We start from the raw sequence: 144,179 nt of genomic DNA on the forward strand, positions 1-144,179 counted from the left end.
GCATTCACCTGAATGAGCTTATATGGGTGTGAGTTGCGTCTTTCTAAAGATGACATTCCACCCGTGTGTTTCTGGATGCGGTCGTTTCCTGTCCTCACTGACGGCCACGATCACTGTCTCGCATGCCTGGGAAACATGTGAGACTGTGTTCGTTGGTGGTTCATGTTTTCACGGGAACATGACCACGTCGGCACGCCGGTTGACTCTGCTTTCTCCGGAAAGCTTGAGTCCCCTCTGTTGTTGGCCAGCCGCTGCTTGTGTGTGAAAGCACAGCTGCAGGTCTGCTCGACACTCTTGGACACCAGCGTGTCGTATGCCGTCGAGCTGCCGGGCTGCAGCGTGGGTTGTCACGGCGACCCAGCGCTCGCTCGGCTCTCTAGGTGCGCGGTCCCCATGTCTATTCTCCGTTGTAGCGCCCTCCCTGGTGGCCACCAGGAGAGGTCTACTTCAGTAGAATAGCTTGGGTGATCCTGAGAGCTGAGGGCTTCTCCTTCGGGGAACCAACCCCCTAGGGCCTCTCCCTCTCTAGCGCATCACAAGCTGTGCAGCTTCTGGATGGGATTGCTGGTCCTTCAAAAAAAAAAAAAAAAAGATGGAGGAACCTAGCGTTTCATTCAAGGCTCCAGCTGAGGGCAGATGTCGATTGCTACATCGGAGAGAGGTGCTGTTTCGTTCTGGAAATGAGGATGATGCTAAGTTCCCACTGTAATAGTGTGTGTGCTTATGCTGAATCAGATTCAGAGCTGACAACCATGCTTTCCCGGGTCTTCTCGGACGTGCATTGAAAACTTAGCAGTATGGAGCTATTTTGATGCCAAAATATGGAACGTCAAAAGTGCCAAAATCTGCATAAAGTTTTCACCTCTCTCACTACCCTCGATGGTGGGGTGGCTGTGCCTCTGGCAGGCCACCTCTACCCTGCATGCGAGGCATCTCATAAGGTGGCCTTTTCAGCGACACTGTTGAGAACTGGCCCAGCAGTTCTCCACAGTCAGCAGCAGACTGAAACGCTTCCCCCGACGGACCACCAGAGTACCTCGTGGGCTGCCCCTCAGTCTACTCGTCGCCAAGGGTGTCATCCCCTGCAGAAAAGAAAAAACTCCGGCACAGCCTACTCTACTGTGTCCGCTGCAGGAGGATGACACCGCCCGTCTCAACCACTGTTTAAGTGGTCGGTGAAACAATCACTGGAGACGGATGACCCGGAGATTGGTGGAGCTGCTCTCTCCTAGTAGAGGGCTGGGAAACTAATATTTTGAGTCAAAATTCTGTTCCACTACTGGAGTCACAGTGGTCTCCAAATTCTCAAAAAAAAAAAAAAACAGTTCCTCTATCTCTGGGTCTGAAGAGGGGTCCGGAGGTCTGGATCCGGAGAGTAGTGGGAGGAGAGAATCCTCACCACCCTCATCCCCCTCTTCTGTCGCCAGCGGGCAGCAGTGTGTGGTTCGAGAACGCAACCAAGCCGCCTCTTGCACCTCCTGCCTCGTGGAACCAGGAAAGTGTTGCACAGCACACTTAGACCACGCTACAGGGCCGGCTCCCTGTGTTCCACCTTGCTGCCCCGCTCCGGTTACGCCTACGGTCCCTTTGGTCCCACTTGTACGGTCTTTGCGAGCCTGGTTAGCGCTCCCCAGTCCGTCTTGCTGGCTAATTCGCACCGTCAGGCTCGGCTATACGATTCAATTTGCCCGGCGTCCCCCCAAGTTTCGGGCCATCCACTCCACTACAGTGAAAGCAGCCGATGCCCATGTCTTGTGCGCGGAGATCGCAGTCCTACTGGCGAAGGACGCGATAGAGCCGCTCCCTCCAGCCGATATGAGGTCAGGGTACTACAGTCCCTACTTCATTGTACCCAGAAAGGAGGTGGGTTACAACCGATCTTGGACCTGCGAGTTTTGAATCTTCACAAGCTACCATTCAAAATGCTCACGCACAAACGCATTTTTTAATGCATCCGTCCCCGAGATTGGTTTGCAGCGATCGACCTGAAGGGCGTGTACTTTCATGTCTCGATTCTTCCTCGACACAGGCCGTTTCTGTGTTTTGCGTTCGAGGGTCGAGCATATCAGAACAAGGTCCTGCCCTTCGGGCTGTCCCTGTCTCCCCGTGTCTTCACGAAAGTCACGGAGGGTGCCCTTGTTCCCATGAGAGAACAGGGCGTTTGCATCTTCAACTATCTCGACGACTGGCTTATACTAGCACACTCTCGAGAGCAGTTATGCGAACACAGGGACCTCGTGCTCAGGCACCTCAGCCAGTTGGGTCTACAGGTCAACTGGGATGCTGGGAGCAAACTCGCCCCTGTGCAGAGGATCTCTTTTCTTGGTATGGAGTTGGATTCGGTCGCACAGACAGCGCGCCTCACAGAGGAACGTGCTCAGTCGGTGCTGAACAGCTTGAACACGTTCAAAGGCAGGATGGCAGTCCCACTGAAATTTTTTCAGAGGCTCCTGGGGCATATGGCAGTGGCTACGGCGGTAACCCCGCTCGGCCTGCTTCATATGAGACCGCTTCAGCACTGGCTTCACGGCCGAGTCCCGAGGTGCGCGTGGCATCACGGCAATCACCGGGTGGCAATCACATCGGCGTGCCGCCATTACTTCAGCCCGTGGTCAGACCTCTTGTTCCTGCGGGCAGGAGTCCCCTTGGAACAGGTCTCCAGGCATGCTGTGGTGTTCACAGATACCTCTGCCACCGGCTGGGGTGCCATGTACAACGGGCATGCAGTGTCAGGGTTTGGACGGGCCCCCATCTGCATTGGCATATCAACTGCCTCGAGTTGCTAGCAGTACGTCTCTCTCTGAGCCGCTTAAAAAGGCCGCTACAGGGCAGGGACGTGCTGGTCTGTTTGGACAACACTGCGACCACTGCGTAGATCAACTGACAAGGTGGTCTACGCTCCCGTCGCATGTTGCAACTCGCCCACCATCTCCTCCTCTGGAGTCAGAAGCATCTGAGGTCACTTCGAGCCATGTATGTCCCCAGTGTGCTCAACCGTGTGGCCGACGAGCTGTCACGAGCTGTACTTTCGGGAGAATGGCGACTCCACCCCCAGGCGGTTCAGCTGATCTGGAGAGAGTTAGAGGAGGCTCAGGTTGTCCTGTTTGCCTCTTCAGAGACCTCACACTGCCAGTTGTTTTTCTCCCTGAACCGAGGGAACCCTCGACACGGACGCACTGGCACACAGCTGGCCCCGGGGCCTCCACAAATATGCGTTTCCCCCAGTGAGCCTACTTGCACAGACCCTGTGCAAAGTCAGGGAGGACGAGCAGCAGGTCCTTCTGGTGGCTCCCTATTGGCCCTCCCGGACTTGGTTCCCAGAACTCATGCTCCTCGTGTCAGTCGAGACGTGTTTACGCCATGAAGTGGAACCTGTTCGTCGAGTGGTGCTCTTCTCACAGAGAAGACCCCCAGAGATGTTCGATAGGGTCCGTGCTTTCCTTCTTGCAGCAAGGCGTGGAGTGAAGACTGTCCCCCTTCACCCTCAAAGTACATGCTGCTGCTTACCATGACCACATAGATTGCAAAAGAGTTGGAAAGCACGACCTGGTCGTCAGGTTCCTTAGGGGGGCGAGACGATAAAATACTCCTCGACCCCCCTCCATACTCTCTTGGGACCTTTCCCTGGTGCTCCGAGCACTTCAGGATGCTCCCTTAAAGCTTCTTAGCAGACTTAAAGCTTCTTACATGAAGACTTTGCTGCTGGTTGCATTGGCCTCTATCAAGAGAGTAGGGGACCTGCAGGCATTTTCGGTCGACGAATCGTGCCTAGAGTTCGGGCCGGGTGACAACCACATTGTACTGAGACCCTGGCCTGGCTATGTGTTCAAGGTTCCTACCACTCCCTTCAGAGACCAGGTAATAAACCTGCAAGCGCTGCCGCTGGAGGAGGTAGACCCAGCCCTGGCTTTGCTCTGTCCCGTTTGCGCTCTGCGTATGTACGTGGACAGAACTCAAAGATTCAGGACCTCAAATCAGCTCTTTGTCTGTAACGGAGGCCAGCAGAAGGGAAGGCTGTCTCCAAGCAGAGGATGGCCCACTGGATAGTGGATTCCATCGCCTTGACTTACCAAGCTCAAGGCGTGCCCTGCCCGCTCGGGTTGCATGCACACTCTACGAGAGGCGTTGCATCCTCCTGGGTGCTGGCACGTGGCTCCTCGCTAACAGATATCTGTAGAGCTGCGGGCTGGGCGACACCTAACACGTTCGCTAGATACTATAGCCTACGTCTAGAGCCGGTCTCCTCCCGTGTTCTCACCCTAGACGAGTAGAAGCAATGATAGGCCCGGCTCTGTCGGCTTGCTGCACCCTACTGTGCACCCTTATTCTCCAGTGTGAAAAACCTGTGAGTCCTTTAAACACCCTCGGATATGGGTTATCACGGAACAACAGTGACAGGTTCACTCTGTGTAAGCCTCCTCCTATCGTCCTTCCAGGCAAGAAGGTGTAGAGGCTTGCACAGGGCGCTGGATGGGGTGCAGCAGCTGTGGCGCTTTGGTAGGGATTCCTATTTGTCGGTCACGACATACGTCGTAGTGACCGAATGACAGGGAACGTCTCGGTTACATATGTAACCCTCGTTCCCTGAAGGAGAGAACGGAGACGCATGTCCTGTCGCCACATCTGCTGCCACCCGCCGGGGCAGCCAGCTTATCGGCTTGGCTCCTCAGCAAAAAACTGAAGTGCAATCGCTACTGCTGCTCATATATACCCGCGCTGCGAGGCTGAGCAGCTGATGCAAATGATTGCACGCCAATGTGTATTGGCTCGTTTAGTTTCACTCGAAGTAGATCGGCTCTCTAGCGAGATTCCTATATGTCGGTCACGACATACGTCTCCGTTCCCTCCTTCAGGGAACGAGGGTTACATACATAACCGAGACGTTTTTCTACGCTGTAAAAAATGATAATGTTAACAGTAAAATAATAAAATGCTACGATAAAAACTGTTAATTATTAATTAGTAAGTTCCCTTACCTACTGTAAAAAACTAGAATAGATCTAATGAGACATTTCATGCTTTTTTACAGTAAAATACTGTTAAATGCAAATTTTTTTAAGTGATAAAAAACAAGTCATCTAATAGTGTACAGCAAAAAAAACAAAAACAAAAAACACAAATTGACAATCCCAAAATTCCCTTTGTAAGACTTCAAATTTTACGTTTTTATTTTATTTACTTTATTCTTATCTGTTACGTATATTAGGGTTTCATGTGACAGTGCATCTTATGTTGTTTAGTTAATGTTGTCATGGCATAAATTTAGTGTCGTGTGTTACCACCATATGGGTTCGCGTTTAAAGTCTGTGTAGAGAGAACGGTGTCGTCTTAGCGGCCCCTAATTTAATAACAAATTATCCTTTTGATGGAAGTGAATCAATCAAAACTAACTTTAGCTGGAAAGTAACATTATTCAAGAACCGCTATAAAGCCAAAACAATCTGTTGCCTTAAATTATACGTTTATCTCTGTAAAGCAGCTTTGAAACAATCTACATTGTTAAAAGCGCTATATAAATGAAGATGACTTGACTTGACTTGACCATCATAGTACCATTTTGTATTTGTGTGTAAGACACTGTGTGCACCTTTTATATATTATTATTTACTTTCAGGTAATACATTTATTATCAGCTTGTGGAACAGTACTTGTGATGACCTTTGATTCATGTGGTTTTCTCTTTACCACCTGTGTGATTGTCAGTATAATAAATATTTTAGTAATTTGACATATAAACATCATTGCAGTTAATGAAATAAAATAAAAAAATCTATAAATTTATGTTCAGTCTGTAAAACTTAAAATGTTGCTATACCCTATTTTGGACAGTAACTTTCTGGCAACCATAGCTGCAGTTTATTTACTGTAATTTTTTTAATTGTCATTACTATAATGGTCTTCATCACTACTATCATCTTCGCTCTCATCATCGTCAAAATCATCATCCTCAGTATTGACCTTTCCAGAGAGAACATCCTCAATCCAGTCCTCCAGCTCCTCAGCTGACGGTAGAGCTTCATCGTTAAGCATGTTCAACCACACACTGTCGGCCTATAAAACACACACACACACACACACGGGTTCCCATGTTTTATGGGGACTTTCCATAATGTTTTTATACTATACAAACTGTATATTCTATCTATCTATCTATCTATCTATCTATCTATCTATCTATCTATCTATCTATCTATCTATCTATCTATCTATCTATCTATCTATCTATCTGTCTTTCATTATTAATCCATTGGGTTTCACTTTATTTTGATGGTCCCTTTAACACATTCTGTTGACTATAACAGACTTAAAGTGACGTTGCACCTACATGTCAAAGCTAAGAGCAACCTTAAAACAGGAGTAGTAAAACAGTAACGAGACACTAAACACTAATGAGAGTTGGTTGACATGTAGTTCCAAAGTAACTTATAGTCAACATAATCATAATACATAATGTATTATAAAAAAAAAAGTTTTTGGCGGAAGCATTTGGCGGAGAAGTGGAATAGGCGGAGTTTCCTTTGCAGCGCCTCGTACGCATTTAACGATTCTGGTACGCCCTACGCAGCAGTTCGCGCGAGTCTTCAAACTACACAAGCAGCAGGTAACTTTTGAGATAATACGGAAAATGTACATTTATCCTACCATGCTACTCTAAAAGTTGCGGCAGCATGCGAGTTATACTTAACTATAATAAAAGTATAACTCGATTTCGGACGCATTCTGCGCAGTCTGACAATGTCATTCGTTTTTATCCAAGGCCATAGCAAGTGTTATTAGCTTGGGGAAATACATCTAGTTAAATGAAATCTTAAGTCCATGTCCAACTCTAAATTGTAAGGAATTTCTATCTTTGAATTCATAATAACACTTTACAATAAGGTTCAGTTGTTCATTATTCATGTATGAACTAACATGAACTAACCATGAGCAACACATTTGTTACTGTATTTGTTCATCTTAGTTGATAATACAACTGTTAGTTTATTCATGTTATGTCACAGTCAGTGCATTAACTAATGATAACAAATACAACTTTTGATTTTAATGTTTTAGTAAATGCTGAAATTAATATGAACTAAGATTAATAAGTGTTGTAGAAGTGCAGTTCATTATTAGTTAATGTTAACTAATTTAACTAATGAAACACTTAAAGTGTTACTGATTCATGATAGCTAACACTTTTATACATATAATACATACGTAAAATTTACAACATCAACAAAACTAAAAATTATTTTTCCGTATACCTTCTTGATTCTCACTGTATTGTTTGGTAAAGTAAATAATATTTAGTAATATTATCATAATTTCCATATTTTCATTTGATGTGTTATGCATTCTAATTGTATCAACATATTTTGGAAAGAAAATAATAAAACCAAAACAAAAATCAAGGAACTCTCAGATGGTGATTTATTTAATACATAATTGCATTTAAATTTTGTACAAATTAATTTGATTGTTATTTAAAAAAAAAAAAATGTTGTGCCCTTTTTGGTCCCTCCGCCCCTGCCTCTGAGGAGGTCTGTGCACGCCACTGAAAAGAATGTTCAAAAGGAACCAAAATAAATTGTTGCCATACATTGTATTGTGTTGGGTTGTTGAATGTTAGATTTCTTTGGTTCTTATTAAACATATAACCAGACATACATGCAGCAAAATATGTATTAGTTAAGCATTACAGAGAGCATCTGCTGCTCAAATTATTGCAGCAATGTTATTCTGTAGTCTTTATAAAATAAAACTATATTAAATTAAATTAATAATTTAGTAGCTGTAGGCTTTACTGTCACAGTGTCTGATTTGAGTTTCCTGGGTCACCACTAGATGTCCTCCTTCCCCACGGTGTTTGTCACATTCTGAACTACATTCCCCACGATCCTTGTCCTTCATTGCACTCAGCTGTCCCTTGTCTTTAATAATTGAACTCAGCCAATTCCCAATTTGCATTGTCATTTCCCTGTGTATATAACCCTGTCTGTTTTAGTATGAGTCACGGAGTCCTTGTTATGGTTGGTCACTACACTTCTGATGTCTGTTTCCTGGTTTGTTCTTGTTTTGTTTATTGTGTTGGACTGCTTATTTGGATTTTTGACCCCTGCCTGGATACTATGATTTTGGATTACATTTAAATAAACATACTGCACTTGGATCTGTCTTCCCCGTGTGTGTATCGTGACATTTACAGTAGGCATGTAAATTGAAAGTTTGACTAAAGAGTAGTGTGTGATTAAATGATTTACCGTGTTGTAGACCATTATGGTTATGTTATGTTAAACTTTACCTCAAAAGGGTATGAAAGTTTAAAGCTAAACATGTGTAATATACAGCCTACAGGTTTCAATGTAGAAACGTTTTTAAAAAGGAAATTAGATAAAAAAGTTTGTTGATAAACTTTAAATTGGCTTGAAAAAGCCCATACAGAAAGTTTGAAGGCAATAGAAAGAAAAAAAGAAAAGGTAGAAAGAAAGATTAGTTAAAACGAAAGAAAGAAAGAATAGGTAGAAAGAAAGATTAGTTAGAAAGAATGAAAAAAAGAAAAAAATAATGAAAGAAAGATCAGTTAGAAAGAAAGATTAAGTAGAAGGAAATAAAGAATGAAAAAAGAAAGAAATATAAGTTTATTTAGAAAAAAAGAATGAAAGATTAGTTAAAAAGGAAGAAAGATTTGTCAGGGTTCTGTCACTTCTGTCTAGTCTATTTCTTGGTTTTGTGACAGAGCCCTGACATTCCTGTTTTGTCTTGTCTGTGCGCCTTGTTTCATGTGCTTTCATGTCTTGTCTAATCTTGTTTTGTCTAGCACTAGTGTTTACACTAGCTGTGTGCTTTCATGTTGTCATGTTTTGTGTGAACACGTGGCTTATGAGTGTTCTCATTGGCTGTGTGTTCATGTCTCGTTAAGTGTGAGCACATGGCTGGTGATTTGTTTTACTGGCCATGTGCTTGTGTGTTTGTCATGTTTGGTGTGAGCACGTGGCCTGTCATGCATGTTTCCTTGTGCCATGTGTTCTGTCGATTGTCTAGCCCCTCCCATCTTGTTACCTGATTATTGATTTATTTGCCCCACCTGTCCTCCCGCGTTACCTGATTGATTCATTTGCCCCACCTGTCCTCCCTCGTTACCTCATTTGTTTGTTCTCCCTATTTATTCTCCCTGTGTTGGCAGCCCTGTGTTGGCAGTCCTGTGCTGTTTCGTCATCGAATTGTCCCTTGTGTCCTGCCTAGATCCTGGCTGCGTTTACACTTGGCATTAACATGCGATCACCATGACCCGATCAAGCGCCAATCAGTACACCGTGCGTTTACATTTGGTAGCATCTGTATCTGGATAACCGATCGGATTTCTGTTTCCTGCATAATATTTAAATTAAGTCTGTAGTACAACACCAATAAGAGTAAAGATTATACAAATTAAGCAATGTCCCAATTGCTTTCACTCACTCACTTTACTTTCCTGTGCAATCTCCATCCTTAAAGATACAATATGTAACAATTTTGTAATAAAAGATCCAAAAATCACTTGGACAGTGTGATATATTTCCTGCAGTTATGTACTTACAATATCTCAAAAGTCTCCAAAGATTTTTTATTTCAGAGAAATTCCAATTTTAAATAATTGTCCGTCCCGGAAAAAAATGTCGCCTGTCAGTGACGCAATATCCGCTCTATCCGTGGTTTCCGCAATATCACGTGGACATCTGCGGAAGTGGTGGTTATAGCTGTTGTGTACATCATGGATCACGATTACTCTTTGGCGAGTATTGAAGTGCCAACAAAACGTAAGCGTCCATATGGGGATACACGCAGAATTTGTGACAAATGGAGGAATAAAATAAGGATAAATATCGGTGTGGTGTTTTCGAGATGGAGAGCTTCGCGAGTGAGAGAGAGAGAGAAGGGGGACAAAATCAGTAAAGTTCCTCTAGCTGGGACGCGAACTCGGGTCTCCCACGTTATATGATAGCACACTTAACCACGACACTATCATGATGCGATATATCAACATTATAAATTATATATTATTTTAATATATTTGTGTACCAGGTGGGTCCGTGACCGAGATTATGGCAGTGCAATTAAATACAATCGGATATCTGTTGTTAAAAAATATTAAGCCATTACTTGCAAATGTCCGTTCAAATTTAATTTTACTACGAATGGTTTGAACACGTAAAACAACACTTCATTAACTATAAACATCCTAAAACTACACAGCATTAACCTAACAAATCATTTGACAAATAGCTGTAACAGGATAATATAGCATAACATTTTGTAGTTAATTCATTATCATGACATAAAATTTCGCGTTCAGACGTACAGGTAATACAAAAACTAATAAATGACCTCATCCGTGATCATGATTCATTAATCCCATACGTCTCTAGATGTTGAAAACGACATCTCCCATCGTTCCACTCTCCTTCATAGCGTCATCAAGTTTCGCCTTTGTTATTGTTGGAAACAGCACCCTCTTGTGGCTTAAAATCTTACATACTGTAGCTTTAAATCAAATTACGTTTTTTGAATGAAGGAATATTTATAGAGCTGATCATACAAAAATAACCATGGTTAAGTATTATCGATCGTCTGGGTTTAAGGTTATATCATGCAATGACCATATTAACAGAAATGGGAGATAAATAACAATAAAAACATTCAACATTTAAAAAATTAAAAAGTTTAGGCCTATTCCTATTATTCCTCTGGCAAAGCAGCGCATGCATTAAGATCTCATGCCTCACAGCTGTGATTGTACAGGCGATCGCCTCGTTCAGATAGGCTAATGTTGCACAATTAAAATGAAAAATGACACACAGTATCATGTAAGTCTAAATAAACTGTTTTAAATATTGACGTTTATTGTAAGGTTCAAATACATTTTATTTATTGTATAATCTGCGTCTGGCCATTATTTTCTGACAGCACGTGGGAGACTGGGCGGGGGTCCACCTGTGAATGCAGACACAATGGCTGGATTGCGTTTACATTTCACTGAGATCCGATCACAATGCGTCCTCGACTACCTCCGAAGCTGGACACGCTGATTGGATAACATTCCTATCAGAAGCGCGTTTACACTCGTCTTTTCAATGTGTATGTGGACAACATCCAGATACAGGTCGCATGTTAATGCCAAGTGTAAACGCAGCCCCTGTTGCCAAGTGAAGTCCAGTCCAGTCCAAGTCAAATCTGTCTTGTTTTCCCCCTCCGGGTAGTTTTTGTTTGTTTTTGTTCAAATTTTTGATTAATTAAAAGCCTTATTTCTCTGCACTTGAGTCCTCGCTACTTCCACCTATCCAAACCCTAACAAGAATAGGTAGAAAAAAAAAGATTAGTTAGAAAGATTAGTTAGAAATAAAGATTAGTAAGAAAGAAAGAAAAAAAGAAAGAAATATTAGCTAGAAAGATAGATTAGTTAGAAATAAATAAATATTAGTTTGAAATAAATATTAGTTAGAAAGAAATATGGATTAGTTAGAAAGAAAAAAGAAAGAAATATTAGTTAGAAAGAAAGATAGATTAATTAGAAAGAAAGATTATTTAGAAAAGAAAGTAAGATTAGTTAGAAAGTAAGACTAGTTAGAAAGAAAGATAGATTAGTTAGAAAGAAAGAAAGATAGATTAGTTAGAAATAAATGAATATTAGTCAGAAAGAAAGATTATTTAGAAAGAAAAAAGAAAGATAGATTAGTTAGAAAGAAAGATTAGTTAGAAATAAAGAAACAGATAGATTAGAAAGAAAGATAGATTAGAAAGAAAGAAAGATTAGTTAGAAAGAAAGAGAGATAGGTTAGAAAGAAAGATTAGTTAGAAATAAAGAAAGATAGATTCGAATGAAAGAAAGATTAGGTAGAAAGAAAGAATGAAAGAAAGATCAGTTATAAAGATCAATCTGTTACCTTAAATTATACGTTTATCTCTGTAAAGCAGCTTTGAAACAATCTACATTGTTAAAAAGCGCTATATAAATGAAGATGACTTGACTTGACTAAAAAAAAAAGATAGAAAGACATATTAATTTAGAAGGAAAGAAAGAAAGAAAGATTAGTTAGAAAGAAAGAAATAAAGAATACATAGAAAGAAAGAAAAGTTAGAAAGACAGAAAGAAAGATTAGTTAGAAAGAAATAGTTAGAAAGGAAGAAAGATAGATTAGTTAGAAATAAAGTAAGATTAGTTAGAAAGTAAGATCAGTTAGAAAGAAAGATAGATTAGTTAGAAAGAAAATAAGATTAGTTAGGAAGTATGATTATAGATTGGTCAGAAAGAAAGAAAGATGGATTAGTTAGAAAGAAAGATTAGTTAGAAAAGAAAGTAAGATTAGTTAGAAATAAAGAAAGACGGATTAGTTAGAAAGAAAAAAGAAAGAAATATTAGTTAGAACGAAAGATAGATTAGTTAGAAAGAAAGATTAGTTAGAAAAGAAAGTAAGATTAGTTAGAAAGTAAGATTAGTTAGAAATAAAGAAAGAAAGAAAGATGGATTAGTTAGAAAGAAAGAAAGAAAGAAAGAAAGATAGATTAGGTAGAAAGAAAGAAATATAGATTAGTTAGAAAGAAAGATTAGTTAGAAATAAAGAAAGATAGATAGATTAGAAAGAAAGATAGATTAGAAAGAAAAAAAGATTAGTTAGAAAGAAAGATAGATAGACAGGTTAGAAAGAAAGAAATATTAGTTAGAAGGAAAGAATGAAAGAAAGATTAGTTAGAAAGCAAGAATGAAAGAAAGATCAGTTAGAAAGAAAGAAAGATTAATTTATAAGGAAAGAAAGAAAGAATGAAATATTAGTTAGAAAGAAAGAATATATAGAAAGAAAGATTAGTTAGAAAGAAAGAAAGAATATATAGAAATAAATATTAGTTAGAAATAAAGAAAAAAAGAAATATTAGTTAGAAAGAAAGAAATATTAGTTAGAAAGAAAGAAAGATTAGTTAGAAAGAAAGAAAGATTAGTTAGAAAGAGTTAGAAAGAAAGAAAGATTACTTAGAAAAAAAATAAAGTCAGATTAGTTAGAAAGAAAGATAGATTAATTAGAAAAGAAGTAAGATTAGTTAGAAAAAAGAAAGACAGATTAGTTTGAAAGAAAGAAAGACAGATGAGTTAGAAAGAAAGATTAGTTAGAAAGAAAGATTAGTTAGAAAGAAAGATTAGTTAGAAAAAAGAAAGAAAGGCAGATTAGTTAGAAAGTGAAGAATAACTACTTTTAAAAATCTATTTCAGATATGCTTCCTTACATTAACATCACGGTGTAGAATACTGATTTTAGCATTTGAGGCATAGATGAAGATTAAGTCAAGCAATTCAGGTGTCTGACATTAGCTATTGTCTTTATGCTCTTCCTGACCATTAATCTTAAGATACAGCGGTGCCTTTGTCTCTATAATAATGTTAAGGTTTGAGCAATCAAGTCAGTATGATTGGATAAGCAATACAATAGAGTGTTATGCTGATTGGCTCTGTTTCTCTTGAGCAAGCCAGATAACCTGCCAAACAGGTTTTCGCTTGATAGAATCAACTCCTCCCTGATTTTGTATGCTTTGTTTGAATGTCTCCACCCCCAGAAGTCCCTCCTCCTAAAATGCCTATAAGATACCAGGTATATACTGTTTAGATTAGACTGTTTGGACGACCTGCAGATACGCTCAATAAAGAATAACTTCAGCTTGAACGTGATTCCACACTGTAATCCCAAACAAGTTGTACTAGCTCCTAACTAATAAGCTCATAACAGTCAAATGTCGTTATGTAGTTGACCAAACTATAAAGTGTTGAGCTCTGTTGAGATTTATGCCAATTGAATTGAATAGGGCTCAATATTTTATAGCTAATTTTTGTGGAACGCTCAAAAAGTTTAGTAGTGTCATGACGTTATCGACGTTATGACGTTCGGGTGGGTGGGTCTTATCTCTCCCTCAGGAAAGCTGAGTCAGCCATCTTGAATTTCACCACGTGACAGCAGCAAGCAGGCCCCTTATTGGTTAACGCGGCGCGAATTGACGCAAAAGTTCAAGTTTTTCAACTCGGGCGTCAAACGCGTGAGTGCACAAAGCACCACTCGCGCGTACTGCGTCCGCGTCACACAGTCAATATTGAACAACATAATATGAGTGTGTTATCATGATGCTAACCAGGCCTGTGTTTGTAATTTATTCGTAGGTTCAAGTGTGTGATTGTGAGATCATCTCGAAATCCTTTTAACAGTTCAGGTAGGATGTATTATGGAATAGTGTTATTAATAATTGGTTTAATTTTATGTGTTTCCACAGTCATTCTTTTGCTATTTCTTTAAATGTTTTTATCTCAACTGTGGGATCCACAGTTGATCACTTAAACCCTTTATTAATACTTTTGTTAAAAACAAAAACAACAACAAAAATAGATTTATAAGCACACAACTTTGATGCTCTGCTTGTTAATAACTAACTTGCTTATCATTTGAATTTTTACTATAATTAGTGTATAATGAATTTATCATTATGTATTATTTTAAAAATGTTTTTGAAGATTAACAAATCATCTTTGTGCGCGTGTTGTGTACAGATATCGGACTACAAAGAGTGCTACAGAGAGTCAGCGTTTCATCATCAGACAGGTGCCAATAGGTGAGTTTTGTAAATTGTGTACTAATTTGAATTTAAAAAAAAAAAAGATTTTCGCCCTGAATTATTCACAATGTTTAGATTTTTTACAGCATAACAGACTTAATCAAATTACTGATGTGTTGTCGACATTCAAAATGTTACACACATTTTAACTTTTTTTTTTTTTTTTATAAAATTTTTGAATAGCCAAAAGTGCAAAACAGGGCTGAAATTGTTTAGACTTTAATTGAAAATATTTAAAATTGCAGGATGAAGTTGGCCCAATGGAGTGGAAGTGCAAGTTGTGTTCTGCAACTTCAAATACCCGGGGACAACGATGATCGCAACTAATCGCAACTAATCGTTTGCAGAATAAAAGTTTTTGTTTACATCATATATGTGTGTGTACTGTGTGTATAATAATTATGTATATATAAATACACAAACATGCATGTATAATTCTAAGAAAAAAATCTATTTATATATTAAGTATTTATAATTATATATAATATAAATTATATTAAAAAAAAAACATATAAACATGTAAATATTTTTTAAATGTATACATGCATGTGTGTGTATTTATAAATGCATAATTATTTTACACAGTACACACACATATATGATGTAAACAAAAACTTTTATTCTGCAAACGATTAGTTGCGATTAATCGTTATGCAGCCCTAATTTTAACGTTTTATTTAAAAGTGAGTTGCAGCCTTCAAGGTACAGTAAGTGCCAAAACATTTTTTAAACCGTGTTAAATGGCTCCACATTCTAATAGTTAATGGTGCTTGCCTATAGGCAAAGCAACATTAGTGTTATTGCTCATACTTATTATTCTTATTCCGCCGTTTTTTTGACGCGCTACTCCTCCCGCAGTTTTTGTCACAGACCCATGAATGAGGTGTCCAAACGTGCGGCCTATTCGGGAATGGTGTGCTATGACTTTTATAAGCGATCGGGGGTGCGGTGTTCGCCCCAGGGGCGAAAAAGTCGCCGAAAAATCCCATAGACTTAACATTGTGTCAAACTTTGACGCCTCATAGCTCAGAGCGAGGATTTTGCAGAAATGTGAAATTTACCACATTTGGAGAGGTTGGCAGGCTCTGTAAGAATATACCTCACAATGGGGTAAAAGTTGCACCCCTGGGGGGCAGGAGCGCCCGAAAGTTTCCCATTGACTTAACATGGTGTAGGACGGCCCATGAAATGGAGAGAGAGAGAGAGTTAGCGATTTTGTATTGAACATAACTCTGGATCGCAGTGTCATAGAGACAAGGGGGCGGGCTCATTTTACTCAGACGACCAATCAGTCTCTCAGGGTCATTGTGAAGCTATCAGGCCACGCCCCTAGCAACCATTTAGAGCACCTTAGCAACAAGTTCCATAGACTTCCATTGAACGAGATCAAAGGGATATCTTTGGATAGAAGAGTCATAGAAACATGAGGGTGGGCTCGTTTGACTCGGGGCAGCAAACAGCCAATCATGAATCACATCAACACTTCCTAGCCCCTCCCTAGCAACCATTGTCGAGCACCTTAGCAACCAAAATTCACAGACTCATAGCTCAGAGCAAGGATGTCGCAGAAACGTGTAATTTGGCACATTTAAAGAGACTGGCAGGCTCTGTAAGAACATACCACACAATGGGGTAAAAGTTGCACCCCTGGGGGGTAGGAGGGGCCCAAAGTTGCCCCAATGAAGTACTATGGTGTAGGACAGCCCATGAAATGGGCTGTCCTACACCATAGTAAGCGATATTCTATTGAACATAACTCTGGATCACATTTGAAGAGGCTGGTAGGCTCTGTAACAACATACCACACAATGGGGTAAAAGTTGCACCCCTGGGGGGCAGGAGGGGCCCAAAGTTGCCCCAATGAAGTACTATGGTGTAGGACAGCCCATGAAATGGGCTGTCCTACACCATAGTAAGCGATATTCTATTGAACATAACTCTGGATCACATTTGAAGAGGCTGGTAGGCTCTGTAACAACATACCACACAATGGGGTAAAAGTTGCACCCCTGGGGGGCAGGACCGGCCCAAAGTTGCCCCATTCACGTACTATGGTGTAGGACAGCCCATGAAATGGGCTGTCCTACACCATAGTAAGCGATATTCTATTGAACATAACTCTGGATCACATTTGAAGAGGCTGGTAGGCTCTGTAACAACATACCACACAATGGGGTAAAAGTTGCACCCCTGGGGGGCAGGACCGGCCCAAAGTTGCCCCATTCACGTACTATGGTGTAGGACAGCCCATGAAATGGGCTGTCCTACACCATAGAAACCGCATTTGTATTGAACATAACTCTGGATCACAGTGTCGTAGAGACAAGGGGGCGGGCTCATTTTACTCAGACGACCAATCAGTCTCTCAAGATCATTGTGAAGCTTTCAAGCCACGCCCTAGCAACCATTTAGAGCTCCTTAGCAACAAGCTCCATAGACTTCCATTGAAAGACATCAAAGGGATATCTCAGGATATAAGTGTCATAGAAACATGAGGGTGGGCTCGTTTGACTCGGGGCAGCAAACAGCCAATCCCCAATCACCTCAACACATCCTAGCCCCTCCCTAGCAACCATTGTCGAGCACCTTAGCAACCAAAATCCAGACAGGGATATCTTCCATTCTGAATGTCACAGAGGCGTGGGAGTTGGTTTATATCATTCATACTGACAAGCAGCCTTTGGAGTTTCATGATTGGCAGCTGCCAAGCCACTCCCTAGCAACAAAACAGAGTACCCTAGCAACCATTTTGCAAGACCTATATCTCTGTATCAAAACATCGTATAGAGATAGGGGTTGGTTTATACATTCACACTGACTTCGGAGCTTCATGATAGGCAGCTGCCAAGCCACTCCCTAGCAACCAAACAGATTACCCTAGCAACCGTTTTGCAAGGCGTATATCTCTGCATCAGAACATCGTATAGAGATGGGGGTTGGCTCTTTTGACTCATGCTAGCAAACAGGACTTGCTACATGCTACACATGCTAGCAGTGAATAGCTACATTCTAATTTTGATTAGCTAAGTGCTAAATCATGCCAAGAAAATGCTACAAACACCATAGTAACCATCTGTGACAACTACCAACCACCTAGTAACACCATAGCAACTACCCAGAATACCCTAGCAACTGCCTAGCAACGCCCTAGCGACCACAAAAATACCCTAGCAACTGCCTAGCAACGCCCTAGCAACCACCCAGAACACCCTAGCAACTGCCTAGCAACACCCTAGCAACCACCCAGAATACCCTAGCAACCACCTAGCAACCACCCAGAACACCCTAGCAACCGCCTAGCAACCGCCTAGCAACCACCCAGAACACCCTAGCAACCACCTAGCAACCGCCTAGCAACCACCCAGAACACCCTAGCAACCGCCTAGCAACCACCCAGAACACCCTAGCAACGACCTAGCAACCACCCAGAATACCCTAGCAACCACCTAGCAACCACCCAGAATACCCTAGCAACCACCTAGCAACCACCCAGAACACCCTAGCAACCGCCTAGCAACCGCCTAGCAACCACCCAGAACACCCTAGCAACCACCTAGCAACCACCCAGAACACCCTAGCAACCGCCTAGCAACCATCCAGAACACCCTAGCAACCACCCGGACAACATGAATAAGCCATATCTCAGCAGCAGAACATCGTACAGACATGGTTGTTGGCTCGTACGCAATCATGTATCTCACCCTAGCAACCGGGTCGTGTTTTTTGCCACTGCAAGCACCATTCACATTTTCTTCTGGAAATGTACGTTCTAGTTGTCATTGCTGTTGAGGATGGATTCTACTTAGAATCTTATTGAATTTTTATCATGAATCCTTTGTGAGTTTTAATCATAATGTTTACAGAATAATGTGAGATGGAGACCCAAAATACTAAATCTACCCTCTGTAGCAATGACCACTATCAGAATATGGAACTATTAAAGGGATACTCCACCATTTTTTCATATTAAACTGTTATTCCCTTAACTAAGACGAGTTGTTACATACCTCTCTCGTCTCAGTGCGTGCACTCAATCGCTCTGGCGTGCGGCGACACTTTGATAGCACTTAGCTTAGCCCAGTTCATTCATTAGGATCCAAACAGAGATGAAGTTAGAAGCGACCAAACACCTCCACGTTTTCCCTATTTAAATACAGTTACACGAGTAGTTACACGACCAAGTATGGTGACACAAAAAATAGCTAAAATGGATAACTATAATGTATGGTGGAATAGCACTTCGACTCGGCGCAGTAATATCATCACTCCTGAAACAGACGCAGTAATACAGGAGTGATGATATTACTGCGCCGAGTCGAAGTGCTCCAAGTGCTATTCCGCCATACATTATAGTTATCCATTTTACCCGCTTAGAAAAGCTATTTTTTGTGTCACCATACTTGGTCGTGTAACTACTCGTGTAACGTGGAGGTGTTTGGTCGCTTCTAACTTCATCTCTGTTTGGATCCTAATGAATGAACTGGGCTAAGCTAAGTGCTATCAAAGTGTCGCTGCGCGCCAGAGCGATTGAGTGCACGCACTGAGACGAGAGATGTATGTATTAACTCGTCTTAGTTGAGGGAATAACATAGTTTAAAGGGTTAGTTCACCCAAAAATGAAAAATATAATGTCATTAATGACTCACCCTCATGTCGTTCCAAGCCCGTAAGACCTCAGTTCATCTTCGGAACACAATTTAAGATATTTTAGATTTAGTCCAAGAGCTTTCTGTCCCTCCATTGAAAATGTATGAACGGTATACTGTCCATGTCCAGAAAGGTAATACAAACATCATCAAAGTAGTCCATGTGACATCAGTGGGTTAGTTAGAAGTTTTTGAAGCATCGAAAATACTTTTTGGTCCAAAAATAACACAAAATAAGACTTTATTCAGCATTGTATTCTCTCCCGGGTCTGTTGTCAATCCGCGTTCAGGACTCCGCAGTGGCGCTGCTGACGTAAGACGCTGCTGACGTGTTATCTGGTGCGCCCGAGCTTCGTTTATAGACTGAGGGAGACGCACGCTATATTCAAGCTATTCTACATTGTGTGGCTATAATTTTTTTAATGGTGCGTAAGTGTGCATGTCGCGGATGAGACATTTTTACAGTGTGTTTTAAAACTTTGTTTTACAAAGCTCGGACGCACCAGATAACACGTCATCAGCGTCTTACGTCAGCAGCGTCACTGCGGAGTCGTGAACGCGGATTGACAACAGACCCGGGAGAGAATACAATGCTGAATAAAGTCTTATTTTGTGTTATTTTTGGACCAAAAAGTATTTTCGATGCTTCAAAAACTTCTAACTAACCCACTGATGTCACATGGACTACTTTGATGATGTTTGTATTACCTTTATGGACATGGACAGTATACCGTTCATACATTTTCAATGGAGGGACAGAAAGCTCTCAGACTAAATCTAAAATATCTTAAACTGTGTTCCGAAGATGAACGGAGGTCTTACGGGCTTGGAACGACATGATGGTGAGTCATTAATGACATTATTTTCAATTTTGGGTGAACTAACCCTTTAATATAAAAAAACGGTGGAGTATCCCTTTAACACTTAATGCACATTTTGTTTTTATGGAGTTATTTCCTTTTCCTTTTGTTTTAATTTATCACAAACACTTTGTCTTGACTGATCTCCTTTGATTTGTGCTTTTTAAAAAGCTAAAATAAATAAAAAGTTGTTAAAATGTCACTGTGGTGTCACTTTCATTTTTTCTAACATTATTAGGTGATTATAATAGTGTAGAGGGCTGACATCAGTATTTCAGTTTAGAATAAATTTTGAGTGCATGTCCCACATTCTGAGTTGAATATTTTGAGTGCATTTCCCACATTATGAGTTGAAAAATATTGAACATTTTGAGTGTATTTCCCACATTATATGAGTTGAAAAATATTGAACATTTTGAGTGTATTTCCCACATTATATGAGCTGAAAAATATTGAAAATTCTGAGTGTATTTCCCACATTATATGAGTTGAAAAATATTGAAAATTTTGAGTGAATTAATCCCTAATTATAAGTTGAGGAATATCAATATTTATAAGATAACATTGAGATAATTTAAGGCAACTGGAAATGTAATTTTTATTTTATGTAAACTTAAAACATTTAAAAACATCACTAAAATATTTTTGTGTAATCTGTTACAAAATAATTTTTGAGTTAAGTGAACTTATTAGGGTTTACAGTGCAACGTCTCCAGGGGCCTCATTTATAAAACGGTGCGTAGGATCCTTACTAAAAGTGTACGTGCGCCCGAAAGCCAAAAATGGCGTGCGCAAAAAAATATTCAGACTTATAAAAGCGCGTATGCCAGAACCTGCGCAGAATTCACTTTATAAATCCCACTCAGCGGAAGATTGCGCGCACATGCGTCTCCTCCCCGAAATAACCATATACGGAGCTTACAACGCCTAGTTTTACTATGCATATCCTCATCTGCATATCATTTACATATGATTATTCTTCCACGTGATAACGTTTAACGGTATAATACATTAGGAAAATATGGAATACGGATGTGCCGTCACATTACATTAATACAAATAATTTAGTAGCCTATCCTTGCCTTGTTTTTGAATAAATAAATAAAATAGGGTAAAATACATTTCAGAGAAAGTTTTTCTTAATCTTTTCCACTGGCCAAATAATATTTTAATTGATTTATATTTTTAATGGAAACACATCAACCTTGTTGTGCATTATATTTGCACAATCTGCTATTATCATGATAATTATCAATTATCAATTATCTCTGTAATTAAAACATTAAAACACAGCATGCCAAAGGAAAAGTGTTCCAAAGCATTGCATCCACAACAAATATTTATAGGCTATTTATTGAATGTATATATATATATATATATATATATTGTTTTACTTTTCAGTAAATTGCATGTAGTTTAAGAGTTTAACTCAATTAATGAGCTTGATCTGAAAGTTTATATCAGAAGTAAAACTTAGTTTAAATCATTATTTTATTTAAACGGTTATTGTGAACATGCACTGTAGCCTATTTATGATTAGGACTCATAATGAAGATTTACAGTTTCTCTTCATCTGCCGTTAGATATGCGTCCGTTTCACTAACGCGCTCGCTGGCACGGACATTTAAGAAGGGGTGGATATTTGCTTCATGTGATAGGCTTGGTGAGTGCAATTATATTTGTATTATCTTTCTGTATATGTATAATTTTCTGTTGATTTCCTGTCTTAAAGTGACCAAAAAGACATTTAACTCCAGCTCACCATCGGTGTCGCCAAACTGCTCCGGCTTCAAAACGTTCGTATGCATGGGTCAGAGTTTGCGTGCAGGTGCGCACATTTTCCCGTCAAGTTTGTTTTAATAAATCACAACTTATGCGTCGGAAGTGGCGTACGCCTCTTTCAGGGCCGGTTTTGTGCGTACGCAACGGTTATAAATGAGGCCCCTGGTCTCTGCTTTAGAAGAAGGAAAAGTTTACTACAAAAGAAAGATAGATTAGTTAGAAAGAAAGTAAGATGAGTTAGTTAGAAAGAAAGTCAGATTAGTTAGAAATAAAGAAAGTGAGATTAGTTAGAAAGACAGATTAGTTAGAAAGAAAGAAAGAAAGAAAGAGATTAGTTAGAAATAAATAAATAAATATTAGTCAGAAAGAAAGAAAGATAGATTAGTTAGAAAGAAAGAAATATAGAATAGTTAGAAAGAAAGATTAGTTAGAAAGAAAGAAAAAAAACAAAGATAGATTGATGGATTAGAAAGAAAGAATGAAAAATAGACAGATTAGAAAGGAAGAAAGATAGATTATAAATAAATAAATTAGTTAGAAAGAAATAAAGATTGATTAGAAAGAAAGAAAGAAAGAAAGAAGGAAGATAAATTAGAAAGACAGAAAGAAAGATTAGTTGGAAAGAAAAAGATTAGTTTGAAATAAAGAAAAAAGAAAGATTAGTTAGAAAGAAAGAAAGTAAGATTAGCTAGAAAGAAAGTAAGATTAGTTAGAAAGAAAGTAAGATTAGATAGAAAGAAAGAAATATTACAGTTTTTCTCAGTCGCTTTGGTGCATTTCTCACATCACTATTTACATTTGCACAACAGTTAATGCAGTTCTCAAAACAATTAGTACAAACTGCAAAACCTAGTTGATAACCTGCAAAAGCGTGTCACTTGCTCAAAATGGAACGCTCATTCCTCAAAAGCAAGTATTCATGTCAATGAAAGTGTCAGTGTGTCATCAAGATGAAAAGTCTTGACACCATTGCTTATGAACAAGATAGTCAAATGGCTTTGTCATGTTTTCATTATGACAGTCCATCCATCCATCTTCTTCCGCTTATCTGGGGCCGGGTCGCGGGGGCAGCAGTCTAAGCAGAGATGCCCAGACTTCCCTTTCCCCAGCCACTTCCTCTAGCTCTTCCGGGGGGACACCGAGGCGTTCCCAGGCCAGCCGAGAGACATAGTCTCTCCAGCGTGTCCTAGGTCTTCCCCGGGGTCTCCTCCCGGTGGGACGTGCCTGGAACACCTTCCAGGGAAGGCGTCCAGGAGGCATCCGGAACAGATGCCCGAGCCACCTCAGCTGACCCCTCTCGATGTGGAGGAGCAGCGGCTCTACTCTGAGCTCCTCCCGAGTGACCGAGCTCCTCACCCTATCTCTAAGGGATCGCCCAGCCACCCTGCGGAGAAAGCTCATTTCGGCCGCCTGTATCCGGGATCTTGTCCTTTCGGTCATGACCCAAAGCTCATGACCATAGGTGAGAGTAGGAACGTAGATTGACCGGTAAATCGAGAGCTTCGCCTTGCGGCTCAGCTCTTTCTTCACCACGACAGACCGGTACATCGACCGCATTACTGCTGAAGCTGCACCGATCCATCTGTCAATCTCCCGTTCCATCTTTCCCTCACTCGTGAACAAGACCCCAAGATACTTGAACTCCTCCACTTGAGGCAGGAACTCTCCACCAACCTGAAGTAGGCAAGCCACCTTTTTCCTACTGAGGACCATGGCCTCGGATTTGGAGGTGCTGATTCTCATCCCAGCCGCTTCACACTCGGCTGCAAACCGTCCCAGTGTGCCTTGCCACCGAGGAGTTTTTTGACTACCCCGGTCACTTCAGCTTGGGTGATGGACGAGTCCACCTCTGAGACCTCAGCCTCTGCTTCCTCCATGGAAGACGTGACAGCGGGATTGAGGAGATCCTCGAAGTATTCCTTCCACCGTCCGACAACATCCCCAGTTGAGGTCAACAGCTGCCCACCTCCACTGTAAACAGCGTTGGTGGGGCACTGCTTCCCTCTCCTGAGTCGCCGGACGGTTTGCCAGAATCTCTTCGAGGCCAGCCGATAGTCCTTTTCCATGGCCTCACCGAACTGAACATTATGACAGTTTAATCTGTAAATGTTTTCCAATGCAAAAAAGTCAGATATTGGTGACACTACCTGAAAATGCTCAAGACGGCATTATATACTATTTGCACAGCCATTTGAAAAATACAGTAAAGTTACACATTACTGTATTTAGTGAGGTAACTACAAGACACTGAGGGCCCTATCTTGCACCCAGCGCAATTGACTTTGAACACCGACGCATGTATCATTCCTATTTTGCACCCGCGCACAGCGGACTTTTCCCTCCACAGACGCACGTCGGTAAATTAGGGAATGAACTTGCGCTCGCGGGGGCGGTTCAGCGCAAAGAGGAGGTGTGTTCCGGCGCAAAACTCCCCTGGTGCTATTTTCCAGTTTTAGAAAACAATTGCGCCACTGACCAAGAAAAAAACAGTCTAAAGACAGTGGCGCGTTGCGCGTTAGTGATATGGTATTTTAAGGGCGCGTGCTTGGCCATAATGTAGCGTGTTAACGCGCATCCACTTTGATTCTCTAATAATTATAAACAGACGCAGCAGTTTTCATTTTTGCAAATCATACATTATTACAAGGAAAAATATTAACACACGAGGGAAATCATTGTTGTGCCCGTGAAGATGTGAAAAAGATCTATCTAGATAAAAAAAATAATAATAATCTAGATTAGGCTACACATTTACCCAAATTATACGCCTGTTTAACCGAAGCTAATTTGGGTGGGTTTCTCCCATCATCCCCAATGTCACTTCTCTGTGTTTTACGGCCCTGACGAGAACGTCGGTCTCCTCGGCTGTGAACTGCTCCTGGCGTGCGCTGGCAAATCCGCCGTTATAATAGCAATCCGCCATGGAACAAGCGCGTCTGCTCTTAAAGGGAATGTGAGAGGACACTCTGATTGGTTTATTTCACGTTACGCCCAAACCACACCTATGAATAATGAAGCTACTTCAGACCAACCCCTTTTAGATTTGCGCCAGGCGCAAGAGTCGTTTATCCCGCCGGGAAAATAGCAACAGCGCCGGGATCCACCCACAAAGTTACTTGCGCTTTGCGCTTTGACACTTGCGTTTCAGATCGTTACAGTTTTTCTCAGTCGCTTTGGTGCATTTCTCACATCATTATTTACATTTGCACAACAGTTAGTTCAACCTCCACAACATTTAGTCATTTGTGCACATCATAGTAGCCGTTTCTCATTCCTTCGAACAAATTGCAAATGCTTTTGGACATGCATCAATTGCTTTCATACAACTCTCTGCTGTTTTATAACATTATCATTTGCTTATGTCATGTCAGTCAAAATTAACTATACTTGTGAATGCTGAATAGTCATTCCATATAAAACTAATAGTCCTCCTTTCATTGCTTGAGTCATTACATACAAAAATGTTGAACTAGTTGTCAAAATCTGTCAAGCTAATTTTACAATTTTTTTAAAATAATTTTTGAAAATGTCTCCTAAGTTGAACAATTGATCTTAGGTGAATCTCAACTTTCACTGATGCGAAGGGGTGTGTGAAGCATTACTGTAGTTGCAACCAATGATAAGCCACTTCTCTACAATCACTGTCAGAGCTGAATCCCATAAACCCCCACTTTACAAGCATATATGAACCAAGCAGGACATAGTGTGTACCATTTCAACGCATTCTCATACAGAAATGGAAGGCCAGCCTCGTGGAAGAGGGGTGCGGGTGAGGGTGCGAGTGCGGTGCAGGACGGGGACGGGGAAGGGGAAGGGGAAGAAGAGGCCAAGTACATAGGCGGATCCCTGATGAAATCAGGGGTACAATTGTGGATCAATTGTGGTACAAATGTTAGGGGTACAACAGGGGTACAAATGTTGTCAATCACGGCCTCACAATGAAACATCTGCTGACTTTGTTAGACACTCTTTACAGGGACATAATCCCTGAGAATGAGAAGGGTCTAACTGGAGACCATCTGAGCAAGCATGTTGTTGTTTTGGATTGCATTGCAAGAGATGATATTTGCTGTGATGTAGATGAAATTATGTGGCCAGACAGAGAGGAACGTCTGGATGTGCATGAATGATTACAGTACTATGTATGTTGTATGTTCAGTTCCAATATGTACTGCAGTATTGTTTACAGTTGTGCACAGCTCTACCCAAAGGGAGTTTATGTTTGTTGTAAATAAGGGTGTATTTTTCTTTTTGCAATTCTAATTTGTTCACAGCATTGTGCAAGAGCATATGCAGTAAAAATGTGAAACATTCAGTGTATTGTAGTTACCTCACTAAATACAGTAATGTGTAACTTTACTGTATTTTTCAAATGGCTGTGCAAATAGTATATAGTGCTGTCTTGAGCATTTTCAGGTAGTGTCACCAATATCTGACTTTTTTGCATTGGAAAACATTTACAGAATAAACTGTCATAATGAAAACATGACAAAGCCATTTGACTATCTTGTTCATAAGCAATGGTGTCAAGACTTTTCATCTTGATGACACTGACACTTTCATTGACATGAATACTTGCTTTTGAGGAATGAGCTATCCATTTTAAGCAAGTGACACGCTTTTGCAGGTTATCAACTAGGTTTTGCAGTTTGTACTAATTGTTTTGAGAACTGCATTAACTGTTGTGCAAATGTAAATAGTGATGTGAGAAATGCACCAAAGCGACTGAGAAAAACTGTAAAATAGGGCCCTGAGTGTTTCACATTTTTATTGCATATGCTCTTTGCAATTCTAATTTGTTCACAGCATTGTGCAAAAGAAAAAATACACCCTTATTTACAACAAAAATAAACTCCCTTTGGGTAGAGCTGTGCACAACTGTAAACAATATTGCAGTACATATTGGAACTGAACATACAACATACATAGTACTGTAATCATTCATGCACAACCAGACGTTCCTCTCTGTCTGGCCACATAATTTCATCTACATCACAGCAAATATCAATGCAATCCAAAACAACAACATGCTTGCTCAGATGGTCTCCAGTTAGACCCCTCTCATTCTCAGGGATTATGTCCCTGTAAAGAGTGTCTAACAAAGTCAGCAGATGTTGTGGTTTGTATGGAGCAAGACGGGAGATATGTCATTTATACACACCTGTTCTCCCGACAAAATGTTTGAATAATTGAATTTACAGTGGTTCTCCCAACATTTGGCTGCACCCTTCGACCAGCCTCAGCCATTGTGAGGCCGTGATTGACAACATGATCCACAATTGTAGCCCTGATTTCATCAGGGATCCGCCTATGTACTTGGCCTCTTCTTCCCCTTCCCCTTCCCCTTCCCCTTCCCCTTCCCCTTCCCCTTCCCCATCCTGCACCCTCACCCGCACCCGCACCCCTCTTCCACGAGGCTGGCCTTTCATTTCTGTGTCACAGTATTGTAGAAATGGTACTATGTCCTGCTTGGTTCATATATGCTTGTAAAGTGGGGGTTTATGGGATTCAGCTCTGACAGAGATTGTAAGTGGCTTATCATTGGTAAATGGTAAATGGAAATGCTTCACACACCCCTTCGCGTCAGTGAAAGTTGAGATTAACCTAAGATAAATTGTTCAATTTAGGAGACATTTTCAGGGAAAAAAAAGATTAAATGTTTTTTGTTAAATTTGCTTGACAGATTTTAACAACTAGTTCAACATTTTTGTATGTAATGACTCAAGCAATGAAAGGAGGACTATTAGTTTTATATGGAATGACTATTCAGCATTCACAAGTATAGTTAATTTTGACTGACATGACATAAGCAAATGATAATGTTTGAAAACAGCAGAGAGTTGTATGAAAGCAATTGATGCATGTCCAAAAGCATTTGCAATTTGTTCGAAGGAATGAGAAACTGCTACTATGATGTGCACAAATGACTAAATGTTGTGGAGGTTGAACTAACTGTTGTGCAAATGTAAATAGTGATGTGAGAAATGCACCAAAGCGACTGAACAAAAACTGTAGTCAGAAAGAAATAAAGATTAGTTAGAAAGATAGATTAGTTAAAAAGAAAGAAAAAAAGAAAGATTAGTTAGAAAGAAAGAAAATTAGTTAAAAAGAAAAAAAAGAAAGAAAGAAAGAAAGACAAATTAGTTAGAAATAAAGATAGATTAGTTAGAAAAAAAAGATTAGTTAGAAAGAAAGAAAAAAGATTAGTTAGAAAGAAAGATTAGTAAGAAAGAAAAAAAGATTTGTCAGAAAGAAAGAAGATTAGTTAGAAAGAAAGAAAGATTAGTTAGAAATAAATAAATATTAGTTAGAAAGAAAGATTAGGTAAAAAGATAGACATGGACAGAGGAACAAAAAAAATAGCTTTTTTGGCAGCAAACACTTAAGATGGGTTTGGTGCACACAGGGATAAAAAAGTACCCCATGTGTAAAATGAAATACTCTGCTGTATCTTTACTGCTGTGGGCCTAATTTTCTGCCAGAGGTCCTGGACATCTTGTTCAGATACATGGCATCATGGATTGGATCAAATACCAACAGATAAAAAATCGAAACCTAACAGCCGGGGCTAGAAATCTTATAACGGGCCATGTTTGGATCTTCCAACAGGACAGTGATCCAAAAACAAATATCAAAATCAAAACAAAAATGGGTCACTGAGCACAGAACCAAGATCTGCAATGGCCATCCCAGTCCCTGGCCTGAACCCTATAGAAAATGAGTGGGCTGAACTGAAGAGAAGAAGCACCAACATGGATCTGGGAATCTGAAGGATCTGGAGAGATTCTGTGTGGAGGAATGGTCTCTGATCTCTTGTCAGGTGTTCTCCAAACTCATCAGGCATTATAGGAGAAGACTCAGAGCTGTTATCTTGGCAAAATGAGGTTGCAAAAAGTATTTAATAAAAGGGTGCCAATAATTGTGGCCAACGTGTTTTGGAGAAAAACATTTATTTCATAATGTGATTTAGCCCCACTTTCAATTTTCTTGCTTCAATGAAAGGTTAGAATTTTGGCAATTTTTTGAATGAAAGATCAAAAGGATAAACAATGCAGATTTATTTTTTACAGCCAGTTTTGATCATATTTACCAGGGGTGCCAACAATTTTGGCCATGACTGTAGATAGATAGATAGATAGATAGATAGATAGATAGATAGATAGATAGATAGATAGATAGATAGATAGATAGATAGATAGATAGATAGATAGATAGATAGATAGATAGATAGATTAGTACATATAGAATGGTAGTTTAATTCAGTCTAGGCCTAGGGCTTCAGGGAGTTTAGATTTGAGTTAATTTGTTGTGCACTACTGTTGTTGTGCACCGTAGCTTTGGCTCAATTTGAACTGTTGCAATTAAAGTCAATGGGATTTTTATGATTTTTAATATTAAGTTTTTAAGAAAACTGAAAGTCAAATCAGTCTGAAAAGATACAGTCTGAAGAGCACACTAAGTCTCTCACACTAAGTACGAAATCTCTCTCTCGGACCTTGACCATGACTGTTCCCTGCTGGTGGAATGATCTGCCTAACTCAGCCAGAGCTGCTGAGTCTGTAGCCCTTTTTAAGCAACTGCTGAAGACGTATCTTTTTCAGCAGCACATAATCCAATAATACTAACACTTTCTTCTCTATTCTAACTAAAAAAAATAAAAAATTACGTTGGATTGTACTGTGAAGGGTCATAGCACTTACATACTGTTGGCCTACTGCTAGTTTAATTGCTTCTATTGTTTCTCATTTGTAAGTCGCTTTGGATAAAAGTGTCTGCTAAATGAATAAATGTAAATGTAAGTCAGAACAGTCTGAAGGTCTTACCCGAGTTTGGAGTTTGTGGAGTTAAAGCTCTAGGAGTTAGAGTCAGAAAAAGAATAATAACTAGAATGTACATTTCCAGAAGAAAATGTAAATTGTGCTTGCAGTGGTAAAACTCGCCACTCGGTTGCTAGAGTGTGGTACATGATTGCATATGAGCCAACAACCATGTCTGTACAATGTTCTGGTGCTGAGATATGGCTTATTCATGTTGTTCAGGTGGTTGCTAAGGTGTTCTGGGTGGTTGATAGGCAGTTGCTAGGGTCTTCTAGGTGGTTGCTATGGTATTATGGGTGGTTGCTTGGTGGTTGCTAGGGTATTATGGGTGGTTGCTAGGTTGTTATGGGTGGTTGCTAGTGGGTTGCTAAGGTGTTCTGGGTGGTTGCTAGGGTATTCTATGTGGGTGTTAGGGCGTTGCTAGGTGGTTGCTAGGGTGTTATGGGTGGTTAGGTGATTCTAGGTGGTTGCTAGGGTATTGCTAGGTGGTTGCTAGGGTGTTATGATTGATTCTGGGTGGTTGTTAGGCGGTTGCTAGGGTATTCTGGGTGGTTGCCATGGTGTTGCTAGGGCGTTGCTTGGCAGTTGCTAGGGTGTTCTGGGTGGTTTCTATGGTGTTGCTAGGCGGTTGCTAGGGTGTTCTGGGTGGTGGATAGGCAGTTGCTAGGGTGTTCTGGGTGGTTGCTAGGCAGTTGCTAGGGTATTCAGTCACGATAAGAAATCGGCTATGTCTAAAGCCTTTAAATGTCTAAATATTTAATAAATGTTATCTGATTAGGTGATCCGTATGAAACCGAGAGGTGCAGAGGATCTACTCAAACATGTTTAGCTATCTTGTGAGCGCTTCCCAATGATGAACGGACAAGGGTGAAAATCTCGCTATAATTAAATGTAGTCTAGGCTAAATCGCCCTGAATTAAATTGTAAAAACAGATCAGATAATTTATTTGTCGAAATGTTGCGATAGTTTCATTTAAGTTCATAATTATTATATAAATGTTATTTAGTTTAGCAGCAGCAAGCACTGTGGTTCGAGATTTATATATAAAAAAATAATAATAGCTAATTCACAAATCGCGCACCCTGGTTGTAAGGATCCAAAGATCCCCGTGGAATTTAACATTTTTTTTTTTTTTTTTTATACTTTATTTTAAGATATTTTCAATTAAATACACAGAACAAACAACACTAGCTCAGACTACACACACACAAAAAAACAAAAACAACAACAACAACGTATATAAAAGTATATTAATAAAAAGCTGCACAACAGACTGAGTGCCCAGAAGGGATATGCAGCCTAGACCTTAGATAAGTCTTTGGGGGCCGACTGAGCTGTTAACTTGTCCAAATACCCGAGAAATGGACCCCAGACAGCGGAAAACCTTTCAATAGAATCAGTCCTCAAAAGCCGAAGTCTTTCCATCTGTATGACAGAGATCATATCCGTAATCCACATCTGGAAGGAGGGGGGTGAGGGTGACTTCCAGTTCTTAAGCACAAGTCTCTTAGCCACGACCATACCCAGCATTAAGGACTGTTTCAATGCACCTGAAAGGCAAGAGGTGCGCTGTGAGAGGCCGAAGATGGCAAGTTCAGCGTCCGGTGGAAGAGGCTTATTGTAAGCCTTGGAGTACCAGTCAAAAATGCTTGACCAAAATCCAGACAATAACGGGCAAAACCAAAAAGCATGAGAAGCTGTATCCTCTGCCACCTTACACCTGTCACACATTGGTGAAACGGAGGGGAAAATTTTATGCAATTTAGCTTTGGTGTAATGTAAGCGGTGGATAACTTTGAACTGGATCAGTTGGTGTCTGCTATTGACTGAACAAGCATGTATCGTAGCCAAGCACCCGTCCCACGTGTCATCGGTGAGCTCAACTCCTAGATCCTCCTCCCAGGCCTCTTTAAATCTTACAGTGGGGGCTGGGAGGCAACTTCCAAATAAAGAAACATATTTAGAAATAAGACGTACAGAGCCAGGAGGATTAAAAAAAACATCGAAAAAAACATGTTGCTCAGGAGTTCAAAATTACAGATTTTTGACTTCACGTAATGTCTGATTTGTAAATAACGAAAAAAATGTGCATGAGGCAAATCAAATTTCTCTCTTAACTGATTAAAAGATGCAAACCGTCCCTCAATATAAAGATCTTTAATGAAACCCAAACCCTTTTCCCTCCAGACATGATAAGTTCTATCAGACCACGGGGGTAAAAAGGAATGATTGTAACAAATCGGCGTATGAACAGAGGTCTCCGGCAGGGACAGAACTTTTCTCACTTGATTAAAAATTTTGACTGAATTTTTCAAAACAAAGCTTAATTTATTCAACTCTTTGGGCTTATCCAATTTGGAGAACAGCAGTGAAGTTAAGGAGTTGCCAACAGCCAGGTTGGTCTCCATTTGTACCCACAAGGGGGCCTCAGGGGTCTCATTTCCCGGTGCCCCCTTCAGCCAGAACATTAAAGCCCTAATATTGGCAGCCCAATAATAATGTTTAAATACTGGCATACCCAGACCACCCAGAGACTTGGATTTTTGTAGATGACTCTTAGAAATCCGGTGGGTCTTATAATTCCAAAAATAGGACAGGATTATAGAATCTAGTTCCTTAAAGAAGGCAGAGGTAAGAAAAATAGGAAGATTTTGACACAGATATAGAAATCTAGGAAGAGAAACCATTTTAATTGAATTTATACGGCCTATCATAGACAAAGGTAAAATTTTCCAATTCCCTATATTACTTTTGAGCTTAGAAAGAAATTCCACAAAATTTAACTTAAATATTAATTTGGGATCTTTGGGGATTGTCAGTCCAAGATACGTGAAATTATCCCTAACTATCTTAAATGGCATATTCTCCAAAAAAACAGGGCTGTAAGTGTCAGAGAGAGGCATAAAGTTACTCTTTGACCAATTAATGGTATATCCCGATAGTCTCCCAAAAGAAGTAATTAAATCTAAGAGAATGGGAACTGATCTCTCAGAGTTCTGCAAATATAATATTATATCGTCAGCATACAGACTAATAAGAGCTTCCCTGCCCCCCACTTCAAGACCCACAATATCTGTATGACGCCTTATACTTAGGGCGAGAGGCTCTATCGCAATGGCAAAAAGGGCAGGTGAGAGGGGACAACCCTGTTGCACTGAGCGCTGCAAGGGAAACCTAGGCGACCTGTCTGTGTTAGTTAAAACTGAACACATTGGCCTGGCGTATATTAATCTGACCCATGATATAAATGCCTCGCCAAACCCAAACCGTTGTAATGACGCAAACATATAAGGCCATTCGACCTGGTCAAAAGCTTTCTGCGCATCCAAGGACAGGATAGCTGCCCCATTAGCTTTTGTATGATTGGAGTATATTGTGTTGAGAAGGCGACGTACATTAGAGAAAGAGAACCTGCCAGGGATAAATCCAGTCTGGTCAGGGTGAATGATAGAGGGTAGATGCTTGTTAAGTCGAATAGCTAACGCTTTGGTAATTACTTTTCTATCAAAATTCTGAAGTGCAATTGGCCTATAGCTGGCTGGGTCAGTTTCATCCTTATTTTTCTTTAGAATAAGAGAGATATTGGCTTCGTACAATGAACTAGGCAAATTATTTTCTTTTTTACAACAGATTATCATTCTTAGGAGGAGCGGGGCAAGGATATCACAAAATCTCTTTAAAAATTCAGCACAGAATCCATCTGGCCCAGCCGCCTTCCCAGTTGGAAATGACTTCACAGCATTGATTATCTCCTCCAAAGTAAAGTCAGAATCCAAGTCGGCCCTAGCATCGTCGTCGAGCTTAGGAATTTCAAAAGTGTCGAAAAAATCCATTAGATCAGAATGAGTGGCTATATTATTAGAAGTATAAAGTTCATTATAAAAATCCTTAAAGCGAGCATTAATATCCTTGGGGTTAGTTAACAGGATTCCCTCTTTAGACTTAATGGTATAGATCGACCTAGAAGCCTGAATCCCTTTGAGCTGTCGCGCCAAGAGCCTATCAGGCTTATCCCCCGTTTCAAAGTGTCTCTGCCTCATTTTCAAGAAAAGGTTATTTATTTGACCACCAAGAATGCCGCTGTACTCATACTTGAGTTTCAGTATTTTGTTATAATCGTCAGATGATTTTGACTTCTGATATGCCAATTCAAGAGTAGGAAGAATAGTTTGTATCTCTAAAAGCCGCCTCTCTTTTTCCTTTTTGGAAGCAGATTCATAAGAAATAATATGCCCACGTATAACCACTTTTAAAGTCTCCCAAAGAGTAGAATCTGACACCTCCCCATTATCGTTAAACTCTTTAAACTCTTTCAGCTTGATATTAATGTATTCTACAAATTTATCATCATTAAGCAAAGATGGATTGAAACGCCAGGAATAAGACCGCTTAGGAAGAGAGAAGTCAACAGACATGGTCAGGGGGCTGTGATCAGATATCAATATACTGTGGTATTTGGTATCAATAACCTGCGAAATTAACTGGGAATCAACCAAAAAATAATCTATTCTACTATACGATTTGTGGACATGAGAGTAGTAAGAATAGTCCCTATCAGCAGGGTGCTGAACTCTCCAAATGTCCACCAAATTCCTGCATTTAAGCAGGTTGTTTAAAACCTGTACGGACGCAATACCGGGGGGAGGGCGAGTGGATAGTCTATCCAAGTAAGGGTCTAAATAACAATTCAGATCTCCCCCAATTATTATATTGGAATTACTCCCATCGGGGAGTAAGTCAAAAACCTTCTTGAAAAAATTAGGGTCGTCAGTGTTTGGACCATAGATGTTTAAGAAAGTCAGCGGGAGCGAGTTTATGGTTCCAGATACAATAATATATCTGCCATAAGGATCAGTGAGCATCGAGGAAAGTTTAAATGGAATGCTTTTCCTAAAAAGAATGGCCACCCCACGAGCATGGGAAGTGAACGGTGATTGATAGACCTGTGATATCCAACTGCACCTCAAACGACGCTGCTCTGTCATTTTAATATGGGTCTCTTGCAGGAAAATCACATCTGCTGATAATGATTTAAGGTGTCTAAATACTTTTTCTCTTTTTATAGCATGTCCAAGCCCCTTAACGTTCCAAGAGACCAATGTCACGTTTTTCCCCCCAATCAATGCACTATCAGAAGGCCTAGGCATACACAAAGAAAAAAAAAATTAAATCTTAGAATCGGCTTCCACCTTTGGAAACTTAACATGACTAGCAGCATCCGAAAAATACGTTGTAAAAGACAAAACAAAAAAGTAAAAAGCACAGACGAATAAAAAGACACCAAATAAAAATAGGATAAACAAGTCCGAGCCAGAAAGAACAACAATCCCCAACTTACCCCACCCGCCTTCGTGTCTACCCGAACCAGACACACAATTCCCAGTTCCATCCAGAAGGGAGCTGCCGGGCAGTTATCAAAAAACAATACCTCCGGAAAAAAAGAACACCTCCCCGAGGCCTCAATTATGTGATCACAGATAGAATATTGCCGCAAAAATAAAATAAAATAAAAAAAACTAAAAAAGAGGAAATTAAAATAAACAAATGGGTAAATATCAATACATAAAATATAATATAATGAATTAGTCAAATATAAAAAAAAACTAAAAAAAAAACTAAAAAACTAAAAAGGAAGTACAGATTATTTATTTATTTTTCATCTTAAAAAGAAAAAAAAGAAAAAGAAAAGTAGTGAAATTAAGCATTCGTAAAAACGATAAGAGAACAAACCATAGGCTATAACAGATTGGGCACGCAACACAATCATAATTGTTATAGTTAGTGCATTGTGCGCTCACAGCGACTCATCCGCTGTGGGAGCGACTCTACTAGCTGTCAGTCTCAAGTACAAACGCAACAGCACAAGGAAGTTGCAATCGACCATACTCGAGTCTACTCTCCGGAATTCTCACCACATTTTCCCACAAATCGCGCTGCCTTCTCCGGATCATCAAAGACTGTTGCCGGCCTCTCTCCATGCTGGTGAATCTGCAGCCTAGCCGGGTACCGCAATGTAAACTTAATTCCTTTTTTGCGCAGGGTTTGCATTACGTCCCGAAAGGCGTTCCGTTGCGACATCACCTCGGCGGTATAATCGGGAAAGATCAGCACCCTTTTCCCCTTGTATTCTAAAGGTTGCATTCTCCCGCGACGCAGAATCAGCTCCTTCACTTGGAAATGATGGATGCGCGCCAAGATAGTACGCGGCTTCTCACCAGCCGCAGGCTTAGGCTGGAGAGAACGATGTGCTCGATCCACTTTAACCGGGTGAGGGAAATGCTCTTCCCCGAGCAGTTGAGGAATCAGCCTAGAGACAAATTCGGTGGGTTTACCATCCTCTTCGTCCTCTTGTATCCCCACAATCTTAATATTGTGCCTTCGAGACCGAGCCTCAAGGTCTAGAACTTTAGCGCGGAGCTGAGTGTTTTGTTTAGACAGCTCTGAATACTTGGTTTCCAGCACGGTTATTCGCGCCTCAAAGTCAGTAATAGCCAACTCTTGGTTAGCCACCCGGGCCTGCAGCTCAGACTGCGATGTCACAAGTTTCTGAAAATTGAGCTCGAAAGCATCAAAACGGGCGTTTACTCCCCGCAAAATGGACTCGGACATCTCTTTGCAGATCTCCTTACACATAGCGTAAGCAGTGTCCGGTAATTTCTCAGCTTTGTCGGGCGAGCTGTTAGCTTTAGCAGAAGCTGCGTTGACTTGGTCATCAGCGTTCTTAACTTTAGAGGTATTCGGCTTCGGCATTATCGAGTCGCAACACGAGTTTACTTGAGAGAAATATGAAGACACACTGTAATAGCTCAAAACAAAATAAAACACGGCAAAATAATAACTTTATCGAGGCCTCAGAGAGGAGCCCTGAACAAACGCGTCTATACCTCAAACATGCGCACTAGCGCCCCTGGAATTTAACATTGAGTTGAACATTGTATTCATGACAACAAATGAACATGAGTTTGAACAAATGAACATGCGTTTGTATTTAGGTTTGCTTGGAAAAAGCTGGCCCAAACCGAGGTAGCGTTTTATTTCTTCAATTATTGAAATAATTAAATGTTTATTAATAAACTTTTATGACAGAAATATTAGCCTATTCGCCTACATAGCCTAAATAATTAAATTCTTTCATTATCAACACTTTACTAGCCTAATGCTATGTCTAGAATTAAGTGTTAATTCCGACTTGTCTTTGTCTTAAGTCGGTCGCAAACTCAGATAGCCTGTGGGGGGTTGGGGGTTCAGGAGGTGTTAAATGTTCTGTCTTTCATATGGAGAGTAAGCCTGATGACCAGGCAAAGGCAAAATACTTTTAAAGATAAATCTCTCGATGTGTCCAAATGTAGGCCCTTAAATTATAAATATTGTAGTTTTATGTATTGTATTTAAAGAGGTTTCACACACACTTTCAGTTGAAGTGTTCAATCCATTAGTTTCAACTGGTTTTGTAGAAGTTTAACATGTTTGAGTAGCCTAGTGTGTTTGTCAACAATCTGGCATTATCTAAACATGAACTATCGACGAAACGCGTTCTTGCCAACTAAATGAATGCAAGTGAGCCACAGATACAGAGCTTTTTATTCGCGATCCACCTCGTTTTATTGTACGGTGAATTCAACCAGGCATTCTGTTTGAAGCAAGACTCAATCATTTGTTACAGTTTTTTTTTTCGTGATTTGTATGGATGACACACAGCGACATACTACAGTATTATCAGCTGTATAATGGGGTTTTACCCTGAAATCTTGTTTAAAGGGCACCTATTATGACATTTAAAATGTTCCTAATGTTGTTTAGGGAGTCCCCAACAACAGTTTTACGTGCATGCAATGTCAAAAAACACTTTTGTTTTCGTATAATATGCATTTATTTTTACCTGATTTGCTCACCGACTCCCAAATGATTCGTTCAACGACTCATTTTTCCAAACCCCTCCTTTGCGCGACGCTAATCTGCGGTGATTGGTCAGATGACCCAGCAGTGTTTACAGAGATAATACTTATTGTTTAACACGGAGTACAATGATGCTTTTATCAATTAAATTGTGTTATAATAATGATTATAGTCCACTGCTTTGTAGTTTGTAGTAAAAAACTAAAAATAAGATAAAGAATTTAATGTTATGTTAGCGAGCTTAGCCCAGAGTTCATATTGTAAAAGCACAATCAGTCTTTGTTTGCATTAGCCCGATGCATAAACATAACGTTTTTACAAAAAAAAAATGCAGTTACGTTACTACGAGGTATTATTCTATTCTTTAAGACAACTCCGAAAACAACGACAAACACTTCACATATCTCAATACAATTGCCATTGAAGACCTAGAAGCTAAACAAACAAAATAATAATTAAGCATGCTACATAAAACATAAAAGCAACAATTATTAATAACACTTACAGGTTGTGATACGGAGGAGGAAGCTGATGCAAATACACTTGGAACTGAACCTTCCTTCAATATCAGCCGGCTCGCGAATCCAAGTTTGATTGCATTTAAAAAGCAATCGTCTTCAAAATGGCGCGAACAAAGCACAAGGCTCGGACTATACTTTTGTGGTATAGTTATATGAATTGTAGCCACGTAGTCTTCAAATGCTCCTCCTTGGGTAGATGAAAAAAGTTTTTTCATCTACCCAAGTCACAAAGGCTTTTGAGTCGCACTTCAGAACACAGCGTCTCGTCACCATGATATTTTCCCTGGCCTTGGAGCGCAATAAGTGGGCGTATCGTATTCAAATAACTTGACAAGTTGATGTCATCTAGTCAGAGAAAAAGCTTCGGTCTTCTAACGATTCATAAAAATGACTCCGAGTCGACTCTTACTTTTGAAAGACAATAACTTTATATACGGTGCACTTTCATATTTCAAACTTTGCAGGATGTTTTTGTTCACTTAGATCTATGTTACACACTACATGAAAGGTAAATTTCAAAATTCCATAATAGGTGCCCTTTAATTTCGAGAGAGACCCGGCGCGCGCAGTGCAGGGAGACTAAATAAACTAAAATAAAAGAGATCCAGCGTGAGAGAGAAGCAAAGAAAAATGCATGATCTTAATTTATGTTGCATTGAACTATTTTCGTTTTGTAGACTAGCCTACTGTTTAAATTGTTTATTTAGCTGCAATTTCTTTGGCAAAACAGATGTCGCAAGAATAAGATTCTGTTTCTTACTTAAAGGGATAGTTCACTTTAAAATTAATTTTTGATATGTTTTAACTTACCTCAAGGGCATCCAAGATGTAGGTGTTTTTTTCTCCACAGTATTTTCAATTTTGATATTTTTAGGTCAAACCGTTGTTGTCTGACAGTCATATCATGCAGGTCTATGGGGTCCACCTCAAAGAGCATGCACAGAGAAGTCAAAATTAAACATGATTTAATGACTCGTTAATGTAAGTACACATTGATGGCCTAAGACACGAAACGAGCGGTTTGTGTGAGAAAACGAACAGTATTTATATAATTTTTACCTCTTGTAATCACAGTCACGTCCAAGTACTCTGAGGGCGCGGGCGCTTCCTTCTGTGTGACGTGTGCGTAGACTGGTGCATAGATATATATATACTGGATGTTGCATTAAAGACATTCGTTCCAATGAACTGCCGTAGCCAAGGCGGGATCTAGTGTATACATCTATGCAACAGTCTGCGCACACATCTCTGATTAATTCTGAACTTCATACACTGTTCACTCATTGGCCAGAGGAGAACTGGCCCCCGACTGAGCCTGGGTTCTCCCAAGGTTTTTTTTCTCCATTCTGTCACCTGATGGAGTTTTGGTTCCTTGCCACTGTTGCCTTGCCTTCTGGCTTGCTTAGTTGGGGACATTTAATATTCAACAATATTATAGATCTGCCTTAAAGGTGGACGATGATGAAATAGTTTTTTGTATTATTTTCATGTTATCACTGTGAAGCTGCTTTGATACAATCTGTATTGTAAAAAGCGCTATATAAATAAAGGTGACTTGACTTGACTTGACGAGTCATTAAATCATGTTTAATTTTGACTTCTCTGTGCATGCTCTTTGAGGTGGACCCCATAGACCTGCATGATATGACTGTCAGACAACAACGGTTTGACCTAAAAATATCAAAATTGAAAATACTGTGGAAACAAAGACATCTTGGATGCCCTTGAGGTAAGCTAGAACATATCAAAAATTATGTTGTGTTGTAAATAAATCCAAACAATCAAAAAGCCGTTCTTTTTAAAATCTCCTCATTCTTTGTTCACAGTTCCTCATAGGCCCTGAGAGCTCCTAATAGGGCCATTATGGGAGGCTCTTTGTCTCTCTCAAGTGTGAAACACTCAATATTCATGGTGGTTAACGCCTACTCGCATAAAGCTTTCTTACACAAGTCATGTCATACAAATTTTAAATCAATATATTGTCTGATCTGAATGAGTAGTCAAGGTGATTTTCACATAGTTTTGGAGCAAATATTCTAGGCTACGTGATACCATTTTCAAAAGTCTTGTGAATAAATAATCAGTTTGGGTTTCATAACCTCATTTCAGTGACTTTTTTTTTTGTCATTTTTTATCTCAAATCTACAAACTTTTACATACATGCTGCTGACATATTATTGTAGCAGAGTTTGTGCTGAATGCAGTGTAATAAGATTTTAGCCATGAAAATGTCACAAGTAACAGAAATAAGCACAATTATCAGAGCATGTCAGAACACCTCCAGGACCCACAAAACCCCTCAGACCCCTGAGGGTTAAACAAAACGCTTGACTTCAATAAACAGTTACCTATCTAAGCATCAAGAATGGTAAAACATTTAACGCTGTCAGCCAAATAGACTGACCCTAACTATGAGATTCGATCTTGCATCGCTTGAAGCTCCGTGAAGCTCGTGCTGTTGCGTTGTCCACTGCGCTATCGTCGGTCCGCTGATAAGCCATTGCTCTTGCAAAGCCTCATTGATGTAGCCTAATATTTTTCTATTGCAATGTTTTGTGTTGAAATGTTTTCATTATTTATTAAATGTATTAGGCCTACATTTAATTTCAGTCTTGTGATTATATTAATTAATTTAACATGTTTTACTTGAATTGATCTGTTACCACATTTCAATCCTTCTCAATGAGCCGCAGCGCGGCGGCAGATTACGCAATAGAGAGAAAAAACTGACACTTTTCAAAGTCTGCGATTGTAGCGCCTCTTAGCGGTCCAAGGCAGCAAATACACACCCGCAATTTTACTGCCGCGGGAGCGGCGGCGGTAAAAGTCTTATTCTGGTTGAGTACCATCTGTATCCCTCTTTGGATTTTGGTTGCTAAGGTGCTCAACAATGGTTGCTAGGGCGTGGCCAGGATGTGTTTAGATGATTCATGATTGCTCCCCCCAACCCAAATTACAAATTACACATTTCTGCGAAATCCTCGCTCTGAGCTATGACTCGTCAAAGTTTGTCGCAATGTTAAGTCTATGGGATTTTTTGGCTGCTTTTTCGCCCATGGGGCGAAAACCGTACCCTCGATCTCTTATAAAAGTCATACCACACCATTCCTCAATAGGCCGCACGATTTGACACCTCATTCAGGGGTCTGTGACAAAAACTGCGGGAGGAGTAGCGCGTCAAAATTTCGGCGGGATAAAAAGAGCAATAGCAATACTGTTGCTTGGAAAAGCAAGCACCATTAACTAGACTAGAATGTACATTTCCAGAAGAAAATCTGAATGGTGCTTGCAGTGGCAAAAAAAACACGACCCAGTTGCACATGATTGTATTCGGGCCAACAACCATGTCTGTACGATGTTCTGGTGCTGAGATGTGGCTTATTCATGTGTTTGTATGGTTACTAGGGTACTCTATATGGTTGCTATGGTGTGCTTATACAGTTCATGGGATTATATTTAACCCTTCTGGGGTCGGCAAACGCGCGGCCAGTTTTCCCTCGGCCCCCGCCACGCTAAAAAGTATATGTTGCGCCCATCGCAGCTGGGCGCGACATATCGCTGAGCTGAGTTCGCTGAGTCGACGTGCGGCCAGGCGATAGGAAGGAGCGAGCTCCGCCTCCTTCAGGCGCTTGTTCCGTTTTGTATGTATATCCCCTTCGAGTGCTTATGTACATGTGCGAGCCCACTCTGTTGGCCGCCTGTTTCTCACTTATCTGTGTCCCCCGGGGCGTTCCCCCCTGGGATTCATGTAGTGAATGCTTAACACACAAGGCGTTGCCAATGGTTCCCGGTGCGTAATTTTACATTATGCAGTACGAGAGAACCTCTCGTAAGAGAACGTACTCGGTTACCTAACGTAAGCTTGGTTCTCTCTAGAAGAGGGAACGAGTACTGCGTTCCCTGCCATGTCGCGCCCTGAGCTCATTTCGCTTCAGGCGATGAAAACCAGTTGTAAGCAGCCTGAGCCGTCCTTTTATAAGCTAAACCACGCCCATTTTGGCGGGCTTTGACTCGCGCCCTCATTGGGCGTGACGTCACGTCCGGCTCAGTGGTAGGGTGCTGCAGTTGCCGCGGGGCAGCCAATGAGCGCGCAAGACAGCCCGCTCAAGGTCTGCCTGCTGCTGCACTGCGTTGACAATATATACAAATTTAAGGATACATTTTGGTTTCAATTTCTCGAGCAAAGAGGCTTTACCTGGTGCATAATTTTACATTACTCAGTACTCGTTCCCTCTTCTAGAGAGAACCGAGGTTACGTTAGGTAACCGAGTACGTTTTTTCCTAAAACGTTCGATTTTGACATCTTAATTTCAAAAGGCTATATCTTAAAACTGATAAAAGATAGAGACTTTCTGTAAATTAGAGAAATATTAAGGATGACCCAAAGTTTATGTGGGGATTACATTTTCCCATCTAACTTGCATATTTTGACGTCATATGGTGGCGGCCATCTTGGATTATAGAATTTTCATGAAAAGTCACGTTTAAATGATCAAATGCAGCACTTCTTTCCCCCCAAAATGTCCCTCACCTTCTGTATGCTATATTGCACAATACTGAATGCTCAGGTAAATAGTAAGTAGTAAACAAACTGTAAATCATTACTAATAAATGGTAGAAACAAACCGAATGCATGTAGCGGTTGGCCTTTTGCTGTAGAAATTTTCCATATACTACATACAGTAGGCACTCTGATTCCATGTATGGGGCACATATATATTATTTATATGACACACAAACACTGCCTCCACGTTGCCCCCTAACTGTCCTATGAATACTTTGACCTCGTCTAACATACCCAGTGGCATTAGACAAGTCTCCACCACAATACTGTCGCCGCGATTGCGGAGAGGCACACGGTCAGAAGACAAACTACATGGTTAGCGCGGTAAAAAATCTCCAGCCTCGTTCCCCACAACAATAACCCACCTGCTAACATCGCGATGAACACTCCGACCCCGGGAAACATTGTTCCCACCACTGACATTGGGCAAAGGACCATCTACATTGGGCAAAGGATTCACCGTTTGTGCTTGGTGTAGGGCTATACTTTCACTTTCAGAATCACCGTCAACTTCCGAAGGCAGATATTCCCCTTCATAATCAGGGTCCGCGAATAGAAGACCCAACACTGCATTGTGGGTAAGCTTTATTGATGCAAATAGATAATAATAATAATAATCTAATGCAAATACTCGCTGACGTTGACAATATTGCTCTGATAAAATGGCTCACTCGCACACTACCCACATAGCAAACGGACTTGGCCCAAATGTGGCCTCATTATGGCACTGCTGGCGTGTTGCCGGCAATGGCATGCATCATGTCAGCCAACTGTGGGCCAAGTGTGGCAGTGATGGCACTGTATGGATGACGGCAGACCAAATTTGGGCCGATTGTGGATGGGAGGTACGTGGCCCAGATCCATGTCAGCCAACTGTGGGCCAAGTGTGGCAGTGATGGCACTGTATGAATGACGGCAGACCAAATTTGGGCCGATTGTGGATGGGAGGTATGTGGCCCAGATCCATGTCAGCCAACTGTGGGCCAAGTGTGGCAGTGATGGCACTGTATGAATGACGGCAAACCAAATTTGGGCCGATTGTGGATTGAAGGTGTGTGGCTCAGATCAATGTCAGCCATCTGTTAGATGGGCCAGGTGTGGTAATGATGGCACTGCAATGACAGCAGACAAGCTTATTGTGCATGTGTGGCCCAGATCAATGTAGCAATTATGGGCCATACACTGCAAAAAATACTTTCTTAATTAGTATTTTTGTTTTGTTTCCAGTTTGTTTCCAAATATCTAAAAATGTTAAAATCAAGAAGAATTTACTAGAGAAGTAAAATGACATAAGAAATTCTATTTTGTTTTAAGATAAAAAGAAAGTAATTTAAGTAATTTTTTGCTTAAAACAAGCAAAATTATCTGCCAATGGGGTAAGAAAAAAATTATTGGTTTCCATTTGAATTAAGATTTTTTTTTCTTACCCCATTGGCAGATAATTTTGCTTGTTTTAAGCAAAAAATTACTTAAATTACTTTCTTTTTATCTTAAAATAAAATAGAATTTCTTATGTCATTTTACTTCTCTAGTAAATGCTTCTTGATTTTTAGATATTTGGACAGTTGGAAACAAAACAAAAATACTAAGTAAGAAAAGCATTTTTTGCAGTGTATACTTGTGTACTGGATAATTACTGCTACTATATTTTCAAGGCAAGATTGTCCTCCCCGTTCTGAATAGATGTAAATATTTGATTAATTAATAATAATTATAATAACTAGCTAATAATCGAGTCAGTGTAAAAAAATATGAATAATGAATATAGTATTTTGTTTTCAGCAATGTTCACAAAACGTAATAATCATACATTTTTACAATAGGCCTATGTACATTTTCCTTACATGATAATTTAGTTTAAAAATAATTATTTTAATTTGTTTTTATAGTAATAAAAATCCACATACAAAAGTCTACGTTTTCCATATTTTAATCATCATAATCATGTTTTAAACTTACTAAATATCTCTTTTTTTCCTTCTAAATAACAGTTTATTTAAAAATATACAGCTTCATTCCATTCAGGCGCGATCTCCATGGTAACAGCAGCTTTTCTGGTTGGTGAATGAGGTTCACGTGATGCGTCGGTTGAAATTTCTCCCGCAGAAGTTTGAAGAAGAAGTCTCAGTCAACCGCTGTTCAGTGTTCAGGTAAGTGAAGTTCACTCTCTCTCTCTAGGCCTAACGTTAGCAGCTACTTGATTTCAAACTCGGATGCCACTTTGTTCTTTATTGAAGTTAACTTTTGTCTATAGCTGATTCACTGCCCCTGAATGCCAATACAGACGCGAACCGGGTGCAATAACGTTAGACCGGCCCGCGGAATGTCCGAAGCGGCGCAGAGTGCATATCACCGGTTTTAAAATTGGCATTTGTCAGAGTGATCGGCCAGTCACCGATCACGTGAAAACCGGTTGATTCTTCCGATCACCAGCCGATCAATCGGTGCATTTGTTCATGTTAGTTCACTGTGTTAACTCATGTAAACAAGATTAGTAAATGTTGAAATTAACACGAAAAAAGATGAATAAATGCTGTATATAAGTACAGTGTAAAACATTTTTTGTATGCCTAGTACTTCAATTTCTACAACTGTTTAAAACTATCATAATAGACTTTGTACATGTTAATTTGTGCATACTTTGCAAATAAATAATGCTACTAATACATGCATTTGGTATTTGTAGGAGGTCGTTGTTAGTTTAAAATGACCAATGCAATAAGTAGGCTAAGCAACTGTTTAAGATTATTAAATGCACTTTTTTTTAAGGGAAAATAAGATTTTATGCTTTGAATGCGTTAGATTATCAGTACTTGAACAGTTCATTGGTTACTGTTTAACTTACACCACAGTTTCCATATATACACATTTTTAAGTTTTTTTCTGACAAGCCAGTTAGTCAATCAATAGTGCCACATAAGCAATCATTTCCTGTATAAAATGTAACCAAAGCAACCTTATTTTAATTTGTTACCTAAATTTATGTACAGTAGGTGGATGAATGTTTCTATATGTATCTGTTAATTTTGTATTATTCATTTTGTATTTTGTCTTTTAGCTGCTGTGAGAAAAAACCGCCTGACGCAACACGCCACCGATCAGGAGATTGAAGCAACGATTCAAAGATGGCTTCAGCTTGCTCCTGATCGCGATGGAGGAAGAAGAGAGCGATTGAGGAGGAAAGAGGGGCTGCAGAACTCTACTTTAGTTCCTCCTAAATAGGATCACCTTTTCCCACTTATAGTATATAAATAATATAATATAATAATAATAATTATGTAAATTATATTATAATGTTAAAATATGAGTGCTAGATTCATTTTAGATTCATTTAATTAGCTCAGGCAACACCGTTTAACTTTCTCCCACTTATTATATTATGTAAATAATGTAATGTATAATAATAATAATTATGGAAATTATACTGTAATGTTCAAATATCAGTGCTAGATCAATTTTTGATTAATTTAGTTAGATAGCTTAGGCAACACAGTTGCACATCTCTAGCTGTCTTTTTTTTTTGTAGCTTGTGCATTACAGTCTTCACACTGTTATACCGTTCTATGTGTAATAAAAACATTTTTTGGCTTATGTTATTGTTTAATAAAATTTAAATTGAATTGAATTGAATTTTTCTGTGACTTTTTGTTCACATGGTTTGAGTAAGATTAGGCTGGGATATGGCTCAGTTTTGGGGTTTCTGGTTAAAGGGTGGTGTTGATTTGGTTAACTTGTGGCTGAGAATTGGTACTAATAATAAAACCTGTTTTGGCCCAATTCAGGGCCAGTTAATGGTGATTATCTGGCTGAGATTCGGGCCAGTTATGGCCCATGTGTGACCCTTGTCTTTAACCCAGTTCTGGGCCAGTTCAGGGCCGTCATTCTTTGCGGTACTTGGGCCAAGGGAAAAGTGATTGTCTGGCCCGGAGCTGGGCCAGAAAACATTTGCTATGTTGGCCCAATTCAGGGCCAGTTAAGGGTGATTAATTGGCTGAGATTCGGGCCAGTTATGGCCCATGTGTGAACCTTGTCTTTAATCCAGTTCTGGGCCAGTTCAGGGCCGTCATTCTTTGCGGTACTTGGGCCAAGGGAAAAGTGATTGTCTGGCCCGGAGCTGGGCCAGAAAACATTTGCTATGTTGGCCCAATTCAGGGCCAGTTAAGGGTGATTAATTGGCTGAGATTCGGGCCAGTTATGGCCCATGTGTGAACCTTGTCTTTAATCCAGTTCTGGGCCAGTTCAGGGCCGTCATTCTTTCCGGTACTTGGGCCAAGGGAAAAGTGATTGTCTGGCCCGGAGCTGGGCCAGAAAACATTTGCTATGTGGGTAGCTCCGCTTTTGTTCGCACTGATTCAATGCGCTCTAGCTCGAAGATTTTGTATAAAAGCATGACGTTTTTTTTGAGTCGGGGATGAAGTATAACATGTCTGCCATCTAGTGAAGGGGAGGTCGAATGAAATTTTACACCCTATTTGACAAAATCGGCCGTTTTATTCAGTGCCGCATCTTGTCGAGTAAACTCGACCGTGGTGCCTAGAGGGTTAATAAGTATGGAGGATAACAATAGTGTTGCTTTGCCTCTGGCAAGCACCATTAATAAGTATGGAGGATAACAATAGTGATGCCTTGCCAATTCCAGAAGAAAATGTGAATGGTGCTAGCAGTGGCAAAACTCGCTACTCGGATGCTATAGGGTGTGGCTAGCTAGATTTTAGCAAGATGATAACAAAATTAGACTGTTGTTAACATGATTAGCATGTTAATAGCATGATGTTAGCATGATTTTAACAAAATGCTAGCATGATTATAATGTTCCTAGCATAATTAGGATGTGGCTAACATGTTTTTAGCAACATGCTAGCATGATTAGCAGGTTTTTAACAAGATGCTAGCATGAGTAGTATGTTTTTAGCAAGATGCTAGAATTATTAGCATGTTGCTAACATAATGCTAATAATGCAAGATTAGCATCTTGCTAGTATGGTTAACATCTTGCTAAAATTATGCTAGTATGTTCTTTGTGTTGCTAGGCGGTTGCTAAGGTATTCCGGGCGGTTGCTATGGTGTTGCTATGGTGTTCTGAATGGTTGCTAGGGCATTGCTTGGCAGTTGCTAGGGGGTTCTGGGTGGTTGCTAGGCGGTTGCTAGGGTATTCTGAGTGGTTGCTAGGGCATTGCTAGGGTATTCTGGGTGGCTGCTAGGATAGTCTGGATGGTTGCTAGGGTGTTGCTAGGGTATTCTGGGTTGTTACTAGGGCGTTTCTAGGTGGTTGCTAGGGTATTATAGGTGTCTGCTATGGTGTTGCTAGGGTATTCTGGATGGTTGCTATCGTGTTGCTGGGTTGCTGCTATGGTGTTACTAGGTGGTTGGTAGTTGTCACAGATGGTTACTATTGGAGTTCTTAGCATTTTCTTGGCATGATTTAGCACTTACTTAATTGCTATTAGCATGTAGCTATTCACAGCTAGCATGTGTAGCATGTTGGAAGTCCTGTTTGCTAGCATGAGTCAAAAGAGCCAACCACCATCTCCATACGATGTTCTGATGCAGAGATATAGGTCTTTCGTAATGGTTGCTATGGTACTGTTTGGTTGCTAGGGAGGGGCTTGGCAACTGCCAATCATGAAACTTCAAATGTTGCTTGTCAGTATGAGTGATATAATCCAACTCCCATTCCTCTGTGACATTCTGAATGGAAGATATTCCTCTATGAATTTTTGTTGCTAAGGTGCTCGACAATGGTTGCTAGGGTGTGGCCAGGAAGTGTCGTGGTGTCTCATGAATGGCTGTTTGCTGCCCTGAGTCAAACTTGTGTTAACAGCAGCTAGAGTTCTTACTAGATCAAGAAAATATGATCATAAAACACTGATCTTATCATCACTACATTGGTTACCTATAAAGTTCCTTATTAATTATAAGGAATTGTTACTGACTTATAAAGCCCTAAACGGCTTAGCTCCAGTCTATTTAACGGATCTCCTATCGCCCTATAATCCATCACGCTCTTTAAGATCACTAAATTCTAGGCTTTTGGTTATACCTAGGATATCTAGGTCCACCAAAGGAGGGAGAGCATTTTCACATTTAGCTCCAAAACTCTGGAAAAGCCTTCCTGATACTGTTCGTTGCTCAGATTCGCTCTCCCAGTTCAAAACTAGACTAAAGACGCATCTCTTCAGCCAGGCATCATTCATATAATTTTTTTAATCTTACAGTTAAATCCGGCCTCTAGTTCATAACCGCCAGAGGAGAACTGGCCCCCGACTGAGCCTGGGTTCTCCCAAGTTTTTTTTTTCTCCATTAGGTCACCTGATGGAGTTTTAGGTCACCATTAGGTCACCTGATGGAGTTTTTCGTTTTTGCTTGCCACTGTTGCCTTTGGCTTGCTCAGTTAGGGATATTCAATTTAATTAATCAATGAATAATACTATTGATTAGCATTACCAAACATGGACGTTTTATTATTATTTTAATTGAATACTGTGAAGCTGCTTTGATACAATCTGTATTGTGAAAAGCGCTATACAAATATTCTTGACTTGCCTTGACTTAACCCCATCTACGATGTTCTGAAGCAGAGATATAGGTCTTGCAAAAGGGTTGCTAGGGTACTCAGTTTGGTTGTTAGGGAGTTGATTGGTAGCTACCAATCATAAAACTTCAATGGCTGATTGTCAGTATAAATTATTTAAACCAACTCCCATTTCTCGGTGACATTCAGAATGGAAGATATTGTAAGAAATTGTAGTCTGCCTCAACCCAGATTCCACTCCAAAATATATTTTAGTATGAGCTCATCCCCAAAATGGCTTAATTATCATAGAGATGAAGGAAGTCAAGTTATATTGTTTCTTCACCATTTGGGTTGATCACATCCTGAGCAAATGGTAGTCAATTGTAGAATGGGAATGGGTGTGGGACGCAGAGAACCTTCTCAGACAATGATGTGTCTCAACTTCATTAACATACAGATCACAGCTGTTACAACAAGAGCAATTTTATTTACATTAAGAGTGATAAACTGTAACAGGATAAAAGGTTTAAGATCTGAATGTTCTGGGTTCATGACGCCGGTGAACCCAAGGTGCTTCGTGTACCTTGCCACGCTATGCTGTAATAAACTTCATATTTGAGATCTTCGACTTGCACATAATTTTTTCTTACATTGGCGAGACAGCCAGGAGGGATTTCCAACAAAAAGTGGGGAAAGGTAAGAAAAAGCTGTTTTCTTTATTTTATGCTGGTTTTTGTCAGGGATTGACTCATTAAAAAAAATCTAGAAAGTAACATTTTAAGGACAGAAGAGAATTTGGTTTATTCAGTATTAGCAGGAGGAGTTGTTTAGCCTATTTCGTACAATTTTGTTTAAGATTCTAACAGAACTGAATCCACCCGAAGCAGTGTGGTGGCAGAGTTGTATTGGAATTGTTGTTTCTAAAGTAACTGAATCAACCCGAAGTAGTGTGGTAGCAGAGTTATATTAGATTGGTTGTTTCTAAAATAACTGAAATAAATGTGTATGAATTGTGAAGTTGTAATAATTTTAAGGAAATTCTAAAGTAATTGAATAGGCCCAACGTAGTGTGGTCACATAATTATTTCACAACTATTTTGTGTTATAGTATAGGCTAGTGAGTCCGACATGACTCTGTGAAGTTATAAAACAAGAACCCGAAGCAGTGTGGTTTTGCCTGATGTACTGTGGCAGTGTTTTAAATCTGATAAATATTGTTTAAGCCCGGAGTACGGTGGCTAAGTAGGTTGTTTTAAGAATATAACATAACCAGACGTAGTGTGGTTTTGTTCGACTTACTATGACATTTCTTAACTGTTTTGCGTAATGAACTTTATGGCCCAATGGATTGTGGCCGTGGTTAAGTTTAAAAGCCTCAGGTAGTTTGGCTATTTTGTTCATTTGCGTCCGAAGTACTGGAGTTGTGAATAATTAGACTAACAGATATCTTAAAGGAACTAGATAACGTGTAGTCATCTAAATCAGACTTTGTGAAAAACGATTAGATCATGAGATACTCTAAAGCCCGATAAGACTTTTGAAAATGGAAGAAATTATTGTTAAATACATTGCTAAACACGGTTCTCAGGGAATGTTTGACGGAATAGAGAATATTGTTGATAAACCGTACAAGTGGGCTATCTCTAAGTTTGAAAATGATCCCAAAATGCCTAAGAACAAAAATGGGAAAATTGCTAATTCGCTTCAAGCACTTTTTGCTTCATACAAAGTAACCAGGAAGAGAGTAGATAAGTTAGAGGCTGAAAATAAGCGACTCAGTGTTGGGAGTAATTTCTACAAAAAATTACCTGGCCAGTGAAACGATATGGAAAGAAGAAAAGGTCAAGATGCAGAATGAGATTGCACTTCTTAGAACTAACTATAGTATGCTTAAATCATCTGTGGAAACATTGTCCAACAATTTGGAGGAAGCGAAGGCGGCTTGTCAGTTTATGATAAAGAATGGCACAACTGAGAAAAACCCTAGTAAGACATTGTTAGGTGTCATATTGTGTACCCCAGTTCCAGAAATGCCAGATTTGCAGGAAGACAGGGCTGAGGGTTGGGAAAAACATTCTCAGTCATTCAGTAGTCAGTACTCTGACTGTAGAGTAAGATTTCCCATGGCACCAGTCCATACTACCACGACTATGCGTGTTCGTGAAGGAAGGGAAGAACCAATGACCTCTACCATAGTCTGAGGATTTAATCCAACTGAACTAGAAACTGTGATCAAGAATATTGGTAAATTTGATCCTGCCAAACAAGATCCATTAGATTTTCTAAAAAACTTGGAGGAATCTGCTGAAGTTTACAATTTAACCCTGTAAAAGCCGCGCTATTTTGGTCCAATGAGGGTTTCCAGTAGCACGGGGAAGGAAGCGCGTGTTCTAGTCTTTCCAGCGTTTTAAAGGAATTTTGGTTAAATAAGACACAGGTTCGCATATGCAATTATCTCGTTTTAATCTGACTCCATGAATTAAATAAAAAGTTCAATGTGCAATAAGGTTATGTTTACACTTAAATAGTTACAACATGATGTAATGAGAATTTAAACCATTTGTACCCAGCATAAATGTTACCTGAGAGAGAGAAATATAAAGAGAGAGAGAGAGAGAGAAAGAAAGAAAGAGAGAGAGAGAGAGAGAAAGAAAGAAAGAGAGAGAGAGAGAGAGAGAGAGAGAAAGAGAGAGGGAGAGGGAGAGAGACCCTCTCCCCAGCTTGGCATCCAAAAACAAGAGAGTGAAGCACCTTTGCTGTCCAGTTTTGTCATTTCTCCCCCCACCGTGTCCCCAGCACCCAGGTGTGAGACATTCAAACTGACCAATCAGACCATCACAATTTCCTCCATTGTCCCAATCACTGCTATGCTGGAAATGTCTTAATGAAAAGCAGTGTCTTTGTTGCATTGAAATAATCTTGGATTATTTCCAACCTTACAACCCTCTGGGGACTAAGCCCTTTTTGGTCCGTTTTCTCTATTTTTACATTTGGGCTTATACACCATATGTAATGGAGATGGAACACCATGTGTTTGGTATCTATAGATTCAGAAGACCCTAAGCTAACATAAGCATGCATGTAATGTGTTTATAAAGGAAGTATGAGTGAAAAATGTACAATAATCGAGAGAATTTCAAAAACGAAAATTAGATTTTTGTCATTTATTACTGAAAATCACACCTCACACAACAATAGTGAACAGTTTTTGAACCACATTTTTTTTGTCAAACCCTTTGCTTGACAGCCATTTGTAATTGCTCAATCAAATGTGTTAAGAACAATGAAATAAGGAACTTTTTTTACAAACAGTCCCAGGCGTGAAAAAGCGGTCTGCTTCGAACTAAATGAGAACTACTTGCTCTGAAGAACAGACACACTCACAACCTGGCAGATTTTCTTTGCAGTAATTGTTCCAGAGCTTGTTCTGCCGTAAATCTTTTACTGCTTGCATCATAAAAGTGCTAAAACAATACAATAATAATGCTATTTAAGTTATTCTGTCTCTCTCTCTTATATAGATCTCTGTGCGCTCTGTAATACTCTGCTACGTTCGCTATCTGTCTCATTCTCCGTCCACATGACGCTGTTTGTTTGTACATGTTGAAGGCTACAGAGTCCTCTGATTGGCTAGAATACGTCATGGTAACCTTCCTCTGATTGGGAAAAAAAAAAAATCCTCCCAGCGGCAATTTTTCCATTGGTGGAATTTGCCTAACAACGTCGATTTCATTGGCCTTTGTATGCAGTGGTATTGCTCAACAGCGAAGTGTGTGTATAATACAAACGGGATATCACTGTTTTCAGCGGAATCTGAGGAAGACGTCAAAAAAGACCGCACCTCTCTATCATTAATAGTTTTGAAGATAATTGCACGGTACCGCCCAATTCGTCCCCAGAGGGTTAACAGATGGTGATGCATTTATTTTGTTAAGAATGTGCTTGCCTGACACTTTGTCTGGAGCCTTAACTCAGAAACTAAAGGACAGAACTGCTAATAAGTCAGTGCTTTTTCTAGAAGGACTTACGGTCCAAGTGGAAAATAATTGACAATGAGAAGAGAAACAAGAAGAGATCAAACAATTCCAGAGACTACGGACAGCAGTCTTTCCACCTAGATGGAAAACAAGTGGGCAGAGGACATACCCACACTAAGAAATGCACAAAGTCACAGAGTTACTGCACATGAAGAGACAAGTATATGCAAACTCATTTGCATTAGATATATAATTGTCTGTTGGATGCACACGTGTGGATAAAGGATGTCCACACTAAGCAAACGGACACAATACACGACAAAATGAAAAAGCACGTACACACACACACACACACACACACACACACACACACACACACACACACACACACACACACACACACACACATTATATTGTCTATTGATTGTTACATTTTTGCATTATCAGAAAAAAACTATATGCTAACATTACTGATACACATTGTTAGAGTCCAACAAGGCCTTGAAGAAAAAGACAAGATTTTGGCAAAACAAATGCATGATAGAGACTTAGATATTGCCGATTCTGGTTTAATTTGGAATGTAACCTTTAAAACGGCTGTATGTGTATGTCTCTTTCTTATTATTTGCCAATGCATTATGCTAGGTGTTCTATGTTTAAACGTCGAATTGCAGATAACTTAAGGATCGCTTTGAGACACTCCTACTGGCTGTGATGGTTCGTAGATGTCTTCTCACCAACACCCAAGAAAATGTTTGTATATCATATTGCAAGAATTTGTAGTCTGCCTCGACCCAGATTCCACTCCAAAGTATATTTTAGAATGAGCTCATCCCCAAAATGGCTTAATTATCATAGAGGTGAAGGAAGTCAAGTTATATTGTTTCTTCACCATTTGGGTTGATCACATCCTGAGCAAATGGTAGTCAATTGTAGAATGGGAATGGGTTTGGGACACAGAGAACCTTCTCAGACAATGATGTGTCTCAACTTCATTAACATACAGATCACAGCTGTTACAACAAGAGCAACTTCATTTACATTAAGAGTGATAAACTGTAACACGATAAAAGGTTTAAGATCTGAATGTTCTGGGTTCATTCTGACGCCTGTGAACCCAAGGTCCTTCGTGTACCTTGCCACTGCTATGCTGTAATAAACTTCATTTTTGAGATATTTGACTTGCACATAATTTTTTCTTACAATATCCTTCAATGTATTTTGGTTGCTAAGGTGCTCGACAAAGAATAATAAGTATGGAGGATAACAATTGTGATACCTTGCCTTTGGTAAGCACCACTAATAATAAGTATGCGAGAGAACAGTAATGTTACTTTGACTTTGGCAAGCACCACTAATAATAAGTTTAAATTAGGGCTGTCAAAATAACGCGTTAATTTCAATTAATTAATTTGAGAAAAAATAACGCGCTAAAAAATAATTAAAAAATCCGTATTGACCTTTGACCTGGAGAAGTTCTAGCCACCATTCGACTGTAAAATTAAGCAGGGAGACGAGAACGCGCTGCCTGGATCATTGATTGGAACATTCACTTATAAAAATTGGCCTGATGGAAGTGTTGATAAAAATAAAGTCGTCTGCAATGTCTGCAGCAAGGAATTTGTATACCGGAGTTCGTCCACTCTAAAGTACCACATCAATGCAAAGCATCCAGGAGTTAACGTTAATCCGGAGGTACGACCTAGCACGTCCCGTGATACAAACTCTAGCAGTCAACGTCATCCTCAAACCACACTGGAGCAAACACTAAAACGCAAACTTAGCAAATCTGTATGTGACCGACTGAGCAATTCCCTTGCTAAATGGATCGCAATGTCCTGCAGACCAGTTTCGGTGATAGAAGACCGAGAGTTAGCAGAGGTTTCGCAAATAGCCTCTTCAGACATGACATATAAACCGCCATCGCGAAACACCATTATGTTAAGAATCCAGCAGCTGTATGACACTGAAAAAACAAAACAAAAGGAGATGTATTGGCGGGAGCGGAATACATCGCGCTGACAGGGGATCACTGGACATCAGTTAGCAATCACAATTACCTTGGTGTTACGGCACACATCATTGACTGTGAGTGGAAACTCCAGTCATTTGCGTTAGCAATGCTAAAAACGGACACTAGGCATTACGTCGATGCCTGTGCCCAGCAGTTTTTATCTGTGGCGGAGGCATGGGGAGTTCAACAAAAGATCACCACGGTCGGCACAGACAAGCAGCGCCCGAAACATGATTGCTGCGGCGAGAAAGCTTCTATATGAGCACATGCCTTGTGTTGCTCATATGATACAGAGAAGCATCACTGTTTGCCTCGCAGACAGTGGGTTTTGTGACACATTGGCAAAGTGTCGTAAGATAGTGGGACATTTTAAACATAGCCCTGCCAATAAAGAGGAGCTCCACCAGCAGCAAAATCAACTTGAGCAACTGACAGAAAGTCTGATTCAGGACGTTCCCACAAGATGGAACTCGTCACTTGCCATGATCTCTCGTCTCCTGAAGAAGCAGGAGGCGATCAAGGCTACACTGAGCAGACATAAGCACAAGCTGACTATGTTGACTACATCTGAGTGGGAAAAACTTCAGAGGCTGGAAACCATCCTTGAACCCTGCAGGTAAAAGCTTACACACATGCACACGCACAGCATGGAGGAATGCCCGCTGCAGTGGTGGACAACTCATGCAGGAGCCCATCAACAGCTGTCTGTCCTGGCTCGCAAATATCTGGATGCCCCTGCCAGTTCTGTCCCTTGTGAGAGACTTATTTCACTTGCAGGTAGCATAGTCCAAAAAAAGAGGACAGCCTTGAGCTCTGAGAATGTAGAGAAACTACTTTGTCTCAGTGACTGGCTGAAGGAGAAGTAGAAGTGAGGCAGGTGTGTCTGAAAATGAGAAATTGTTGCTTTGTTGATTTATTTGTTTGTTTGTGTGAACTGTGGTAAAAGGGGCTGATTTTGTATTTAAGATTTATGTTCAATTACACAAAAAAGCCCTGCAATTGATATTGCACTGTTAAACTTTTGGTCTCTGTTTCCTGAGTTTATTTATGGCACATAAAAGAGAAATAGTGTTCACATTAAGGGGAGTGTTAATTTATTCATTGTGTCCCCTAGGTTATAACTGTGGCCTGAGATGCCTTCTATGTACAGTGAAAAAATCTTCTTCCTGAAGCACTTTTGAATTTATTTCCTCAGCATATTAGTTCATATTGTTGATTGTTATGGCCATTATTTGAACAGTGAACATAATTATAAAATAGTTTTTGAACTTTAATGTCACTAATGCTGATTATTCATTGATTCATTTGAATTGAAATATTTAAAATACTTTCACAGCAAAAATTATATATGCGATTCATTTAGATTAATTAATCACAGAGTATGTAATTAATTAGATTAAAAATTGTAATCGATTGACAGCCCTAGTTTAAATACAATATCAGTAAGATGGCTCTCTCAAGCCAACTTAATAATAAGTTTAAGTACAATATCAGTAAGTTGGCTCTCTCAAGCCAACTTAATAATAATAAGTATGCAAGAGAACACTAATGTTGCTTTACATTTGGCAAGCCACATTAATAATAAGTATGGAGAAGAACAATAGTGATGCCTTGCCTTAAAAAACACACTTTTATATACTTACACACCAATGAATTGTGATAAAAATATCTGTTTAGAATATTTAAAAATCACAGCTTCGTAGTGTTAATTTTGTCACCTATTTTTAATTTAATCTTAGTCTTAGTCTTGTGCCAAATGTCCTTGTTAGTCTTAGTCATATTTAGTCATTCACATATCTTTTTTTGTTAGTCTAGTTTTAGTCGACTAAAAGTCTCATCATTTTAGTCTAGTTTTAGTCAAAAGAGAACTTAAGGTATCTTAGTCAAGTTTTAGTCGACTAAAAGTGTTTTCATTTTAGTCAAGTTTTAGTAAAAAAAATAGTCTTTTTTTTTTAATAACACATTATTACTGAGATTATTTCTGATTAACATTTCAGTATAAAAGTGTTTCACATATCTCAAATATTGGTTAAATGTCAGAACCTGACAAAATACACTTGTTGAATGATTTTTGTTGAATGCAACTGTTAAACATGTCTGGTTTTCAATTTCTGAGGAGACACATTTACAAATGAGGAACCTGTTCTGAAGAGTATTTTATTTTAACCAACACAATTCAAAAGCTGGGGCCCAACAGACGACTGAAGTTACAAAGGCGCGGGAAGACGTTTCAGGTTGGGGTGCACCCCGGTGCTGAGTTTTTTTCATGATGATACTTCATGAGGCACACGCGCGCGGTCTCTTGCTCTCTCTCCGCCGTGCACGCGCTACGCGGTTTGGAGCACAGTCTCTGTCTCGCGGGCGCGCTCGTTCTAGATTCCGGAGATTTTAACTAACTCGTGGGCATCAGTGAGCCGCTATCAATATGCGGGAGACTCCCGGAACTTCCAAGAGGCTATTTTTTTGCAACAGCGCGAACTCATTCGGAATATTTTAAAGGCGTAACAGCTGATGAAAAAGCAGAGACGATTGTAGACGAAAATGAAGAGAGATTTTATCTTATTTTTTATTTTATGCAAAACATTTTCGTCTCGTCTTTTTTCGTCAACAATAATGCATGTTAATTTAGTCTTAGTCAGCGTTTTTGAACAGTAGTGCAGTCTCGTCATCGTCTCGTCTTAGTCATGGAAAAAAAAGTCGTTGACGAACATATTTCGTCTCGTCTCGTCTGACGAAATTAACACTACAGCTTCGTCTGGATGTTACGAAACTTGGTGCCTTTTATGGCATTAGGTATGTGAACACACACACAAAAAAAGTTATGATTCGAGCAGACTAAGTGGTCGTACAAAAATTTGTCACACTTTTGCTCTTTGGTCAAAAATGACCCCCATAGGAAATGAATGGGAAATCACAAAAATTATCTACAAATCGGCCATGATGCAGAAAAAAAGTGCTCAGCAATGAAGAGGTGACACTCTTAATTATAATTATATAATTATATATTAATATAATTATTATTACAATTATTAAGATTATTTAAATAATAATTAATATGATGTTTAAAAATAATAATAATATAAATAATAAGCTGTTGTAGCGTATATGCCTCGGACTCTTGGGTCCGTATGAATTAGCTCAAATGATCTATAGGGAATTTTAATAACTAATCATGAATATGATTAATGTATTGCATATTACATTAAATTATCGAAATTGAAGATAGACTATATGAATATATGAATAATCAATCACAACGAATTATAATTCCTCATTCATACATCAATAGTCTTATTTCAGATCGATTATGAGATAATCTTTAAGGGAAATTATGTAATCATCAAATCGGTGTTGTCCAGCAACGACCGTAAGATTAAACTATCAATTTCTCAATAAAGTTATCCTTTCTTATAAACTCCAAGAAATATTAACTTTCTGGCCGTGAACATTAATTTTCCTGTGTTTATAAAATTAAAACTAGTAAATAATAAGAGCTCTGGCAGCTCTTGGATCTTTAAATCTCATTGACTCGTTTTACAAGCATTTTCACGGAAACAGTTGAATATATTGTTTTAATAAATGCAAAACTACAGAATATAGGCTACTACACAAGATACACGTTTTATATGTCTATGTACAATTACTTACAGTTAACAAACAAGACAAAACGGGTAACAGATGATGAGAGAGTGAGAGTTGGAGAGAGAGAGAGAGAGAGAGCTCTGATTTAGGCTGGTGCTATTTAGAGCCGAAACGCACACCTTGCACGCGCGGGAAGCGCTTTACGGAGGTTTTGGTCGTGCGTAAGAGAGAATAAGAGAGAGCGAGGGCAGGGGCGCACGCTCGATTCGAATGCTGGACAGGGAGAGAGGGAGAGAGAGAGATAGAGAATGGGGGCGTGCGCGCCGAAGCACGCGCTGAGGTTGTAGAGAGAGAATGAGAGAAAGAGAGAATGGTCACGTGTGACCATAAAACAGCGAAATCACAGAAACCTTGAGAGACATCAATGCATCGAACCTTAAAACATTAAAACTCGTTAGAGTTTGATACTTGCACAGTTCGTTGTGTGTGGTGTGGCTGAGACCAGCCTGCGTGTGCTCGCGGAGCAGAGCGCGCGCGCTCGTGTTTGCGGAGCGCGCTTCTCGTGCTGATGCGCGTTCTCTCATGGAGCCTCGGACAGGGCGCGTGCTCTCGTGTCTCTATAGCGAGCTGTTCGCGGGAGTTTTGAAGAAGGCCTCTTTTGGAAGGGAAGTTGCTGAAGGAATCATTCACGCTAAATTCGTTCACTCTTAGGTGAAGGCGAACCAAGGAGAATTTGAAAATGAAACAAAAGAACTTAGATAAAGAAAATAAAAATGGAGGGAACTCCTGGAAGGAGTTCAGGAATCAGAGACTTCACATGATGAGCAGACGATGAAGGCAGGAAGCGAGAGAACAGGAAGAGCTTTGGCTCTCTTTTTAAAGGAATGTAAGGATAACGCCTTCTCATGGCGGATTGTCCAATCACCTTCAGTGATCTGGGAGCGGGAGACTTTTCTTTGTCTTGTCAGAAGACCCCAGTCTGTGTAGTTTATGACAGAGCTTTGGCTTAGTCATTTCTATGACTGAAAAGGATTAATCTAGTAATAATCATATCATTGCAGTCTATTATCGAGATTCAACTCCGTTAGGTCTCAAGATTTAAAATGATATGAAACACATCAGGTTACGGTTAGGAATACAACGTTTGATTATTATGCAATAGTATAGACATTTAAAGTTCGATTAATGTTACACTTGGACATATATATGCTTTCCTATGGTTTATAAACACATCTTAACACAAAAAGGGATATATTTATTACATTTAAGAGTGACTATTTAGCAGTCCTTTTTCTCTGTGTGAAGACACGTGGGTGTCTTGGTGTGTGTGTGCTTCTTTGGGAAAGGAATGTTTGGGTGTCACGTTACATGTTGGTGTGAGCAATGTTGGTGTGTGTGTGAGAATCACTGATTCACTAATCTGACCAGATGTCAGTCAATGTTGCTACACTGTAATAAAGCATTACTGTTTATTTTTTTATTTATTGAATTGTAATGTTACCTGTAATAAAATGCTTTCTCTGTTTTCAGGTTTGTATGTATAAAAATGTATAATCCTTGCCAAAAAGTATTATTTGAGATTTTTTTTTAAATATCTTAAAGGAACACTTTTGGGACTTTAGCCTATTCAACTTATCCCCCAGAGTTAGATAAGTCCATACATACCTTTTTCATCTCCGTGCGTGCTATAAGTCTTTTTGACGCATCCACCGCTAGCCTAGCTTAGCACAAAGACTGGATGTTAATGGTTGCAGCTAGCATACTAATCCAAATAAGTGACAAAATAACGCAAACATTTTCCTATTTACATGTTGTGATTTGTATAGTCACAGAGTGTACTATACAACTTATAGTATCCATCTATCTTCATGTTGGATATCCATCTATCTCCATATTTTTCTGTAAACTAAAATCCATTGTCTTGCTTTTGCACCTCTTTAACTCTTTTTGTTTAATTTATGATTTGTAATTCGGGGGCAAATAGGCCTTGTGCATTTCTTTTTCCGTTTTGTTAATTCTTATTTTGGGTTTAGTTATTTAATTTAAATCGACGTAGCGCAATTCAGTGCCTAAATTATTCTCTGTGTATTTTTAGTGGCTCATATTAAGATTGCTCTGTTCTTGTGCCGCAGGATCTGGGGCCAAAGGCGGGGAGGCCTGGTGGTGGTGGTGTGTTGTTCACAGTGTGCCGTGTCCATCCATGAAGTGTGGTGTGAGTGCGTGTGTTTGCGTGCACTGCTGAAAGGAATGATTTATCTGCTATAGGCAGCCTATCTCTGATAGCCTGACCCTGCTGGTAAGCCCCAGTTAGCTGGTGTCTCTGTGACTTCTTCAGAGCCAAACCCTTATGATGAGCTGTGCTTGACTGAGGCCTGATTTCTTTTAACGATTGTTTTAAAGTGATTGTGTAACTTAATAAAGTCAACCGTTTTGTATTGTTACCCATGTCTCTGAGCGATTATTGATGAACGAACTTGCGTGTCCTTTTAGAGACACTACATTCTCTGGGTGGCGTAGTTGGCAAACTATCCTTCAAATGCACCTCCGTGTTGCCACATTCGTGGCGTAGTCGGCAGGTTATCCTTCAAATGCACCTCCGTGTTGCCACATTCGCAAGAGAACAGTAATGTTGCTTTGCCTTTGGCAAGCACCATTAATAAGTATGCAAGAGAACACGAATGTTGCTTTGCCTTTCGCAAGCACCATTAATAAGTATGCGACAGAACACTAATGTTGCTTTGACTTTGGCAAGCACCATTAATAAGTTTAAATAGGATTTCAGTAAGTTGGCTTTTCCAAGCCAACTTAACAAGAGGTGTTTTCACAGAGTGATGAAAGCTAGGACAGAAAAAGTAAAATACTTAAATAACATAAAAACCGAAGGTCAAAGTTACTTACATCAGTCACGTTCACCACACCAATCTGAGGTCTGGAAAGGTCCACCTTAAAGGTCTTTTCCCAGTAGGTAGTTAACTGTAGATGAAGTAGCTATTACAACATTGTCACAAGTGTTTCAATTTGAGCAGAGAAATTGTTTGTAGACATGGATGGGATAACATCTCACAAGAGGAAATTCATCAGGATCAATCCACATTATGCTTAGATCTGGGTTTTTAGTATTATCCCTTGCAACGTCCTTTAAAATTTCCAGGAATTCATAGCCGTCTATGAAATGGGAGAAAAAAAGCACAAATTAAGTGATTGAGCTATTAATAAAATCATTCTGAGCAGTCTTGGTGATAGCAGTAAACTATTTTAATTTTGGAAGTGACAACCTGGATCCTCTTCCTCAGCAAAGGCAACGATGTGGATTCCATCCATGTCATCTTCCTGTTAATTGAGCAGAGAAAGATCACTTAAGCAGTGAACCAACAGCCATATAAATCAACAGTTAACATTCAATAGATCAGTCCTACAGATCCAGTCTTGCTCACCCAAGTCTCAAACATGTCCTCAGCACGAAGCTTTCTCAGAGTGGGCCTGGGGAGGATCAAACATTGTTTTTAGAATGAAAGTGGATATTTCAGCAATGTCAAAGTTCTGAGGTTACCACTGATATCACCTTCTATGTTGATTAACAAAGTCCACTATCTCCTCTACTGAGTTAGGTTTGCCAGGAATGGTTACAGGCTCATCCATGAAGGGCTCATAAAAATCGATTTCATTCATTTTTAGAGTCAGTTGTTTAGCCACCTGCAGCATGAAACGGTTATAAATAAAGCCACACGATAATCCTGTTTCCTCAAAGATGGTCATATCTATTTACACACAAATATCTTCTCACTTTTATACCAGAATAACGTAGAATAACCAGAGAAATATCTAATGGCCTTCATTCTTTTTTTTTATTGTAAAGGAATGGACTGCACATACCCCTTTGTCAAAAGTGGCAAAAAACTTCAGATATGGTTGAAACTTCTCTGCAGTCACCTGAAAGGCCTTGTAGTCTGTGAAATATAAAGAAAGTGAAAAAACACATATATGTATAATTATCCATTAACCCTTAAAACCTGTAGTGAAATATAAAGAAAGTGAAAAAACACATATATGTATAATTATCCATTAACCCTTAAAACCTGTAATAAAATATTAAATACTGGGAATTAATTTTTTTAGTGCTGAAGCATGAAGCAGCTAGTGCTCTCACATCATATCCAGAGGTTACAGAAAAGGCTTTAGCAATCTCCAAGCTGAAATGGTATTATTTTAATAAAAACTGTATAGCAGTCATGTAATAGAGATACACTCTATCTTGCCTTCCTCTCTGCAATGCCCCTTTTAGGGTATAGCTCTATAACTGCTTTGATCTTTTTGAACAATTGGACAACTTTTAAAAGTATGTGGGGTTACCACAGGGTCTGTTAAAGGACAAGTTCGGTATTTTACACTTAAAGCCCTGTTTTCAGATTGTTTCTGATGAAATGGTTAAGATTGAAATTTGGACACATGCTGCTGGCCCGACAATTTTTTGGTTTCTGTGGTAGCACCTCCACAATGGCTGCATAGGTGCACTGGAACAATCCTTCCAAAAAAGCGTCTTATGATTCAGCCTCAATTATCGCCCCTCAAGAACAACTACAGCGCTTTACAACTATAGGACAGGAAGAGCTAAATAAACTTATCACTGCATCTAAACCAACAACATGTTTATTAGATCCAATACCCACTAAACTACTGAAAGAAGTGTTACCTGTAGTGGAAGAGCCTCTTCTCAATATTATTAACTCGTCTCTATCTTTACGACATGTTCCAAAAACATTCAAGCTGGCAGTTATAAAACCTCTTATTAAGAAACCACAATTAGATCCAAATAACCTAGCAACTTACAGACCCATTTCAAATCTTCCATTTATGTCTAAAATACTAGAAAAAGTTGGGTCCGCTCAACTGTGCTCTTTCTTGCAAGAAAACGATATCTATGAAAAGTTTCAGTCTGGATTCAGGCCACATCATAGCACAGAAACTGTGCTGGTTAAAATTACAAATGATTTACTTTTAGCTTCTGACCAAGGCTGTATCTCAATACTAGTTTTACTCAATCTTAGTGCTGCGTTTGACACTATAGATCATAAAATACTCTTAGATCGACTTCAAAATTACACTGGTGTTCAGGGACAGGCATTAAGCTGGTTTAGATCGTACCTATCAGACCGTTACCATTTTGTCCATTTAAATGGGGAAAAATCAAAGATAACGTCAGTAAATTATGAAGTGCCGCAGGGATCTGTATTAGGCCCCCTGCTATTCTCAATTTATATGCTGCCACTTGGTAATATTATAAGAAAACATGGAATAAGTTTCCACTGTTATGCTGATGACACTCAATTATATATTTCATCAAGACCAGATGATAACACTAAATTATCTAAAATGACAGAGTGTGTTAAAGATATAAAATATTGGATGACGTGTAATTTTCTTCTATTAAATTCAGATAAAACGGAGGTATTACTGATTGGTCCAAAAACTGCCCACAAAACCTCTTACAATACAACCTTAATCTAGATGGACGTCCTGTTACTTTATCCTCTACAGTAAAAGACCTGGGTGTTATACTAGACCGCAACTTGTCTTTTGAAAATCATATTTCAAATGTCACAAGAACAGCCTTTTTCCACCTTAGAAACATTGCTAAGCTACGTAAATGAGAGATGGCGCCGGTGAGGTCGGCTGCCGTCACGGCTGCTCTGACCACTTTTTCTTAGTTTTGTTTTTAAGTCAGTTTTTAGCATCTTGAATCAGTAAATGATTACTATTGAGTATATTAGATATGATAGAGACACTCTTGTTTCTATTGGTGGATTATGTACTCACAATTCGATGTTTTTAACTCTGGACCCGAGCTGGCCGAATGAGATTCTGAGGGAAAACAATGGACGCGGCGCGAAGAAGCGGCGGCCACGAGGGAAACGAGCTGGCGTCAGGAATAGGCTGAGAGCTCGTGCACACCGCACACCTCTGCCTAGTATCCTGCTCGCCAACGTCCAGTCACTGGAAAACAAACTCGATGACCTCAGGGCAAGGATAAAGTTCCAGAGAGACATTCGGGACTGCAATCTCCTCTGCTTCACCGAGACATGGCTGAATCCAGCGGTGCCGGACCACGCCATCCAGCCGGCCGAGTTCTTCTCGGTTCACCGCATGGACAGGACGCGGGACTCGGGGAAGTCAAGGGGAGGCGGCGTGTGTTTAATGGTGAACAGCAGCTGGTGCAACAGCGCGAGCGTTTTTCCTCTCACACACTCTTGCACACCAAATCTGGAGCTATTGTCCATCATGTGCCGCCCTTTTTATCTTCCTCGGGAGTTTACATCAGTCATAATCAGTGCCGTTTATATTCCACCACAAGCGGATACGGACACTGCCTTATGTGAGTTGCATGAGGCACTTACACAACACCAGACACAACACCGGGACGCTGCACTTATTGTGTCGGGGGATTTTAATAGTGCCAACCTCAAACGCGCAGCGCCAAACTTTTACCAGCACATTTCCTGCCCACCAGGGGTGAAAGGATACTGGACCACTGTTACACTATGGTCAAGGACGGCTACAGGGCACAATCTCGCCCCCCGTTTGGTAAATCAGACCACGCAGCCATCTTCCTCATGCCAAAATACAAACAAAGGTTGAAACAGGAAGTTCCGGTTCAGAGGGAGGTCGTGTGCTGGACGGACAAATCGTTGGCTGTGCTGCAGGACGCACTTGACGACGCAGACTGGGACATGTTCAGGAACAGCTCCGGTGATGACGTCAGCGTGTTTACGGAAGCGGTTGTGGGATTCATTGGGAAACTAGCGGAAGACACCGTGGAGAAAAAGACGATCAGAACGTTTCCCAACCAGAAGCCGTGGGTGGATAAAACCGTCCGCGATGCTCTGAGATCTCGCACCACTGCCTATAACACGGGACTTGTGTCGGGTGACATGGAACTGTACAGGGCTGCGTCATACAACGTGCGGAAGGCGGTGAAAGAGGCGAAGCAGCGCTACGGCAGGAAACTAGAGTCACAACTTCAACAGAGTGACTCTAGGAGCCTGTGGCAGGGACTACGGAAAATAACGGATTATAAAGTAAAATATACCGGTATGACGAACGCGGACGCGACTCTGGCAGATGAGCTGAATATTTTCTATGCTCGTTTCGAGGCTGCAGCTAAAGACGCTAGCGATGTTAATGCTAGCGGCGCTAACGGCTGCAGACAGGAGAACAACAATGCCGGTACCGGGGGCGCGTTCGTCATTGCCGAGCATGATGTGAGGAGAGCCTTCAGGAAAGTGAACACCAAGAAAGCAGCAGGACCAGACGGCATCTCAGGCCATATCCTTAGAGCCTGCGCAGACCAGCTAGCACCTGTGTTCACTGAGATATTTAACATCTCTCTATCTCAGTCGGTGATCCCCACATGCTTTAAAGAGTCCATCATTGTTCCTGTTCCGAAGAAACCTTATCCTGCTTCCATCAACGACTATCGCCCTGTGGCCCTCACTTCAGTGGTGATGAATTGTTTTGAACGTCTGGTCAGAGACTTCATCATTTCATCATTACCTGACACATTGGATCCACTACAATACGCTTATCGTCCAAACCGCTCTACGGATGATGCTATCTCTCATCTCCTTCATACATCTCTTACTCACCTGGACACCCGGAGAGGGAATTATGTGAAAATGCTTTTCATTGACTATAGCTCTGCTTTTAATACCATAATTCCCTCCACACTCATCACCAAGCTGGAGCACCTGGGACTTAACTCATCAATGTGTCTGTGGATCTCCAATTTTCTGACTGGCAGACCACAGGCAGTAAGGATGGGCGGACATGTCTCAGCCTCACTCACTCTCAGCACTGGAGCCCCCCAGGGGTGTGTTCTGAGCCCCTTGCTGTACTCTTTGTACACTTACGACTGTGTGGCCACTACCAGCTCCACCACCGTCATTAAGTTTGCTGACGACACTGTCGTGGTGGGCCTGATCACGAACAACAATGAGTCGGCTTACCTAGAGGAGATTGGAAATCTGGAGAGCTGGTGCCAGAGGAACAATCTCCTCCTGAACGTCAGCAAGACAAAGGAGCTGATAGTGGACTTTTGTACAAAGCGGGAGAGGAACTACCAGACCCCCGTCATCAACAGGAGCCCTGTGGAGAGAGTGGATAGCTTTCGATACCTTGGTGTATACATCACGCAGGATCTATCATGGTCCTGTCACATCAACACCGTGGTGAAAAAGGCTAGGCAGCGTCTCTACCATCTAAGACGCTTGAGAGACTTTAGACTGCCCTCTAGGGTGCTCAGAAATTTCTACTCCTGTACCATAGAGAGCATCCTGACGGGAAACATCACAACCTGGTTCGGAAACAGCACCACGCAGAACAGACGAGCTCTACAGAGGGTGGTGCGATCAGCTGAGCGCATCATCCGCGCCGAGCTCCCTGACCTGCACTCGATTTACAACAAGCGGTGCTGGATCAAGGCCAGGAAGATAGTGAAGGACCCCAGCCATCCTAACAATGGTCTGTTCTCCCTGTTGCGGTCTGGAAAGCGCTTCCGCTCCCTGAAGGCCAACACAGAGAGACTGAGGAGGAGCTTCTTCCCGCAGGCGATAAGATCTCTCAACCACAACACAACACAGGACTAATAATATATTCTTGCAATATCCATCACTGACTGGGTATCCATGGTCACCCTGGCCACACTCATGTACACTTTTGCACTACATATTTATATTATATCTATATTAGATTATATTATATTTATATTTTCATATCTTCATCTATTTTTTATTTATTTATTTTTTTTGTAATTTTATTTTATTCTTATACTGTTATACTGATACTCTTTTATGGTCAATGGCAGTCGTGTAAGCATTTCACTGCATATCGTACTGTGTATGACTATGTATGTGACAAATAAAATTGAAATTGAATTGAAATTGAATTAATATGCTATCAGTTTCTGATGCAGAAAAGTTAGTTCATGCATTCATGACCTCGAGACTAGATTACTGTAATGCTTTATTAGCTGGTTGTCCTGCATCCTCCGTAAACAAGCTACATTTAGTCCAAAATGCAGCTGCTAGAGTTCTTACTAGGTCAAGAAAATATGATCATATAACACCAATTTTATCATCTCTACACTGGTTACCTATTAAGTTCCGTATCAATTACAAAGTATTGTTACTGACTTATAAAGCCCTAAATGGTTTAGCTCCTGTGTATTTAAGAGATCTTCTATCGCCATATAATCCATCGCGCTCTTTAAGATCGCTAAATTCGAGGCTTCTGGTCGTACCTAGGATAACTAAGTCCATTAAAGGAGGGAGGGCGTTTTCACATCTAGCTCCTAAACTCTGGAATAGCCTTCCTGATATTGTCCGAGGTTCAGACTCGCTCTCCCAGTTTAAAACTAGATTAAAGACGCATCTCTTTAGCCAAGCATTCACATGATGCATCTCATACCTTTTATACTACAGTTAAATCAGATCAAATGCATTCATATTATGAACAGCAGCTACGCTAATTATTTCCCATCTGCCTTTTTTTTGTTGTTATCTCGGGACGCCTGTCCCGAGATAACTCAAATAGAGTTCGTCAGCTCCAGTTATGTATCCAGCCTCTCATGGAGACTTCAGATGCCCCAACGCCTGTGATGAGACGACTCGACGCCTGTGAAGAGACGACCCAACGCCGGCGATATGTTATGCCCTAAATTTTATGATTAACTAACTGTATTTTTGTATGTATATTTTTGAAATGCATTTTCTGTAAAGCTGCTTTGAAACAATATGTATTGTGAAAAGCGCTATACAAATAAACTTGAATTGAATTGAATTGAAAAAAGCATTATACAGAGACCGGAAATTCTTGGGCTAGCAGCATGTGTTCTGCAAATACTTTCAGAATCCCTTCACCCTCCCCAGCTCCACCTGTATAGATCTGCTATGGGTATCACGTGTATGTTCTATTTTGGTTTTATTCTAGTTCCAGCCTACATTTTCAACATTTCAATTGATGGACATTACATTTCCTCTTTTGCCTATTCCCTCTAGGCAGATACCATGTGTCAGGAATTCTGAGAGGGAGGACCCAGATGCAGAAGAAACGAGTGGTGTTATTTCCAGACTGTACAGCAACGGGGCAGTGGCTCAAGGAAGCAGAGGCATGACACTGGGACCAGAGTTGACTTCCAGGCCAGGAGAGTCAGCGACCAGGAAAGACACAGGCTGCGTCCGAAACCGCATACTCACTGAGTGTACTTAACCCTCTGGGGACCAAAAACGTGTTGCGTTTTGCTCGTGGTTTTTTTTAGTAATGCAAAATAAACTCAAAATGCTCTGTTAATTTTGATCTTTCATTTTCGTGTTATACATCAATCGATCCTGTTCAGTTTCTATTTTTTTTTCTAATAAAGTGTTTTGCTTTTTGCCAAATAAAGAAAAATTAACATGATGCGAGTTCTGCACTCTCTCTGTCAATGAACTCCAATTTGAAACGCGTTCGAAAATGATCTGTAACTCCGTGAAAATTCAGTCAAACAGGCAAACATACCCACGGGCATAAAGCTTGAGATCGCATCTTTCAAATGAAGTCATTTATATAAAAAACAAATATTCTCAGCTTCTGTAATCTGTATGAAAAGAGAGCGATTCCAGTCAAGCTCATTACGAGCTCATTGACTTTAATTCGTTCACGCCTACTGACGGAGCGCGCTATTCACAAGATAATGTGTTAAGCCATCTATGCAAAACAGGTAAACGCCCCAAGCAAATGCTTTAAGTTTCATCATTCAGTCACCTGCGCGTTGGGAAGATGGCACGATACAATAATATTCTTCAACTTTTTTAAAAGGAATGAAGCTTCATCACTACCTACGCCTGCAACTCGGAGTGCGCTTAGCAACACGTTCAGAAATCAGAAAGAGTAAGTAGGCTACATATTTACCCACTGTTATTACAGATATTTTACAGATATTTTCACAAATTAATATGGAAAAAAATGAAGATTTTACTGGTTATCTAAGGCCAAATTAGAACCTGGAATTGATATTTTTCCCGCAGTGCTGAATGAGAAGAGTGTCATGCCCGGCGTTGCCGTGCTGGGTGTGCTCACTCCACTATGAACAGTAAATGTTTGGGCCGTCTCTCTCCCTCCAAGCTGAAGGGGGAGCTGTCTGTTTTCGGTCCATCTGGCAGCAGCTGATTGGCGGGACGGTTTAAAAACATCTCCTGCCAGTTGCTCTGGAGATCCGGTTGCTCTGTGCTGCGCGTCTCTGCTTTGCTCTGGCCTCCGGGCTGGTGGCAGCATCATCTTACTCCTTTTTGCCTTTTTGCATTACACATAGTCTACACTTTACTGATCTGCACTACACTTTTGATTAGTTTTCTTTTGCTTCAAATTTACTGACTTAATACACTTATTGATTTAAATTATGATTTCATCGTATAATTTAATGTTTAATAAATTATTTTGGATTTAACGAAACAAACGGTGTGGTCTCCCCTATGTCATTGCTACTGTGAGCCAGGTAGCCGTGACAAGAGCCATTAATATTATAAATAAACTATTGTTTTCTAAGTCGACTAAAAACATCTCCTTCTCCGCTGTTAAGCAGATGCGCTTTTAGAGAGAAATGCTCCTTTCATACGCATTACATAATCAGAATGTATTAGCTTTCGATTCGAATTTGTTCGTTTTAAAGTGGACATTTCAAGCTTTAGGCTACATAGGCTATATTGTGTTTCAGTTCTCGCGCTCCAGTTCACGGAGATCATGAAAGCGCGCCTGATTGTTTTATTTTATTTTACAAAAGCACAACGCTTTCTTGTTATTGTGAGTTTTCACAAATAAAATTAGTTGTGAATAATGTATTATTATTTTCTGTATGACCAGAAATGATAAGAGTAGGCTATTTTAAGTTGTTTCCACTGTTGATAGGAAAATGCAAGTGTTCGTGTCCGCGGCTCCGTGCCATGTAGTGCGCTGCGCGCTCCACACAAACCCTTGGATATGCGTCAAAATCTTGTGTTTATTTGTGATAATCTTAGCCCTGTATTATTATTGTCTAACCCGTATTATGAATGACATTTGACGAATTGCTTTGTTCCTTTTTTGGATAAAAGCGTCTCTAAATATGTAGCCTAATAAATGTTTTGATAATGATGATAATTATTATTATTTGCGTACACGGACCCCAAACACACCGCGTCTTCTAAGTCAGGTGACTGTAAATGCGCTAAAACTGTTTCCATTGCAGTTTTGCGAAATCTTCCTTTTTGCACAGTTGGTCGCAAGATCTGTGTGCTTTGCAAAGGACAGCTTGGTAAAAGGCAGGACACACCTTGGAAATGCCAGGCATGTAATGTTCACTTGTGTCTTCAGTTAAACATTTAGTTCCTCCACATAGAAGAATTACAATAAAACCGATTGAAAAATAAAAATACCTTTGAATCTCCTTGTTTAGGCTTGATGGGCCATTGGGGGAGTGTCTGTCACACCCTGGGTCTGAATCTCATTAATATTGATGGGCCAGGCCCATTACCACTTCATGCATAAACCTCTTCTGACAAAAAAAGTTTACAAAGTTTAAATCAATGTATTGTTTTATGTGAACGATTAGGCAGAGATGTTTTTCACATCATTTTGAAGCCAGAACTCGAAGCGACAACATCCATTAGTCAAAAGTCTTCGGAACACATATTTAGTATGCGTTTTGTGGTCTATTTCAGCAACTTTCATTTTTCATTTTTTCAATAACCACGCATAAACATTATTCTCTTAAAAATACAAACATGTACATACATGTTGCTCACATATTATGGTAGCCCAGTTCGTGCTATATAGAGTGAATTTACACCTTTGCCATTAACATGTTTATAAATAACTGAAAAAAGCACAAATGTCAGGGCAATTTTAAAAACATCCCAAGGGCCCCAAAAACACCTTGGTCCCCAGAGGGTTAATTTCAATAAGTACTTACTTAATGAACGCTAAAAGAGTTGGTACTTTATCGCAGAGAGCATCTCTAGTGCTGTTTCCATCTGCCAAAAGTCCAGACCTAGGAAGCAAACCATCAGCTCATTAGAGCCGGAGAAAAGCCAGGAACAAAGAAAGGAACATCAGGGCTTCTCCAAACTGCACAGGACTGGCAGCTGTCAGTAGACCTGGGCAAGCAGCTCAAGTTCCCCCAGCATGTAGTCAAGACCTCACTCAGACCTGACATCATCCTGGTATCTGATGCAACAAAAAATGTTGTCATGCTGGAGCTCACCGGTGACCACCCGATGACCACCCGATGACCTCAGGATACATTACTGATGATGTGCCCTGGTGCATCAGAAGATGTATCAGTACAACTGTTAGACTGGAAAGACCAGTGACGACCAGGAACAGGCTGGTTGACAACCAGGAACAGGCTGGTGACAGCTGGAGAGACAGACGACAGCACGGAAAGACGGCAACCGGGGTGGTGCGGGTCAGAAACCCTAACCGCACCTCCTGTGAAGGAGGACCAAAAGAAGCTACGGAACAAACATATGAGATATACCCCCAGGGGAGCCCGAGAGGGGGGGGGGGGGGGGGAGAATGAGCACCCAAGCCGGACAGACACAAGGTTAACGAACAACAGCAATGGACAAACGTTGACGAGAAGAGAGTGTTTTTGTGGAAAGATCTGCAAAAATGAGAGAGGCCTAAAGATCCATCAAACAAAGATTAAATGTTAGGAGAGACTACAACCATCACAATGCTCAGGACCAGTGCCTGGTGAGACAGAGGAGGAGCAGGGCCCGGAAGCACCCCACAGAGCCCAGAGCCTCCAAGTGGTGCCGCCAGTCCCTCCAAGCAGGCCATCGGAAAAGAGAAGGATCAAGTGGCCTCAAGCCTCTAAAACATCAGAGTGGCAGAAGTTCGACGAGGATGTGGATACAGTGCTGGAAACAATGGCCAAAGGGGATGTGGAGGGGAGACTACAGGCTATGACAACTATCATAGTGAGTATGGCTGCGGAAAGGTTTGGAGTTGAGGAAGAAAGAGGGGCTAGGCAGCCCTATAGCATGAACCAGCGGGCGGTTAAAATCCACAACATCAGGGCAGAGCTGAAAGCCTTGACCAAACAGTACAAGGTGGCAAGACAAGAGGAGCGGGCGACAATCTGGGCCTCAGGTCAGGAAGCAGACAGACTGGCTTAACCGACCGTCTGCTAGCGGCCTCACGTCACCAAGGTCAGATAAATCCCATCACATAGAGCCTCTTTCACCTAGATATCATCATATAGAGACTGTGTCTGTTCCCCGAACTTGGAAATCCAAAAAACGTTCAAACCCATCTAAGGTTAAAAATTTAATTGATGTTCAACAAATAAAAAACAGATATAATACAAATGAGCAAATGATAAAGCTTGGGTTGCTGAATATTCGATCTCTTACTTCAAAAGCGCTAATAGTTAATGATATGATTACAGATTATAACCTAGATGTGCTGTGTTTGACAGAAACCTGGCTAAAACCAAACGATTACATTGCTTTAAATGAGTCAACCCCACAAGATTACGGTTATAAACATGAACCTCGTCTGAAACGCAAAGGAGGAGGTGTTGCTGTAATTTATAGTAATATTTTCAAAACCACTAAGAAATCTAGTTGTAAATATAATTATTTTGAAGTGTTGGTGCTTAATGTAAAAATATATGGTGTAAACGATAAATCACGTTTGAAAATTCTGCTGGCTACTGTATACAGGCCACCAGGGCACCATACAGACTTTATCAAAGAATTTGCTGACTTTCTATCTGAATTAATATTGGCTGCAGATAAAGTACTAATTGTTGGTGATTTTAATATACACATTGATAATGAAAAAGATGCATTGGGATTGGCATTTAAAGACATTGTAAACTCAATTGGAGTTAGACAACACGTGTCAGGACCTACTCATTGCCGTAATCATACTCTAGATCTAATACTATCACATGGAATAGATGTTGATGCCATTGAAATACTGCAGCAGAGCGATGACATCTCAGATCATTATCTAGTCTTGTGGAAATTACATTTAGCCAAGGCTGCAAAGCCGACTCCGTGTTATAAATATGTTAGACCAATCACTTCTGCCACTAAAGATTGCTTTATCAATAATCTTCCTAATCAGTTTCATCATCTCAGCATCCCGGATAGCTTAGAAGAACTTGATATTGCAACAGAAACTTTTAACTCTCTCTTTTCCAGCACTTTAGACACAGTTGCTCCGCTGCGCTTAAAGAAGATTAAAGAACATAGTCCAACGCCGTGGCACAACGAGCACACTCAGGCCCTTAAGAGAGCAGCCAGAAAAATGGAGCGCAACTGGAAGAAAACAAAACTAGAGGTGTTTCGGATTTCATGGAAGGAGAGCTCGATTGCTTACAGAGAGGCTTTAAAAGCTGCTAGATCTGCTTATTTTTCAACCCTATTAGAAGAAAATAAACATAATCCTAGGTATTTATTTGAAACAGTGGCTAAACTAACGAAAAAGAAAGCTTCAAGCCCAGAAGTTTCCAAGAAACACAGCAGTAATGACTTTATGAACTTCTTCACTTATAAGATCGATAATATCAGGGACAAAATTATAACTATGCAACCGTCTAATACAGTATCGCATCAGGAAGTGCATTGTAGTCTCCCTGAGGGAATATTTGATTCATTCATTGCTATAGGAGAGGAAGAATTTTGCAAACTCGTCAAATCATCTAAATCGACAACGTGTATGTTAGACCCTATACCGACTAAGCTGCTGAAAGAGATGCTTCCAGATGTCATAGATCTTCTTCTTAATATCATTAATTCATCTTTGTCTCTAGGATACGTACCAAAAACCTTTAATCTAGCTATGATTAAACCGCTTGTTAAAAAACAGCAACTTGATCCTACAAAACTAGTCAATTACAGGCCAATCTCTAATCTGCCATTTCTGTCAAAGATATTAGAAAAAGCAGTATCCTCACAACTGTGTTCCTTTCTTGAAAGAAATGATATCTGCGAGGATTTTCAGTCCGGATTTAGACCGTATCATAGTACCGAGACAGCTCTCGTTAGAGTCACAAATGATTTGCTCTTATCATCCGATCGTGGTTGTATCTCTCTATTAGTATTACTTGATCTTAGTGCTGCATTTGACACCATTGACCACAACATCCTTTTAAATAGACTCGAACATTATGTTGGCATTAGTGGAATTGCACTAGCATGGTTTAAATCATACTTATCTGACCGTTATCAGTTTGTAGCAGTAAATGAAGAGATGTCTTATCAATCACAAGTTCAGTATGGCATACCACAAGGCTCAGTACTAGGACCGCTGCTGTTCACTCTGTACATGCTACCATTAGGAGATATCATTAGGAAACATGGAATTAGTTTTCACTGTTATGCTGACGATACTCAGCTGTATATTTCTTCAAAACCTAACGAAACCTACCAATTCACAAAATTAACGGAATGCATAGCTGATATAAAAAATTGGATGACTAGTAATTTCCTACTACTAAATTCAGAAACAACAGAGATTCTAATTATTGGACAAAAAAACTTCCACACGTAATAACCTAGAGTACTGTCTAACACTTGATGGCTGCTCTGTTAAGTCTTCGTCGTCGGTTAGGAACCTGGGTGTGCTCTTTGATACCAATCTTTCATTTGAAAGTCATGTGTCTAGTATCTGTAAAACCGCTTTCTTCCATCTTAAAAATATATCTAAATTACGTCATATGCTCTCAATGAATAATGCAGAACAATTAGTTCATGCGTTTATGACCTCAAGGCTAGATTATTGTAATGCTCTACTGGGTGGTTGCCCTGCACGCTTAATAAACAAACTACAGCTAGTTCAAAACGCAGCAGCTCGAGTTCTTACTAGAACCAGGAAGTATGACCATATTAGCCCCGTTCTGTCAACACTGCATTGGCTGCCTATTAAACATCGTATAAATTTTAAAATATTGCTGATCACTTACAAAGCACTAAATGGTTTAGCTCCGCAGTACTTGAGCGAGCTCTTAACGCATTATAGTCCTTCACGTCTACTGCGATCTCAAAATTCCGGCCAGTTAATAATACCTAGAATATCAAAATCGACTGCTGGCGGTAGATCCTTTTCCTATTTAGCACCAAAACTTTGGAACAGTCTTCCTAACATTGTCCGGGAAGCAGACACACTCTGTCAGTTAAAATCTAGACTAAAAACACATCTCTTCGGCCTAGCATACACATAACACATTATAGACTTCTATAATTCAATGTTAGGCTGTGTAGCGTATGGGAGCCGAATGCATGATTCGTTTATCTGAACAATGTACACATTCTTGCCAGAGACTAAGAAGACCCCTGGGACTTTAAGCACAGGATATTGACCACTTGATTAAGTTAATGAATAACACCCAGAACACAGCCCTGTTCTTTAAGTTTTCAAAGATTACCCTGTTTTGCGTCAAAAGTGACCCACAAAAGCGCTATTCAGGACACAAACCGACATTGTCCACTGATATGATTACTGACTCCCCAAAGGTTCGTCACGAGGTCCGAACTTTGAGTAACTCAACACACCCCCAAACTCCCATTCCAAGATCACGTGATGCCTTAAAGACATTGACTTTTTACACACACACACACTCATGGACTCTCATGAAACTGAAATTTCCACATATGATCCAATAGCAATGTTCTTGATGTATATATTTTTATGTGTATAATTGGTCAAGATAATGTCTGAGGTATATATATATGCAACGTTATTATGTTAATCAAAAATCACTATGCTAGTGATTATGAGGAAATTAGGTAACCCTGTATTTCTTTCATCCAAAAAACGTCATTCGAGGTGTCATTGTAATGGAAAAAACATGTCGGAGTCGAATCTTGTCTGCAAAGTCCAATAATATGCATTTATTCTAGGAAATACCATATTTCTAGATATGAATGTTAAATTTAATCTCTCACATGACATAGTCATTCTTCACAAACAAAGAAACATCTTTCCCGCTCCAGATCAGAAGACCTGATTTGCTGTTGTCCCAAAAAGAAGGCGTAAACATATGTTTTAAAAAGTAGAGTCCCCCTCTCTTCTCTCTCTTTCCAACGCTATCCAACTCTCTTACGGCTCTTGAAGAAAACAAGCCTCTCCAGCGCGCTTCTCGCTCTCTGACCTCACCTCCTGCCTCTTCTCCCCCACGCAACGCTTCTCCAAGGAACATCTGAGAAGGGCACCGGCCTGCTCACTCGGACAACACATGTTTTGAGTCGTAGCTGCCGTTCTTGCAACTAAGTTATTCGCCTCTTCCTTCACGGGAGATGAATCTTATTTTCCGGTAACGTTACATTCAGTGAGCCTTTTAAGCTTCCCGCGACACCGGAAGACGCAGCAGAAACAGGACACCGTCCGCGCTCCCTGCCTCTCAACATCACCCGAACAGAGAACAAACTAGCAAGTATTGACCTCTTTAAAGCTGATTCCAGGTGTCTCTTGAAATTAGGTTCCTGTCATCCACTCTGATCACGCTATTTCTTATGTTCTTGTTTGTTTAAATGTTTGTTTGTTTTATTGTTTGCATTTGTACGTACGTTTAGCCTATAGTTGTAGCTCATGTAATCTCTAGTTTTGACATTTATTAAAACCCATTCATACTTTGACTGTCTCTGTGTTTGAAAAACCCATTTTCTGAAGTCACTGAAATGCCAAAGATCTAATTAAGCTACACGCTCGATATTATAGACTACTTTGAGTAGTTTTAATTCATAAACTCAGAAAGTCTTATGTTCATGGCCAGAAGATAAACTTTCTTGGAGTTTGTAAACACGGTAATACCCTTTGCTGATCTGTGATAAGCTATCTTACATAGGTACACTTGGTGGACAAGTGACTGATTTTAAAAACGAGACCAGATCAGTTAATAGGTAAATACCGAAAAATGATAAAGTAAATGTATGTGCGATTTATTAATTATGACCATGAGTTATGATTATTAATATTTCCAAAATTCCCTATTGAGCTAATTCGCATGGACCCAGAGTCCGAGTCATTTACGTTACAGCTGCATAGTTTAGAACAGCCGGGACCGGGAACACTTCCCGTAAATCCTGATGTACTTGGTACATCATAAGAAGGATGACGTCTACGCTAATATTAGTCTCTCTGTCTATCCCGAGGTTTACCGCTGTCCACCGGAACCAGGCCGTATCCAGATCTGATGAAGGACCAGCGCCAGGACACGACGACGCCGCTGACCTGAAGTGTCAACCAGTCTCTCCTCCTCTCCACTCTGACTTCAATCCAACCGGAACTGGACAAATACTCTGATTCATTCTGAACTTCTGACCTGTAATGCTCCTGAATCATAATCATACACTGTTCGCTCGTTGGCCAGAGGAGAACTGGCCCCCGACTGAGCCTGGGTTCTCCCAAGGTTTTTTTCTCCCTTCTGTCAACTGATGGAGTTTTGGTTCCTTGCCACTGTTGCCTTACCTTCTGGCTTGCTTAGTTGGGGACATTTAATATTCAACAATATTATAGATCTGCCTTAAAGGTGGCTGATGATAATTGTTTTTTGTATTATTTTCATGTTATCACTGTGAAGCTGCTTTGATACAATCTGTATTGTAAAAAGCGCTATATAAATAAAGGTGACTTGACTTGACTTGACATTGGCAGAGCTTCGTACTGTGCTCAGGAAGAGACTCCTTGCCCTGCGCAGGGCGGAATACCACAGGAGGCGGCGCAGAGAAAGAGCTCAGAAACGCACTGCCTTTATCAGCAACCCATTCGGGTTCACCAAACAGCTCCTCGGACAGAGACGCAGCGGACACTTAGCCTGTGCAAAGGAGGATGTTGAGCAACACCTCCAAAACACGTTCAGAGACCCCACCAGAGACCAAGACCTAGGACGGTGTGATACCGTGTTAAGACCACCAGAGCCAACGGTGGCATTCGACCAGAGGGAACCTCTCCTGAAAGAAGTGCAAGATGTGGTAAAGAGGGCAAGAACCGGGTCAGCACCAGGACCAAGTGGAACCACTTACAAGGTATACAAACACTGTCCCAAGTTGCTATACCGGCTTTGGAGGATCCTAAAGGTCATCTGGAGAAGAGGGAAAGCAGCGCAGCAGTGGCGGTTTGCTGAGGGTGTGTGGATCCCTAAAGAGGAGGACGCCAAAGAGATCAGCCAGTTCAGAATCATCTCACTACTCAGTGTTGAGGGGAAGATCTTCTTCAGCATTGTGGCTAGGAGGCTGGCTGACTTCTTCCTTAAGAACGGGTACATCGACACCTCAGTGCAGAAAGGCGGCATTTCTGGTGTACCGGGGTGTTTAGAACACACAGGCGTGGTCACACAGCTCCTTAGAGAAGCAAGGGAGAACAAGGGAGAGCTGGTGGTTCTATGGTTAGATCTGGCCAATGCCTATGGCTCTATGCCCCACAAGTTGGTGTGGGAAACACTGGAGAGGCACCATGTTCCAGCTACAGTCAGAGACCTCATTCTGGATTATTACAGCGAGTTCAGTCTGAGAGTCTCAACAGGGTCAGTAACATCGGAGTGGCACAGATTGGAGGTTGGAATTATCACAGGCTGCACCATCTCTGTGATCCTGTTCGCACTAGCAATGAACATGTTGGTAAAATCTGCTGAACCAGAGTGTAGAGGCCCCAAGTCCAGGTCCGGGATCCGCCAACCACCAATCCGTGCATTCATGGACGACTTGACAGTAACCACTGAGTCAGTGCCTGGAGCTAGATGGATCTTGAGAGGCCTAGAGAGGCTGTTGGGATGGGCCAGGATGTCTTTTAAGCCAGCAAAGTCAAGATCCTTGGTCCTGAAGAAGGGCAGAGTGGTCGACAAGTTCCGGTTTTCGATCTCAGGAACACCGATGCCTACCATCTCCGAGAAGCCTGTGAAAAGCCTGGGGAGGTACTTTGACAGCAGCCTCAGGGACACAGCTTCAATAAAGAACACCTGTGAGGAGTTGGAGAAATGGCTGAAGAGCGTCGACAAAACAGGCCTACCCGGCAAATTCAAGGCGTGGATCTACCAGCACGGGATTCTGCCGAAGGTACTGTGGCCACTGCTTCTCTATGAATTCCCGATCTCCACCATTACAGACCTGGAGAGGAGAGTCAGCCGCTATCTGAGGAGATGGTTGGGTCTACCACGGAGCTTAAGCAATATCGCACTCTATGGTAACAGCTGCAAACTGACACTACCTCTGAAATCTATCGAGGAGGAGTTTAAGGTTTTGCGTGCAAGAGAGGTGCTGCAGTTCCGGGAATCAACAGACCCAAAAGTCTCTGGGGCAGGGGTGGTAGTCAAGACTGGCAGGAAGTGGAGAGCAGAGGTGGCAGCGGAGCACAGTGAGTACCGTTTGTGCCATGGAGTTCTTTTTGGGAACTGGGGCTAGAGGAAGGGCTATACTAGGAGCTGTTGCAGCCCCCCGTTATGACAAAGCGCGGGGGAAGGAGCGGCGGCAACTGGTTCAGAAGGAAATCAGAGCAGCTGTGGAGGAGGAGAGGACCAGCAGAGCGGCTGGGATGAGACAGCAAGGCGCATGGACTAGATGGGAGCAAGTTGTGGAGAGGAAGATCTCGTGGACTGACCTGTGGAGGGCAGAACCACACCGCATCAAGTTCCTGGTCCAGGAGGTCTATGATGTTCTTCCCAGTCCATCCAACCTGCACTGCTGGGGCTTGGCCGAATCACCAGCATGCCCCCTCTGCCAGAAGAACAAGGGGACCCTTGAGCACGTATTGAGTTGTTGCCCAAAAGCTCTGGGGGAAGGCCGATACCGCTGGCGTCATGATCAGGTGCCCAAGACTATCGCAGAGAGCATCTCTAGTGCTGTTTCCATCTGCCAAAAGTCCAGACCTAGGAAGCAAACCATCAGCTTCATTAGAGCCTGGAAAAAAGCCAGGAACAAAGAAAGGAACATCAGGGCTTCTCCAAACTGCACAGGACTGGTAGCTGTCAGTAGACCTGGGCAAGCAGCTCAAGTTCCTCCAGCATGTAGTCAAGACCTCACTCAGACCTGACATCATCCTGGTATCTGATGTAACAAAAAATGTTGTCATGCTGGAGCTCACCGTGCCATGGCAGGAGCGAATGGAGGAGGCCTTTGAGCAAAAAAAGGGGAAATATCAGGACTTAGTCAGCGACTGCCACGAACAAGGCTGGAAGGCAAGGACCTCAGCTGGGTCGCCTGAGTGTCTGATGTTCGAGAGACCCGAAACACCCGATGACCTCAGGATACATCACTGATGATGTGCCCTGGTGCATCAGAAGATGTATCAGTACAACTAGCCTGATCTCGTTAAGTATGAATGCGAGCCGTACATCATCCGCCATGTTGACGTTATCATGTGACCTACGACGTTATCACAAGCGCAACAACTTAAAAGATATGAGCGATAGGTTTAACTCATCTAACGTTATCTGTACATATATTGATATTGACGAAACTTGCTCATTTTGTGGTCTTGAAGAAATAGCTGCCCATTGATTTTGTGATTGTAGTATACCCAATAAATTATGGGTTGATTTAAGTTCTTATATTTTTAACCCACAGTTTTATCCCTTAAGATATATTTTTTTATTACAAAACCCCCAAATCGTCATCTCTTGAATATATTGTTAAATTTCTTCATTTTATATGCAAGAATGTTCACCCACAAGTAAAAGTCAATTAAATCTCCATTGTTTTCAATTTTTTCTTGTTGAATTTAACCCTCGTTTTATCCCTCAGGCTTAAAAATAGCAAACAAAAAAAATGCATTTTCTTTATGTATTATGATGAATTATTCAAAGATATTTAACATTGTCATTGTGCTTTTTCCCCTGTGTATATAATCGTATATTATGATGTAAGCAAACCCATACTATTTATGTTTTCTGCATTATGATTATTCATTGTTGAAAAATACAACCATGGTATCTTTCCCTGATCTTGTATGCTGCACTGCGTTGACAAAACAAAATTTTGGATACATTTTTTGCTTCGTATCTCGAGCAAAGATGACTTTACCCGTTGCGTAATGCAATTACGCAGTACGAGAGAACCTCTCGTAAGAGAACCATGGTATCTTTCCCTGATCTTTATGTAACTATAAGTTCTGCAATAACAAAATGATATGAGCGACAGGTGCACTAACACCTCATAGCATCAGTAACTCGACAGCCCTACCTAGAATGGTTTTACTCATCGTTTGTAATGTCGTACAAAGGAGACGGCCAGCCCTAAAGGTACTCAAAAGATTATGAGACAGCGCCACCTTTTGGTCAAAAGATATAATTAAATTGACAACATTGCTAATAACTTTTGACTACATTTGCCTATTGTAATGACACTTAATAGATTCCTTGAGTTATGCTGAAAGCATAGATACCAATTTTGCCATATTCAGCCAAACTTCCCGTCCTCCATCTTTATTTTCTTTTAAAACCAACTTTTTCGAACTTCTCCTTAGACCGAACGTCCGATTTTCACCAAAATCATATCGTGTCATCTCCAGACCGTGCTGAGTAAAAGTTATGGATTTCGTGTCGATAGACGCAACGTTTTTTTATACCGCAGCAGCAAATTTGAGGCATGATGCCAAAAGGACTATTCAGGCTTTATATCTGCAAAAGTACTAAATCGCTCATAACTCCTAGACCGTTTGTCCTAGACTCAGGTGTAGCACATCACTATGATTGTAGGTGCAAGACATACAAAACGTATATCTATGATTTCGATTTGGGCCGCAAAATGGTCTGCTATGTCGAATTTTGTCCAAAACCTAGTTTTGCAAACTAGTCCTTGTTTTTTCACCCGATCAGAACCAAACCAGTCTAGGGCAATTCTCTGGACTCTCTTGATCAATAATTATCGAAAAAAAGTTTAACTTTTACATTTGGGTGGCTGTAACAGGGTCATTTAGAAAAGGGGCGTGACAAAATACACTCAAAAGCCTTTAAATCCTAAAGGAAAACTTCACAAAAAGGAAAAAGCATGCAAAGTTTCATGGAGATCGAACCATAGGTGGCGCTATAACTGTCAAAAAGATCTCATTCTTATTAAATGCTGAAACCCTATTGTAATTGTAAGGATTTGTAAAACTGATCGTGCAGGCCAAACCGTAAGGCCTAGAGACTTATACCTGGCCAAATGTTAGGCCTCAATTTGGGGAGAACCTATCAGAGTATGAGCCCTATTGGCCCATAGGTGGCGCTACAGCAACCAAAAGTACTAAATTGCTCATAACTCCTAGACCGTTTGTCTTAGATCCTTGGCACAATTTCGATTTGGGCAAGACATTTTTTATTTTATGTCGAATTTTGTCCAAAACCTACTTTTGCGAACTAGTCCTAGGTTTTTCGCCAGATCGGAACCAAACCAGTCTAGGACATTTGTCTGGGCTCTCTAGATCAATAGTTATCAAAAAAAAGTAGAATTTTTGCATTTGGTTGGCTATAACTAGCCTGGTAATACCAGACTCTGCTACTTGAGCAGAGTTTATGCTAATAATTTTTGAACCATAATGGCTAGAATCAAAATTCCTTTGTCGTCTTATTCCTTGGCTCAAGCCAATTCGATTGCACACTATGGCGTCATTTTCCATCATACAAATTTTCCCGCCATTTTGAATTGTCCAAAAACCTACTTTTTCGAACTCGTCCTAGACGAATTGTCCGATTTGCACGGAAATAGCGCTTAAAAAACATTTGCTAATATCTTCGAAACCGCTAGTCCGATCGAGACGAAATCACCGTCAGAAGTTTGGAAACATAGGTTGGTAGCTGAATGATACTGCCCAAATCTCAAAATATTGATAGTAAAGGGTAGTAAAATCCAATCAAAGTCACGTGTCAGTCGTTTTTTACGTGTTTTTTCACATAAATGACTATAACTTCGAATCGAATTGAGATATTTTCACCAAATTGACACACAGATGCATGGGCTCACTCTGAGGACACATAAAAAAGATTGTGGGATTGAGCCTCTTGGTGGGGCTAAAACAAAACAAAACAGGAAAATTGCCATTGATTTCAATACAGTTTTGTGATATAAAATGCAATGCTTAAAGAATGCATTGGTGTAACATTATGAAACTCAGGCCACATTTACACATAGCCGGGTATTTAGAGAAACGAATATTTCCCCCCCTCCGTTTTCAATAATAACATCGTGCACACAACCCGCATAAATACGCCGTCGAGCGCCTTTATAACTATGCCAAACCTATGGGCGGCAGTGTAGGGAGAAGGATAAAGCCATGCAAGCCAATCAGAATCCTCAGAATCGACAAGAGAGAACCTAAAACCCCGTTTCTCCCAGTTGACACGACAACACATAACCGGCGTTTTCAGAAATCTCCACTTTGGCCGGAGTTTTTAGAAATAATCGTTTTCTGGGATAAAAACGGCGTTTTCGTGTAAATGACAGGCCAAAACGCAGAGAAATATCTGCGTTTTCCCATCGTGTAAACGGGGCCTCAGAATGTGCCATCAGCACCATACCCTGAAGGTACTCTAAAGATTTCGAGACAGCGCCACCTTCTGGTCAAAAGTTGTAACAAATTTTCCCAAAATGCTAATAACTTTCCAGATAGCAAACTGACATTGAATCAACGTGGAAATGACGTTGACGTGACATCGAAGCAACATCGTTTTGCTCATCGAATTAACGTTGAATCAACGTCAGACACGCCATTCAACCGCATTTCAACGTTGAATCGATGTTTTATTTTCGACGTAATAACGGTCTGATATACCGACCAAATAGTGAATGTTGATTCAACGTTGATATTTGATCGATGATTGATACTGACCTTTACAACTAAAAATCAACGTTGAATCGACGTCTGCCTGCTATCTGGGTTTTGAATCAATCTGCCTATTTTAATGCCACCCCAGATAGCAAACAGTCATTGAAACTATGTTAAATCAACATTCCGTTGTCAACGTTAAGTCATTGAATCAACGTCGAACTCTGATGTTGATTCTACATCATTTTGCACCCTTTTTTAATATTGAAACAACATTGAAATCCCATCCATAGATCAATGTTATTTTAATGGTATTTCAATTATCAGGAATATTGAAACAATGTTGAAATTTCAACTGAACTAAGGATCAACGTGATTTCAATGGAATTTCAATCGTTATTAAGCCATAGAAAATGATTGCTAGGCATACGAAAATAATGCCCTAAATGAAATAGCCTATAATGAATATCCTGCTTTATCTACAACCAGGATGTTAAAACGTGATGAAACATTTAAAAGCTGCCTATAGCCTAGCCTAAAACACTGACCACACCACAATATTTAAGGTAAAAACTAATTCATTTTATTAGCCTTATTTCATTATTTGTCCTCTTTAGCCAATTTACAGTTCATGGTCATCTGACGTCTGAATGTTGTCGTCCAGTCCCTCCTGCTCGGTCTTGCGCAGCACAGCCACTTTTGCACAGCCAGTACAGTTAAATTAGGTGACGCCGGCTGTCCCCATCTGCCGTTAGAGCGTCTAAAACAGAAAATACAAGCAAAATGCAAAAAATTAGCCTTTAAGTTAAACCGAGAACACCCACATATTTGCACACTTGGAAACAAATTCAGTAGCCTAGGCCTTAGCGCTCAGAAAAAGTGCATGTCAGAACAAAACGCCAATGAAATGTATAACCGGCAAAGCTTTAAAGTCCCACTCCGATCATATTTTGAGCTATTTTTAAACATTCCCAGTGGTCTTTAAATTATGATTATGCCATTTTTAGGCAAAATCTCAAAACCTGTGCCGTTTTCTGGGACTTCGCGTCAGCAGAGCGGCAGTAGCTCATTAGCAATTCGCCTCTGCGTTGTGGGCGGAGCCGTTGGCACGGAGAAGCATTACAGTATTATATATACACGTTAATATTATTATTATCCGAAGTTAATCAAAGTTATCACCGATCATTATTTCACTCCGAGACGTCGCGGTAAAAAACAGCTCGACTTCGTCTCAATATTTCATCCCTGCCACAGTGATCAATCAGGACATATTTAGTATCAGTGGATTGCTCGGAATTTCGGGATTATTATGATGCTAATGTCACCGCTCTATCTGAAAAACTGACTGACTCTCTCACGAGTGATGGGCTTGACACACGAGAGGACAAACGACTGCGACAGGCGAAACTCGTCACCACCCGGCGTGTGCAAGTCTACTTGGACGAGCGCGGAATTTCACATGCACGAATGTCGCCTGTTGCTTGGCTGGAGGAGGCTGGCTGGCTGCCCTCTCTCATTATGTAATGATGTAATTACTGACGGATCAGTCTGTGCTCTCCAAACTTTAGTTTTGACGATTGATAGACGGTGAAAAGTGACTTATTTGTTACAGTATGTGTTCCAATTTGAGTATGAGCTCGTGGCCCCGCCCAGTGGAGTTACTACGTCATAACTCCAGTCTATTTTAAACGGCATTTTAGCGTCTGCTACTGATTCACAGACATTTGAATGTAGAAATACTCAGAAATACAACTTTGAGCTTATTTTTCTCAAGATATGTCCTCTAACATCAGAAAAATGCCACAAGAACATGTTAACACCTAGAAAAACATGATTTTCATCGGAGTGGGTCTTTAAAGCACGGGCAAATAATAAACTTTTGTGATTGCTAATAAGTGCAGTGTTCTGTGAGTGTAACACCGCTGCGTTAACATGTGATGTGAATGTATGTCGAGTTGTACAGTGTTGGGACGGAGGCGACAGAACTTAATGTGTGCTGTAACACGATACCATATTTCTTCAAAAGCAGATCGTGGAGACATTTTAATAAAATCTATTTCAATGTCTGCAGCACTGCGTCATGTTAACAAGTAAATAACCATGTTAACGAGTAGCCCAACAGTATTTGATTTGGTACAATATCGAACATTAAGCAAGTTTACCTGATCGTATCGGTCCGGGTCCAGAAATGAGCGCTGTCCGTAGCAGTACGTTGGTCTACCACCCATTGATCTCCCGGTCATCCAAAAATCTATGGATTTTCAATCATATTTCCCGGTCAACGATATGTCCTTGACTTTTCAACCACAGGTCTTTTACCGGTCAACTCTAAATCAACGACTTTCAACACATTGGCAATCGCCCGGTAAACCAAATATCAATGCTTAATCAATCATAAAGATAACTATAGATCAGGGGTTCTCAAAGTTTTGATAGGTGAGGGCCAATTTAGGAACCCAACATTGAACTGAGGGCCGCCAAAGGGGCGGGGGAGAAAAAGAAAAAAAAAACTGAAGAGAAAATCCCATTTGAAATAATTTTAATGACCAGGTTGCATCTCTACAGTTTAAATTTACTGCAATAAACACATTTTAATTTATAACTGAGGCTAAACCTGGCAAAACTTGTGAAAATCTTGAGAAAAATTGCAATTCAAACAAAATCCCTAGTGTTCTCTACCCTCAACAGACAAATTTTGGATATAACAGTCCTGTGTGCAGTCCATTTCAAGTACGAGAGAGAGAGAGAGAGAGAGAGAGAGAGAGCGCAGAGAGAGAGAGAGCGCAGAGAGAGAGAGAGCGCAGAGAGAGAACAGAGAGACAGACAGACAGAAAGAGGAGAGAGAGAGAGAGAGAGAGAGAGAGAGAGAGAGAGAGAGAGAGAGAGAGAGAGAGAGAGAGAGAGAGAGAAAACAGAGAGACAGACAGAGAGAGAGAGATAAACTTTTAAAATAGAAGCTTACCAAACAAGTCATCATCATCATGCATATCATCATATCATTGCCTGTCATGGTGCGTTCACACCGGACGCGAATAGCGCGTCAGGCGCGAGTCATTTCAATAGGCTTGTTTGAGATGCGCCTTGCCTCGCCTGAATTGTATGCGAGAGTAGCCGGCTGCAGTGAGGGGAGGAGTGAAAAAAGCGCAGGCAAGCCGGACAGTTCTCTCTTCTCACAGTGGATCTGACCATGGATCTGACAGCTGTGAGATCAAATATGGATATCGCGGGATTCACGGAATTTACGCTCGTGCACAGTGTTGGTAATAAACTGGATGTAATTTAAGTTCTGTTGCTTTTATATGAAAATAAATATAATGAACAAGACACCCAAAGCACTTATTCAATCCCACTCCAAATAGGCTACGTGTTTATCAATCATTTGTTTCTTTACTACAGACGTGTTTTTATGGCCTATATATAGGCTATATATATATATATATATATTATATATAAAAATGACATAATCACATAATCCATAGAGATCACACTGTCAGAGAGTTTGGGAATACTCACACATAATTTATACACATAAAAACACGAAATCAGAGTTTTAAATTCAAACATTTAAAAAAAGAACAATACATCACGGTTGTTTAAACCAATGAGCATTAAGCTGTGTTGTCAGCAAGTCGTTTCCCATCATGCTTTTGATCCGCGCAGTCGGTGGAGAGCAACTGCGCTCGACTGCAGAATCCGACAGGTGTGCCTTGCGCTCGCGAGAGATTTTTGACATACGTCAGCATGACATCAGAGCCAGGCGGAACGCAGTCGGACACATTTCTAACCGGCATGCATCTCGCGGTGATCACCGGTGATCGGTTCTGCGCAGATTTTGCTCATCTCAAACAAGCCTATTGTTAAGTCAATGCAAAGACGCGTTACGCGCGTAAACGTCTTTGCATTGACTTAACATTGAAATCACTCGCGCCTGACGCGCTATTCGCGTCCGGTGTGTGGGTGCAGTCAGTCGCGTTTCCATTATTACTGCACCCACACACCGGACGCGAATAGCGCGTCAGGCGCGAGTGATTTCCATGTTAAGTCAATGCAAAGACGCGTTACACGCGTTTTACGCGCATAACGCGTCTTTGCATTGACTTAACATTGAAATGACTCGCGCCTGACGCGCTATTCGCGTCCGGTGTGAAAGCACCATTACAGATTTGCGCAATGTTTTGCCCTATTATTAGCCTATCTATCCATTTTAATCCGTAATTGAAAAATGAACGGTTGTTGTCTTTTTGAAACGAAACACTTCTCAAAACGTCTTTTTGAACACCAAAATTTTAATTTGAAACACCAACTGCTGCGCAAAAAAAGTAAATATCGACGAATTTTCAGATTTTTGTTTATGACTTTTTGACACTTTTTTAAGCATTGTTGTATTTTATTTGACAAAAGCACAACGTTTTATTGTTATTATGAGTTCACATAAATAAAAGTAGTTGCGAATAATGTATTATTATTTTATGTATGATCAGAAATTAGATAAAAAAATTTAAGGTAATGGAAACGAGGCTATTAATAAGCTTGTCATTAAATCACACTGAATATTGATTACTTGGTCAACATACCCTTTTAAATTGCAATGGGATTTGAATTGCAATGGGATTTGTGGTGCTCTTTTCGGTTGGCCACGATTCCTCTGATGTTCCTCTGCTGCAATTACCTTCTTGCAGATCAGGCAAACGACTTTATCCGACCCGTGAGGTTCGACAAAGTAATCGTTTGTCCATTTATCTTGAAACTGCCTTTTCTCCTCGCTAACATGACGTTTTTTTCTCGAAGGGCCAGGCTCCCGCCCTGGCTCTCGCTCCATCATATCCATCTAACGTTACAGACAACCGTTCCGTTGATGCCTTCTGGGAGTGAGAGGTCAAGTGCGATCGGTCGTAATTACCGCTTATGCCTATAGATGCCGCTAAACACCACTAAACGAAAAAATATTTTTTCAAAGCAATGTACAGTTTTAACAGTTTTACAAATGTTATCAGATGTTATCGCGGGCCGCCAGAAATGTTTCCGCGGGCCGCCATTGGCCCGCGGGCCGCACTTTGAGAACCAATGCTATAGATCAATGTTGTTCCAATGTTGTTGCCATCAACATTAATAACGTAAGGTTTCATCGATATATTAATGGTGATTCAACATTTATTTTGCATTGAAATTTCAATATCAGCCATAATGATGATTCAGATGGAAAATCAATATTTATTCAATGTTGGCTTGCTGTCTGGGACTGGTCTTAAAGGGGTCATATAATGCCATTTTTGTACAAGCTAATATGATTATTTAGGGTCTAAATTAAAAGTTTGTAATATACTTTAATTAAAAATTCTCATTAGTATTGTAAGAAAACACTAATTTTACCTGGTCAAAAACAGCTCTGTTTTCAGCACGCCGTTTTAGTGCATACGTCTTTAAATGATAATGAGCTTTGCTCACCCCGCCCCTCTGTTCTGTGGTGCGTTTTTTACACAACACACGTGGAGGTGTTGCTTTGACAACAGTTGAGGCTATATTTTGAAGAATAGCAGCGGGAGTCTCTGAGGATAACATGTCAAGTCAAGTCATCTTCATTTATATTGCGCTTTTAACAATGTAGATTGTTTCAAAGCTGCTTTACAGAGACAAACGTATAATTTAAGGTAACAGATTGTTTTGGCTTTACAGCGGTTCTTGAATAATTTTACTTTCCAGCTAAAGTTAGTTTCTATTGATTCACGTCCATCGAAAGGATAATTTGTTATTAAATTAGGGGCCGCTAAGACGACACCGTTCTCTCTACACAGACTTTAAACGCTGATGGCGCTCACGTGCGCATCAATAATTAATTCTATAGTTATGTGCGTTTTAATATATCTACGCATGTTTGTAATTCTCTACAAACCAAGCCTATACAAACTACTTGTCCTGCCTATAAATTTGATACAGAATTTTATTTTATCACTACGGGGTAGATATGCGAATTTTCAACAACGCTTTATCTGTAGAGTGGTAAAGGGATCCTCCATAGGGAGAGGCTAGTTGGCACTTCAGCACTGCGTTGACATCGGGTCCAGGCGAAGGTTCTTCGTCAGATCTGGATACGGCCTGGATCCGGCAGGCTGCGGGAAAACCTCGGGATAAACAAAGACACTAAAATTAGCGTAGATGCCATTATTCTTATGATGTAACGAGTACATCAGGATTTAAGGGAAGTGTTCCCAGTTCCGGCTGACCTAATCTATGCAGCCTAACATTGAGTTATAGAAGTCTATAATGCATTATGTGAATGCTAGGTAAAAGAGATGTGTCTTTAATCTAGCTTTGAACTGACAGAGTGTGTCTGCTTCCCGGACAATGGTAGGAAGACTGTTACAAAGTTTTGGTGCTAAATAGGAAAAGGATCTACCGCCAGCAGTCGATTTTTATATTCTAGGTATTATTAACTGGCCGGAATTTTGAGAACGCAATAGACGCGAAGGACTATAATGCGTTAAGAGCTCGCTCAAGTACTGCGGAGCTAAACCATTTAGTGCTTTGTAAGTAATCAGCAATATTTTAAAATTTATACGATGTTTAATAGGCAGCCAATGCAGTGTTGACAGAACGGGGCTAATATGGTCATACTTCCTGGTTCTGGTAAGAACTCGAGCTGCTGCGTTTTGAACTAACTGTAGTTTGTTTGTTAAGCATGCAGGGCAACCACCCAGTAGAGCATTACAATAATCTAGCCTTGAGGTCATGAACGCATGAACTAATTGTTCCGCATTTGTCAATGAGAGCATATGGCGTAATTTAGATATATTTTTAAGATGGAAAAATGCGGTTTTACAGATACTAGACACGTGACTTTCAAATGAAAGATTGGTATCAAAGAGCACACCCAGGTTCCTAACCGACGACGAAGACTTAACAGAGCAGCCATCAAGTGTTAGACAGTATTCTAGGTTATTATGTGTGGACGTTTTTTGTCCAATAATTAGAATCTCTGTTTTTTCAGACTTTAGTAGTAGGACATTTTTTATATCAGCTATGCATTCCGTTAATTTTGTGAATTGGTAGGTTTCGTTAGGTTTTGAAGAAATTTACAGCTGAGTATAGTCGGCATAACAGTGAAAGCTAATTCCTTGTTTCCTAATGATATCTCCTAATAGTAGCATGTACAGAGTGAACAGCAGCGGTCCTAGTACTGAGCATTGTGGTACGCCATACTGAACTTGTGATTGATAAGACATCTCTTCATTTACTGCTACAAACTGATAATGGTCAGATAAGTATGATTAAAGTATGACATAGTCTCTCCAGCGTGTCCTAGGTCTTCCCCGGGGTCTCCTCCCGGTGGGATGCGCCCGGAACACCTTCCCGGGAAGGCGTCCAGGAGGCATCCGGAACAGATGCCCGAGCCACCTCAGCTGACCCCTCTCGATGTGGAGGAGCAGCGGCTCTACTCTGAGCTCCTCCCGGGTGACCGAGCTCCTCACCCTATCTCTAAGGGATCGCCCAGCCACCCTGCGGAGAAAACTCATTTCGGCCGCCTGTATCCGGGATCTTGTTCTTTCGGTCATGACCCAAAGCTCATGACCATAGGTAAGAGTAGGAACGTAGATTGACCGGTAAATCAGAAGCTGCACCGATCCGTCTGTCAATCTCCCGTTCCATCCTTCCCTCACTCGTGAACAAAACCCCAAGATACTTAAACTCCTCCACTTGAGGCAGGAACTCTCCACAAACCTGAAGTAGGCAAGCCACCTTTTTCCGACTGAGGACCATGGCCTCGGATTTGGAGGTGCTGATTCTCATCCCAGCCGCTTCACACTCGGCTGCAAACCGTCCTAGTGCATGCTGAAGGTCCTGGTCTGAAGGGGCCAACACGACAACATCATCTGCAAAGAGCAGAGATGAAATCGTGTTGTTCCCAAACCCGACACCCTCCGGCCCCTGGCTGCGCCTAGAAATACTGTCCATAAAAATTATGAAAAGAACCGACGACAAAGGGCAGCCCTGCCGGAGTCCAACATGCACCGGAAGAAGTCTGACTTACTGCCGGCAATGCGAACCAAGCTCCTGCTTCGGTCGTACAGGGACCGGACAGCCCTTAGCAAAGGACCCCGGACCCCATACTCCCGGAGCACCCTCCACAGGCTGCCATGAGGGACACAGTTGAATGCCTTCTCCAAATCCACAAAGCACATGTGGATTGGTTGGGCAAACTCCCATGAACCCTCCAGCACTTTGTAGAGGGTATAGAGCTGGTCCAGTGTTCCAAGGCCTGGACGAAAACCGCATTGTTCCTCCTGAATCCGAGGTTCTACTATCGGCTGTATTCTCCTCTCCAGTACCCTGGCATAGACTTTCCCAGGGAGGCTGAGAAGTGTGATCCCCCTGTAGTTGGAACACACCCTCCGGTCCCCCTTCTTAAAAAGAGGGACCACCACCCCGGTCTGCCATCCCAGAGGCACTGTCCCCGACTGCCACGCGATGCTGCAGAGGCGTGTCAGCCAAGACAGCCCCACAACATCCAGAGACTTGAGGTACTCGGGGCGGATCTCATCCACCCCCGGTGCCTTACCACCGAGGAGTTTCTTGACTACCTCGGTGACTTCAGCTTGGATGATGGACGAGTCCAACCCCGAGCCCTCAGCCTCTGCTTCCTCAATGGAAGACGTGACGGCGGGATTGAGGAGATCCTCGAAGTATTCCTTCCACCGTCCGACGACATCCCCAGTTGAGGTCAACAGCTGCCCATCTCCACTGTAGACAGCGGTGGTAGGGCACTGCTTCCCTCTCCTGAGGCGCCGGACGGTTAGCCAGAATCTCTTCGAGGCCAGCCTCACCGAACTCCTCCCAGGCCCGAGTTTTTGCCTCCACAACCACCCGGGCTGCAGTTCGCTTGGCCTGCCGGTACCTGTCAGCTGCCTCAGGAGTCCCACAAGCCAACCAGGCTCAATAGGACTCCTTCTTCAGCTTGACGGCATCCTTTACTTCCGGTGTCCACCACCGGGTTCGGGGATTGCCGCCTCGACAGGCACCGGAGACCTTACGGCCACAGCTCCGAGTGGCCGCTTCGACAATGGAGGTGGAGAACATGGTCCACTCGGACTCAATATCTCCATCCTCCCTCGGGATCCGGTCGCATGATTTAAACCATGCCATTGCAATTCCACTAATGCCAACATAATGTTCGAGTCTATTTAAAAGGATGTTGTGGTCAATGGTGTCAAATGCAGCACTAAGATCAAGTAACACTAATAAAGAGATACAACCACGATCGGAAGATAAGAGCAAGTCATTTGTGACTTTAACGAGAGCTGTCTCGGTACTATGGTACGGTCTAAATACGGACTGAAAATCCTCGCAGATATAATTTCTTTCAAGAAAGGAACACAGTTGTGAGGATACTGCTTTTTCTAATATCTTTGACAGAAAAGGCAGATTCGATATCGGCCTGTAATTGACTAGTTTTGTAGGATCAAGTTGCGTTTTTTTAACAAGCGGTTTAATCATAGCTATCTTAAAGGTACGTATCCTAGAGACAAAGATGAATTAATGATATTAAGAAGAGGATCTATGACATCTGGAAGCATCTCTTTCAGCAGCTTAGTCGGTATAGGGTCTAACATACAAGTTGTCGATTTAGATGATTTGACGAGTTCGGAAAATTCTTCCTCTCCTATAGCAATGAATGAATCAAAATTTTCCTCAGGGAGACTACAATGCACTTCCTGATGCGATACTGTATTAGACGGTTGCATAGTTATAATTTTGTCCCTGATATTATCGATCTTATAAGTGAAGAAGTTCATAAAGTCATTACTGCTGTGTTGCTTGGAAGCTTCTGGGCTTGAAGCTTTCTTTTTCGTTAGCTTAGCCACTGTTTCAAATAAATACCTAGGTTTATGTTTATTTTCTTCTAATGGGGTTGAAAAATAAGCAGATCTAGCAGCTTTTAAAGCCTCTCTGTAAGCAATCGAGCTCTCCTTCCATGAAATCCAAAATACCTCTAGTTTTGTTTTCTTCCAGTTGTGCTCCATTTTTCTGGCTGCTCTCTTAAGGGCCTGAGTGTGCTCGTTGTGCCACGGCGTTGGACTATATTCTTTAATCTTCTTGATAAAGCAATCTTTAGTGGCAGAAGTTATAGGTCTAACATATTTATGACACGGAGTCGGCTTTGCAGCCTTGGCTAAATGTAATTTACATGTGACTGGATAATGATCTGAGATGTCATCGCTCTGCTGCAGTATTTCAACGGCATCAACATCTATTCCATGTGATAGTATTAGATCTAGAGTATGATTACAGCAATGACTAGGCCCTGACACATGTTGTCTAACTCCAATTGAGTTTACAATGTCTTTAAATGCCAATCCCAATGCATCTTTTTCATTATCTATGTGTATATTAAAATCACCAACAATTGCAACAAAGCAGTACTTTATCTGCAGCCAATACTAATTCTGATAGAAAGTACGCAAATTCTTTGAAAAAGTCTATATGGTGCCCTGGTGGCCTGTATACAGTAGCCAGCAGAATTTTCAAACGTGATTTATCGTTTACACCATATATTTTTAAATTAAGCACCAGCACTTCAAAATAATTATATTTAAAGCTAGATTTCTTAGTGGTTTTGAAAATATAATAACTATAACGCATTGTTCAGTATAAACGTGGAATTATTAATTATATTGAGAATGTCGTAAAAACATGCCGTAATGTAACGTTACCCTGAGTGTAAACATTAAGTTAGCCGCATTCATCGTGAAGCGTGCTAGCGATGTGCAAAGATTAATATAAAGGTTAATAAAACGTTACACTCACTTTGTCACGATGTATGGTACGGATGAAGAAAGGCAGAGGCACAAAGCTCCAATTCAAACTTTTACTATAATAAATTTACACAAAACAGGTACAGGCAGAAGGGTAACACTCAATATTCAGTAACATATACAAGGACCGACAAGGACAGACTGAACAGAAGCAAACTAAATACTGACACTAGCTGCGTTTACATGGCTCAATCCGAATGAAATCAATCCGATTAAAGAATCCGAACAAGGTGTTTACATGGACGACAAATAAAGTAATCGGGTTGATGTGCGCGTTTACATGTCACAAGCTTTACATCTGATTTGATAGTTTTAGACATACGCAGTTACGCACAATCAGTGCACTAGACGATTCCCGACGATTCCCGTCGGGTTTTCTTACTTAGTATTTTTGTTTTGTTTCTAGTCCAAATATCTAAAAATTATTAAATCAAGAAGCATTTACTAGATGAGAAAAATTACATAAGAAATTCTATTTTGTTTTTAGATAAAAATAAAGTAATTTAAGTAATTTTTGCTTAAAACGAGCAAAATTATCTGCCAATGGGGTAAGCAAAAAAATCTGAATTCGAATGGAAAACAAGAAAAAAAAAATCTTAATTTAAATGGAAACCAAGATTTTTTTTTCTTACCCCATTGGCAGATCATTTTGCTCGTTTTAAGCAAAAATTACTTAAATTACTTTCTTTTTATCTTAAAACAAAATAGAATTTCTTATGTCATTTTACTTCTCTAGTAAACGCTTCTTGGTTTAAGAATGTTTAGATATTTGGACTGGAAACAAAACAAAAATACTAATTAAGAAAGTATTTTTTGCAGTGCGCCGTTCCACAATGCAGCACTACCATTGCTTATTTTTTTTTGTCATTATTGCGTGACTTGGGACCGTCTAATCTTTCAACTACTTTTTCTTCCTTCAAAATATTCAGCAACAACGTGGTCTCTGCTACAGACCAATTTTGCTTACCGCACGCCATCTTCCCTTCAAAAACAACAGTGCGTTATACGTCATTACGTCATTTCTACGTCATTGCACATGCGCATTCCTTTCAGATTTGGTTTTCAGTCTGATTAAGTGTTTACATGTTCTCTTGATCGGATTACAAAAGGAATAAACCACCCCTTTCAATCAGATCGAAATTTCAATCGGATCGAGCTCAATCGGATCAATTAAGGTGTTTACATGAAGGTTTTTCAATCCGATTGAGCCTTCAATCCGATTATAAGGGTCCATGTAAACGCAGCTACTGATGAACAAAAACCAGGTGACACAGATGAAGGTAATTAACAAGACACAGGTGATAAAGATGATGAGGACGATGAACAGGTGGATGATTGAGGGAGTGAGTTCAGGTGTGCAGACACAAGGGATTCTGGGAAGTGTAGTGCAGACTAAGACAGACAGGTGCAGACGAAGACTGTGACATAACGGCCCCCTTCAACAAGGCGCGGCCTCGCGCCGTAGAACATCAAAGGGGTGGGCGCCCTGGAGGCTGATGAAGGGGTGGCCGATCTGGAGCAGGAAGCCTCCAGGGCGGAGCAGGACGTGCAGGCGGCCAGGGCGGAGCAGGACGTGCAGGCGGCCAGGGCGGAGCAGGACGGGCAGGCGGCCAGGGCGGAGCAGGACGGGCAGGCGGCCAGGGCGGAGCAGGACGGGCAGGCGGCCAGGGCGGAGCAGGACGGGCAGGCGGCCAGGGCGGAGCAGGACGGGCAGGCGGCCAGGGCGGAGCAGGACGGGCAGGCGGCCAGGGCGGAGCAGGACGGGCAGGCGGCCAGGGCGGAGCAGGGCGGGCAGGCGGCCAGGGCGGAGCAGTGCGGGCAGGCGGCCAGGGCGGAGCAGTGCGGGCAGGCGGCCAGGGCGGAGCAGTGCGGGCAGGCGGCCAGGGCGGAGCAGGACGGGCAGGCGGCCAGGGCGGAGCAGGACGGGCAGGCGGCCAGGGCGGAGCAGGACGGGCAGGCGGCCAGGGCGGAGCAGGACGGGCAGGCGGCCAGGGCGGAGCAGGACGGGCAGGCGGCCAGGGCGGAGCAGGACGGGCAGGCGGCCAGGGCGGAGCAGGACGGGCAGGACGGGCAGGACGGGCAGGCGGCCAGGGCGGAGCAGGACGGGCAGGCGGCCAGGGCGGAGCAGGACGGGCAGGCGGCCAGGGCGGAGCAGGACGGGCAGGTGGCCAGGGCGGAGCAGGACGGGCAGGACGGGCAGGACGGGCAGGCGGCCAGGGCGGAGCAGGACGGGCAGGCGGCCAGGGCGGAGCAGGGCGGCCAGGGCGGTGTGGAGCAGGGCGGCCAGGGCGGTGTGGACCCCTCGGGCGGCCAGGGCGGTGTGGACCCCTCGGGCGGCCAGGGCGGTGTGGACCCTTCGGGCGGCCATGGCGGTGAGGACCCTTCGGGCGGCCATGGCGGTGAGGACCCTTCGGGCGGCCATGCCGGTGAGGACCCTTCGGGTGGTCCAGGCAGAGGCCTATAGCCCCCCCCCCCCAAACAAAATACTTGGGGAGAGTGACAGGATTCGGAACCGGCTCTAGTGTGTGCGCAGCCCACACACACCACATGGTTGTGGCCATAAAGGCCAGTGTCGCAGTCACTGAGGACACAGGCGGTGCATACATGGGGTGAACAGTCTCTGTGCTGGACGGGACCAGCGGTGCAGGAAGCTCTGGGCTGTACGGGAGCAGCGGCGAAGGAATCTCTGGGCTGGATGGGACCAGCGGCGAAGGAAGCTCTGGGCTGGATGGGACCAGCGGCGAAGGAAGCTCTGGGCTGGACGGGACCAGCGGCGAAGGAAGCTCTGGGCTGGACGGGACCAGCGGCGAAGGAAGCTCTGGGCTGGACGGGACCAGCGGCGAAGGAAGCTCTGGGCTGGACGGGACCAGCGGCGAAGGAAGCTCTGGGCTGGACAGGACCAGCGGCGAAGGAAGCTCTGGGCTGGACGGGACCAGCGGCGAAGGAAGCTCTGGGCTGGACGGGACCAGCGGTGAAGAGGGCTTTGAGCTGGACGGAACCAGCGGTGAAGAGGGCTTGGTGCTGGACATCAACGGTCCAGGGTCGAAGAGGGACCAAAGCGGAGAATGGTGTCGGGGTCCATCTCGACCACCGCCTCGGGTCCCGCGAAATCTGGCCAGACGGGTTCCCACAAACGAACCTCCATGGGCAAAGGCTGGGAGATCTTGGCTCTGCTTGGCCAGGACGACAATTCTTACCCTATCGTCCATTTTAGGGTGGTCGGTCCTTCTGTCACAATGTATGGTGCGGATGAAGAAAGGCAGAGGCACAAAGCTCCAATTAAAATTTTTACTATAATAAATTTACACAAAACAGGTACAGGCAGAAGGGTAACACTCTCAATACTCAGTAACATATACAAGGACCTACAAGGACAGACTGAACAGAAGCAAACTAAATACTGACACTGATGAACAAAAACCAGGTGACACAGATGAAGGTAATTAACAAGACAGGTGATGAAGATGATGAGGACGATGAACAGGTGGATGATTGAGGGAGTGAGTTCAGGTGTGCAGACACAAGGGATTCTGGGAAGTGTAGTGCAGACTAAGACAGACAGGTGCAGACGAAGACTGTGACACACTTCTTCTGGAGGTTCAGCAGGAACACAAATAGTTGGTACAGATCCTTTTTCAGGAGCAGCTTCTTAGCAAAACCAGCTTTATATTGACCCTCAATTGTAAAGCAGTCTGGTGAAAAATAATTTGCGGATACAAAAAAACTTTTGTCCTGGGGAATATTCCCTTCTAAAGCAAAACTCTGATCTGATTCTGATCTAGGAACATTAAAATGACTGCTGTGTTCCTTATTGCACCCTTATTGCGTATATCAACAATGACGCGCGGACTATGATTGACAGCTCGCTCACGAGCAAGGGTCTGTGTTGAAACGCTGCTGTTAATCAACAATCGTGGGAGGGGCGTCGATTTTGTGACATCACTAAATAGAACAGCTCAATTTGAGACAGGGTAAAACATATAAGGAGATTAAAAAAAAAACACTGGATGGATTTTTATCATTTTATGATGGTTGTGTACAGGCACTGCCAACACACATTTCAGTGCTATCAACTTGTAAAAGTGCATGTACCATTATTTGACCCCTTTAAGGTTTGTCATTGTCACCAGACTCTGACCACATCACATCGATTTTGTAACTACGCCACATATTCGTCGAAAGTGATATTCCATTAAATCATATTTTTAGTTACTGTATGTGATTTTTTTAGCCATTCTGCCCCAAATCCTCATAAAATGTCTTCAATTGCTCATTGTTGCAGTAGGTCTGACACTTTCAGCCATGTATGCATGTATTATCGTTGTCTTCTGCTTGGCCCCGGTGATTGCTGCTTGCAGCTATATTTTTTTATTTTATCTGTTTTTTTATTTGTTGAACATCAATTACATTTTTAACTGATTTTCAAAATTTCTAAATGGGTTTGGACGTTTTTTGGATTTCCAAATTCGGGGAACAGACACAGTCTCTAGGTGAAAGAGGCTCTGTGTGATGGGATTTATCTGACCTTGGTAAGCCAATCTGTCTGCTTCCTGACCTGGTGCCCAATTTTTCATGTTTTATCTCTAAGACTATGAGCCAAATTACTAGATAGAAGAGCAGCACCATCCCAGGAGGGATGAATACCATCTCTTTTCAACAGGTCAGGTTTTCCCCAAAAACTTTTCCAAGTCTATGAATTCTATATTATTAAGCGGACACCACTTCGACAGCCAACTGTAGTAAACTTTTTCTTCTTCTAAGCAAAGACCAGGATACATTGGGATAACGTTCAAGCAGAAGTTATTTTTTATTGAGCGTTGCTGCTGTTTCGTCCAACAAAATCTAATCTAAACAGTATATAGCTGGTATATTATAGGCATTTTAGGAGGAGGGACTTCTGGGGGTGGTGACAAATTCAAACAAAGCATACAAAAGTAGGGAAACCGGTTTTGCAGGTTATCTGGCTTGCTCAAGAGAAAACAGAGCCAATCAGCATAACACTCTAATCCAATCAGCATAACGATTCAACGTCTGGGCCAGGGGCTCCAAAATCCATTTGCAGAACAAAAGGCAAATGGGCTTGGGCTCCGATGGGCTTGGGCAAACGGGCTCCGAAAGTAATTTGCAGAACAAAAGGTGAGAGTCTCAATGATCTGACTCATTTACAGGTCTCACAATCTACTAACGATCTCATCACTCCTGCGAACAGGAAGGGGACCAGAGCAAATTACAGTCCTTGACATCGTACTTGCGAGTTCACACACCTCTTTAATATTAATTTTGGTGATCTCCGACTGGTGGAGTCGAACATCATTAGTGCCGACATGAGTAATGATCTTAGAGAATTTACGATTAGCATTAGCCAGCATTTTTAAATTTGCTTTGATGTCAGACGCTCTGGCTCCGGGCAAACATGTGACTATGGTGGCTGGTGTCTCTATTTTCACGTTCCGTGTGATCAAATCACCAATTACCAGGGCACAATCAACAGAATTATCAGTGACTGTCTCCTTGCATTTATCACATATAAATCATATATTGTCGACAGAGAAGGCAGGTGACAATAACAGGACAAGACATTACTCACCGTGTTTGTTGACTGATTCTTACTCACCTGGGCTTTTTATGAACTCAAAGGCGTGGGCGCGCGAGAGAAAAATAAATACATAAATAACTGAGCGCACGGGTGGCGCGTTAACAGGCTAGCGAGTTACTAGCGTGTTGTGCTAACAATAACGTAAGCTAGTGATGTCAGGTTAATCTGAGATGTTGAGCAAGCTGTATTTAGTAGTATAACAGCTAAAAAATATAGTAAATGATGGTTCAAAACAGAAAGAAATACGAAAGCTAATACGTGGTGTAGGAAAATGTTCCTTCTTCTAAGCAAAGACCTAAGCAAAGACTTGGAATCACGTACAAGCAGAAGTTATTCTTTATTGAGCGCGTCTGCAGTTTCGTCCAAACAGTCTAAGCTAAACAGCATATATCTGGTATTTTTATAGGCATTTTAGGAGAAGGGACTTCTGGGGGTGGAGACAAATTCAAACAAATCATACGAAAGTAGGGAGGAGTTGATTCTATCAAGCAAAAAACAGTTTGGCAGATTATCTAGATTGCTCAAGAGACACAGAGCCAATCAGCATATTCACTCTATTGTATTGCTAATCTAATCAGCATAATGCTTCAACGTCTGAGCTAGGGCTTCGAAAGCCATTTGCAGAACAAAAGGCAAATGAGTTTGGGCCCCAATGGGCTTGGGCAAATGGCTCCGAAAGTAATTTGCAGAACAAAAGTTGAGAGTCTCAATGATCTGACTCATTTACAGGTCTTGCAGGAATCTACTGCTGGAAACTTAATCAGGAATCTCTTCCTAAAATATTCTTCATCATGACGTTTATGTAAGGAAGCATATCTGAAATAGATTCTTACAATTTTTTATTCTTCAGTGGCTTAGACGGAGCTTACAGCCACAAACCAACTCACAGCAGCAGCAGTCACAGCGAGGCAGACAGGAGCAATCGATAGAAATCGAGCCTAAAACAAATCTGAACATGTTCAAAGAATGTACCAACCTTAAATAAGAGATCTTTGAGAATTGAGATCCTAAATGTTCTAACTAGTTCATAAACACCTAAATTCACAACGAATGGAATGAGCAAGTCATACTTATTAGAGCATGGCCACAAAATTATAATTTTACATACATACTTAAATGAGAAGCAAAAATGCCACTCACGCTCAGACTCTTCACCCTTGAAGTAGCCGATAAGGCGTATGTCTTCGTCCATACGCTCAAAAGCGCGTTGTTCCATGGGGTTATTGATCAACTCCACTGGGTCCTCCAGCAGCTAAAGAATAATGTGACACACAGAGAGAAGGGAAGAAAAGTAATATGTCAAATGTTAGTATAATCCATTGAGCCAGAATTAAGATAGACTCTGCTAAGATATCATAAAATCAACTACAGTCAGAGACCTGACACTTATCCAGCCTAGCAAATTTCACTCACATCCAGCACGAATTCAACCAGTGTATCTGCAGAGAGCTCTCCGTCAAACTCGATCACTCTTTCATCCTTAAAAACATAAATGCTTCCTTCTTCCTCCAGACCTAATGAACAAAGATCACATTTCAGTCAGGACCCAACCTCAAAGATACCAAGACGTATCAGGCATTTTTATTGAATGGATGAGTAAGAAAATGTGATCTACAAAGCAATGTTATTATTAGCACAGTAATTAAAAACAAAACTTCTTACCAAGCTTTTTGGCAACTTTAGCATCTTTATGTGAGTCTACCATTCCAAAACCAATATCCTTGTCTTCGAGAACCTGAGCAGCAAGCTAGTGATGCATGGAAGAGACACATCAGTACATTCATTGTTTGAAGAAGATTTTTTAAATTCAAAAGTAAAGGCATACCAGTTTGCCAGTCTTCACAAACACCTTTAGGGCCCTATCATACACCCGGCGCAATGCATTTTTTTTTTTTTTTTGTGTTTAAATGTTTTTTTTTTGCCAGATCAGCCCAACGCAGTTATCTTTTTCACGTCATGCGCCACGTTGTTTAAATAGCAAATGCACTTGCGCCCATTTGTGCGCACATAGGCGTGCTGGCCTAAAAACAAGGCGTGTACAGGGACATTGATGGCGTGTTGCTATTTTGAGGCAATCGAAATAGACTGCGTGGCCATGACCTGAGTCCACCTTGGTGGTGTGGACCAACAAAAACCTGGTCTAAAGTCAATGGCGCAATTTTTTTTGGTTCTTTAAAGAGCACGTTAGTAATGTGCGCCTATGGGTCCACGACGTGTGTACACTCTGCTTATTACACACACAGGGACCCGCAATAGCACACAAACTAGCCAAATATTAAAAATAAAAGGATAACAATGTAAAATATTAATATTGTGTACATAAAGATATAGAATCCAGCTTGTCCAGTAGATGGTCTGCTTGCGAGCTTTAACCTTATGCACGAGCAGATCCGTGTGTGTTCTGGAGACACGTTCAGTCTTTCCACTTGCAAATTCGGTCATGTACATAGCAATCCGCCATGGCGCAAGCGCAACTGGCTTTTAAAGGGATGGGGAGATGAGACTCTGATTGGTTTATTTCACGTTACGCCCAAAACACACCCATTACTCATTACGAGAATAGGGAAAACACTTTTAGACCATGTGCCTGGCGCTCAGACCTTTTTTCCCGTCGTTAAACTAGCAAAAGTGGATTCGGACAATCCCTAAGTGCACTTGCGCCCTGCACTTTAGACCATGGCTTAGATCATTAAAATAGGTCTGTAATAGCAATTCAGTCTGGGGCAACATTTCCACAGTATATCTAAGAAGGAATTTTGAACCTCGATCAGTTTTGTAGATTGTCATGGCTGATATTTGTATAGTCGAAAGTATACTTGATAGCTCTGTTATCATAAGCAGACCGAGCATTGCTGTTTGTGAAACCTTTGTCAGCCTCCAAATCAGGTCAGTCTTCCCACTAAATTGCACATCAGGTAGCCTACTGTCTAGACACAGAAAACAGATGTACAGTCTGACCCCTTGGTGAAATAAATTGTAGCTATTTGATACATTTTATGTCGAGTAAACATCTAAAACAATCGTTGATTTTATGTTTACATTATTAAGAGAACGGGGATGCAATTTAGTGGATGATTAGGGACCAAAATATTGCATGGTGGTATACATTTAGAACATACATTCATATGCGTTGAACATATTTTTTTCAGTGTGTGTGTTTGTGTTATAAACTGAAAATCTGTTCAGCGCATTTGATATACCATGCAATATATAAGTCCCCATTCATCCACTAAATTCTTTAGTCATCCCAATTCTCTTTATAATTCCTTACCTCCAGAACCATCTCCCTCATATAAAACTGCTGCTGGAGCTCCTTATCTGAAGACAGGGGTTCGTGATACAGCAAACACATCATGTCATACTTCTTTAATGCCTTCTTATAGTTCCTTTCATTGACATTAAGAACTCTGTCCCTGCCATCAAAACTGGGAAACTCCAGACCCTCTTCTGCAGAAGTGTACAAGAGAAAATCCATGCAGGAAACCAAGACAATCCAGACGGACAGCATAGTAGCAATGATTAAACAGGAGAATAAAAAGAAGAGTCTAATGGTAAGAGTCCAGGTGAGATCTTGCAGGACAGTGAGTCTGAGCACCAAAATGAGACTCAATGTTCAGTTCTTCAGCACTCAAAAAACATGTTATACTCTCTTTCTATATTCTACCACTTCACCTCTTCTCAACAATTAGGCAAAGACATGATAGGATAAGATATTTTATAGACTTTCCAATGAGTATGTCCCTGGTGAATTTAAGCCTATTTTAGTGACCCAAAAGCTAAAAATAAATGATGATCTGAAAAAAAGGAGGACAGACATGAGTACCATAGGGAATCACAGTACAAGTCGTATCTTTTTCAGCAGCACTTGATCCAGTACTACTAACACTTTCTCCTCTATTCTATCTTAAAAAAAAAAACAGTTTGAACTGTGAAGGGTCATAGCACTTACATACTGTTGTCCTACTGCTAGTTTAATTGCTTCTATTGTTCTCATGTGTAAGTCGCTTTGGATAAAAGCGTCTGCTAAATTAATAAATGTAAAATGTAAATGTAAGTCTCTCAACATGCAGATTAATCGAATCTAAATATAGGTCACCTGTTGTTGCATGGCATACAACCACATACAACGCACACATAAACAATCTTTTTTTTTTAAATGACCTAACTACCTTACACACCCTTTTATAATTGGGTATGTGGCTGTGTTCAGAATTAGCCTAACTAATCAAGCTCCCGCTTGGCCATCTTTGAAGATGATGGCCGGCAGCGCACATCACGGGGTTCGCAGATGTTCCAGCGGCTTCTTACTCACAAGCAGAGAACCCGATGCTCGAACTGTCTGCTTCCGATGAAGTAGATGTGCTCAGAATCAAAGGTGGGGATTTTGGAGAAGACTTGCCACTCTATGTCCTCGCATATGAGGAGCTGGTAGAGGTGGTCTCTCGGTATGGAGCTAAAAGAGTCTCAATAAAGATAAATGCACACACTACATTCATATATGCACACATTCATACATGCACACACATGATTCATAAATACACACAGGCTACACAAATGCGCACAAAATGTTTCTTTTGAGGTGTGTCGGATTTGTTATTTTTGTGTAGTGTTGCAGTGAAAGTGGGTAGTAGTAATTATCTCGGGAGCACATACGTGGTGTTGAGGGTGTCGCTGGTTTGACCAGTTGCGTTTTTCACCCAGCGGACTACAGTGCATAAATACCCCCCACCGGTAACCGCATGAAGACTAGGGTTGACTTAGGTCGTTATTTGATTGCACTGTGCTAATTAAATTATTCTGGTGATTATTAGCATGGCTGATATTGATGAGTTTGTTAGTTCAACTTCGCATGAATTGTTGGACAGGTGTACTAAAGAGCAATTAAGTATTGCTGAACATTATGAAATTGCGATTTAAAGATAAAAGGCTCAAAGAAAATGTTAAAATATCTTTGAAAATTGAGTTGATTGAAAGAGGTTTATTAGACACTGAGATGAAGGAATATGTACCTGTTACATCTGAATTAAAAAGTAATTTGTCTTTTGAACAGTAAAAGGAGCTGCTACTTTTACAGAAATTAAAACTGTGTTCTGAACAAGGTAAAATGGATTTAGAGAAGGCAAAGTTGGATTTGGAGTTTCTCAAGCTCAATCTGATGAAAGAAGGTAAGTTTTCTAGTTCTGATCAGGAACCGAGTGTGTTTTGTTCGATCACTTCTAATCTAAAACTTGTTCCTAAATTCAATGAGGAAGATCCTGATACTTTCTTTACTCTATTTGAACGCATGGCAGAATTAAGGAAATGGTCAGATGATAATCGTGTTGCACTGTTGCAGTGTGTGTTAACTGGGAAAGCGCAAGTAGTGTTTTATTCATTGTCGATTGATGATTGATACAGTGAAATCTCTCATTTTAAAGGCATATGAATGTGTACCAGAAGCATACAGACAGCACTTTCGATTGCAGAAAAAAGACGAGTTCCAAACTAATTTAGAATTTGTGCGTGATCTGAGAAAACACTTTAATCATTGGTGTAAAGCATCAGACATTAAAACATTGGAGGATTTAATTAATTTGATGTTGTTGGAACAATTTAAGAATTCAGTCCCGAGCCGTATAGCTGTGTATATCAGTGAGCATAATGTTAAAACGGCAGAGGAAGCGGCTATGTTGGCTGATGATTTTGTACTGACGCACAAAATGATGTTTTATTAACAAGGTTCGGGAGAAGCACGTTCAGATAATTAACGCAAGTGGAGAGCACTCCGCAATCAATGGTAAAAGATATACACTCAGCTGTCTCACCTCACAGTTTTTGCAGCATACTAGCAGCTATGTCTCAAACAAGCTCCTCTTCCGACGAAGACGCAAACATCACCAGGGATGCACCTTCGCACTCCGCCGATCCCACGGTCATCCCTCCTACACCGGTCGTCGCACTTGAGCCCCCAGCTTCTCCTCGCGGCCGCACACCGGCCCGAACAGCCCAGCGCTCAAGACGCCGAGACCAGTCTTCGCCGCCCCCGGCAAGACTCCCATCTTCTTCCCCAGCTTCCTCCTACCGCTCGGTCGTCCCGACGATCCCACCCATCGGGAAATGGACCGTAGCTGGACTGAGGCAAGCGCTGGGTAACTCAGACTTACAAGCGTCGAGGAAAATGGGTAAAGCGGAGCTGTATGCTCTGTATGTCTCCCTTCAGTCAACTCCCAAGACGACCCACAGGCAGAGCAAAGCCCGCAGGGATCAAAATTCGCCTGCCCAGTCACCACCGTCGTCTTCTCCGCACAGGACGCGGCTCGCTTCGGCCATCGAGTCGCCGCAGCAACAGGCCCTCAGCGAGCTTGGGCCAAGCTCCAGATTTCACCATGGCAGGTCCACTACCACCTTTCGATGAGGCACAGCCCTCCACCTCTGCTTCCGCAGTGCCGCATGCAGTCGGGCCCAGCGGCCTCCCCGCAGCCGCTCAGTTTTATTCTCCCGCTGTCCATAACCCTTTTCATTTTCAGTGGCCTCCAGCTCCTGTTGCAGACACTAGCGCGAAGCTATCGCCGCTAGCATCACAGACCCAACAATGTTAACAGTTCTATCCAACAGGTTACAACCCTGCCCATTTCTAGTGGCCTGCAGCTCCAGTAACTCAAACGAGCGCGGGCCCGCTTGCAGCTCAAACTCACAGTGCTTTCTATCATCCCTCACATCCTCTAACTAACTTTCCTTTTCAATCTTCAGCAGGTCATCCAAGTGCAAGGGCACCGCTGACATTCGCAGCCCCGGATTATACCCTTCCCAGCTCTATCATACAAACTAAATAACCATATTCTCTCTTCACAACCACTCCGATGCCCGTGCCGTCCAACGCAGTTGCTATGGAACCCCCACCAGTTTCCCAATCCATCCGTGCTCAGATCCTCTCAGGTGTGGACGTAGACCTATATTCTCTGCTGTCTCTCCTCCCCGCAGCTGAATTAGATCGCCAAGTGGATTGCGGTGAATTCTCAGTTACCCTGAAAAACACAAACACACACTCATCTCGCATCCTTTCATTTCCCGAATTTACAATCGCTTTTTCACGTTTCACCAAAATCATCTGTTCAGCCTTCCCCCACCGGCGGCGCGAGCTGAACGATTATCAACCAATCATTGCCGAACTCGCGCTGTCCTCTGGGGGCAGGCATTTCTACACGTACCATAAACTCTTTTCAGCCAAAAGTGCTGTGCGAGTCGCACAATGGAATCAGTGCACATACTGGGGTGCACTTGACTCGGATCTCCACAGCAGGGTATTTTTAGGCTGCAAAACATTACCTGCGCAGGTCAGTGGCGCACCCAACCGCATCATGCCCACAGGTTAACCCTTCCTCTCTTTCCTACGTGGGAATAAGCAATGCTAAATCCACCAGCTACATGCCGCGTGCAGCAACCACAAGCGCAATACAGGACTCTGCTTTCGATGAAAGCAGGCAGCCTTGTAATAACTTCAACGCGGGCAAATGTCAAAGATCGCGCTGCCGGTGTATGCACATCTGCAGCTTTTGTGGCGGTGCCCATGCTCGTATTGTATGTCCAGTCTTCAAGTCTGTGAATAAAAAATCTAAAAATGATTTGGAGACTCCCTTGAATATTTTGCGCATGCACTTCGAACTAGCTCATTACCCGGATGCCGAATTTACTGATTATCTGCTGTCTGGTTTAAAAAACGGCTTTAAACCCGGATTAGAATGCCCGCTTTCCCAAAACATCATATGTAATCATCTCCAATCCGCCCTTATAGAACCTGAAGTCGTAGACAAACTGATCAAAAAAGAAGTTGAGTCAGGCTTCATGATCGGTCCGTTCGACAATCCTCCATTTAATCTGTTTCGTATCAGCCCCACTGGAGTGGCTACAAGGAAATTCTCGGGTAAAAACCGTCTAATAATCGACCTGTCAGCCCTGCACAATTCCCCATTCCCAAGCATAAACAGCTTGATCCCTCTCGATGAATTTTCTCTCAAATACCACAACATTGATCAGGCTATCGACATGATCAAAGTCGCAGGTCGGGGTGGTTGGCTTGCAAAAATCTACGTTACATCTGCTTTCAAAGTAATGCCTATTCATCCAGGTTCAAGGCACCTATTTGGAGTTCGCTGGCTCAGGAAATATTATTTCGCAGTACGTTTAACATTCGGATGCAAAAGCAGCCCTAAAATATTTGACATGCTATCAGAAGCCGTTTGCTGGATCTTGTCGAACAATTACGCCATTCCTTACCTCATTCACCTGCTAGACGATTTTCTAATAATCTCGCCTCCCAATGCTATCCCAGCCACGCACATCCTCACGGTACAAAACGTTTTCTCTGAGCTACATTCATATGCGTTGAACATATTTTTTTCAGTGTGTGTGTTTGTGTTATAAACTGAAAATCTGTTCAGCGCATTTGATATACCATGCAATATATAAGTCCCCATTCATCCACTAAATTCTTTAGTCATCCCAATTCTCTTTATAATTCCTTACCTCCAGAACCATCTCCCTCATATAAAACTGCTGCTGGAGCTCCTTATCTGAAGACAGGGGTTCGTGATACAGCAAACACATCATGTCATACTTCTTTAATGCCTTCTTATAGTTCCTTTCATTGACATTAAGAACTCTGTCCCTGCCATCAAAACTGGGAAACTCCAGACCCTTTTTATCCCTTTTAGGGACCCTTTTAGGAATTTCTATCGCACAGAAGAAAACCATGGGCTCTGCAACATCTATCGAGTTCCTAGGAATTCATTTGGATTCAGACAAATTCCAAGCATTCCTCCCCAAAGAAAAAATCGACCGAATAATCCTCGTCTCTTTTGATTTTTTTTTTTTTCAAAACGCGAACTCCTGTCCCTGCTCGGACATCTAAACTCCGCAATGCGCATCATCCCGCAGGGCCGCCCCTTCATCTCGCATCTCCTCTCACTCGCGTCCTCTGCAAATCGCTGACTCTGTCTCGTTTTCTGTTTCAGAAATTCCAGATGCTGGCTCCAGAGGCGGATCAATTCCCAACTCCAGTTCCTCGCTATTCAGAACTAATATTCCCGTAACCCATCCGTTAAAACCCTTGCTTGACGCATCACTCGACACTATCCTCCAAGCTGTATCTCCCAGGACCCTTCAATCCTACGTTACTGCTTGGTGATGTTTTAAAACATTCCATGTCTCTTATAACTTGCCTTTCCCTGATTTTTCTCTTCTTTCAATCCCCTTTTTTATCTCCTACCTTAACATCATTAAGGGTCTACAAGTCGGGTCCATTAAAGGTTATTTGAGCGGCATCCAGTTTTTCCATAAATTGATGTACGGCGCTCCTTCCACGGAGATAAACAATTCACAAACCTCCCTCCTGATTCAAAGATCTCAGCCCACCCGTCCCGACGCTAGACAACCCATAACGCCAGACATTCTCCCCAAATGTATTCAGGCCCTCCGCACAGGCTACCAGCCCATCGGTTCCGCTCGCACACACGATGCCATGTTTATCCTAGCCTTTTTTGGTTTTCTTAGATGCTCGAACTCGCCATCACTTCTAAATTCGACCCAAAAATCCACCCCACCATCTCAGACTTATCAGTACTAGACGGCGAAACCATTTCATATTTGATTAAACAAAGTAAAACTGACCAAAACCAAAAAAGGTAATTTCATCTACATTTTTAACCTCGCTTCGCAAATCCAACCATACCAGTCAATTCTGGCATACCTGCAATGGAGAAGTTCCCAGGCTAAATCTCCTCTGGAACCCCAGTTTTTAGACGAATTCAAAAAACCTGTGACACGTTTTTGGTTCCAGAAACACCTCAAATCTCCAACAGTCAGGCATTCCAGCAAAGAATTTTTCTAGTCACTCATTCCGCATCGGGGCAGCAACTTCAGCAGCCCAAAAAGGCCTCTCCCAACAGCAGATTCAAGCCCTTGGGAGATGGTCCTCCGATGCTTTCCAAAGCTATATCAGGACCAACAGGTTCCACATTAAAAAAGCTCACCAAACCCTCTTTCTGTCCAGCGAGCATTGGTCTCACAGCCGACTGAGTGAGAACTTTCCCAGTAGAGCACTTAAGTTTTCTCTTTCATCCAGCGAGCATTTGGTCTCACAGAGGATGCAGTGTGAGAAAATCTCCAGGGCAAGCACTTATTTTCCTGTTTCCTCTTTCTGTCCAGTGAGCATTGGTCTCACAGCGGACGGAGTGATGACTTTCCCAGTAGAGCACTTACGTTTTCTTTCATCCAGCGAGCATTTGGTCTCACAGCGGATGCAGTGTGAGAAAATCTCCTGGGCAAGCACTCATTTTCCTGTTTGTAAAAGCATTGTAAAAGCATTGTAAAACTACAACCGCTCCCCATTCGCAGACCAACAGGGGCCGTCAGTCCAGGCAGTGAGCCACCATTACGGGCCTCCCCGGTCAAGCACCCAGAGCATACTTAACCCCTTCAAATTATATGTAAGTGTGAACTCATGAAACTACTTTTGTTGATTGGTATGCTCGTGATGTTCAGCATGCAAAGTTTTTGTCTAAGGATGACCGTGTTTTCACAGGAAAATTTGACCCAAACAAGATTTGCAATTACTGTCACGAGAAAGGACATTGGAAAGCAGATTGTCCTGTCCTTAAAAAAAATTCTAAACATGATGCACAAGGTTCACATGCTAAGCCTTCTGCCCTTGCGGCATCAGTCCTGTTGGTAGGAAGTTAAATTTTTGACAATCAAAAACTTGTTGATGTTGATTTCTCTTCGTACTCGCCTTTTATTACAGAAGGGCGTGTGGCTCTGGTGGGAGAGAAAGAGGAAATCCTGTGGGATACTGGCGCAATGGATTCATTTATTTTGGAATCAGTTTTGCCTTTTTCTTTGCAGTCTCCTACTGGTGAGAGTGTGCTAATTTGTGGAATTGGACTGAATACTCTGTCTGTGCCTCTTCATAGGGTAAGTCTTAAGTCTGATTTGATCCAAAATTGAATCTGAACCAAGTTTTTTGTGTCAGGATTGTGTCGTGACTCGTGCAATGAAACGTTACAATAAGGATGGAGTGTGTGATCGAAAAGCGATTAAATCTGATAAAGTCTGTACGAAGTTGTTTATGCCTAATTTGTCTGCCTTGTCTTTTCCTGTTTCTGCAGAGGATTTAGGGAAGGAATAGCGAACTGACTCTTTGGATGAACTCTTCCAGAGTGCTGTTTTGCAGAGGAGTGTAACGTTGCCCGTGGATATTTCGTTCACAATGGAGTGTTGTTGAGAAAATGGAGTCCTCACAAAGATATCTGCTAAGTTTCGACAGATGATGATCGAAATTGCTCATGATCAATTAGGTCACCAGGGGACTTATGATCTTATAAGACTTATGATCGCCTGTTGCAATATTTTTTTTGGCCGCGTTTAAAAAGAGATATCTCTGCTTCTATTAAGAGATGCAAAACTTGCCAATTAACTAGTAAGCCGAACCAGGTGTTGAAACATGCTCCGTTGAAACCAATTCAGGCTACTGGTGAACCGTTCGAGCATCTTGTGGTCGATTGTGTAGGGCCACTTCCCCGTTCGAAGTCTGGTAGCAGTTATTTGTTTACTGTGATGTTTTTGAACACTCGTTTTCCTGCGGCATATCCACTACCTACAATTAAGTCTCGTTCTGTTGTGAAGGCTTTAACCCAGTTTATATCTGTTTTCGGAATTCCAAAAATCATCCAAAGTGATCAAGGTTCAAACCTTACTTCGCATCTCTTCCAGTAAGTGTTAAAACAGCTGCACATTAAGCATAATCAATCTACTGCATATCATCCACAAAGTCAGGGTGCGTTGGAGAGATTCCATCAGTCATTAACCTCTTAAGATCTGAGACCATTTTTTGGGATTTCTGCCTGGATTTGCATATCCAAATTGAAAAGCTTACCATTTCAACAGTTTTGTCAAAATGGACAATTTGTGTCATTTTACAGGAAACCCTTTGAAGTTTCATAAAACAGTGTTAAAAGTGATAAACATTTAAGTATATGTTGTCTGAGTTGTAATAAAAACAAAAAAAAGAGGCGCTTTTGTTGAGCCTTTAATTCAGGTGTCACTGAGCCACAAGAAATAATGCAAAGACAACACACACACACACACACACACACACACACACACACACACACACACACACACACACACACACACACACACTGGTTTTTGTGAATTACCAGGACACTGCAGCCCAAACAGGTGTGTTGGTGTATTAGGGGGACACCCCTTTCCACTTGCTGTACAGAGATGTGGTGAAGATCAAAAAATCTATTTTGACCCATACAACAACAGATTTCACTTTAGAGTTTGTTTACACAAAACACAATCTATAATGTAACAACCTGAAAATATACACAATTATGAGGACAATTTATAATTTGATACACAAGCCCCACCTATGACACAAAACGTTATTATAAGGACTAAAGTGATTTCTGAGGACACTAGATATACAACACACAAAAGTGTCATTTGAGTGTATTAAAGGGACATACCTGATATATGAGGACTAATGGCTTAACACATACACAATAGTAAAGACTGTGTATTAAAGGGACATATCTGATATATGAGGACTAATGGCTTAACACATACACAATAGTAAAGACTGTGTATTAAAGGGACATATCTGATATATGAGGACTAATGGTTTAACACATACACAATAGTAAAGACTGTGTATTAAAGGGACATACCTGATATATGAGGACTAATGGCTTAACACATACACAATAGTAAAGACTGTGTATTAAAGGGACATATCTGATATATGAGGACTAATGGCTTAACACATACACAATAGTAAAGACTGTGTATTAAAGGGACATATCTGATATATGAGGACTAATGGTTTAACACATACACAATAGTAAAGACTGTGTATTAAAGGGACATACCTGATATATGAGGACTAATGGCTTAACACATACACAATAGTAAAGACTGTGTATTAAAGGGACATACCTGATATATGAGGACTAATGGCTTAACACATACACAATAGTAAAGACTGTGTATTAAAGGGACATACCTGATATATAAGGACTAATGGTTTAACACATACACAATAGTAAAGACTGTGTATTAAAGGGACATACCTGATATATAAGGACTAATGGTTTAACACATACACAATAGTAAAGACTGTGTATTAAAGGGACATACCTGATATATGAGGACTAATGGCTTAACACATACACAATAGTAAAGACTGTGTATTAAAGGGACATACCTGATATATGAGGACTAATGGCTTAACACATACACAATAGTACTGTGTATTAAAGGGACATACCTGATATATAAGGACTAATGGCTTAACACATACACAATAGTAAAGACTGTGTATTAAAGGGACATACCTGATATATGAGGACTAATGGCTTAACACATACACAATAGTAAAGACTGTGTATTAAAGGGACATATCTGATATATGAGGACTAATGGTTTAACACATACACAATAGTACTGTGTATTAAAGGGACATACCTGATATTTGAGGACCAATGATCAGACTCAGAACATGGTGCACGCATTGTGCAAGTATGTAAAATATTTTTGTATAGTGCTGTAAATATGCTACCTTACCTTTTATAGTGTGTATTCAAGGATGTACTATTTGGGAGTGACATAAGGGATTGTCTGTCTGTCTGTCTGTCTGTCTGTCTGTCTGTCTGTCTGTCTATCTATCTATACACATAATGTAAATCTAGCCGGTTGTTTGCAGAAAAACCCAGAGTGGGTGATCATATTTAAGCGAAGAAACAACATTCAAACAAGCGGTGCAGACATAACAGTATGCACATTCTGTGAACAAAGAGCAAAGTTTATTTTGTTCTTGTTTACAGCAAAATTACTGTAGTTGCCCTTAATATTTTACATCACAAGATCATTTTGTGTATCAAGAAACATCCTGTGTGTACTGTGTGTAATGAAAAAACAAACGCTCTTACTGTAAGTGTAAAGAGAACAACTTAAATATTTTAACTGTTCCTAAGCATAACAGCTAAACTAAACATTGCTGAAAGCATACTGAATCCATGAACAAACTTTAACAGCAGAAGAATATTCTGCTTACATATAAACAAAAAGTAAAAAACAAAAACACCTAATGAGACTGTTTCTTTTTTAGGGTTAAGCCGCGATTCCTGACAAAATCCCTAATGTTTTGGAGCGTGCGAGTAGCCAAAGCTGGATGCTCAGCATTCTTGCACTGCTGGCATTCAATTTTAGTGGTGAGTTTACCCCTTGCTATGTGGTCGCGGAAATGCCTCTGTACTGCTGCAATTTCAGTTGGAGACCAGGCTTGTTTCTGCTTCCTTTTAGCATCATCCAGATTTTTTTCAGCAGAATTTTCATGATTCCCTACAAAAGAGGAAAACAGGTTCCTGAACCCTGGGTTGAACACTATGATGGCCAGAGCTCCTCTCCCTCTTCTCCCAACCAGCCACACTCTTACCAACCCTTGTCTTTAGTCAAGTCTTGTTGTATAGGTCACTAATCCGTAAGAGTAAAATTGGTTTTAACTGTTGGCCCAATGTTACATTCCTCATACATCAAATATCAAATTGTAAATAAAAGAATAAAATTAAAGACCTGACTACATGGTTGCTTATTTCCTAATATAGATTTAGGCCTGTCACTAGGGATGCAACGATAAACTGATTTCACTATTAACCGTGCTTTAATTCGTCACGGTTAATTAATCGTTAAGGCTTCTCAACACAGCGTTTCTTCTGCACGGAATAAAACTGCTGCAACTAAAAGTTTTTCCAACTGTGCGCTAGCTTAAAGTTCAGAGGTCAAGACTGAGCACTGAGAATGTGAACATGCTTACATTTCTGCACTATAATATGAACAGAAAGGACTGAAGATAAGTGTGCAATTTGAGGGCCATGTTGTATGTGGGTCCTGCAGCTTTTGACTCCTTGTTTTGTTCCAAAAGGATATGTATAGCTTGCTAATATTCAATACCAGAGATGTGTTTCTTTTTATTTATTTTCACTGTACTGCATTATTCATTTTCAAAAGGAGGCTATATTGTTAAGTCAAAAGCCAGTTAGAGCTTTTTTATTTTCAATGTTTCTACTCTGGTCCAAAAAAAATGAAAATACCAAAAATATTTGTAATATAGTTGATCACAACTTAAAGTGCATTTAACTACATTTGTCCTCTTTAATAGGGAAATACTTAGCTAATATTTAGCTAAGATTTTATATAGACAAATACTATTATTTTTTATTCTTATTTTTATTTATTTATTTATTCATTATTCTGTTATATATTTTCAGTGTAAAATTATTACAGGAAATGGACTATTATTTGTTTTAACTAATAGTGTTTTGAAATGAATTAATGAATAATAATTACTGTGATAACTGTGAAACCGTGATTATTCCTCAGACTATAATCGTACAGCCAAAATCTATAATCGCTGCATCCCACCCTGTCACGATAATCAATATATCGACTTATCGCACAATAAATGTACATGATCTCAATTTTTGCCAATGCAATACATCACCATTTATATTTACATAAAAAACACAATAACATAAAACATAACATAAAACATAAAAAAAGGAAAAATCTGTAGATGGAAAAATCTCCATAAAAGTTCTTCGTCCATTTGTCTTTTTTCTCTATGTAAGAAAATGATTTTTTTGATGATCTAAATCATTTATGAATTAAATGTTTGTTTATTAATAGAAAGTGTGTGGCCTTCCTGCATTATTATGCTGTTATATTATTATTTTACATTCACTGGCATAAAATGGTCTTAAAATGACAATAATATCACTTATCACAATTATTTTAAGGGGCAATATATCGACCAACAAAAAGTTATCATGACAGGCCAATATAGATAAGTAGTTCTCATTATACTAGTAGTATTCTCATCATACCTTGAGATGAGCCTCCAAAGGAAGTCTCAATATCTGTGAATAGACAAATAAAACACTATAACAAACAGTAGTATTGCTTGGTCTGCATGAATTGAATCAAACCTTAATGGATATGCTGGCTGAGTGAGGTAGATGCTCATACCATCTGAGGTGCCTGTAGGGTTCACAACAGGCCGCCTAGCTTTCTTCATTCCTGTGGTATGAATAGAATGGCTCAGAATAAAGGTTCTGATGGAACATACTCAAACATTTCATAAATTATTCTACACATTTAAGTGGAAACTGTAAATCTCTAGCAAAAAATCCTCCTTTACTATAAAACCAGCTAAAATGATTGATCTAGAGAATTCCCTAGTACAGTGTTCTTTCTTTATATGATTGTGTGCTTTTACCAGGTTGTTCATGCTCCTCCCTCCTGCTGTGATATTTGTCCTTCATGCAATGATCTTAAAAAAAAAAAAAAAAACACATATTCAAAACATGGTAACACTTTATGGCAAGTGTGAATCTCATGAATTATCAGGAACTAACACAAGCTCAAAGTCTTTCATTCATGACTTCATGGATGAAAACACCTTAAGGCTATGTTCACACTTAGCGTCTTTTTTCGAACTACCAGCGTCTGTTCTACATTATAACCCTATGGAGTAAACCGTTTTTTCAAAAAAGTCCTGAGCGCTTTTTTAGACGCCACCGCCGGCGTCTTTTTCTGCAGCTCAGAGCGTCTTTTTAAGTTGAAAAAAAGTTCAACTTTTATGAAAAGAACGCCCTACGTCAAGCGCCTTTTTGACAGCTGACCAATGACAAGCGAGTAGTGAGACCTGTCGTTTCCATAACAACAAGAAAAAATGGAGACGGTGCCGGTAGATAAACGTATCGTCCTTGTTTCGGAGCACAAGGAGCTCCATACAGTTTCCTTTACCGTATAATGTCGTGCACCCACAAACGTCTTTGTGAACCGACATTCTCCTCCCCGGTAACTTCAAAAGCCAACGCAAGAGCCAACTTTCTCTTTCTCAACATTTTTTGCATCACACAGCACTAGGCTACTGTTGCAGCTGTTGTTATAGCAACAAAAGACGCGCTCGGCTGCTATTTGTAACCGAACGCTGCCAGCGTTTTCTTTTTTGCTAAAAAAACGGCATTGTCAACTTTTTCTTGTCAAAAAAGACACTAAGTGTGAACATAGCCTAAGACATTAAGACAAGTACATCATCATGATTTATGTTTATTATGCATGATCATGATGTTTTCATTGTTCACAAAAAACAAGGTATTTACTATACATTGTAGATAAACCTATAGTCATGGCACATGATTCAAAATACAAAAAAAACATTTTGTGCATGTACGACTACTTGAATTATTAAAAGGAATATAGAAAAATAATAAATATTACCTCATGCATGCATACAGGCTAGAAGAGTATATCAATTAATGTCAGAACTCATGTTTTTCATTAAAGATGAGGTATCAAGCATGTTCATGTCTTCTTCATAGTAGCCTGTAGGAATATGGACAGAGCGCAACACTGGCCAATCACAGCACAGTGTGCAAAATTTGTTGACATCTCAAACCATTCATCACCACAGGCACTCACAAATCAGGCAACCAACTGGATCTGGTTTACACACGCAACTGCATCACAGACAACATCTTGGTGAGACCTCTCCATGTTTCAGATCATTTCCTCATCACTTTCAGTCTACAACTCTCTGCCCCTGCACCACCAACCCCACCACCAGTCACTTTCAGGCGAAACCTGCGCTCACTTTCTCTCGCCCATCTTTCATCTGCCGTGTCATTTTCTCTTCCCTCACCCCCACAATTCTCATCTCTGGATGTTAATACCACAACGGATACCTTCTGCTCCACTCTAACCTCTTCTCTAGACAATATCTGCCCTCTTTCCTCCAGGCCAGCACGCGCTACTCCCTCTAACCCCTGGTTGTCTGAGGTTCTTCGTGAACACCGGACCGAACTCAGGGCAGCAGAGAGGAAATGGCGCAAATCAAAAGACACATCTGACCTGAGTATGTATCAATCTCTCCTCTCTTCCTTTTCCGTTGATGTTCATGCTGCAAAATCTTCCTACTTCCACAACAAGATCAACAGCTCCTCCAACACACGATCACTCTTCAAGACATTCAACTCTCTCCTCTGTCCTCCTCCACCACCACCACCCACCTCCTCTTTAACTGCTGACGATTTTGCGAACTTCTTCACCAACAAGACAACAACTATCAGCAGTCAGTTCTCAGCTCCTCACACACAGGAGCACAGACCGACCCCTTCCACAGCCAATCACCCTCTCTCCTCCTTCTCTCCGCTAACCGAGGAAAAAGTATCTACACTTCTCCTCTCCAGTCATCCTACCACCTGCCCTCTTGACCCCATCCCCTCACACCTTCTACAAGCCATATCTCACACACTTCTACCAGCTCTCACACACATCATCAACTCATCCCTCCATACTGGCACTTTTCCTACTGCATTCAAGCAGGCTCTGGTAACTCAACTGCTGAAAAAATCAACACTTAACACATCACTTGTAGAGAACTACAGACCTACCTCTCTACTTTTCCTTTCAAATTACTAAATGTAAATGTAAATCCAAATACAGTAGTCTTACATCCAAATACAGACTGTATATGTCACTCATTGTTTACACAGTGCAGAGATTGTGAATACAACGGCTAAACAAAATTCGGTTGCAACAATCAGGATAAGCACAAGTAATTACCATTCTGATTAGCTGTAGTGACCACAATCACTCTGCACTGTATAAACAAATAAGTGACCTATACACAAGATAGAATACGACTATGCCAGAGCATGTATTTGGTTTAGTCTGTGCATGTTTGGGACCCATTGACTGCCATTATATCCCAGATGACACACGCAAGTCTGCAAGATGTCTGTTAAAGATCTCTTGATCTGGAAACATCCGCTGTCTAAAAACTTTCTTTCAGATGTCAGTTTTACATACATTCTAAATTATAAACATCTTAAAGACATCTAACAGACGTCTATGTGACATCTAAAAAGAGACATCCAATAGACGTATTGCAGATGAGCAAATAACCTAAATAATACATCTTGCAGATGTAAATGCAGACGTCAAATAGACATCTTCTAGATGTACGTGCGCTATCAGGGATATGACTGAAAGACTGCAGCGGTTTGAGTTAAAAATCTTTGAGTTCTACTGAAGAAACAAAGTCATCTACATCACTGACTCCTAGGGATTAGCAGTTGAACCTCACATTTTCATTTCTGGGTGAACTATCGCTTTAATAACACACTGTTTATCAGTATTTCCAGAAGACCAAGTTACCACTTTACTTGAGGGTTCACACACGATGAGGTCATAAGAAATTAATGCTTAGTTAATGATGACTACTGTATTTGGATGTCAACAGAATTCACATACTCTGTGCTGTGATTGGCCAGTGTTGGGGGTCTGTCCATTTACATGCAGGCTGCTATGAAGAAGACATACTGTATACGTGCTTGATAACTCATCATAATTAATGAAAAACATTAGTTCTCACATTAATTATTGTAACTGATATACTGTTCTAACCTGTATGCATGCATGAGGCAATGCAGATTTTTGTATATATTATTATAATAATTCAAGTAATCTTATTTGAGAAAAAAAATGTTTTAGTACATGTACCAAAAGCATAGCTTTATCCATAATGGATATTAAAAATCTTGTTTTCTGTGAAAAAGAAAACATCAAGATCATGCATAATAACCTATTAATCATGATGATGTATTCATCTTAGTGAATGTCTTAAGGTGTTTTTCATCTATGAGGTCATGAATAAAAGATTTTGAACTCATGCTAGTTCCTGATAATTGAGATATTAATGGATGAAGTAATTCATAATTCTTCATTAATTTATGCATTAATTCATGGTAATTCATGTACCCCTACTGTAAAGTGCTCCCCAAAAACTTGCATCATTTACACAATGTTATAATTTAAGCAATCAAAAGCAACCTAAACTGCATTTTAAACATTTCTAACAGTCATTTTGGTTTCAAAAGTATATATACACATGTGGGTTTGAAGTTAAAAAAGTTTTAGTATTGTCATACCTTTAGATGGGCCTCCTAAGGCAGGATCAGTATCTGTGAATAGAAAAATAAAATACTATAACAAACAGCAGCGGCGCTTGGTCTATATGAATTATGCTTCTGTGACATCTCTGAACTACTGTATAATGTTTTGGTGCATCATATGGTGCACTTCTTACACTGACTTTACTGATTTGATGTTTGTATGTTTATGTGCTTTTACCTGTTTCTGTTTGTGTCTGTGGATGCGCCTCCTCAGCATCACTGTCTTCACTATTTTCCGAATCAGAAAAGTCTAACTTGTCTAAAAAAAAAATTGAGTATCAAGTAAGCTTAACATTGCTAATGTTAGAGTAAAAATAGAAGACATAGTGATAACTCTAATATCTGGTGAACATTACATTAAGATCTACGTTAGGGATTATCTTTAGGATATGAATATACTTAGTTAACTTCAAAATGTCATTTGTAACAACTTTAGTAGCATTACCTTCAATTTCAATTTCTTCTAGGGTTTTGCCGTGGAGATTTGAAAGAGAATCTTTCTCCATAGCGAGGAGTAACTTTGAAATCTTGGCCAGCTGGGTTGTAGCCTCCGGAAGTCGATAAAATTCTCTGTGGACACGAATATCGTGGCCCAAGAAGTCCGCAACTTGGTCCAACTCGTGGTTTTTCAGGTTAAGCACCTGCGACAAAGTTGCCACATGTTTGCGCAGTTGGGTCGACCGGAGGAGTTCCGGGTTTTGTGCACCACACTCGTGTGCATAGATCCTCAGACAGTCTTGTCCTCTATAACAACTCAAACAGCTTGGTCGAGCAAACAGGAATTGGTTTTCCTCAGGGACTCCACATTCCCTTCTTTTGCTTATGAGGAGGGTTAAGGCATCAACCATCTCTGGTGACAGCAAAACTGCCACTTTTCGCCCTCTTTTACCCCTAAGTTCCACCCGACTGAAATGTGTACAAAGTTTTTGTTCAAACTTTGTTAGCCCAACAGCAACATCTTTGTGTAGGGGAGCTGTATCCCTCTCAAGAAAACCTTTGAGTTGCATTTTTGCAACCTCTCCTCCACGTCGCCGGTTGAACACAATTATTTTTGCAAGAGTTGCTTTGCATAGGTCGCCATAGACTTGTGCTGATGGCATCTGTTTCAAGTTCTCAGAACGTAAATCAACAACATTTTCAAGATGCTGGTGAAGAAGTTGTACATCCTCTGTGAAAGGGAGGGTAGACGGCTTGTTAAAGCGCCCCTCATTCAAGGTGGTCAAAGCTGTGTGGGAAACGAGTTCAGACCATTTAGCATCATACAGCTTTTTGAATGCTTGGGTTGACTTTATCCCCTCACCATCTTCTGCCATTAGAGCTCGGCAATGTACAATGTCACATATCTTATTCAGTGAGTGGCCCAACTTAAGGGCAAGGCTTGGAGTCTGGAATGAGTGTTTTACATCATCAAACCCAGATACCTTTTTGACAGCCTGGATAACCACATTGAAATTTTCAGGTCTCACAGCATCTTCAAGAGTCTGTACAGAAAATTCCTTTCTCAGAATCAGCAGAAGTCTTCCAACTTCCCGGAGCTTCTGTCGAATATAGTCAAATTTAGTGGGATCTTGCCCATGTTTATTGTAAAATGACTGGGCCAGCTGAAGAATACAAAAGTCACTCCGCACAGCAGCAGAGATGTCATCGTCTTTCATCACAGTTAGCAGTTTCCAAACACCTTGTGATATTTGTTGGCAGAGGGCTGCATTAGACATTGTTGCCAAAGACAAGACCCTAGTTCTTCCTGGCTCTGCCTGATCTTCCACTGGTTTGGAAAGACAATTTCTAACGTGTCTCCAGAGATCCCTTCGGAGAAACATTGCATGGCAATACATACAGTGCACGTAATCTTTTGAATCATATCTTTTCTTTGGCTTACGTCGTAGTTTTAACAATCCAGTCCCATTCGCTAAAACATCTGCATTGTGTTCATAGTTTCCTTTGTTCCGCAGTTTGTTCAGAAGTTTTTGACGCTCTTTGGAATGTTTTGGTAGAGCCAAAGCCCGAGCAACATCGACGTTTGAATTCTCATGTACTTTTAAGTGACGTGTAAATTTTGACTGCGGTTTTCCACAAATGTAGCAGTAATTCTTCTTGCTTACTGAAGAGGATATATTTGAAGATTGTAAAGATGGATCTTCCCCTGTGCCTGTAATATCCTCAACAGTGCTTTCAGTATTGCCATCGCTGTGAACTTTCGATATTTGTACTTGTATGGCTTTCCTACTAGGCATTTCAAGCTGTGCTGTGCAGACTGGAACTTTTGGGAGTGAACCTATGACACTTTCTTGGCATGGTCTGCCATTTTGAATTTCTGCAGTAGATTTGATGCAGAACACTTCAGTATTTTTAATGTTTAAGAGTTTTTCTGGAGACGCTATGCTTACGTCTGAACCTTCTGAGACAGAATTAGGTACATAGTCCTCATCCGACATGTTCTCACTGGAAAATTCTACTTCGGAATCCTGAAATAGTAAACATATCTTTTGTACATACTCAGTACTCAGTACTGAAAAATAAAACATATCTGACTATTCAATAAATCATACTTACGGATGTTGAGGGGTCAGGTTTGGGCTTCACATTTTTCTCGTAGCAAGTTTTATGCCAGAAGCGGGAACAAACTAGATTGAGCATATAATAAACAAGGTTGGTTTCATTTGAATAAAAGGTGATTCAAGAAAAGATGCTTTAAAAAGTGATAGATAAAGCAGTGATAGATGATCAGTGTGTTTGAAAGTGTGGCTATAAGATGGAAGAGAACAGAGAAAGGAGAAGACTAATATAAATATGAATCGATTACACAATTACACAGGCAGACAGACTGAGCAAGACAGAAAGAAAGAATGAAAAGTTAACTTTTTCAAGCTAATTTAAAGATGCATTTAGAACGTCAAGATTACACAGTTTTAGGGTTTCAATGGTAAAGCATTTTTAAAAGTATTAAAATTGTCTGAACAAAATACTTACCCTTACATCTCACACCAGCCCACTTAAAAGCGGAATAAGGACCAGTACAGCAATCACATTTATTCAAGCTTGATACTACTGTAGATATTATGACATGTTTACAGTTCTGTTGAAAAAAAAAAAGTTATAATTGATTAGAGGAAATTATACTGTATTACTATAGTTAGGTGTTAAAGGCACAATAAAATGCATTAATACAATATTTAAATTGGTCTCTGATATCTATACAGAAGGTATGTGGCTTAGGTAAGGGCAAAAATGATTTAGAAACAGTTTTATCTTTCCATATTATTCAACAATGCCAAGGTAAATTTCAAGGTTTTTCATTATATGGCACCTTTAAGACATAGGGCTAAGGTTTGAACAAGTTATTTTAATTTCACAAATAACAAAATGTATATCACAAATGTACTGCACTGTAGTATGACAAAAGCAGTAAGTATGGGGACATGGTGCAGTTTGACAAAACACACACTGAACTTCTACCCATCCCCCACAACATGACAAAAGCAGTAAGTATGGGGACATACGACACACAAACCATGGTGCAGTTTGACAAAACACACACTGAACTTCTACCCATCCCCCACAACATGACAAAAGCAGTAAGTATGGGGACATACGACACACAAACCATGGTGCAGTTTGACAAAACACACACTGAACTTCTACCCATCCCCCACAACATGACAAAAGCAGTAAGTATGGGGACATACGATACACAAACCATGGTGCAGTTTGACAAAACACACCCTGAACTTCTACCCATCCCCCACAACATGACAAAAGCAGTAAGTATGGGGACATACGACACACAAACCATGGTGCAGTTTGACAAAACACACCCTGAACTTCTACCCATCCCCCACAACATGACAAAAGCAGTAAGTATGGGGACATACGACACACAAACCATGGTGCAGTTTGACAAAACACACACTGAACTTCTACCCATCCCCCACAACATGACAAAAGCAGTAAGTATGGGGACATACGATACACAAACCATGGTGCAGTTTGACAAAACACACACTGAACTTCTACCCATCCCCCACAACATGACAAAAGCAGTAAGTATGGGGACATACGACGATACACAAACCATGGTGCAGTTTGACAAAACACACCCTGAACTTCTACCCATCCCCCACAACATGACAAAAGCAGTAAGTATGGGGACATACGATACACAAACCATGGTGCAGTTTGACAAAACACACACTGAACTTCTACCCATCCCCCACAACATGACAAAAGCAGTAAGTATGGGGACATGGTGCAGTTTGACAAAACACACACTGAACTTCTACCCATCCCCCACAACATGACAAAAGCAGTAAGTATGGGGACTTACGATACACAAACCATGGTGCAGTTTGACAAAACACACCCTGAACTTCTACCCATCCCCCACAACATGACAAAAGCAGTAAGTATGGGGACATACGACAAAAGCAGTAAGTATGGGGGACATACGATACACAAACCATGGTGCAGTTTGACAAAACACACACTGAACTTCTACCCATCCCCCACAACATGACAAAAGCAGTAAGTATGGGGACATACGACAAAAGCAGTAAGTATGGGGGACATACGATACACAAACCATGGTGCAGTTTGACAAAACACACACTGAACTTCTACCCATCCCCCACAACATGACAAAATGGGGACATACGACAAAAGCAGTAAGTATGGGGGACATACGATACACAAACCATGGTGCAGTTTGACAAAACACACACTGAACTTCTACCCATCCCCCACAACATGACAAAATGGGGACATACGACAAAAGCAGTAAGTATGGGGGACATACGATACACAAACCATGGTGCAGTTTGACAAAACACACACTGAACTTATACCCATCCCCCACAACATGACAAAAGCAGTAAGTATGGGGACTTACGACAAAAGCAGTAAGTATGGGGGACATACGACACACAAACCATTGTGCAGTTTGACAAAACACACCCTGAACTTCTACCCATCCCCCACAAAATGACAAAAGCAGTAAGTATGGGGACATACAACATATGATACACATGCTAGCTCAGAATGAACCATCATCCATATACCATTGTAAATTAAACAATTCCTATGACTGATGATACATGGGGCAACTTTATGAGCAACGTTGCGGGGCAACTTGGGTTAATGTTGGCATCAGTGGGCAACCAGAAGAGACACAGGGCCCATGACTGATTTAAAGTCTGAATTTTTTTTTTTTTACCCATTCTCAGTTGGGAAAGTGCCCAAGCAACATTGTTCAAAAAAAGTTGCCTGGCAAGATTGCTCAAAATGTTGTCCTGTGTATCATCAGCCTATCACTATCTTTTTTAATTCTTTAAGTTTGTAATTAAAAATCACTGTTGTTGCCAACTAAAGAACATTTAAGAAATAAATGCTTATTAAATGCTCATTTTTAATGGAAAGTACATTACCTGTTGAGTGTTGTCATGACATGTCAGCTGAGAATCAGACGTTGTTGAGATCTGAAAAGGTTTGAGTACTGAACATTCAATTTGCATAACACGGCAGTACATGGTGATGCTTTGAGTATCCAAAACAACTAATGTGAAAATGACATAATACAAGTGAATTCTTCGATCAAACAATCAGGGCATGTGAGAATTCATTGCAGCACACAGTCCTAATCGTCTGTAATGCTAAGGTAATGATTCTACATCATCTTACCAAAGTTAATGGAGATTTAACTACCTGTTGAGCATTAGAAACACACACTTACCTCCTTTGACCCGTCTCCTGCTGCACAGCTGACCAAAGCATGCACCTGTTGTTCAATCTCAGAACAAACCTGTGAAATATGAAAGATTTGTGTAATCAGATTGACAAAAGGTCAAATATACTATGCTATAAAACACTTTTTATGAAAATGTTAAAGAAATCAATAGTTTATAAGGATTTTGCATCATCTTAACAAAGTTAATGGAGATTTAACTACCTGTTGAGCATTAGAAACACACACTTACCTCCTTTGACCCATCTCCTGCTGCACAGCTGACCAAAGCATGCACCTGTTGTTCAATCTCAGAACAAACCTGTGAAATATGAAAGATTTGTGTAATCAGATTGACAAAAGGTCAAATATACTATGCTATAAAACACTTTTTATGAAAATGTTAAAGAAATCAATAGTTTATAAGGATTTTGCATCATCTTAACAAAGTTAATGGAGATTTAACTACCTGTTGAGCATTAGAAACACACACTTACCTCCTTTGACCCGTCTCCTGCTGCACAGCTGACCAAAGCATGCACCTGTTGTTCAATCTCAGAACAAACCTGTGAAATATGAAAGATTTGTGTAATCAGATTGACAAAAGGTCAAATATACTATGCTATAAAACACTTTTTATGAAAATGTTAAAGAAATCAATAGTTTATAAGGATTTTGCATCATCTTAACAAAGTTAATGGAGATTTAACTACCTGTTGAGCATTAGAAACACACACTTACCTCCTTTGACCCATCTCCTGCTGCACAGCTGACCAAAGCATGCACCTGTTGTTCGGTCTCAGAACAAACCTGTGAAATATGAAAGATTTGTGTAATCAGATTGACAAAAGGTCAAATATACTATGCTATAAAACACTTTTTATGAAAATGTTAAAGAAATCAATAGTTTATAAGGATTTTGCATCATCTTAACAAAGTTAATGGAGATTTAACTACCTGTTGAGCATTAGAAACACACACTTACCTCCTTTGACCCATCTCCTGCTGCACAGCTGACCAAAGCATGCACCTGTTGTTCGGTCTCAGAACAAACCTGTGAAATATGAAAGATTTGTGTAATCAGATTGACAAAAGGTCAAATATACTATAAAACACTTTTTATGAAAATTTTAAAGAAATCAATAGTTTATAAGGATTTTGCATCATCTTACCAAAGTTAATGGAGATTTAACTACCTGTTGAGCATTAGAAACACACACTTACCTCCTTTGACCCATCTCCTGCTGCACAGCTGACCAAAGCATGCACCTGTTGTTCAATCTCAGAACAAACCTGTGAAATATGAAAGATTTGTGTAATCAGATTGACAAAAGGTCAAATATACTATGTTATAAAACACTTTTTATGGAAATTTTAAAGAAATCAATAGTTTATAAGGATTTTGCATCATCTTAACAAAGTTAATGGAGATTTAACTACCTGTTGAGCATTAGAAACACACACTTACCTCCTTTGACCCATCTCCTGCTGCACAGCTGACCAAAGCATGCACCTGTTGTTCAATCTCAGAACAAACCTGTGAAATATGAAAGATTTGTGTAATCAGATTGACAAAAGGTCAAATATACTATGTTATAAAACACTTTTTATGGAAATTTTAAAGAAATCAATAGTTTATAAGGATTTTGCATCATCTTACCAAAGTTAATGGAGATTTAACTACCTGTTGAGCATTAGAAACACACACTTACCTCCTTTGACCCGTCTCCTGCTGCACAGCTGACCAAAGCATGCACCTGTTGTTTGGTCTCAGAACAAACCTGTGAAATATGAAAGATCTGTGTAATCAGATTGACAAAAGGTCAACTATACTATGTTATAAAACACTTTTTATGGAAATTTTAAAGAAATCAATTCGTACAACCTCAGAACAAACCTGTGTGGGTTCAAAATCAAATACTAACACTTCTCCACATGTAACTGTAAACTGTGTCTTTAAATTAAAGTAAAAGGATTATTTCAATCTGTTAATACCTTTCTTCTCCATGGCCAGTCAGAATCTCCATAGTTATACGTTATCTCTTCCCCAGGACTTATGTCCTTTACTGCAAATAAGCACAGATGGGGCTTTCCGTCCACTCTGATTGTTTTCATTTTGCTGTTGGGGGTCACATGATCATCATTGACGATTCTCCCTAAAGAAGCATCTTCTCTGGCAGCATCAACCCTGAAACAGCAAGAACATAGTGCTATCTCCACGGTGTAATATTGACTGAATCATACAATAGGAAAGTTTCACAGAATAATAATAATAATAATAAAAAGTTAATTCTAGTTTACCACTGCTGCATCAGGAAATGCAAAGTTTATACATACCACAACTGTTTTCCATCACAACGAAATTCAAATAAAAAAACTTCAAGTGCAGCATGGTATACTCTGTGCCTTCTTTCATATTCTTTTTTAGATATGATTTCCCCTCGATATTCAATGAGGAAATCTCCCTTTTGAAAGTGGCGACAGCTGAACACTCCTCGACCTAACCAAGAGCAGATCAGTCAGGGTAGAAGTTAAAACAATACTTAAAACATAGACAATTGTGTTACTCACCTTTAAATGAATTTATGTATTTTATTTCAAATCCATCCTTATCTTTGAGCATGGAAGAAAAATATGCAGCTTCATCCTTTGGTTTTAGTTTGGCCCTCCGGGACCTTGTTCCTGCCATTTCCTGCAAAAGCCAGATGATGTATTTGGTCACTTGATGAAATTATAATAATTATATGTTTTTTTTTAGACATCACTGACCTAATCAACAATGAGTTTATACTTTTATTTGCTGTAGAGGGCTTAAATATAAACAATAGGGATCATTATGTACTACTTGCAGGTCAGTAAACAGCACCAGTGAAACAGGAAAGCATCTTAGACCTTACAAATGTGTTTAGTATTTTTAACAATCTGAAACATGCTGCTTTTCTCCTTCTCAACTACACTGTGACTGTCACTAAAGAGAAACATTATGATTATGGCTATCAGACTTTTACAGGTCCTTCTCAAAAAATTAGCATATTGTGATAAAGTTCATTATTTTCCATAATGTAATGATAAAAATTAAACTTTCATATATTTTAGATTCATTGCACACCAACTGAAATATTTCAGGTCTTTTATTGTTTTAATACTGATGATTTTGGCATACAGCTCATGAAAACCAAAATTCCTATCTCAAAAAATTTGCATTTCATGAAAAGGTTCTCTAAACGAGCTATTAACCTAATCATCTGAATCAACTAATTAACTCTAAACACCTGCAAAATATTCCTGAGGCATTTAAAAACTCCCAGCCTGGTTCATTACTCAAAACCGCAATCATGGGTAAGACTGCCGACCTGACTGCTCTCCAGAAGGCCATCATTGACACCCTCAAGCAAGAGGGTAAGACACAGAAAGAAATTTCTGAACGAATAGGCTGTTCCCAGAGTGCTGTATCAAGGCACCTCAGTGGGAAGTCTGTGGGAAGGAAAAAGTGTGGCAAAAAACGCTGCACAACGAGAAGAGGTGACCGGACCCTGAGGAAGATTGTGGAGAAGGACCGATTCCAGACCTTGGGGGACCTGCGGAAGCAGTGAACTGAGTCTGGAGTAGAAACATCCAGAGCCACCGTGCACAGGCGTGTGCAGGAACTGGGCTACAGGTGCCGCATTCCCCAGGTCAAGCCACTTTTGAACCAGAAACAGCGGCAGAAGCGCCTGACCTGGGCTACAGAGAAGCAGCACTGGACTGTTGCTCAAATTTTGCATGTCATTCGGAAATCAAGGTGCCAGAGTCTGGAGGAAGACTGGGGAGAAGCAAATGCCAAAATGCCTGAAGTCCAGTGTCAAGTACCCACAGTCAGTGATCATCAGCTAGCTATCAGGAGATTTTGGAGCACTTCATGCTTCCATCTGCTGAAAAGCTTTATGGAGATGAAGATTTCATTTTTCGGCACGACCTGGCACCTGCTCACAGTGCCAAAACCACTGGTAAATGGTTTACTGACCATGGTATTACTGTGCTCAATTGGCCTGCCAACTCTCCTGACCTGAACCCCATAGAGAATCTGTGGGATATTGTGAAGAGAAAGTTGAGAGACGCAAGACCCAACACTCTGGATGAGCTTAAGGCCGCTATCGAAGCATCCTGGGCCTCCATAACACCTCAGCAGTGCCACAGGCTGATTGCCTCTGTGCCATGCCGCATTGAAGCTGTCATTTCTGCAAAAGGTTTCCCGACCAAGTATTGAGTGCATAACTGAACATAATTATTTGAAGGTTGACTTTTTTTTTATTAAAAACACTTTTCTTTTATTGGTCGGATGAAATATGCTAATTTTTTGAGATAGGAATTTTGGGTTTTCATGAGCTGTATGCCAAAATCATCAGTATTAAAACAATAAAAGACCTGAAATATTTCAGTTGGTGTGCAATAAATCTAAAATATATGAAAGTGTAATTTTTATCATTACATTATGGAAAATAATGAACTTTATCACAATATGCTAATTTTTTTGAGAATGACCTGTATACAGTATATGAAACCTCTACAGACACCTACAGCAAGGTTAAAACTAACAGCAGGTCTGATAAAACAACACCGATTACCCTTACTGTACTATTACAGGAATAACCTTCACAAAGAACTGTAAACAATAGAGCTCCGGACGCCACGTGACCTATTCTGTTTACCCCGCCATTTTGGCAGTAAAGAGGCCGTACGAGACGAGCGTGAACGAATGACGGCAGCATGAGTTTTAAGGCAACAGAGTTCACTGCGCACTTTAATTAAAAAGATATAGACCTGTACATTAGCCTGGGTTTCCCCATACTGCCTTTGCGTAGCGCGATTTTATTCTCGCTGAAAGGCAGTCTGGAAACCATGGACCTGATTTTCGCCTCGTTTAGGGAACCAATCACAGAACGGGGAGGGAGCAGCAAGACGATGACGACACAACTAAGCAGTTTGTTTATGGATTCAACATGGCAGCAGACGCGAAGCTACCTTTTGATGCAGCCTTAGATATTGTTCTAAGTAGTTTAGAACGCAAGTTTATTTCGAAAAAAGAGCAGCTTTTGGCGTCAGCTTTTGGCGTCTCTACATACGTCATCTGGTATAATGGAAACGATTGGCTATGAGCTACGTACAGGCGCATTTGATAGACATTCTAAGCACCCAATAAACGGCGCCGGGCATTCGTAAACCACGCCTCAAATACGAGAAAATGCGCATGTGGTTCCCAGACCCAAGTCTCAACGAGAATTGGGTCTGGCGTTAGCCAGGCTACCTGTACATAGCAAAACTTAATAGATTAAACATAACAGATCCCTATAATGCCCCCGGGGTGCTTTTCATGTGTATTAATAAAGGAACTTATAGCTTTCCTGAACTGCAGTATCCTGATATAACGTTATATAACTAACGTTACTTCATTAACTTTTCCTCGGCCTATTCCGTAGACTCTTTAAAGGCCTACAAAAGCCTGTTTTTTTTTTATGTTTATGGACAGTGTGTGAAAATGTGAGTTTATGTCCAATCATAAACCGGTGGGATAATGTATCTGATATATATATATATATATATATATATATATATATATATATATATATATATATATATATATATATATATATAAACATAAACTGATATTAGTTTACACATTATCCCACCGGTCACAATTGTGACTGAACATAAAAAAATTTTTTTCACACACTTTCCATAAGCATTTAAAATGCTTTTAAATGCTTTCCTCCACCTGTTCTGGAATCCAGGCGCACAGCAGCTGTCCACCATGTTGAAATAGTAATTGTTTTGAATTAGTATTCGACCCGACCGCTATCGATAACGCAAAAGCCGCTCTGGTGCTCTCCTGGTTGACTGCCAAAATGGCGGAGTTTAGATTGCATGACGTCAGCCCCCGGAGCTCTATTAAAAGGATCTGATCAGACACACAAATAGTTTACAACTAAACAGCTGTGTGCCCTGAAAAACCTCAAGTTCACCATTCCCATATGAAAAATACTGTAGTAGACTTCTGTACTATAGTAAACTAGAGTAATAATCCTAGATACAATAGGTTTTTTTAAACTTACCATAGTAAAAATTAAATAATACTATGGTTTATCAATTCACTAATATTACAGGATACTGAAGTGCATTAACAAAGTGTAGTAATCACTATTATACTAACATACTGCAGTAAACTCCAATTTACTACATCAAACACTACAATATTTGTCCATTAGGCCTTTCATAGATTAACCCCATTATCACAACACTGAACTGCCCAGATAGCAAAATAAATATGATCTCAATCTGGCATCATGAGTTATTTAACCATTAGCCATTAACTTTTAAACCCAAAACATACATAATACAAGCGGTTTAGTTATTGCTTGTTTATTTGTCAGACTAACGTTAGTAAGTCAATAGTTAATTCCTTATATATCCTTATATTCCTTATATTTTGTGAGGAAACGCTAGATAAAAGCTTACAAACGTGACCAAAGCTAGTCTGTTTTATAACGTTAACTAATATAATATACTGTTTTATTGTTTATTGAGTTTTATCATCAATCTTACCTTAAGTGTCTTCAGGGTGACTTGCTGATTATCTCAGCCGGAAGAGACGCGGTCGGAGGTGGGGGAGGGGAGGAAAATGATTCCAATGATATTGCTTCTCTGTGTTTTTATTTTTATAGTTGTGGTGTGAACTTTGTTATTCCTTTATATTTAGATCTATTTTACAAACATATCTTTATCGTTATTGTCCTTTGTGTGAATGGCTAAAACACAGTGGTTAGACAAAACCCGAATTTACAAGGACTTCTCACCTTTCAGCCAATCAAAACCCGCGATTCCATTCACAAGTGTGAATATTAATGAGGAGGTGCAGTACCAAGACCCACCTGCAGGAGCGCAGTTCCGATACACACTCTTAACACAAAGTCCGATGATTGCGAACTATAAGGACTTTTGGAGAAAATTTGAATTTGAGCTCCTCCCACATGTAGAAGCACTTCTACGTTGTCTGAATTATGAGGACACTGACACTGTCCTCATAATCCAAAATGTCCTCGTAGTGTGGCGTGTATTCATATAAAATGTCCTCGTAAATCACAAAAACCCACACACACACACACACACACACACACACACACACACACATATATATATATTAGGGCTGTCAATCGATTAAAAAATTTAATCGCGATTAATCGCATGCTTACCATGAGTTAACTCGCGATTAATCGCACATTTTTTATTTGTTCTAAATGTACCTTAAATTAATACTTTTCAAGTTTGTAATACTCTAATCATTATGGGCATGGATAAATATGGATGCTTTATGCAAATGTATGTTTATTATTGAAACCATAGTCAACATAGAGCATGAAGATGAGACATGTTTCAAAGGTCATAGATGTTTTTCAAAGAACTTGTTCATGTCTATTAGACACATGAAGAAAGAATAAAGAAATACCAGGTGCCCAATACTTCTCTTTCTTTGCACTGAGCAATTTACTAAAACAAACATGTTTAGATTTTTGCATGACAGGGCAGCTCTTCTGAAAATGCTAAATGTACATTTATTATTTATTATTACATTAGTTTGTCTCTCTCTGTGCCCATTTTGATGAAGCTAAATTCTCAATAAAACTGTTTTCATTGGTATATTTTACTGTTTCTGTTGTCAAACAACGGAATGAATATGAAATAGTGACTTAAACGCGACCCATTAAACATAACCAGCTCTCCCTTCCAAGATGTTAATCTGGACAACAAACCTGATAATCGAGCCGTCGTCTGATGAAATCAAATACACATACGATAAAGACAATATCTGTGCTGTGATTTCTGCTATAAGTGCATGTAAAATTAGAGAAGCAACATAATATCTGTGTTTAACTGAATTAAAGCGCTGCTCCTCTCTGCAGAGAGAGAGAGAGAGAGAGAGAGAGAGAGAGAGGGGTGCGCGCGTGCTGGGAGAGCACCGGCGATTCTCAGAAACTAAAGGTTTGGGCGCTTTATTGAAGAGAAAAAAATCGCTAAAGGGGTCTGCAATGTCGCTAATTTGGCAACACGGTGTATCTCCATTTCTCCAACTAGGGGTTGGGCCACGGGTCAAATTGAGAATACGCGCTGCGTTAATCGCGCGTTAAAAAAAATAGTGCCGTTAATATGATGTTGCATTAACGCCTAATTAACGCGTTAACTTTGACAGCCCTAATATATATACATATATATATATATATATATATATATATATATATATATATATATATATATATATATATATATATATATATATATATCTACAGAATTGGTTCAGAGTTGGAAACATCTTGAAAAAGTGTATTTTTCCACAAACTGTGTATGCTTGCAAATTGCCTTTGCAGAAAAAGTCAGTTAAACGGTGCCATGTAAATCTATTAAAACCCTATTATGAAAAAGACGCCGAACCTGTAGAAAATTCGACATCTTTGCATCCAGCACTTTCGGCCATTTACATGGGTGGGGGTAATGTGAATTTGGTGGGTTTGGTCGTTTGAATAATTCCGAGTCATTGCATAACTTGGAGTTTACTCTCCGTCACTTATCTCCAGTAAGATGTCAGGAGTTATGTGGTATTACGTAGTTTTCCTGAGTTATTTGGTGATGCACCGTCGCGTACTGATTGGGTTGAACATGATATCGATGTGGGGGACGCAAAGCCTATTAAAGGACAAGTTCGGTATTTTACACTTAAAGCCCTGTTTACAGATCGTATCTGATGAAATAGAACGGTTAAGATAAAAATTTGGACACATGCTGCTGTCCTGAGAATTTTAGGTTTATTTAGCTTTTGTGGACCTATTTTGCCAAACGCGTCACACCCTTGATTCCTCCGTTGAGAGCTTGAATAATAGAGCCCAGCCCAGTTGGTGCTGGCGATAATGCACCTTTGCCAATTGCAAGCAAACCACGGGCATATACACAGAAGAAGCAGAAGATCGCTGTCTTCATTGAAAGCATTACAAACAGACAGCTAATAATGTGGCGAATTTGTGCAGTTCCGAATTGCGGGAAGATTCGTGGCAAAAGGAACACCACCAAGTGCCTGTAAGCCTTGAGACAGCAGCAGCTTCGGCAACAGGCGTAACACTGGACTCCGTTGTCAACTGCCGTTCAAACTCTGCCTTTCTTTGCAGAAATTCCTCCTCTGAATATTCAGGCTCAAACCTATAACCCTGTCCATCAAAATCGATCTCAAAACCGTCATCCTCCCATATAAATGTCTCGGAATCCATTTCTAAGTTGACACAGATAGCTTCGATCTTGTAAAAATGTTTAGATAGCTTAGCCTACGATACCGCGTCCGCGACTGCATAAGACTACAAAAAGCATACAAACAACCCCATTTCCGTTTCCCGCGGCGGAGTAATAACGTTACCGTAACGTTACCTCACACAGCGAAACCAATACAACTTAATGGAGTTGGACAAAAACTACGATAAAACCTGTTGGAATGCATCTTTTTCAGCGATTTTTGAGTGCACATACCAGTGAACACCCCTGACCACTCGGTGAGTTTCACGTCTTTGTAAACGAAAGTTTAATGTGTTTTAGGAAGGAATCTTCCAGTGCACATAGACAAGCATTGTGGGGGTGTGGGGGGGAAGCAAACTAAACCTAAAATTCTCGGGACAGGAGCATGTGTCCAAATTTTAATCTTAACCGTTCTATTTCATCAGATACGATCTGTAAACAGGGCTTTAAGTGTAAAATACCGAACTTACCCTTTAAGCAGCATTTTTAGCGTGTTTCACCTGAGAAACGGGAATTGATGGAGAGGGAAATTAAGTATATGCAGGACCACAATATTGCAGTGCCTTCATTTTCTGATTGGGCTTCCCCCTTTATTTTAGTTGGAAAGTCAGATGGTACTGTGAGATTTTGCACGGATTTTCGCCAAGTTAACGCTTTAACAAAGCCAGACTGTTTTCCTTTGCCCGTGTCGAAGACTGTGTGGACCAGGTTGGGTCAGCCAAGTTCGTCAACAAGTTTGACTTGCTGAAGGGCTATTGGCAAGTGCCTTTAACCAAGAAAGCGCAATAAATTTAATCTTTTGTCACTTCGTCAGGGTTACATTCTTACCAGGTCATGAGTTTTGGCCTGCGAAATGCTCCGGCTACTTTTCAACGCCTCATGAACTGAGTAATTTGTGGTCTTGAGGGTTGTGCCGTTTATTTGAACGACTTGGTAATTTTTAGTGACAGTTGGGAGTCTCATTTAAGAACGTTTGCGTTCGGTGTTGAGACGTTTGTCTGATGCTCGACTTACAGTGATCTTGGCAAAATGCGAGTTTGCAAAGGCGACAGTAACGTACCTTGGGAAAGTGGTGGGGAACGGTGAAGTGCGTTCACGTTCTCCCAACGACGGAGAAAGAGCTCATGAGGTTTTTAGGGTTGGTCGGATACTATCGGTCTTTCTGTCGAAATTTCTCTACTGTGGTGGCACCACTTACAGACTTGTTAAAGGGAAAGACGAAGTTTATCTGGTCGTACAGTTGTGAATTGGCTTTTGAGAATGTGAAATCTTTGCTTTGTTAATCGCCCGTGCTTATGGCTCCGTGCTTTGACAAACCTTTCACGTTGCACGTTGATGCCAGTAATGTAGGAGCTGGAGCTGTGTACCACCCAGTTAGTTTCTTTTCAAGAAAGTTTAACACATACCAACGTTACTATTCTGTTGTTGAGAAGGAAGCATTAGCCCTTATTTGGGCATTGCAGCATTTTGCGGTTTACATTACCTTGAGTGCACCTATTGTGATATACACGGATCATAATCCATTAACCTTTTTGAACTCTTTGCAGTGTCCAAATCAGAGGTTGGTTTGGTGGTCCTTGTTCTTGCAATCCTTCTGTCTAGATATTCGACATATTCGAGGATCGGAAAATGTGGTAGCTGATGCGCGCCCCAGATGCAGCCTAATCTATCGGATTTGAAGTTATTCTCTTTTGGGTGTCTTGGGGAGCGGTCTCTGGTCCTGAACTTTTTTCAGGACCATTTTGTTATGTTTTGTTACAGGGATCTTATGGGGAGGGGTGTGACGACCTCTGCTGTTCTGGGAATTGCTGTTGGTACCTGACCCACTAATTACCTCAATTGACAGTCAACTGGAAACACCTGTGGTTGTGCCTTAGATGCTGCTTAAGAGATCACCAACTGAGCCGAGTGTTCGTCTTTAGTTTTGCGTTTGGACTTTGTTTGTGTTATATTTCTTTCATTTGCATTTACATTTCTACTTCAACATTCCATTACATTTCAACCATGCATCATGCTCTACACACTGATCTTGCTGACGACTTCAGAAACATCGTTATCTTCTTTAATTGTTTTCCTTTTATTATTTAGTGTTGCCTTATTTTGTAAATAAATATTACTTTTAAGACTATAATTTGGTTTTTGTTGCGTCCCTTGAGCCAAGGGTCGTAACGGTTTGCCATTGTTTTTTTAAGTGCTCTAGATGACGCAGTGAATGTAGGAGAAGAATTACTGTCTGCACTTACAAATTTAAGTACTGTTATCCAACAGATGGAGAATGAGCAGACATTTATAACACTGGATTTGCAGACGGGATTTCGTGGGCGTCCACGATTGACGACGTTAGTAGAGACCCTCACACATCTTCTAGAACTTGGACTGCCATCAAAATGCATCGCTAGACTCCTCGGTGTGTCGAGAGTTACGCTTTTTAGGCGGATGGCTGAAAATAATCTATATATATCTGCGTCATAATTAAAGGAGAACTCCGGCGCAAAATGAACCTTTGGTCTAATTACACATTGTTACCTAGTCGACTGTTATCTGAGATTTGTTTTCATGATTATCGAATGTAAAAGGTTTTATCTCTAAAAACAGTTTAGCCTATAACGCTAGTATAAAGCTAATATAGGGCATAGAGTAATGACAAATAAAAATCGCTTGTTAATACCAATAACAAGGCTCAAAATAGATTGACGCAGTTGGTCGCTAAACAAGAGCATGTATGCCAGTACAGACCACAACAAACTATGACTCAATTACTGTTTTTAAAAATGGATTTAAAACTTATACATGATTGCTCATGGACTGACTGACTTATATATTTTTATTTTTATGATCTGACTATAATTTCAACTACCTTTTGTTAATGAAGTGAACATTTGGTGCATAAAAGGACCTTTTAAATAAAATGTAGTATTATTATTTTATCCTGAAATAAGTTGTGGTGTTTTTCAATATCTATAGTATCTTGTTATGTGTAGCGTACATTTGTTTAATTAGCAATGATTTATATTATTAGTGTGTTAGGATGTGTGTGCTGATGAATGTACTTTTATATATTTTAGGCAAGTGGTTCTGAACCCTGTACTCACGAAAATACATCAGAACTAGCTAGAGATGGGAATTGATATGGATTTAACGATTCCGATTCCATTATCGATATTGCTTATCGATCCGATTCCTTATCGATTCTCTTATCGATTCTCATTGGGTGAGGGAATAACAAATTTGTTTGTTTGTATTAACTCGCTTTAATATCTAATCAGAAGACACAGCACAGAGCACATATACACAAATTATGTATAGCAACCTCATAACAAATCTAAAAGTATAGGTGAGCTACTTCTCAAAGTGAGTGTGTGTGCGAGTGAGTGAGCGCGAGAGAGTGTGTTTGTGCGCTAGTGAGTGAGCGAGAGTGTGTGCGTGAGCGCGAGATAGTGTGTGAGCGCTAGTGAGTGTGTATGTGCGCGTGCGTCTGTGTGAGTGAGCATGTGTGTGTTTGTGTGAGTGAGTAAGCGCGCGAGAGAGTGTGTGTGCGCGCGAGTGTGTGTGTGCGCGCGCGAGTGTGTGTGTGTGTGTGTGTGCGCGCGAGTGTGTGTGTGCGCGCGCGAGTGTGTGTGTGTGTGTGTGTGTGTGTGTGCGCGCGCGCGCGCGAGTGTGTGTGTGCGCATGCATGAGAGTGAGTGAGTGCGTATGTGTGCGAGTGAATGTGTGTAAGACAGCACGCGATGGCTGGTCGGAAAGCAACGTGGTGTCCCGTTAAAGGCCTCATTATACTTCTATGTCGAACTTCTGCCTCTGCCATGTTTGCCGCGTTCTGAATCAAAATAACGCAGCGCGTGTGTGACGTCATGACACATTTGCAACGAGCGGAACCGATAAGCGGAATTGTTAAGCAGGCATGCTAATGGTTCCAAGGAATTGATTCACTGTGCACCGGTTCTGAAGAAGAATCGGTTCTCGGTTCCCATCCCTAGAACTAGCTGTACTACCACAGTCTACACCAAAGAGGTTCCATCACACGGAAACCGCTCAGTCACGGAGGTCTGGTCAACCACCAGCTTTTAGACTTTCTCTATCAACTCCTGAGCATGCTACAGTCAGGCCACGTACAACACCCAATGTCCTCTGGAATGTATCTTGCACTGCCTCCAACATGGCAACTGTCAGAGGTAAACTGTACATCAGGTTGATATTCGACCTACTCTTTCCAAGAGTATGATGATGTCTCGCAAGAAATTGTCCATTATGAGTTGGTCCAGGTAAATAGGAATGCATTATTCTTGTCTAATGTCATTACCATGGCTATGACAAAGCAATTGGTTGCTTGGGACTATGCACATATTATGACAAATAAGATAATGTTGTACTATAGGTTACAGAAGCATCCAGTTCTGTAGCAATGGAGGCAATGGGGTTTCAGAGAGGCATGGACAATCTGATCTCCAAGGGAGTGGATGTTGGAGTCATGACAACAGACAGATCTCCATCCATTCGGAAAATAATGAAGGACAACTACACCAACATAAGGCATGAATTTGACTCGTGGCATGTCAATAAGAGTAAGTATCACATCTTCAATATGAGCACATAATAACACAAACACATTTTAATGTTTGTAGTTTATGACATGGAAAATGCCCCCCTCACCCCCTCTCTTCATCATTTTGTTGTTGGTGATCCTAGGTGTAAAGAAGAAGCTTGTGAAGGTTTCAAATAAAGCCGAAAACAGAGTGCTGCAGCCATGGATCCGATCGATCAGCAATCACCTGTATTGGTCTTGCAGCTCAAGCCATGGTGATGAGGAGGTAACAATGACATTGTGTACTGGTTGACATGACATACTTTTGTAAATATTGTGTATTGTATATGTCAAAAAACATATTTTGTTAGGCCGAAGGCATTGTCTCATACTAAAATAATTAGGGTATTATTTTTTTTTAAATGTGACCGGATAAATAAAAAATATTACTGTGTTTTTTTATCAGGAATGTGTGCGGCGTTGGACATCACTGCAGTACCACGTTTGTGGTGTTCATAGATGGGAGGATGATGGCGGCTTAGAATACCATTGTCTTCACCCATCACTCACAGAGGAGGAGCAAACAAGGAAGAAATTGCTTACAAAGGATTCTACTGCTTTCCGTGCTTTGAGGGGCATCATTATGGATAAAAATCTCCTCCGTGATCTAAGGCAAATGTCGCTTTTTAAACAGACAGGTATGCCCTCACACTAAATGAATTGTTTAAAAAAAAATCTTTATTTGATTCTCAAAATGATAGGAAGTTCACTGCTGTGAAAATTAGTAGCACTATTCTACCAGTTCTATTGCACTAACAACAAAGGCATAATAGCAAATGTAGTACATTAAACTTTGTATCCCATCTATCATCATTCTAAATTGCTATTTCTTTTTGAGTAATGTATTTCAATTGTACACTTGCAGGATCACTTGAAGTCTATCACAATGTTACACTCAAGTATGCACCAAAGCGACTGCACTTTGGCTATGACTCAATGAGGGCCCGCACTGAATTAGCCATCATGGACCACAATATGAATGTTGGCCGGGAACTGAAAAAATGCAAGAAGGTAACAAAATATATATTTGCCTCTGATTATATAACTCTACTGTACTGTACCAAACTGTTTATTGATTAGTAGAGTTGTAAGTTTGATTTACAGGCTCAACCAGCAGTAACATTTATTCTAGTGGAACAGGTGATTATGGTAACCTATATTGTGGGAAATAATTTATTTATCAATACTTTTGTTTGTGTTTGTTAGGAGCCCCTCAATTCAAGTACACCTACACCAAAGCAAGCCATCAGTGGGTGGCCAAACCCATCTATGAAAAAAACATCACAGGCTTTTAGAAAAGACCTTATGGAAGCGGTTTTGAGGATGAGGCAGGAACATACTCTTGAGCATAGGCCCTGTCCTCGATCAGGCCAAAGGCGTTTATTGATGAATATAGCCCCAGTTTCAAGGCCAGACAAATCAGAGATGCAGTCACAAAGACTATTCAAGCATTCCTAAATTTAATACATTTTCTTACGGTGAACCAGGCCCCTGGACCCTCCGAGAGGGTTGGATTGTTTGTTGTGTCCTTCACAACCTTTTTTACCCCCAGACCTGTTTGCCTGCCTGTAAATTTGTTTAACTTATCACATTCTAAACATACTTTTGTATATAGTTTTGACAATGAATAAATAGAAGGACAAAAAATGTGGTGATTTGTGTATTGTTATTATTTTTAAGAAATAGTTGTTATGAACATTATGTATAATTTGTGCACTGTAAGAAACAATTAGGCTATTTACATAAAATATTCACTAGAGAATCCTTGAAAGTTCTTCTGCTTCCTGGAAACCTTGGTAAATTCCGCTGGGGGAGGGGTACTTATTTCGTATAGCTGTAACAACACAGCTTGGCAGATGCTCTCCTTTCAGTTCCCACTCCAGAACCACCCGGTAAGCCACAAGTCTCCACCTTTCTGGGGAAAGGGAGGGCAAGAGGTTTTTCGGTCATTCAAGCTGATCAATGAGCAAGACATACAGCTGGCGATGCAAACTAAAATCACACAATATTTGCTCTATAGCCTATATCAGAAATATTTGCACCGATTTAAAACATAACTTGTCTAGTGTACTTACTTAGTAGATAACTGTCCATTTGGTCCCTCCGGTATGGGTCGCCGCCTCCAATTGATTTTCGGGACATGGAAAAAAGTTTCAAGTACAGCCTTATTTATTAAAGCGGGGAAATCTTCAGACTGTACAAAACAATGGTTCTCTTTGGGTGTCGCGACTCAAAAGGTCCCACTCCGTGCAACACAGGCACTCCTGTTCGGTGTCCATAGCTTTACAATCTCCGCAAGTACATCACCAGTTACCAGAAATACGAGGCTGTGTTGCGGCATTGACCACCGGTAGCTCTCTCTCTCTCGTAGCCCTTTCACGGAGCTCCTGCAGCTCTTCGCCGGTATATTCTGGCTCGAAAAGATAAGACCGTCCATCAAACATAAACGGATCGTCGGTCGAATAATCCGCCATTTCTGCGTATCTTGTGTAAGAACTAAGTCTCTCTTTTTTAAATTATTTTTATTTATTTATTTTCTCTGTTGCGTTCAGTGCTTCTCTTATGCGCTCAATGCTTCCTTCCGGAAACAACGGACCATATGAGATTCTACACAGTTCAGCGCACTTGGATCTGCGTTCGTAGATCGACTGAGACTGTTTTTCAAAGATGGCTTCTGCCTGTATACGCGAAGTTGACTGTATGTATAAAATATCTTATTAAACTGTCTGGACACTGACAAAGTTCTCAATGCTTCGGTTTGAAGGTAGGGACCCTCATTATGCTACCGTGTTAGTGTGGGGCTATTTTGAGCCTTGTTAGTGGTATTAACAAGCGATTTTTATTTGTCATTACTCTATGCCCTATATACTAGCGTTATACTAGCGTTATAGGCTAAACTGTTTTTAGTTGCTTTTAAAAGTATTTACATTCGATAATCATGAAAACAAATCTCAGATAACGGTTGACTAGGTAACAATGTGTAATTAGACCAAAGGTTAATTTTGCGCCGGAGTTCTCCTTTAACCCTCTGGGGTCTAAGGTGTTTTTGGGGTCCTTGAGATGTTTTGACATGCCCTGATATTTGTATTTTTTTCAGTTGCTTATAAACATATTAATGGCAAAGGTGTAATTACACTCTATTTAGCACGAACATGGCTATCATAATATGTGAGCAACATGTATGTACATGTTTGCATTTTTGAGAGAATATCATGTATGCGTGGTTATTCAAAAAACTCAAGCTTAAATTTTCTGATATAAGACCACAAACGGTTAACTTCACATATTCCCACAATACTTTTGACTAATGGAAGTTTTCGCCTAGAGTTTTTACTTCAAAATGATCTGAAAATCATCCGGGCTAATCGTTCACATTAAACAATAGATTGATTTAAATTTTGTAAGACACTTTTTGTTTGGAAAGGCAATATGCAGATGGGCGTGAATGATCCAACAAGGTCATGAATAATGTCCTAATTCACACCTGAAGACAAAGACCTGCTAATGGTGCATACTAATGAGCCTTTCATTCAGGTGTCACTGAGCCACAAGAAAGAATGCAAAGACAACACACACAT

The 144,179-nt window shown here is 40.7% G+C and overlaps 3 protein-coding genes across 3 annotated transcripts; all 3 read right to left on the reverse strand.

The window, feature by feature from the left end:
- Positions 1 to 5,874: 5,874 nt before the first annotated feature.
- LOC307000516 (calsequestrin-2-like) lies at positions 5,875 to 104,448 on the reverse strand (the record flags this gene model as incomplete). The annotated part of the gene is made up of 11 exons (XM_079616159.1): positions 5,875 to 6,051; positions 61,680 to 61,754; positions 61,846 to 61,946; positions 62,057 to 62,111; positions 62,216 to 62,261; positions 62,344 to 62,474; positions 62,655 to 62,728; positions 102,081 to 102,192; positions 102,354 to 102,454; positions 102,603 to 102,687; positions 104,212 to 104,448. 11 exons carry the CDS (start codon positions 104,446 to 104,448, stop codon positions 5,875 to 5,877), a joined length of 1,194 nt encoding a protein of 397 aa, XP_079472285.1.
- Positions 104,449 to 114,762: 10,314 nt separating this feature from the next.
- Positions 114,763 to 126,794, reverse strand: LOC307001007 (uncharacterized protein). The gene is made up of 11 exons (XM_079617094.1): positions 126,723 to 126,794; positions 126,418 to 126,468; positions 123,968 to 124,073; positions 123,551 to 123,621; positions 121,443 to 123,462; positions 121,176 to 121,256; positions 120,974 to 121,006; positions 117,256 to 117,309; positions 117,006 to 117,056; positions 116,864 to 116,896; positions 114,763 to 115,322 (listed from the first exon to the last, which is right to left on the reverse strand). Exons 5-11 carry the CDS (start codon positions 123,430 to 123,432, stop codon positions 115,066 to 115,068), a joined length of 2,499 nt encoding a protein of 832 aa, XP_079473220.1. The 5' UTR covers positions 123,433 to 123,462; positions 123,551 to 123,621; positions 123,968 to 124,073; positions 126,418 to 126,468; positions 126,723 to 126,794; the 3' UTR covers positions 114,763 to 115,065.
- Positions 126,795 to 128,163: 1,369 nt separating this feature from the next.
- Positions 128,164 to 133,402, reverse strand: LOC307000517 (N-lysine methyltransferase KMT5A-A-like; the record flags this gene model as incomplete). Its single annotated transcript, XM_079616160.1, has 6 exons — positions 133,293 to 133,402; positions 129,285 to 129,405; positions 129,051 to 129,213; positions 128,709 to 128,901; positions 128,426 to 128,494; positions 128,164 to 128,250 (listed from the first exon to the last, which is right to left on the reverse strand). Exons 2-6 carry the CDS (start codon positions 129,400 to 129,402, stop codon positions 128,164 to 128,166), a joined length of 630 nt encoding a protein of 209 aa, XP_079472286.1. The 5' UTR covers positions 129,403 to 129,405; positions 133,293 to 133,402.
- Between the last annotated feature and the right edge of the window lie 10,777 nt (positions 133,403 to 144,179).

The sequence above is a fragment of the Phoxinus phoxinus genome (genome assembly GCF_949152265.1).
Source record: "Phoxinus phoxinus genome assembly, chromosome: 6".
Lineage (NCBI taxonomy): Eukaryota > Metazoa > Chordata > Actinopteri > Cypriniformes > Leuciscidae > Phoxinus > Phoxinus phoxinus.

Coding starts and splice junctions, on each gene's coding strand:
- LOC307001007 (XM_079617094.1), bottom strand. CDS start 123,432: ATGTCGGATGAGGACTATGTACCTAATTCTGTCTCAGAAGGTTCAGAC. Junction 117,057..117,255: donor GGAGGAGCATGAACAACCTG/GTAAAAGCACAC, acceptor TTCATACCACAG/GAATGAAGAAAGCTAGGCGG. Junction 116,897..117,005: donor CCCTACAGGCACCTCAGATG/GTATGAGCATCT, acceptor GTCTATTCACAG/ATATTGAGACTTCCTTTGGA.